At 42.1% G+C, this 109,848-nt stretch overlaps 1 protein-coding gene across 1 annotated transcript; it reads left to right on the top strand.

Annotated features, from left to right (window-relative positions):
• Positions 1-28,060: 28,060 nt before the first annotated feature.
• Positions 28,061-105,314, top strand: ipmkb (inositol polyphosphate multikinase b). Its single transcript, XM_078413194.1, has 6 exons — positions 28,061-28,357; positions 39,664-39,749; positions 61,762-61,858; positions 63,269-63,441; positions 83,136-83,217; positions 103,925-105,314. Exons 1-6 carry the CDS (start codon positions 28,213-28,215, stop codon positions 104,554-104,556), a joined length of 1,215 nt encoding a protein of 404 aa, XP_078269320.1. The 5' UTR covers positions 28,061-28,212; the 3' UTR covers positions 104,557-105,314.
• The last annotated feature ends 4,534 nt before the right edge of the window (positions 105,315-109,848 follow it).

Raw genomic sequence — 109,848 nt, 5'->3', positions numbered from 1 at the left:
CACAGCCAACAACGCAACACTCCCTTAGTACAATTGGAATGTCAGCATTGTTTGTGTTTGCTGAAGTCTCTGTGACTTGTGTCAGTAATCTTCCGTCTCGGTTGCGAATATTTTCAACTGCGGCTAAATTGACACCGTTGATGCAACTTAATAATAAAAGTGCCACTGGCTTGAACAACCTTGGTCTGAATTCACATTCTCCATATGATCAATTTATTCTGTTATCTTTGGAAACATTCTTTAAACTAATTAAGATAGACACAAAATGCTGGACCACTCCAGCACTTAGTGTCTCTCTTCGGTTTAAACCGGAATTTGTTAAAACCTGTACATTTAAATAAAAACTTGACCAAGTGGACCCGTTGGGCCCAAACCTCTCCTGCATTGGTGCAACACCCTTTCCTCCCTCCCTCCCTTCCCCCCCTCCCTCCCTCTCCCCCCCTCCCTCCCTCTCCCCCCCCTCCCTCCCTCTCCCCCCCCTCCCTCCCCCCCTCCCTCCCTCCCCTCCCCACTTCCCCTCCCCCTCAATCCATCCCCCCTTATCCTCCCTTCTCTCCCCTCCATCCCTAGGAGATAGATTGAAACTTTAAAATGTGAATAACTTTTAAAATATAACTGATTTCAATGAAACTTCTTCCATTAGCACTAAAGGGACGACGGTGAGTAAGGTGGGCCTAAAATTGTTGCGCTATCATGTACTGTTTTGGCAGTAGTTCAGAAACAAACAAATGAGAGTTTTAGTATATAGATAATAATAAAGCATTCAGTAAGCATTATATGAACACATTTAAAAAACATTGTAAACATGTAGGAAAACTTTAACAAATACATTTGAGTAATACTTTTTAAAGATTTTATAAAATGCATTATAGCCGGACGAATCCTTTTGGTAGCAGTGGATATAGCTTGATATTTTGGAATATTTATAAATTGCAAAAGGCATAACCTGTGTATTTTGTAATTGGTCAATATAACGCAACATGAATGATAGTGATAGTCAAATATTTAATAGGGGCAACGGGATGGTAAAGTAGATTTTCTATGTTGCTGAGAAAAATGGCATGCAGTTCTTCAAAATAAATATAATTTCTTTCTAATCCGTCAAGTTTCTTTTGACTTCTAGTTGTCGCTCCCCCCACTCATTCCAATACAGAATAGTGCGATTTATGTGGCAATTAGTGAATTAAGGGAGGTTAGTTTTAACTTGCTATCGGGAGCTCGAGATTAAGCAGCCATCTGCTCGCCTCGCCACCGGAAGTCCCCCCCACCCAAAAAAAAATATATATTTTTTTAATTACATAGAACAGCACAGTAATGGCCTTTGGCCCACAATGCCTGTGCCGAACATGATGCCGAGATAAGCTCAATAGTTCACTGGCGCTTTATTTGTCACATGTGCAACTGCACAGTGAAATTCCTTTTGCATATTTATACATGCAGGCATGTTTGGTGCCATTTCCATAGTCGAAAGCATGGGCGCTCGGTCTACTGGAATGGTTTCCCGATCCTGGTAAGCCCCAGGTTCCTACAGGGCCTTCCTTCGGCCGGATCGGCCCTTGAAACGACGTTCCTCTCCTCGTCCGGCCATCTTTGTGTCTCGGGAGCACCTCCTGCAGTCGACCTTGAAGGCGCTGGAGGCATTATCCTACTTCACCCTTTCTAACAGCCCTTGCTCCTCGCGTCTGACGTCTCCAGCGGCTCCCTACTGGTACCATGGTCCGCCGAGCCTGCGGGTCTTCCCAGCAGGCAATGCGGCCGCTACACCTTTTGATCTAATCGCATCCGCCTGCAAGTGATCCCTATCTCCATTCCCTGCATATCCATTTCCCTATCTACAACTCTTTTGAAAGCCACTGTTGTGTCTGCCTCCACCACCACCACCCTTAGATGTTCGGTCCAAGGAGCCACCATGCTCTGCGTAATTTTTTTTAAAGTTGTCCTGCGTACCTTGCCCTGCACGATGGCGGCACGGTGGCGCAGCGGTAGAGTTGCTTCCTTACAGCGAATGCAGCGCCGGAGACCTGGGTTCGATCCTGACTACGGGTGCTGTCTGTACGGAGTTTGTACGTTCTCCCCATGGGTTTTCTCTGAGATCTTCAGTTTCCTCCCACACTCCAAAGACGTACAGGTTTGTAGGTTAATTGGCTTGGTAAAATGGAAAAGATTGTCCCGAGTGGGTATAGGATAGTGTTAATGTGCGGGGATCGCTGGTTCAGCGCAGACCCAGTGGGCCGAAAGAGCCTGTTTCCACGCTGTATCTCTAAACTAAACTAAACGAAACCTCCTTTAAACGTTGCCTTCTCTCACCTTAAAGCTATGCCTTCCAGCCTTTGACATTTCCACCCTGGTGGAAAAGGTACTGACTGACAACTCAATCTATGCCTGTCTTTTTTTAAAAAAAAATTTTTTTATATCAAAAAATACTTTATTCAAATAATAAATATCATTCACAAAACATATTTTAAAACAAGCCCATCCGACATTTTCGGAGGTTACATTTGATACAGACATTCACTTAGACATTTACTTACATTTAGACATTTACCCAGTATCCCTTGTTTGGAGGGGCGTCTCCCTCCACCACACCCTGCCCCCCATGTCCAGCAGCGGAAGGACCCTAGACTGTGGTCCTCCCCCACAGGGCCTTAGCGTTGGCTGCACCGAGCTTCAGTGCATCCCTCAGCACGTACTCCTGCAGTCTGCAGTGGGCCAGTCGGCAACATTCCTTGACGGACAGCTCACACTGCGCACGTTTAAGGATGCCAGTTTCAGCTCCATTGTCCTTTAGAGTTCCAGGCTGTCCTCCTCCCGCATGCCCATCATCTGGCTGAGTTCCTGCACATTTTTGTTGCACAGGTAGTGGTACAGGCTGGTGGCTTCCTCAGCACAGGGTGAATTTTCTGGCGTGGCCCCTGCGTTGCTCCCAGTTTCCTGGAGCTGGGGCCCATTGGCCACTGCACTGCTCCCGGTCTCCCGGAGCTGGGGCCCATTGGCCACTGCACTGCTCCCAGTTTCCTGGAGCTGGGGCCCATTGGCTGTTGTGCCGCTCCCGGTCTCCCGGAGCTGTGGCCCATTGGCCGTTGTGCCGCTCACGGTCTCCCGGAGCAGGGGCCCATTGGCCGCTGCACTGCTCCCATTCTCCTGGGGCTGGGGCCCATTGGCACTGCTCCCAGTCTCCTGGGGCTGGGGGGCAACAGACACGTTCTTCCTCTTACCTTCCTCCTCCCCCGTTTTCTTCCTCTGCCTCTGCTTCCGTTGTCGGCTCCTCCCGGTCGTCTCATCTTCCGACGCGGAGAGGTTGCTGGCATCATCCTGGGAGAGGACTCTTTTTTGGGACTTGCTTGCCCCCTCCGGCTTTTTCTCTGTACGCACAGCCTTCAACGTTTTCCTCGACTGTACCACCTTCCATTCCTCCTCTTCCTGTTCCCCCTCTTCCATCGACTCACCCTCGTGGGCAGGGGCCTGGGGGGCTCTGTCCTGCGGTTGGGGGCTCGAGGTGGTCGCGCTGTCATCGCCCCTGCTCTCCTTTCCTTTTTGGGCTTTTGCCGTGGTAGGGGGCGTCTCGTCCACCCTGGGTGTGCTGGCAGCGGCCCCTCTTGTCGCCTGTGCGTACGTGCCTGCTCTTTTTGGTCAGGCCCTGTAAAGGTGGCCTGCCTCCCCACACAGGTTGCAGCTCTTACTCTCTTTGCAGTCCCTTGTCTCGTGGCCTTCTAGTTTGCAGTTTCTGCAGACGACTGTCCTGCATTCTGCCGCCACGTGCCCAGGTTTGTTGCATTTCCTGCACACCCTGGGCTGCCCCGCATACGTCATGTAACCCCGGTTCCCTCCGATGGCGAACACCGAGGGAGGGTGGATGATGGATCCCTTCCCGTCCACCCTCAGCTTCACCTTTACTTGCCTCTTGCTCGTCCAGATCCCGAACAAGTCCTTTATGTCCACGCAGTTCCCGGCCCCTTCGACGTAGCGCGCAAGGAAGGTGAGGACATCCACGACGGGCACATGTGGGTTAAACATGTGCACCGTGATCATCCGTTCCCTCTGGGTAGGGAGGGTGAAGAGCGGCTGCACCTTCAGGAGCAATTTTACATATGTCGCAATATGTAAAATTGCTATCAGATCTTACTTCAAATTCCGGCCTTCCAGAGGAAATGATCCAAGTCTGTCCCCCCTCTCCTTACAGCTAATAATACCCTCTAATCCAGGCGGCATTCTGGTAAACCCACTCGGGACAATTTTTTACATTTCACCAAGCCAATTACTTTTGCACCCTCTCTGAAGTCTCCACATACTTCCTGTAATGAGTCAGTGGAACTGCACGGAATACATCAAATGCAACCTAACCACATTTGTAAAGCTGAGAATATTATCATCTTTTGTGTTTTGAGTTTAAATGACATTGGAATACAATATTTTGTTTTGGGCATTTGCACAAAATGGCCAGTATTGCACCCGCTGTCTGGTGTATTGCCAGATGATACTCTGTTTTTGGTTTCAATGCAACGGTCTTGGATAGATATAAGAAAATAACTGCAGATGCTGGTACAAATCGAAGGTATTTATTCACAACATGCTGGAGTAACTCAGCAGGTCAGGCAGCATCTCAGGAAAGAAGGAATGGGCGACGTTTCGGGTCGGGACCCTTCTTCAGACTGATGTCAGGGGGGCGGGACAAAGGAAGGATATAGGTGGAGACAGGAAGACAGTGGGAGATCTGGGAAGGAGGAGGGGAAGAGAGGGACAGAGGAACTATCTAAAGTTGGAGAAGTCGATGTTCATACCGCTGGGCTGCAAGCTGCCCAGGCGAAATATGAGGTGCTGTTCCTCCAATTTCCGGTGGGCCTCACTGTGGCACTGGAGGAGGCCCATGACAGAAAGGTCAGACTGGGAATGGGAGGGGGAGTTGAAGTGCTCGGCTCGATTTGCTGAAGTGCTAGATGAATGATTTAGTATTGCCCTGGGTGCATCAGTATTAACTGGTGCATCAGGTTTCCACCCCATTGTGTCCAAAATATCTATTCCAGAAATAGAAGTACTGGAGGCTTGGGAGTGCGCCCATGATTTTTTGCCATTCCAGGAATGAAGAAATTAATGAAGATTAAAGAAGAGGTGGTGCCTTGAAGAAGGGTGCTATTAAAAATTTGAAAATGTTTGCCTTTAATGCTTGCTGTTGTGTTTTTTTAAAAATACACTATGGCCAACCTGTGAAGCCCTCTTCCATTAGCCTGACAATTCCTTACATGTAGCCTGTTTATTAAAAATGCACAGTGAATAATTTGTCAGTGTATAAATACTCTGTTTCTACAAAGGAAGGCATGGTGATGCAACAATAGAGTTGCTGCCTTACAAAGCGAGAGACCCGGGTTTGATCCTGACTAGGGGTGCTTGTCTGTAAGGAGTTTGTACGTTCACCCGTGACCTGCGTGGGTTTTCTCCCAGAGCTTCTCCGAGCTCCAGTTTCCACCTACACTCCAAAGGCGTACAGGTTTGTTGTCTAATTGTCTTGGTATCATTGTAAATTGTCCCTAGTGCATGTAGGATAGTGTGCGCAGATCGCTGGTCGGCACGGACTCGGTGGGCCGAAGGGCCTGTCTCCACGCTGTATCTCTAAACCAAAACTAAACATAGCACAAAAAGTAAGGAAATTTGTGTTTGGTAGATTATTTCTTTGTTGTAACAATGCTTCTTGGCAATAAATCTTATACCGTTGGAAAGCCTGATTTTTCATGGGCGCAACCCACATACTCAGCTCTGCTGCTCATCCCACAAATGCATGTTCCTTACAAATGTGGCACCATTTAAAAGGGAAATAAACAGGCTTTCCAACGGGATAAGATTTATTGCCAAGAAGCATTGTTACAACAAAGAAATAATCTACCAAACACAAATGTCCTTACTTTTTGCGCTATGTTTATAGATCTGTTAATGAGGGTGTTGACGTTGTGCATGCTGTAGAACAGGTTCTATGCTTTTATAGAAAATACACTATTGTACTTGATGAACTCGTTATTTGGAATGAGTATTGAACTCGCATGGTATTGCCAGCTACAACTGGTTCTTTCTCAACATTACTGGCTAACCTGCTCAACCCATGGTAGGCTCAACTGAAAGGAAGTACAGCTCAGGGTTCAAACGTGTTTAGCTTCTGCACTGATTCTTCAAGTTAACCATATAACCATATAATAACTACAGCATGGAAACAGGCCTGTCCGGCCCTACCAGTCCACGCCGACCATTCTCCCTGACCTAGTCTCATCTACCTGCACTCAGACCATAACCCTCTAATCCCCTCCTATCCATATACCTATCCAATTTACTCTTAAATAATAAAATCGAGCCAGCCTCCACCACTTCCACCGGAAGCCCATTCCATACAGCCACCACCCTCTGAGTAAAGAAGTTACCCCTCATGTTACCCCTAAACTTTTGTCCCTCAATTCTGAAGCTATGTCCCCTTGTTGGAATCTTCCCCACTCTCAAAGGGAAAAGCCTACCCTTTTAGTTACCCTTTTTTCTTTTCATTTTCAGGGATCTGGCTGTCACCGACAAGGCCAGCAATTATTGCCTGTTCTGAATTGCCCATCCTTGATAGCCCTTGAGTAGCAGTGGTGAGCTGCTGCTTTTTGTACCACTGGAGTCTAATCTAATGAAGGCACTTGCAGAGGATTTCAAGCCAGCAATACTGATGGACTTGTGATTATATTTACAGGTCCAGGATGATGTGCCGACCAGAGCACTTTCTCAATAAAATAATTACAGGTCACCAGTGTTAACCAAAGTCGAATGATAGCACTTGGATTTGAGTCTCCACTCTGGGATTTAGACCCAGATCCCCACATGACTCCTTACTCCTAAGGGGGTCATACAGATTGAAGGCCACGTTAAAGTGCAAATGAGTCATCTCCATCGGTATGCCAGATCTGTTGAAAAGGCAGGCTCACACATGTGGACGGGTCTTAGTTTCACATTGTGGAAACAAAGTACTGCAGATGGACACAAAATGCTGGAGTAACTCCGCGGGGCAGGCAGCATCTCTGGAGAGAAGGAATGGGTGGTGACGTTTCGGGTCGTGCCCCTTCTTCAGTTACTGAAGAACTGCAGATGCTGGCTAATACTCAGAAGGACCAAAAGTGCTGGAGTCACTCTGCAGGTCAGGCAGCATCTCAGGAGAACACGCATCGGTGACGTGACGGGTCGAGACCCTTCTTCTGAAGAAAGGTCTTGACACCCAACATCAGTCTAAAGTAGGGTCTCGAACCGAAACGTCACCCATTCCTTTGTCTAGCGATGCTGCCTGCCCGCTGTGTTACTCCGGCATTTTGTCTATCACCCATTCATGTTCTCCGGAGATGCTGCCCGACCTGCCGAGTTACTTCACGACACTTGTCGAAACATCACCTATTCATGTCCTCATGATTCTCTCAGACACTGCCTGACCTGCTGAGGTACTTTAGCACTTGGTGCCCTTTAGTTTCACATTGATTCCTGTTACTGACACCATTTTTATGGCAGTCACATCTAACAGATAAACACAACTACAAATAACACACATGTTAACAGCAAAGAATAACTTGTACATTCGATACACTCAGCTGCCTTTAGCTGTTCCTAGTGCTCATTTTGAAATGTTGTGCAACTGTGACTCAAAGACTCAAATATGATCAATCAATTATTCAATATTCATCTGATTCATGTAGAAACAAAGATCTGTGCTGGAGTACCTCAGGGGGGTCAGGCAACATCTCTGGAGAAAAAGGATGGGTGATGTTTCAGGCAGCAGCTCTGGAGAGAAGGAATGGGTGACGTTTCGGGTTCCTGCATTACTCCAGCATTTTGTGTCTACCTTCGATTTAAACCAGCATCTGCAGTTCTTTCCTACACATTTAGTCTGAAGAAGGGTCCCGACATAAAAAGCCACCTATCCTTTTTCACCAGAGATATGGGCGGCACGGTGGCGCAGCGGTAGAGTTGCTGCTTTACAGCGAATGCAGCGCCGGAGACTCAGGTTCGATCCTGACTACGGGTGCTGCACTGTAAGGAGTTTGTACGTTCTCCCCGTGACCTGCGTGGGTTTTCTCCGAGATCTTCGGTTTCCTCCCACACTCCAAAGACGTACAGGTATGTAGGTTAATTGGCTGGGTAAATGTAAAAATTGTCCCTAGTGGGTGTAGGATAGTGTTAATGTACGGGGATCACTGGGCGGCGCGGACTTGGTGGGCCGAAAAGGCCTGTTTCCGGCTGTATATATATGATATGATATGATATGATGCCTGACCCGCTGAGTTACTCCAGCTCTTTGTGTTCATCTCATTCATCTCTCCTGCAGCATTTCAATCGTGTTTCCCACCAATTCTTAGTCGTGAAGCAGGGTTGAAAGCTTTTGGCTGCCTTTCAATTAGTATACGATACAATACGATACAACTTTATTTATCCCAGGAGGGAAATTGATCTGCCAGCAGTCATAAAAACACAAAATACATGAAACCAATGATAGTATCGATGTAGGCGTTTCTGGAACTGGCTGCCAGGGAGGTGGTGGAAGCAAGTTTGGCAGCAACATTCAAGAGGCAAATAGACTGACACGTGGCCAGGCAGGAGATGACGGGAAATAAGCCATGGGATTTGTTTAAATTGACGTCATGGTCAGCAGGGACACCGTGGGCCGAAGGGACTGATCCTGTGCTGTGCAGTTCTGTTTGCTGAGGTGCCACAAGCTCCCTGACACTGGGAAAGGGTAATGAAATCAGCAGAAGTGGAAGACTGGAATACGAGCAGAAGATCCGTAATAAAGGTGAGGAAAGAGTTCAACCATAATCACATGTAGAAGATGTAACATGGAAACATAGAAAATAGGTGCAGGAGTAGGCCATTCGGCCCTTCGAGCCAGCACCGCCATTCAATATGATCATGGCTGAGCATCCAATATGATTATGGCTGATCATTCAATATGATCATCCAATATGATCATGGCTGATCATTCAATATGATCATGGCTGATCATTCGAGCCAGCACCGCCATTCAATATGATCATGGCTGATCATCCAAAATCAGTACCTTGTTCCTGCTTTCTCCCCCTATCCCTTGATTCCGTAGGTTGTGACTCTGGTTAGACTCGTGGCAGGTGTTTCAAAGTTTCAAGGTCTGTTTATTGTCACAGGTACCAATTAAGGTACAGTGAAACTCGATTACCAATTGAGCCTGACCAGAGATGTTCAAGCATTATGCCATGGACATTGGGACAGAAATCAAGTGATGGTTGAACATGGAGCTATGGACAGCTGGACAGAGATTGAGAGGTGACGACACTTTGGTGGATGTCAGTAACTAGCTTCTCATATGTTTAGAGATACAGTGCGGAGACAGGCCCTTCGGTCCATCGTGCCTGCGCCGACCAGCGATCACCCCGTACACCAACCTACACGCACCAGGGACAACCTGTCTTTTACGACTTCCTGAAGCCAATTAACCTACTTGTCTTTAGAGTGTGGGAGGAAACCGGAGCACCCAGAGAAAACCTACAGGGTCACAGGGAGAACATACAAACTCTGTGCAGACAGCACCCGTAGTCAGGGTCGAACCCCGGTCTCTGACGCTACAAGGCAGCAACTCTACCCTGCACCACTGTGTCACCCATGTCCGTAACGAGTTTCTCAAATGTAGTGGGTGTAATTTTAGAACTATTTAACAATATCTATATTTTTTAAGTGGTTAATCCAGTACCAGGTACATTGTAAGAAACTACAATCTTGAGGTGAAGGTTTCAAATTGGTACTGAGCGTTCTGCCATTTTGGAGATAGTCGATTAGTTTCTGGTATTCCAAATGGGAGCAGAGCACAAGAGGGCTAGTTAAAGGTATCACAAAAAGCTGGAGTAACTCAGAGGGTCAGGCAGCATCTCAGGAGAGAAGGAATGGGTGACGTTTCGGGTCGAGACCCTTCTTCAGACTGATGTCAGGGGAGGGGGCGGGACAAAGAAAGGATGTAGTTGGAGACAAGAAGACAGTGGGAGAACTGGGAATGGGGAGGGGAAAGAGAGGGACAGAGGAACTATCTAAAGTTAGAGAAGTCAATGTTCATACCGCTGGGGTGTAAGGTGCCCAAGCGAAATATGAGGTGCTGTTCCTCCAATTTGTGGTGGGCCTCACTATAAGAATGGAGGAGGCCCATGACAGACTGGGAGTGAGAGGGGGAGTTGAAGAGCTGAGTCACCGGGAGATCAGGTTGGTTGAGGCGGACTGAGCAAAGGTGTTGAGTGAAACGATCGCCGAGCCTGCGTTTGGTCTCGCCGATGTAGAGGAGTTGACATCTGGAACAGCGGATACAATAGATGAGGTTGGAGGAGGCGCAGGTGAACTTCTGCCTCACCTGGAAAGACTGTTTGGGTCCTTGGATGGAGTCGAGGGGGGAGGTAAAGGGACAGGTGTTGCATCTCCTGCGGGCGCAGGGGAAAGTGCCTGGGGATGGGGTGGTTTGGATGGGAAGGGACGAGTGGACCAGGGAGTTACGGAGGGAACGGTCTCCGCGGAAAGCAGAAAGGGGAGGAGATGGGAAGGTGTGGCCAGTAGTGGGGTCCCGTTGGAGGTGACGGAAATGTTGGAGGATAATATGTTGTATACGCTGGCTGATGGGGTGGAAGGTGACGACAAGGGGGACTCTATCCTTGTTACGAATGGAGGGAGGGGGGAGCAAGAGCGGAGTTGCGGGATATAGAGGAGACCCTAGTGAGAGCATCATCTATAATGGAAGAGGGGAAGCCCCGTTTCCTGAAGAATGAGGACACCTCTGATGGCCAGTAAGATGTGTGTAGGAAGAAACTGCAGATGTGTGTTTGGTACTGGGTTTACAGTGAAACCATGTGCACCAGGGCAGACCTGAGATATGCCATGACATAATAAAGTCATGTCATCAGGATGTCAATGCTTCGAGTTTGGTCTGTGATCAGTGTAGGGTGGGCATGTGTGAAATCAAACTCTGTTTAACACAGAGCTAATGTTGATACAAATTTGTAAACAGGGCATAAAGGAAATGTGGTGATGGTAGATAGACACAAAGTGCTGGAGCAACTCAGCGGGTCAGGCAGAATCCCTGGAGAAAGATGTTATTCTCTGGATATTCACAAAATTATATTCACTGGAATTTAGAAGGATGAGAGGGGATCTTATAGAAACATATACAATTCTTAAGGGATTGGACAGGGTAGATACAGGGAAAATGTTCCCATGTTGGGGGAGACCAGAACCAGGGTTCACAGTTTAAGAATAAGGGGTAGGCCACTTAGGACTGAGATGAGGAAAAACTTTTTCAGCCATAGAATTGTGAAGCTGTGGAATTCTCTGCCACAGAAGTCAGTGGATGCCAATTTACTGGATGTTTTCAAGAGAGAGTTAGATAGGGCTCTTAGGGCAAACGGAATCAAGGGGGATACGGAGAAAAAGTAGGAGCAGGGTACTGATTCTGGATGATCAGCCATAGCTATAATCATATTGAATGGCGGTGCTGGCTCGAAGGGCGGAATGGCCTACTCCGGCACCTGATTTCAATGTTTCTAAAAAGGATGGGTGACTTTTTGGGTCGGGACCTTTCTTCAGGCAACTTCTTCTCCTGAGATGCTGCCTGACCCGCTGAGTTACAGGCACCATCTCTGGAGAAAAGGAGTTACTCCAGCACTTTGTGTCTATCTTTGGTGTAAACCAGCATCTGCAGTTCTTTGTGTCTACAATGTGGTAATGGTGTCTGATCGGCATACATCACATTGCTATCAAACGAGAGAAGAGTTCCTCTGATACGATATGATAGAACTTTATTTATCTCAAGAGGGAAGTCGGTCTGTCAGCAGTCATCATGAAACACAAATAAAGTGACTAATGGAAAGGATTGGGATGTGCAAAGATTGGGGAGGGTGGGGAGGGGGGGGGGGAGTCAGTCTACAGAAGGGGGAGGAGTTGTGCAGTTTGATAGCCACAGGGAAGAAGGATCTCCTGTGTCGTTCTGTGCTGCATCTTGGTGGAACCCGTCTGTCGCTGAAGGTGCTCCTCAGGTTGACCAGTGTGTCAGGGATCACTGAGACATGGCTACAAGAGGACCAGGGCTGGGAACTGAATATTCAGGGGTACACAACGTATAGAAAAGACAGACAGGTGGGCAGAGGGGGTGGGGTTGCTCTGATGGTAAGGAATGATATTCATTCCCTTGCAAGGGGTGACATGGAATCAGGAGATGTTGAATCAGTATGGATAGAAATGAGAAATTGTAAGGGTAAAAAGACCCTAATGGGAGTTATCTATAGGCCCCCAAACAGTAGCCTCGACATAGGGTGCAAGTTGAATCAGGAGATAAAATTGGCGTGTCAAAAATGTAATGCTACGGTGGTTATGGGAGATTTCAACATGCAGGTAGACTGGGAAAATCAGGTTGGAAATGGACCCCAGGAAAGAGAGTTTGTAGAATGCCTTCGAGATGGATTCTTAGAACAGCTTGTACTGGAGCCTACCAGGGAGAAGGCAATTCTGGATTTAGTGTTGTGTAATGATCCTGATCTGATAAGGGGACTAGAGGTAAAAGAGCCATTAGGAGGCAGTGATCACAACATGATAAGTTTTACTCTGCAAATGGAAAGGCAGAAGGGAAAATCGGAAGTGTCGGTATTACAGTATAGCAAAGGGGATTACAGAGGCATGAGGCAGGAGCTGGCCAAAATTGACTGGAAGGAGGCCCTAGCAGGGAAGACGGTAGAACAGCAATGGCAGGTATTCCTGGGAGGGTACTGACATGGATAGAAAATTGGTTGACAGACAGAAAGCAAAGAGTGGGGATAAATGGGTCCCTTTCGGAATGGGAGACAGTGACCAGTGGGGTACCGCAAGGTTCGGTGCTGGGACCCCAGCTATTTACGATATACATTAATGACTTAGACGAAGGGATTAAAAGTACCATTAGCAAATTTGCAGATGATACTAAGCTGGGGGGTAGTGTGAATTGTGAGGAAGATGCAATAAGGCTGCAGGGTGACTTGGACAGGTTGTGTGAGTGGGCGGATACATGGCAGATGCAGTTTAATGTAAATAAGTGTGAGGTTATTCACTTTGGAAGTAAGAATAGAAAGGCAGATTATTATCTGAATGGTGTCAAGTTAGGAGGAGGGGGAGTTCAACGAGATCTGGGTGTCCTAGTGCATCAGTCAATGAAAGGAAGCATGCAGGTACAGCAGGCAGTGAAGAAAGCCAATGGAATGTTGGCCTTCATAACAAGAGGAGTTGAGTATAGGAGCAAAGAGGTCCTTCTACAGTTGTACCGGGCCCTGGTGAGACCGCACCTGGAGTACTGTGTGCAGTTTTGGTCTCCAAATTTGAGGAAGGATATTCTTGCTATGGAGGGCGTGCAGCGTAGATTCACTAGGTTAATTCCCGGAATGGCGGGACTGTCGTATGTTGAAAGGCTGGAGCGATTGGGCTTGTATACACTGGAATTTAGAAGGATGAGGGGGGATCTTATTGAAACATATAAGATAATTAGGGGATTGGACACATTAGAGGCAGGAAACATGTTCTCCAGGTGCTCTGGTTTCCTCCAACATTCTAAAGAAGTGCTGGTTAGTAGGTTAGTTGGTTTCTGTAAATTGGCCCTAGTGTGTAGGATAGAGCTAGTGTATTGTTGGTTGGCGCCAGCTCGGTGAGCTCAAGGGCCTGTTTCCACGCTGCATCTCTAAACTAAACTAAATAGAGGGCTAGTTAACACCGTGGAAAATAAAACAACAGCAATACATGTGACACTAGATCGGCCTCCCCTAGTGCAATAGGGTCTTTTACTTGCACCTGAAAAAGCAAAAGTTATTTTTAATCTAATTTGATCAATCAATCAGTTCTACCTCCTCCAAAAGTGCCCCAAGAAGTCATCCATGAATGAGTTCATTCATAAATGAAAGATTGGCGCAGCAGCGAGTTGTTGGCGCCAACCTGCTGCTGCTGGTGCCTTTTTCCTCCTCCCATTCGTTTCTCAATCTCTCTCTCTCTCCCTCTCTTGCTTTCCTTCCCCCCACCGGACCTCCTTTACTGATGGCGGGTTGGTGAGTCGAGACCTTGCTGTGGGTGGGTGGGGAAAGTGGGACATTCACGTTTAAGTGCATGGTGTGAGCAGGGACGTCTCCATGGGCAAACGCCATATTCCAGCTCAAGGTAGGGTGACGTTTGTTTTACCTTCAAATACAACACAAAAGTGCTGGGGCAACTCAGTGGGAAGTTGGGAAGGAATTCCCTCCAAAGATGCTGCCTAAACCACATAGTTCGTCCAGCAACTTTTAAGCTCAACTCAAATTTCCAACATCTGCAGTTCCCTGTGTTTGTCTCTCTCTCTTTGTTTTTCTTTTGACCTTGGCTGTACTTAGGCAGGAGAGTGCGGAGGTTGTAAGATAAATTGCATCTTGTTCTCATTGGAGGCACGAACACTTGTATGTACAGAACAATCACAAAATAATAATTTGGCTGTAATCACTTAACTGGAGGGGACGGGGGGGGGGGGGACGGGGAGGTGGGGTGGTGTGGTGTGGCAGAGGTTGGGGTAAATGCTGTAAAACAAATGGAACTGTACGGGGTTGGAAAATGGTCGAGAGTAATGTTGCATGCACCGCAGGGAAGGAAAAACGAAAGGATGGAATGTAATTTGACCTTGAGAAAGATGTAAGAGTTTCTGACAAAAACATGGTAGCAAAGGGCAAAAGTATGTGGCCAAGGTAAAGGTGATTTATACAATCACAGGGAACAGCGAACAGACGGAATGAAATAGAGACGCAAGGCACACTGCAAGATATCTGCACTGCAAACAGAATATATCAGATTATGGAGGCCAGCGGAGAGATTGTGAGAATGTTTTAATACAAGGAACCACTGGTGATCAGGAATGGGTTGATATCAACAAGACGTTAGCAGCCAGTGACGATTTTCTAGGTAGAGTTATGAAAGAGCAACAGATGAAAGACTCTGATAGTTGTCATGGTAGCAGCTCTGAAGAAATGAGGAAAAGGCATAATGGCTTCAATGGGGGTGTGATTTAACTCTCATACAGTTGGGCGTAAGCTGACCAGCTAACGCCTGGATGCTAGTAAATTTCTACAGTGGGCACAAAGTCTTCTGCAGCAAGAATGCCAAGTGTCAAGAACGTTTAATTGTCATATGCACCATAAACAACGGAAAAGAATGAAATGCTTACTTGCAGCAGTTTAACTGGCCTATAAATGCAATACACACAGCTATATAGAATTCAAAATCTATATGTATATTTGAAATCGCAGGCCACTTCCCATGACCATGAGCATGCACACATCCATTTGACAAAAGCAAAAGAACTGTGATGACAAAAATAATGACACTGAGGAGTGAATCATTCCGAGGATCAGATCCTAAAGTTTTAAAGACACCGTGGTGAACCAAAGGGAAAGGCAGAGTTGGGATAAATGGATCATTTTCAGGTTGGCGATCAGTATCTGGTGGAGTACAATAAGCGGCTTCATTTTGAATCTACATTAATGATGGATGAAGGGACCAAGCGTAATTTAGCCAAATGCACTGATGATACAAAGATCAGTATAGTTAGCAAGTTGTGAGAAGGACAGAACAAGTACAAATGTGTACGCATGGTTTAAGTGAGTGGACAAATTGAGTATAATAAGTTCATAAGTTCTAGGAGCAGAATTAGGGCATTCGGCCTATCAAGTCTACTCCGCCATTTAATCATGGCTGACCTATCTTTCTCTCCCAACCCCATTCTCCTGCCTTCGCCCCATAACCCCATGACACCCGTACTAATCAAGAATCTGTCGATCTCCGTCACATCAGTTCAGCCTTCTTGAGAATGAACCTGCGGAGACCAGGCCCGATGGCCTAATGTAGTCCCCAGTTATTTCCTCAGGACCTGCATGGGACAGCTGGCAGGACTATTTACAGAAATCTTTAACCTCCCACTGAGAGTTTTTTCCACAAGATCTCCAACACCACCCTTTTTGTAATATTGATGCGTTTCAGGACATTGTTGCTCTCGTCTCTGGATTGACTAACTTCTTTGACCTTCTCCATGGAAAGTACAGCTGAGATGTATTTATTTAAGTAAGACCTTGCCCATCACTTCTAGCTCCACACATTTATCCACCATATTGATCTTTGAGGGGAGCTACTCCTTCCCTAGTTACCTGTTTGCTTTTAATATACTCAAAGAATATTTTTAGATTCTTCATTTCCTTACCTGCCAAGAGAATTCCATAGACCCTTTTTGCCTTCCTGATTTTATTTTTCTTATGTGTACTCCCACATCCCATACACTCCTCCAGGTATTTGCTTGATCCCAGTTGCCTGATATAGGCCTCCCATTTTTCTTGACTGGAGCGTCAATAATCCTTGTCAGCCAGGGTTTCCTAATCCTGCCAACCTTACCCTTTATTTTAACAAGAACACATTGGCCCTGAACTCTCCCTGTCTCACTTTTAAAATAGCCTCCCACTTACTTCACTGTTTAAAACAATTGGCCTACAAACCTGTATGCCTTTGGAGTGTGTGAGGAAACCGGAGCACCCAGAGAAAACCCTTGCAGGTCACGGGGAGAGCGTACAAACTCCGTACAGACAGCATCTGTAAACAGGATCGAACCCGGGTCTCTGGCGCTGTAAGGCAGCTACTCTAACGCTGCGCCACCGTGCCGCCCCTAGCCATCTGAAAGGAAGGGTTTGAAGATCTCAGGTGCGGAAGTAGGACTAGACTGATTGTTCTGAAAAAGAACTGGTCAGGACTCAAGGGGCCGAATGGCCTCATTATGTGCTCTGACCATTCTATGATTGATCAGCCCTGATATAATTGAATGACAAAAACAGAGTATATAACCTGAAAGGCTTATTCCTATTCATATCTTCGCTGTCTGTGGTAAAATTGCTTTCAGAAGGATTGAAACTGGCTGATCATGGCTGACTAGGCACATCAGATAAGTGAATTAGCAATTCCACAGAGACACTTGCCAGACTTTCATTACTGTGTCAAAGCCAAGTCTGACAGGGATTCATATATTCTGCCAGGCAATATCTTAACATATCTTCATTTACCTCTCTTCAAACACAGACTCATTACTAAGTACCTGCAGTGGCAATAGACAATAGACAATAGATGCAGGAGTAGGCCATTCAGCCCTTCGAGCCAGCACTGCCATTCAATGCGATCATGGCTGATCACTCTCAATCAGTACCCCGTTCCTGCCTTCTCCCCATACCCCCTCACTCCGCTATCCTTAAGAGCTCTATCCAACTCTGTCTTGAAAGCATCCAACGAACTGGCCTCCACTGCCTTCTGAGGCAGAGAATTCCACACCTTCACCACTCTCTGACTGAAAAAGTTCTTCCTCATCTCCTTCTAAATGGCCTACCCCTTATTCTTAAACTGTGTTACAGGAGCAGAATTAGGTCATTAAGCCCATCAAGTCTATTCCACCATTCAATCATTGCTGATCTATCTTTCCCTCTCAACCCCATTCTCCTTCCTTCTCCCCGTAGCCCTTAAACCCGTACTAATCAAGAACCATCTAGGTGTTTACTTACACCACAGGTTTTATAGGACGTGGTAACCTCTAGTTAATCCTTGGATGTTGATCTCAGGGTCCTGAGGAGGAGAGTCGCTACCTGGATGTACACTGGTGACTGACTGCCCTCTGCAATTGACAGATACAGGACAGCAGCAGAGATCCCTGTGTGGTACCTCAGCTGCACGGAAGCAGAGAGGAGAGCTCTTCAGCGGGTAGTCCATAGAGCTCAGAGGACCATCGGAACACAGCTACCAGCCTTGGAGGGCATCCACAACACACGATGCCTCAGAAAAGGTGCCTCAGAAAAGCCACCAGCATCCACAAAGACTTTTCACACCCCTGCAACAGTCTGTTCGAACTTCTACCATCGGGCAGACGATACAAGGCCTTCTACGCTTGCACCTCCAGGCTCTGGAACAGCTTCATCCCCAGGGCCATAGCTGCTATGAACCGGTCCTGCTGAGCCGAATGGTCACATCGCACAGTGAACCGGCACAGATCTACTTGCACTTTATTCTGTTTTAAAACTGTTCTAATTTGTTTCATTGGGTTGTTTAAATTAATACTGACTAGCTAATTCATTTATTGCATCGTATGGGAGGTGCATTCCCAATCTCGTTGTACCCCTGTACAATGACAATAAAGATATATTGTATTGTATTGTATCCAATGAGTCCCATCGATCCAGAAAAAGTGCACCAACTTCCCCTGGATCCTGGCAGGGGTGGGATCAAAGCAACCAACTGGTTCCACAACATGGAGGGGCGAGGCCAGATTGGAGTATGGTGTTCAGTTTCAGGAAAAATGCCGTTAAACTGGAGAGAGTGCAGAGATTTACAGGAATGTTGCTTGGACTTCGAGGGCCTGAGCTCTTAAGGATAAGAGTTTATTACTTGGAGCGCAGGAAGTTGAGAAATTTTATTCTGGAGGTGTAAAAAAATCATGAGGGGACTAGATAGGGAGAATGCATAGTCTCTTTCCCAGGGTAGGGAAATCAAGAACTGGAGAGCATAGATTTAGGATGTGAGCAGAAAGATGTAATAGTAATCTCAGAGGCATGTTTTTCATGCAGAAGGTGGTGAATGCATGGAATGAGCTGCCCGAGGAGGTAGTTGAGGCAGGTATTATAACAGCATTTGAGAGATATATGGATAGGAAAGGTTTAGAGAGACAAAGGCCAAAAATAGTCAAGCAGGACTAGTGTAGATGGTACATCTTGGTCGGCGTGGATGACTTTGGCTAAAGGGCCTATTTCCGTGCCCTATCTCTTCCCCCCTCCCTCTTCCCCCCTCCCTCTTCCTCCCTCCCTCTTCCTCCCTCCCTCTTCCCCCCTCCCTCTTCCCCCCTTCCTCTTCCCCCTTCCCCCCTCCCTATCTGTGGGATGCTGGACAGGCTGGAATTTTTTCCCCTGGAGTGTGGGAGGTTATAGGACTACATAAGATAATGAGGGGCGGAGGTAAGTAAGGTGAATAGCCAGAGTAAGGGTAGGGGAGTCTAAATTGCTACGACTCCATCAACTGCATTGTCTTCATTCTTGTTGCAACTTGGCAAACCCTCAAGTTTTACGGGCTTATCAAGGTTGAAAGTTTTAAATGCTGCGGTTTAGTCCTGTCTAAACATTGCTGCTGAGATTATTTCACGACTGAATTTTACCAAAATGGGTCAAATTACACTCACTGGCATTTTTTCTTGGAGTTGAGATACAGCAGGCACAATTTGGCAAAGCTTTGTTGACCTTCAGAAACACCCATAGGCCCTGCCACTACACTGGTCCCATTGGCATGTACAAGAGGTCTTCTGGCAACCCTCATTTGCAATGATGGTGGCATTTTCATGACTCTTACCCGTCCACATTTGCATTGAAACTTTCAATGATCTATCTGGTCATTGGCCTTTGCATGTGGACATTGTTCATCATCCAAAACCAAGTGAAGCAAGTTAAAGGAGATGTAAGGAACTACAGGTGCTGGAGTAACTCAGCAGGTCAGGCAGCATCTCTGGAATACATGGATAGGTTGGGTAGAGTGGATATGGAGAGGATGTTTCCACTAGTGGGAGAGTCTAGGACTAGATGTCACAGCTTCAGAATTAAAGGACATTCTTTTAGGAGGGAGATGAGGAGAAATTTCTTTAGGCAGAGGGTGGTGAATCTGTGGAATTCTTTGCCTCAGAAGGCCGTGGAGGCCAGGTCAGTGGATATTTTTAAGGCGGAGATAGATTCTTGATTAGTGCAGGTGTCAGAGGTTATGGGGCGAAGGCAGGAGAATGGGATTAGGAGGGAGAGATAGATCAGCCATGATTGAATGGCGGAGTAGACTTGATGGGCAGAATGGCCTAATTCTACTCCTATTCCTTATGACCTTATGTGACATTTCGAGTCTGGACCCTTCTTCGGAATGGGAGACCAGCCTGAAGGGTCCCGACCCGAAATATCGCCCATCCACGAAGCAAGTTGTAGCATTGGTGCTTTGGAAAATTCATGAATTAATTCAATAGTAAAAGCTGGAGCTTAAAGAATTGCTGATTTAATTGTTGGCTTTTATTCCAGAGAAAAAGAACCTGGGTGAACAATCTTTGGACTTGTTGATGCTGTGATCCCTCATTTGCTGAATCCCTTCCAGCGAGATCTGGATTTGCTTCTGGCTGGAACTGAGATCGCCTTTGCAAGAAGTAAATAATACCTGGCACCACCCAAGGCCGGAATATCCTGCTGGATTAGTTTCCATCACCAAAGTGTGGAGGCTGGGGATGTAAACAAGGAAATTCCCCTCATTTTCTTTCAGATGGGTCTGAGTATTTCATTTGACTTCTCATCACTCCCAGATTACATAGACACAGAATGTCCATATGATACAATAGAACTTTATTTATCCCAGGAGGGGAAACACAAGAAGATACATGAAATTAAAGTGACGAGTGGAAAGTCCAGGATTGGGGATGTGCAAAGATTGGAGGGGGGTGAGAGTCAGTCTACCCCACGACTGTAGGGGGGGGTGGAGTTGTAGTTTGATAGCCACAAGGAAAAAGGATCTCCTGTGGTCTTCTGTGCTGCATCTTGTTGGAACCTGTCTGTTGTTGAAGGTGCTCCTCGGGTTGACCCATGTGTCATGGAGGGGGTGAGCTGCATTGTCCAAGATTCTCCGCAGTCTGAGGAGCACCCTCCCCTCCAAGGCCACCTCCTATATTGAGAGGCATAATGAGAACCAATGCATGGACCAGGCTGCATGGATCACAACCTCTTTCTCTCTTCACATGACCATGACGTTTCCCGAACCTATTTAACCAACTTCATGGAGGGGCTGAATAAGACGGCATTTAACTCCAGGGGCTGGAGATCTTTCAGCCTCTATCATCACCACCAGGAAAGGGATACCAAGAGCTGGTCCAGATAGCTGCTCAGTAATTGAATATCCCATAGAATGATATCACCATTTTGTTTTAGGACCCAAGGGATATGGGAATTAAATGGATAAGTGGACTGGAGCCAAAGATTAAGCCGCAACCTGAATGAATGACAAGAGCAGGCTCGAAGGACTGTATTGCCAACTCCTGTTCCTAATCTTTATGTTAACATGCGCAGCCCCAGCACTTTTATAGGGTTTGCACGGTTCAATCTCCAACCTGTGCAGGCACCGACTTTTACGCAGGGTGCAACACCTACTCCCACTCCTATGCAGTCATTGCCATTTGCTAGCTCCAACATGATTTCAATAGAACATAGACAATAGATGCAGGAGGAGGCCATTCGGCCCTTCGAGCCAGCACCAACATTCAATGTGATCATGGCTGATCATTCTCAATCAGTACCCCCGTTCCTGCCTTCTCCCCATACCCCCTGACTCCGCTATCCTTAAGAGCTCTATCTAGCTCTCTCTTGAATGCATTCAGAGAATTGGCCTCCACTGCCTTCTGAGGCAGAGAATTCCACAGATTCACAACTCTCTGACTGAAAAAGTTTTTCCTCATCTCAGTTTTAAATGGCCTACCCCTTATTCTTAAACTGTGGCCCCTTGTTCTGGACTGCCCCAACATTGGGAACATGTTTCCTGCCTCTAACGTGTCCAACCCCTTAATAATCTTATACGTTTCGATAAGATCTCCTCTCATCCTTCTAAATTCCAGTGTATACAAGCCTAGTCGCTCCAGTCTTTCAATAGACAATAGGCGCAGGAGTAGGCCATTCGGCCCTTCGAGCCAGCACCGCCATTCAATGTGATCATGGCTGATCATTCTCAATCAGTACCCCGTTACTGCTTTCTCCCCATACCCCCTGACTCCGCTATCCTTAACAGCTCTATCTAGCTCTCTCTTGAATGTATTCGGAGAATTGGCCTCCACTGCCCTCTGAGGCAGAGAATTCCACAGATTCACAACTCTCTGACTGAAAAAGTTTTTCCTCATCTCTTTTCTAAATGGCCTACCCCTTATTCTTAAACTGTGGCCCCTGGTTCTGGACTCCCCAACATTGGGAACATGTTAACTGCCTCTAATGTGTCCAACCCCTTAATAATCTTATATGTTTCGATAAGATTCCCTCTCATCCTTCTAAACTCCAGTGTATACAAGCCTAGTCGCTCCAGTCTTTCAACATATGACAGTCCCGCCATTCCGGGAATTAACCTAGTAAACCTACGCTGCACGCCCTCAATAACAAGAATATCCTTCCTCAAATTTGGAGCCCAAAACTGCACACAGTACTCCATGTGCGGTCTCACTAGGGCCCTGTACAACTGCAGAAGGACCTCTTTGCTCCTATACTCAACTCCTCTTGTTATGAAGGCCAACATTCCATTGGATTTCTTCACTGCCTGCTGTACCTGCATGCTTCCTTTCAGTGACTGATGCACTAGGACACCCAGATCACGTTGTACGTCCCCCTTTCCTAACTTGACACCTTTCAGATAATAATCTGCCTTCCTATTCTTACCACCAAAGTGGATAACCTCACACTTATCCACATTAAACTGCATCTGCCAAGCATCCGCCCACTCACACAACCTGTCCAAGTCACCCTGCAACCTCATAGCATCTTCCTCACAGTTCACACTGCCACCCAGCTTTGTATCATCTGCAAATTTGCTAATGGTACTTTTAATCCCTTCATCCAAGTCATTGATGTATATTGTAAATAGCTGCGGTCCCAACACCGAGCCTTGCGGTACCCCACTAGTTACTGCCTGCCATTCTGAAAGGGACCCATTTATCCCCACTCTTTGCTTTCTGTCTGTCAACCAACATTCTATCCATGTCAGTACCCTACCTCCAATACCATGTGCTCTAATTTTGCCCACCAATCTCCTATGTGGGACCTTGTCGAAGGCTTTCTGAAAGTCTTTCTGAACATATGATAGTCCCGTCATTCCGGGAATTAACCTAGTAAATCTAATCTGCACGCCCTCAATAGCAAGAATATCCTTCCTCAAATTTGGAGACCAAAACTGCACACAGTACTCCAGGTGCGGTCTCACTAGGGCCCTGTACAACTGTAGAAGGACCTCTTTGCTCCTATATTCAACTCCTCTTGTTATGAAGGCCAATATTCCATTAGCTTTCTTCACTGCCTGCTGTACCTGCATGCTTCCTTTCAGTGACTGATGCACTAGGACACCCAGATCACGTTGTACGTCCCCCTTTCCTAACTTGACACCATTCAGATAATAATCTGCCTTCCTATTCTTACCACCAAAGTGGATAACCTCACACTTATCCACATTAAACTGCATCTGCCAAGCATCTGCCCACTCACACAACCTGTCCAAGTCACCCTGCAACCTCATAGCATCTTCCTCACAGTTCACACTGCCACCCAGCTTTGTATCATCTGCAAATTTGCTAATGGTACTTTTAATCCCTTCATTCAAGTCATTGATGTATATTGTAAATAGCTGCGGTCCCAACACTGAGCCTTGCGGTACCACACTAGTTACTGCCTGCCATTCTGAAAGGGACCCATTTATCCCCACTCTTTGCTTTCTGTCTGTCAACCAACATTCTATCCATGTCAGTACCCTACCTCCAATACCATGTGCTCTAATTTTGCCCACCAATCTCCTATGTGGGACCTTGTCGAAGGCTTTCTGAAAGTCTTTCTGAACATATGAGTCCCGTCATTCCGGGAATTAACCTAGTAAATCTTATCTGCACGCCCTCAATAGCAAAAATATCCTTCCCCAAATTTGGAGACCAAAACTGCACACAGTACTCCAGGTGCGGTCTCACTAGGGCCCTGTACAACTGTAGAAGGACCTCTTTGCTCCTATATTCAACTCCTCTTGTTATGAAGGCCAACATTCCATTGGCTTTCTTCACTGCCTGCTGTACCTGCATGCTTCCTTTCAGTGACTGATGCACTAGGACACCCAGATCACGTTGTACGTCCCCCTTTCCTAACTTGACACCTTTCAGATAATAATCTGCCTTCCTATTCTTACCACCAAAGTGGATAACCTCACACTTATCCACATTAAACTGCATCTGCCAAGCATCCGCCCACTCACACAACCTGTCCAAGTCACCCTGCAACCTCATAGCATCTTCCTCACAGTTCACACTGCCACCCAGCTTTGTATCATCTGCAAATTTGCTAATGGTACTTTTAATCCCTTCATCCAAGTCATTGATGTATATTGTAAATAGCTGCGGTCCCAACACCGAGCCTTGCGGTACCCCACTAGTTACTGCCTGCCATTCTGAAAGGGACCCATTTATCCCCACTCTTTGCTTTCTGTCTGTCAACCAACATTCTATCCATGTCAGTACCCTACCTCCAATACCATGTGCTCTAATTTTGCCCACCAATCTCCTATGTGGGACCTTGTCGAAGGCTTTCTGAAAGTCTTTCTGAACATATGATAGTCCCGTCATTCCGGGAATTAACCTAGTAAATCTAATCTGCACGCCCTCAATAGCAAGAATATCCTTCCTCAAATTTGGAGACCAAAACTGCACACAGTACTCCAGGTGCGGTCTCACTAGGGCCCTGTACAACTGTAGAAGGACCTCTTTGCTCCTATATTCAACTCCCCTTGTTATGAAGGCCAATATTCCATTAGCTTTCTTCACTGCCTGCTGTACCTGCATGCTTCCTTTCAGTGACTGATGCACTAGGACACCCAGATCACGTTGTACGTCCCCCTTTCCTAACTTGGCACCATTCAGATAATAATCTGCCTTCCTATTCTTACCACCAAAGTGGATAACCTCACACTTATCCACATTAAACTGCATCTGCCAAGCATCTGCCCACTCACACAACCTGTCCAAGTCACCCTGCAACCTCATAGCATCTTCCTCACAGTTCACACTGCCACCCAGCTTTGTATCATCTGCAAATTTGCTAATGGTACTTTTAATCCCTTCATTCAAGTCATTGATGTATATTGTAAATAGCTGCGGTCCCAACACTGAGCCTTGCGGTACCACACTAGTTACTGCCTGCCATTCTGAAAGGGACCCATTTATCCCCACTCTTTGCTTTCTGTCTGTCAACCAACATTCTATCCATGTCAGTACCCTACCTCCAATACCATGTGCTCTAATTTTGCCCACCAATCTCCTATGTGGGACCTTGTCGAAGGCTTTCTGAAAGTCTTTCTGAACATATGAGTCCCGTCATTCCGGGAATTAACCTAGTAAATCTTATCTGCACGCCCTCAATAGCAAAAATATCCTTCCCCAAATTTGGAGACCAAAACTGCACACAGTACTCCAGGTGCGGTCTCACTAGGGCCCTGTACAACTGTAGAAGGACCTCTTTGCTCCTATATTCAACTCCTCTTGTTATGAAGGCCAACATTCCATTGGCTTTCTTCACTGCCTGCTGTACCTGCTGTACCTGCATGCTTCCTTTCAGTGACTGATGCACTAGGACACCCAGATCACGTTGTACATCCCCTGTTCCTAACTTGACACCATTCAGATAATACTCTGCCTTCCTATTCTTACCACGAAAGTGGATAACCTCACACTTATCCACATTAAACTGCATCTGCCATGCATCCGCCCACTCACACAACCTGTCCAAGTCACCCTGCAACCTCATAGCATCTTCCTCACAAGGGTACAAATTGCCAGTCCCTTTCAGCATTCGAAGGGATTGCCCACTTTACGACTCCCTGGCCTGCCCTTCCCCCCGTCCTGTGGCAGTTCCCATGCAATTCCATCTAGGTGCAATGCCTGGACTTTCATTTCTTCACTTTCATCGAACCAAGGAAACAAACAGGCCATGCGGCCCACTGAGTCCGCGCCGACCAGCGACCACCCCATACACTAGCACCATCCTAGAGATAATTTACAAAAGCCAATCAACCTACAAACCTGTACGTCTTTGGAATGTGAGATTAAACCAAAGCACCCGGAGAAAACCCACGCGGTCACGGGGAGAACAGCCCCATAGTCTTGTGGGACTGTAAGGCAGCAACTCTACCGCTGCGCCACCCTGAATTCTTTTGTAACCTGGTGTACAACATTCAATGTTCACAATGTAGCCTCCTCTACACTGGAGAAACCGAATGCAGACTGGGTGAGCACTTTGCACAAAGGGAACAGAGATTTACGAGGATGTTGCCAGGGCTAGAGGGTCTGAGCTATAGGGAAAGCTCAGACCCTCTAGCCTGTGGCAACATCCTCGTAAATCTTTTCTGTTCCCTTTCCAGCTTGACATCTTTCCTATAACATGGTGTTAAAGTGAGCAGCCAACATCAGTCTGAAGAAGGGTGTCGACCCGAAACGTCGCCCATTCACTCTTTCCTAGATGCTGCCTGACCTGCTGAGTTACTCCAGCATTTTGTGATACCTTCGATTTGTACCAGCATCTGCAGTTATTTTCCTAGCCAACATCTACCTCTTCACTCCGTACCTACTTGTAGTTACTACATCTTTCGTAGTTCATGTTAGCGCAGAATATAAAGCATGATGGGTTGGTTATTGGACATGCAATCCAAAAACTTGGATGGGCAATGTAGAAAGCTGAGTCTAAGTTCAACCGGGCTGTAGAACTAATTGTCAATTGAATAAACTTTTTTTTATAATGGCATTGGTGACCATGGAACAATTAGATTGTTTTAAAAAACAATCCAGCTTCCTCAAATGTCAGTCGTACAGCACGGAAACAGGCCCTTCGTCCCAACTCATCCATGTTGACTAAAATGCCCCAACTGCTCGCATTTGGCCCATGTCCCTCTAAACCTTCCCTGTTCATGTACCTGTCCAAACGTCTTTTAATGTCTTTAAGGAAAAGTAATCGGTGGCCTTTCATGATTTGCCTCCACAATTCCCTCAACTACCCATAGAATTTGCTAAGCAAGGTCATCCAGATCAAGGGTTGGTAAATAACAATAGCTTAGATGGTGTATATTGGCCAGCATGGAAGAATTGGGCCTGTTTCCATGCTTTATGACAATTAGGAATGGGCATTAAGTATTGACCTTGGACGTGTAACCTGAAGGACTAAATCAAGTTGCCCCATCACCACCAAAACACAAGCTGATGGTGGCCTGTGTGTGTTGCTGCTCATTCACTTTGTAGTGTTCACTCCTCCATCCTATTAAAACACGGGCTAAAAATAACCAGTCTGAGAACTTGTGGAGGCTCATCGCTTTATCCTGCTAAATGTTGCCCAGTTGTGACTTTGCAATGTGAAGGCTAAACTGCTATTTCCCAAATCACATGGCCAGCTACTTCACCGCACACCTTTCCACCGAAAAACAGAGAACTACCAATATTAGAATTTTAAATAAAAATAATGTTGGAAATGCTTCGATCCCCACTTGCACTTCAGCCCCAGCACCTTGCACGGGTTGCAGTACTTTCCATCCCCACTTGCACTGTAGCACAAGCACGCAATTTTCCATCCCCACTTTCACTTCAGCCCCAGCACCTTGCACGGGTTGCATTTCTTTCCATCCCCACTTGCACTAGAGCCCTGATGGCAAAGCAAAAGCTTTGCATTTCTTCCCACCCCACCACTTGCACCATTCAACCCCACCACTTGCACGGGCTGGATTTATTCCGTCCCCACTTGCACCGGAGCCTCGATGTTCCAGTTTAGGCTTTGCACAAGCTTTGCATTTATTTCCACCCCCCCCCCCCCCCCACTTGCACCCTTCAACCCCACCACTTGCACCCTTCAACCCCATCACTTGCACCCCTAATCAGATGTGCAGCGCTTTGGTCACGTGGGTTGTTTTTAAATGTGCTATACAAATAAAATTGACTTGACTTGACCCTTCAACCCCAGCACCACTTGCACGGGCTGGATTTATCCCGTTCCCATTTGCACCGGAGCCCCGATGGTCCAGTTTAGCCTTTGCATAAGCTTTGCATTTCCTCCCACCCTACCACTTTGCACGGGCTGCATTTATCGCGTTCACCGTTTGCACCGGAGCCCCGATGCGATGCGATGGTCCAGTTTGCACTGGGCTTAGCGCGGGACTGCCGACTGCCAACCGCCTGTGCGCGCGCTGGCGTCAGTTCCGGGGCGGGCGCGCGGGGGGGGCGGCGGCGGCGGCTCCGGGGGCGGAGGAGCGTCCATGGGTGTGAGACGGCGGCGGTGGCGGCGGCCGAGGCCGAGCCCGAGCCACGGCCTGTGCCGACCAGTCGGAGTCGCGACGCTCGGCCGGTAGTGTCGGGTCAGTCAGTCAGCCAGTCAGTCGGACCGATCGGCGATGATGGAGAGCGGGGTGAGCGCGGGCGGACAGGCTCCGCCGGCCCCGAGCCTGGGGCTGGGACTGGGGCTCCACCGCTTCCCCAACGGCTGCACACCCCTCAGCCACCAGGTCGCCGGCCACAAGTACGGGAAATCGGAGCTGGGTGAGTGGGAGGTGCCCGCCCCCCCTCGGAGCCGCCGACCGACGGTAGTGACAGGACAGGACAGGACAGACCGGGGCCCGGCCGCTGCTACTGCTGCTGCAGGCAACGCCACACCACATACACCCCGCCCCGCCCCAGCACACAACTTCCTCAGCTCCCACACACGCACTCGGAGACCCCCACAGTAAACCCACCAGACCTCCCCGTCCCCACCCACTACTGTACCCCGTAACGTTGACCCCCCCCCCCCACTCATTATAGTATTACACCCCCCCTCACTCATTATGGTATCATACTCCCCATTACTGTACCCCTGACCCATTACATTACCGCACCCTCGCTCAATATGGTATCACACCCCCCCACTACCGTACCCCGTAACCATGACTGCACCCCCACTCATTATAGTATTACACCCCCCCCTCACTCATTATGGTATCACATTCCCCATTACTGTACCCCTGACCCATTACATTACTACACCCTCGCTCATTATGGTATAACATCACCCCACTCATTATGGTGTCATACTCCCCACTACTGTACCCCGTAACCATGACCCCCCCCACTCATTATAGTATTACACCCCCCCACTCATTATGGTATCACACTCCCCATTACTGTACCCCTGACCCATTACATTACCGCACCCTCGCTCAATATGGTATAACATCCCCCCACTCATTATGGTATCATACTCCCCATTGCTGTACCCCGTAACCATGACCCCCCCCCCCACATTATAGTATTACACCCCCCCCCACTCATTATGGTATCATACTCCCCATTACTGTACCCCTGACCTATTACATTACCGCACCCCCACTCATTATAGTATTACACCCCTCCCACTTATGGTATCATACTCCCCATTACTGTACCCCTGACCCATTACATTACTGCACCCTCGCTCAATATGGTATCACACCCCCCCACTCATTATGGTATCATACCACCCCCCCTCCCACTACTGTACCCCGTAACCATGACTGCACCCCAACTCATTATAGTATTATACCCCCCCCCCACTCATTATGGTATCATACTCCCCATTACTGTACCCCTGACGCATTACATTACTGCATCCTCTCTCAATATGGTATCACATCCCCCCACTCATTATGGTATCATACTCCCCACTACTGTATTCCGTAACCATGACCCCGCCCCACTCATTATAGTATTACACCCCCCCCACTCATTATGGTATCATACTCCCCATTACTGTACCCCTGACCCATTACATTACCGCACCCTTGCTCAATATGGTATTACACCCCCCCACTCATTATAGTATACCACACTCCCCCCCCCCACTACTGTACCCCGTAACCATGACCGCACTCCCACTCATTATAGTATTACACCCCCCCTCACTCATTATGGTATCATACTCCCCATTACTGTACCCCTGACCCATTACCGCACCCTCGCTCAATATGGTATCACACTCCCATTACTGTACCCCAGTCCCATTACTGTACCCCAGTCCCATTGCTGTACCCCAGTAACATTACTGTACCCCACTCATTATATCACACTTATTGCTGTGGCCCACTCATTATGGTATCACATCCCCATTGCTGTACCCTGTACCCATTACCGCACCCTCACTCATGGTATCACATCCCCATTACTGTACCCCAGTCCCATTACTGTACCTCACTCAAAATGGTATCACACCCTCATTACTGTACCCTACATTACTGCACCCCGCCTTACTGTACCCAATTCCCATTACTTTACCCCATCCCCATTAACACCCCCCACATGGTATCACATCCCCACTCATGATAACACAACCCTATTACTGTTCCCCGCTCATTATCAAACCCCCACTCATTATGGTATCACACCCCCATTTGAATCCTCCACTCATAATGTTCCTCATCCTCATTACGGGAGAGAAGGAATGGGCGACGTTTCGGGTCGAGACCCTTCTTCAGACTGAAGAAGGGTCTCGACACGAAATGTCGCCCATTCCTTCTCTCCCGAGATGCTGCCTGATCTGCTGAGTTACTCCAGCATTTTGTGAATATAAACCTCATCCTCATTACTGTACCTCATCCTCATTACAGTACCTCACTGTTACCACTCCCCCATTACTATGCTCTACTCATTACTGTTCCCCACTTACTGTACCCCATCCCATCATGTACCACACTCATTACCGCACCTACACTCATTATGGTACCATATCCTCATTACTACACCCCACCTGTAATTCCACCCTACTCATTACTATACTCCAATCATTATACCACATCCTCATTACTGTACCTTACTCATTACCGCGCCCCCACTCATTCTATAATCATATCCCATCACTATACCCCACTCATTACTGTACCCTGTCCATATTACTGTACCACACTCGTTAATGCACCCCCACTCATGATACACATCCCCATTACTATACTGCATTCATTGTACCCCACTCATTACTGTACACCACCCCATTCCCCTCCTGTTTTTAAGGTACCACAGGCTTCATTACCCTACCCATCCCACACACCCCATTACTGTACTACCCGCACCCCATGATCATACCCACATTAGCGTACCCCGTTCAGACCATCATCACCCCAGAACCTTAATAACAAACCCCTCTGCCCAGCCCCGCACCGTTCACCATCCCTTTACTGTACCCCACTGATTATTGTATCATATTCCCATTACTGTACTCTACTCATGACTACTCCATACCCTACTATTACTATTCCCTACCCCCTCCCAAATCATTTCCAATAATGCTTCCAATTATGTGAAATGTAAGACGTATGGGTTACATTGAAGAAATTGGAGTCTCATTGGAGCAAAGTAGGTTACAAAGAACTTTGCAATCATTAACTTTCATGCATGCAGTTTCTCGTATTGGATAAGCACATGAGCTGTGTGCAAAGAAAGTTCAATAAATGGTCACTAAATTATTAGATATGTTTTTGTATTGCTGATATAAAACAAAACTGAAAATACTCAGCAGCAGAGGCTGAACAGATAACATTTTGGATAATTCTTGGATCAGAATGAACATGCCACAGACTTAATTAGTCGACACACCCCATTACTCTACTACCCACACATCATGACCGAACCCCACCTCATTTTGGTACGTCACCCTCCATTATTGTATCCTAGTCTGTCCACCTTCACCCCAGAGCCCCAAAAACAAACCCCTCTGACTGCCGCTTTACTGTTCCACACCCCTAACTTTACCATGGTCAGACCCTGCACTCAAACCCCCCCCCCCAATCCCTTACAATGACCTCGTCAACTCCAATCCAGCCTTTAGTCGTCATCATTCCATCTCCCCTTTCCCTCCCCAAAAGCCTAATCAACTGTTGCTTCATTTTTCTGGTTACTCCTTCAGCCCCACTACCCAATTTTCACCATACCACCACACCTTCGTTCTGCTCTCATACCTCCTGGTATACTGCTGTACCCTTCTCTAATCCACATAATAACTCTCATCAACTTTTTCTACCACTGCAATGGCCCCCGTCATCTCCACATCCCACTCCCTGGCATCTATCGTCATTTCTCTGCTTCTGGATTGCATGTTGCCACCAGTATTTCTCCCTCCACCATTTCAAGTGCTTGACAGGTGTCTGGCATTCCTTTGTGGGAGTTCACACTTTTTTCCACCCTCCCAAGTTCTGTGCCCATTGTGACCCTTCTCCATCCAGACTTTGTTCTTGTCTTTGGCTTCATCTACCCCGCCCCCTGCCCTGTGGCCTTGTCTAACCATTGGCTCCATTCCCTGAGTCACACTCCCTGCCTTTCTCCATCCTTGGCATCCATGTTAACCCCTGCTCAACGCACAAGAGATCCACTATTTCTAGACACCCATTGCCCCTCTGTTCTCCCTTGTCCAAACAACCTCTGCATTACTATTCCCTCCTCCCTCCCAAATCATTTCCAATAATGCTTCCAATGATGTGAAATATAAGACATATGGGTTACATTGAAGAAGTTGGAGTCTGTCTCATTGGAGCAAAGGAGGTTACAAAGAGCTTTGCAATCATTTTTTTTTTGTGTATGACAGCAATGTAATTTCGTTCGGTACCTCGGTACCGAATGACAAATAAAGCTCTGTATTCCTGTATTCCTGTATTAACTTTCATGGATGCAGTTTGTAGTATTGGATAAGCTTTGTGCAAGAAAGTTCAATAAACGGTCACTAAATTATCAGATGTTTTTGTATTGCTGATACAAAAACAAAACTGAAAAATACTAAGCAGGAGAGGCTGAACAGAGATAACATTTTGGAGAATTGTCCTTGGATCTGAATTTTCATCAGTTCTGTCAAATACCAGAAAGCATTGGTTTAACGTGTGAGGGGGAAAGTTTTAAGGAGATTTATGAGGCAAGTTTTTTTACCAAGAGAGTTGTAGTCACCTCGAATACACTGTCTGGGGAAGTGGTGGAAGCAGGTGTGATAGCATTTAGATGGACACGTGAACAGGCAGGGAATAGAGCGTTATGGACCCTGTGCAGGCAGTTTGGATTGGTTTAGATTGGTATCGTTGTCGGAGCTGACATCGTGGGCTGAAGGACCTGTTCCTGTGCTGTACTGCTCTATGTTCTATATCTTCAAGATATGTTCTGTATCTTCCTGATTTGCTGAGATATTTATTGTATTTTCTGTTTTATTTCCACCATCTGCAGTTTTTCGTGTTTGCCATATATATTTTGGGCAGTGTTGGTTAAGGAAGAATATTGGTGAAAGTACCATAAGTTATTGTACATGAGCGAGCAAGCCTAGCTTTGATTTAATCGATCTTGTGCAGGCCAGATTTCTAGCTATTTAGCATACAAACTGCTGAACTAGTCTTGATATGCACTGTCCAGGGGTCAACCCCAAAAAACTTTGAAACTGATAAGATGCATTACCAAAAGACAAGCTTTTCAGCCCAGCTAATTGCTACACGAATGATAGGATTGAGGAGGCCGTTTGACCCATAATGTCCATGCCAGCATCTTTTAAAGTAATCTATTCAGTCAGATTTCTCTGCTGTTTCCTCTCAAGTGCTTGCCGAATTCTTATTTGAAAGCCCTGTTTGACTTGTTCTACTGTGACAAAAGAAGGTGCAGAGGAAATTTGATAGTGTTGTACAAAGTCATTAAAGGAATAGATTGGTTTTAAACAACTTTAAAGGCATTGAATTACGGATTATTATTCTTTAAAAAAAAAGTTTTTCCTTGCAATCTTCTCCCATATCTTTGTTTTTTTTTAAACTGTTCAGTTCATGTCCCCAATTTATTAATGGGAGCACATTTTCTTTGTTTAACTTATTCAACTTATGATTTTAACACCTGTATTAAATCTCATTGTAATGATTAGAGTCATAAACTGCATCTATTTATTTATCTATTTATTTTTCCGGTCAATACAATACAACAGATTGACCATATAATCGTGAAAGCTAAATAGTACAAAATCATTATATAAAAAATAAAACAGTATAATCACACATGATATTCTCTGACCGAAAAAAAGGTATAGGCAGAAGCCAAAGCTTATTGTGCCAACCCTTAATACTTAACAAAGCATTACCCTAACTAGCCAAAATAGCAGTGAAACAAAACAATAAAATAAAATATAATAAAAAACACAACATCATAAGTCAGAAGCAGATAAACAAAACATAGAAAGAAACACAAATATAATCAAGAAACATAATTTCTGTCATGTCAGTCATTTCTCAGTGCCGATCACATATTTTGTATCTATCAAATATAATGTTTTTGAACATTTTCTTGAATTTACACATATTACTACACTCGTTTAATTCATTGTTCCAACTATTCCATAAATTGACCCCTTTAACAGTCACACATCTATTTTTCACATTTGTCCTTACCCTCTTTTTTTCAAACATATAATTTCCCCTGAGTGGATACCTGCTCTCCCTCACTGAAAACAAACCTTGGATATAGTCAGGAAGTGTTCTTTCTTTTGTTCTTAACATTATTTGTAGAGTATTAAAGTCTACCAGGTCCATAAATTTTAGGACATATGATTTCATAAATAATGGGTTGGTTGGGTCATTATAACCAGCCTTATTGACAATTCTTATGGCTCTTTTTTTACCTTACTAATGTCATATTTATCTTATTTATCCTTGGAATATTACTGCTGAAGTGACCCATTGTCTTGTCAAATACATTTCATTGTACCGTTGACCCTGTGCCAACCTACATATGACAAATAAATCTTTAATTTATTTTTAAAATTTGAATTAGTGCTAGTTTTGTAGGTGTTTCCCCATACTTCTACACAATATGTAATGTATGGAACAATGAGTGAGCAATATAAAGTAAATAGTGAATTTTGATTCAAGATGTCCTTGGTTTTGTGCAGTATTGCAATGGATTTAGACAGCTTTGATTTGATATGTTTTATGTGAGGTTTCCACAGAGTTTTTGATCTGTTATCACTCACAGGAATTTATTTTCATATGCTCTTTCAATTTTTACAACATTACTCGTAAGTGTTACCTCAGAATTTATTTTACGATTTCCAAACACAATAAATTTTGTTTTACATAGATTTAATGACAATTTATTAGTATCAAACCACTTCTTTAGGGTTTCCAATTCCCCTTTAACTGTGTCCAAACGTTGCTTCAAGTTTTTCCCTGAACAAAATAAATTTGTGTCATCCACAAATATAACTAAATGTAACAATTTCGACACCTTACAAATATCATTTATATAGAGTTAAAAGAGCTTTGAACCCTTGTGGAAACCCAGAGGTAACCTTCATAAGTTCTGAATCAAAAGAAATAGAAACAGGCCCTTCGTCTCACCATGTCTATTACAACCATCCTGCTATCTAAACGAATTCACTTGTCTGCATTAATTCCATATCCCTCAATGCCTTGCCCATCCAAATATCTTTCCAGATTCCTTTTAAATGTTGCTATTCCTGTCTACTACTTCCTCTGGCAGTTCATTATCAAATACTCAGATACCAATTACACTTTGTGTAAAAAAATAAGCCTCTCTCAGTTTATAACGATATCCTTTTGGACATCCACTCTCCCCTTACCGTGGAAAACAGACCATGAGTATCTACCTTAACTATGCCTTATATAATATATAACTTTAACTTTCACCTGTCAGCTTCCTCAGATCTGGCCTATCCAAACTCTTCGTGTAACACAGGCTCTCCAATCCAGGCAACACCCTTGTGAATCTTGTGAATCTGTTCTGCACTCTCTTTAGCCTAATTGCATCCTTCCTGTAATGTGATGCCAGAACTATGCGAGTCCTAACCAATGTTTTGTACCACCATAATACGTTGGGCCGTCACAGTGACGCAGTGGTAGAGTTTCTGCCTTAGAGTGCCAGACACCCTGGTTCGATCCTGTCTATGGGTGCTCTCTATGGAGTTTGTATGTTCTCCCTGAGACCACTTGGGTTTTATCTGGGTCCTCCAGTGTCCTCCCACATTCCAAAGACATACAGGGTTTCTATGTTAATTGGCTTCTGTAAATAGTCCCCAGTGAGTAGGATAGAACTAGTGTATGGGTGATTGTTTGCCAGTGTGGACTGAGTGTGCCAAAGAGCCTGTTTCCATGCTCGAACTTGCTTCCATGCTCCTACAAAAAGACACAAAGTACTGGAATATATCACTGAGTCAGGTATCATGCTGCCTGACCTGCTAAGTTACTCACGCACTTTGTCTTTTGTTGTTATACTCAGTGCCTTGGTCAATGAAGGGAAGCTTACAACTTGTCATCTTCACCTTGTGTGTCTGTGTCACCACTTTCAGGGAACTACGTACTTATGAGCCTAGGTCTGACTGTTCTCCAACAATTGTCAGGATCCTGTCATTCACTATGTATGTCTTGCCCTGGTTTCGTTTTGCAGTTTCCTGAGTTAAATTCCATCTGCCATTTCCTTGCCCATTTTTCCAGGTAATCTATATCCAGTTGTAACCTTGTGCAACCTTCTTTACTGTCTGCAATACCACCAATATTGATGTCATCTTCAAACTTATTAATCAAGTCACTTGAATTCTCTTCCAAATTATTAATGTATATGGCAAACATCAAAGGACCCAGCATTGATCTCTATGGCCATGTCTGGTCACAGGCCTCCAATCTGGAAACCAAACCTCCACAACTATCCTTTGCCTCCTACCACCAAGCCAATTTTGTCCGATTTGCACGCTTATCCTGTATCCTCCACTTATATGCGATCTCCCTACGTATTTGATCCCCCTGACAATTGGGACATTTATAGTACAAATCCTATCAATATTATTGCACCTTTCTTATTTCTATTCATATGGCCTTGCTGGATATTCCTCCTTGGGATATCCTCTCTAAATATGGCATGATTTTGCTCATCAATAGTGTCATGCTGGAAACATCAATATCCTGGAACACTGAGCTGCCAATCTTGACCATTGCTCAAACGTATTTCTGTAATAACTATTACATTTCAATCCATGCTCTGTCCATCTGCCTTGCCCATGAGGCTCTGTGCATGAAAGTAAATGCAGTTTAGCTAATATACCTCCATGTCCTACCCCTGCCCAGCCTCCCTACAAGATTGACAAGAACTACTGCAACATTATCATGTTCACCTGACAATTGAAATTCCCCATTCCTGAAACCATGAAAGTAAATTTTCAAGGTGACTCGAATTGGATGCTTAATCATTGTGGACTAACCAATGTTCTATAAAGGTTTAATATAAACGTTTGTAGTTGATTTCTCCCTTGATGTAATTCAGGATCTTGTTTCCTCAACTAAACTGGTGTCTATACTCTGCGTCAATTAAAATGAGGCCAGCCAGGAATGTGGTTGAAATTAAGGCCCTATGATGATTTCAGCAGTTTGGGTTAGTTTAGAGATACAGTGTGGAAACAAGCCCCACGGCCTATGGAGTCTGTGTGATCAATAACCCTGTACATTATTTCTATCCTATATTCTATGGACAATCTACGGAGCCAATTAACCTACACGTCTTTGGAATGTGGGAAGAAACCGGAAGATCTGGGAAAAACCCATGTGGTTACAGGGAGATTGTACAAACTCTGCACAGATAGCACCAGTAGTCAGGATTGAAGCCAGGTTTCTAGCGCTGTAAGAGACAGCAACTCATATCGCCACTGTGTCCCCATTTGATGTGATGAGGAGGGACAGAGTTGGGCAATTTTAATGATATGGCGATAGCCTTATCATGGCATAGAAATAAAGTTCAAACTAAACCTTGACTCAGATTTGGCACTAAAGTTGTAAACATTCTTGCTCAAGGAGAAATTAATGAGTTGTGACTAGGTTATGGAATTTGCACCAGGAGTATTTTCACTCTGAAAATATTTCCTCTGAAATCTCTGCTTAATCTAGACTGCATATTAAACAAAATATTTAACAATTTAGAGATGGTAAAAAAAAAATACTAATGAGGTGAAGGTAAGTGAAATCAGCACAGGCATTTGTTATTGGATTATGTCACTGAGGTGAAGTGAGTAGTCGGAAAATGGGAAGTGGCCTTGTATATCTTTGAGAGACTCCTAAACACAGCAAAGCAAGTGTGGGAAGTCAAGAAAATTGTTGACTTGCTAAGTATAACTGTATGGATAGGAATGGAATCAGGTGAATCCAGTCCTATGCATCTGGATGATAGTGGACATGTAGAAGGTGGATGCTTGGTGACTGTAGTGAAAGCTGCAGAAAGGTTTGCAATAAAGAAGCTTACATTACTTTTCCTCTTCATAGACCCCCCTTTACATTCTTAGTCCTGTTGCAGGGTCTCAACCCGAGACATTGACTATCCCTTTGCATCCACCTTGCTTGACCTGCTGAATTCCTCCTTATTTTAGCTTTGATTACTTCTACACAGTCATATAGGACAATAGAAAAGTTTTAGATACTGTGGTAGGGTAGAATCCTTACTGGAGAGGCACGAGGCAAGAAGTTCTGTTCAACAGCATTGTGGTTTTCACATGCTATAGTGCATTCAAGAGAATGTGTTGTATTTTTGAGGAGAGCAGTGATGATAGCAAATTTCTTAAAACCTTTTCACTCTACCTCAGTACCTGTGACAATAATAATCTAGACTAAATTTGAAAGAGGGCAGTCGCTGAAGGGGATATCAACATGGAGGCTAGGAAGTGTTAAATAAAACTAAAATACACCACAACGATCGGGTAAGGCAATAAAGGCAATATTTTATGTAATAGCGTCAAATACACAGCCGTTGGGAACAGTCAAACGAGACTGTTTTTCGAACAAAGATTCATGCGATCTTTTATAGAGATTTTCCCCTTAATGTTTATTTACACTATTAACCACAAGAGATTTCACACAGGTACTCTGGCATTTGTCTTCCTCAGAATGCTCACAACAGCTGTAAATCTTGCAATCCTGACAGACCCAGAGCAACAGACATGGCTCAAACGTTTATCAAAATCAACCCCTACGGCAGTTGAACATGTCCCATTTCATTTTGAGCTCATTCTCCCAATCTCCTTTTCGTCTTTTACAACTTTATTATTTTACAGAAGGAAAGATAGGTGCATGTTTGGTTTAATGGGAATAAGGTCATATGAATAGGATGTGGGCCAGTTGCACAGAGTGAATTTGCAGAAGGTATGAACAAAATTAGGGAACAAAATTGGAAAAAAAAAAAAAGTTTGGCTTTAAGACTGGAAGAAACATTACAATTTAGGCTTGTGGGTCAGGGAAGGAAGGGAAGTGGTACAACAGAAGCAGCAGATGGGATGTTTTTACCTTGATGATGAATTTGTCCAGAGTTATTGCCCTTGGGAGTTTAGAGATATAGCACGGAAACAGGCCCACTGAGTCGGCGCCGATCCCCGCACACTAACACTACACATACCAGGAACAATTTACAATTTTACTGACGTTAATTAACCTACAAACCTGTACATCTTTGGAGTGTGGGAGGAAACCGGAGCACCCGGAGAAAACCCACGCAGGTCACGGGGAGAATGTACAAACTCTGTGGGCAGGATCAAACTCGGGTCACTGGCAGCAACCCTACTGCTGCGCCACTGTGGGTGTGAGGTGAAGAAAGCAGGAGTGGTGTTTAAGAAAACACAGGGGAATACAGAAGCGAGAGATTGCTCCTGCAGGCCTTGGAATTGTGACCAGCTTGAGTATGTGGGAGCGTGATCTGATGATTTTATACATGATCCGTTCGAAGTTGACAGTAAATGGCAAAAACCATGCACTTTAACAAACAATGTTCAAACATATTGGTTGCATAGCTTTAAGATTTGTATATGGAAAGCATAATTTCACAACAGTTTATCTTGTTTCTAGGTATGTTACAACATCCAGATGGCACGGTATTAAAACAGTTGCAACCACCTCCTCGTGGACCCAGAGAGATGAATTTTTACAACATGGTAAATGCTGTTTCTGTAGATCATTACATGAGGTATAATTGGCCTTCAAAATACTGATAAACTGTAACTAAAGTAGAGCGGGCAATTTGCATTTACAAATGCTGCCACATTGCACTCGGGACTGTTACACCCTGGAGGATGTTGAAGAGCGATCCTTGTTTCAGCCATTTATCTTTGTTATTAAACCTAAATAGCTTGTTGTGTTCCTAGCGTTGAAATATCAACACATTTCATAGAAGTATTCCAGTTGTTTACATCACAAATTTGTTAGATCCCTTGAACTTCAAGAACCTGATGAAAAAATCTATTTTCCCTAGCACTTCCATATCTTAAATATGTTAGTGTTTAGTCCTTGATTAAACAAGAGTAAAGGTTCCAAACAATTTTTGTTTGTACACAATATATGCTGGCTTCTGATTACTAGCTCAGTCTTTGCTTATATTGTGTTAAAATATGTATATATTTAATTATTTGATTATTTTAATGGAGATAGATAACCTATTTGCAAACTTCTAAGCAGGCATTACATTCCTATAGCATCATGGCTTTGTATTTGTGCTGCGCTCATGTATAAATGGCCACAGAGTGAAGGCTTCGACACTTGCCCTACCACAACACATGCTGTTGAGGATATGAAACCCCTATTGGTTCAAGAATACAGGTCCTCTCCGAGTTAGGTGTCCATAAATTATGCCCAATTTATGGACACCAAAGGGGTGTTTGGGAGATCGGCAGAATGGAAGAGGATGGATTTACTAGCTGCCGTGGGACTGTAGGTATGTTCTGCTGGGTGGGAACGAGACATTTCTGAGTGCCTTCTCTCCTCACCCTCCTCCCCTAACCCCGACAAACTAACAATCGTTTTTGTTCACTTGCGAACAGTTTGAATTATGTACAGTTCTCAGGAACAGAACCCTCTCATAACTTGGGGATTTCCTGTATGGGAGAGTTGGCACGTGGTGTCCACTGGGAAATGTGTGTGTGCTGTTGTCTGCACGACAGGTACTCTTACAATCGTAACAAAGCCACATTTTTGGTCTTTAGTTTTACATTGACAAGGGTGAGTCAAATGTGATTCATTCTCTTTGAATAGAGAGACTCGATAAACTTCTGAATGCAGTTGTACTCAGCATACTGAGAGAAGTTAATCGAAGTCTTGCTCCGGCGTTGGAGTAGCATGTTTGGTTTATGGCTATTGTCAGCTCAAAAGTAGCTTGTAATGTAAATCTTGCCCTGCGCTGATTAAGATAGTAGCATATGAGATATTCCAGAGAGGATGACATTATTTTAGTGCAGTCATCCCACATGCTGGTCATTGCTGAGGATCCGATGTAAAAGTGCTGCAAATCCTATTTCACCCTTCATCTCATTCCACTGGACTCTTCTTCTGCGTGTCTTCTAGTTGTTTTGAGAGACATTTTGTATTCTGGGGATTGCCTACCAATTTACCCATCTCTGGAATAAACGGGTTATGTAGAAGAAGTTAGCATGAGGTCCTTCAGGAATCGCCGTACCACTCTCTGTAAAAATGTGCAATTTCAGAAAACTATTGAAAGTACCAAATAATTTCAATACAGCCAGAAAAAAAAGTAGCCAGCATCTAAACTGAGTAGTTGATCCTTTCAAATAGGGCTAAGTATTTCCTACTGCGAAACATGATTTCAGCTGTGCAAGGTTTGATGAGAAATTAGTCAGTTTCAAAAATATATTGTTAAATTTGTGTTGCATGCTGATTACAACCAAGAAGCTCACATTTAGGTTTGTTTTGCTTTAGTTGTTCTAATTTGTTCTAAAAGGTGTGGAGCATTATTTACAGGCATTTCCTTTGGCAGACAGCAGAGAGATTTCTCTGTACTTGCCATGATCAAACTAATTTTTCTTGATGTTGGTTATGGTTACAGAATCCATAATATCTCCTGGCATGCTGGTCTCCCCAAACAAGGGAAATTAAAAGGGTTTCGACCTGAAAAGTCACCCATTCCTTTTCTCCAGAGATGATGTCTGACCTGCTAAGTTACTCCAGCTTTTTGTGTCTCTCTTCGGTTTAAACCAGCATCTGCAGTACTTTCCTACACAGGAAATTAACTAATGGATTTGTGTCAAGAGTCTTTTGCCATTGAATTTTGTTACTTCAGGGATTTCATGTGCCCCAGAAATTGTGAATATTTTTTAAAATCTGGTGCCCAGCAAAGGTAAAGCCTTCCAGACAGCTTTGATCTACTGCAATTTACCTACTGCCACAACAGGTCCTCAGCATATGCCATTTCCCTGCACCTACACTCATACCATTTGAATAACAAGGACAGCCACGTCAGACTCCTATTTATCGACTATTGCTCCGCCTTAAACACCATAATTCTAACCAAAATCATCTCGAATCTCCTGGAGCTTGGATTCAGCAACGAGATACTTGACTTCCTGACCCATAAACTGCAATCAGTACGGATAGGTGACAAACCATCCTCTGCGATGCTTGTCAACTCCAGTGACCATCTCACTAACTCTGCATTCTCAGCCTCTTATTATATTCCCTATATACTCCTATCTTCAGGATACGGGATTCAGTGAGTGCATGCCCTAGTCTGTACAAATGAAGCCTTAATCCAAACACACAATTATAGTATGCAGCCAATGTTTATGTAAACATGCAGGTTGAGCTCCATGCTGTGGTATTCTGTGAAGTTTATGGGACAATGGGCCTTGTGCGAAACATCTATGAGCCAAAGATTCCTCATCACCCCTCTCCTACAGAATGTTAAATCAAGATTACAGTGAAAGCGTTGAAAATACAGAGCATATTTGGAGTATTGCGCGCAGTTTTGGTCGCTGCATTACATGTTTGATGTGGTGGCTTTAGAAAGAGTACAGATAGTGTTTCCAGAAGCATGAGAAGGGCTGAAAATGTGCAGAGAAGATTTACGAGCACATTGCCAGGACTTCACGCCTGAGTTACCGGGAGAGGTTGAGTAGGCTAGGACTATATTCCTTAGTGTGCAGGAGGCTGAGGGTTGATTTTATGGCGGTGTATAAAAGCATGAGAGGAATAGATAAGGTGAGTCTTTTACCCAGAGTTGGAGAATTATGAACCAGTGGGCATAGGTTTAAGGTGGGATTGGCAAGATTTAATAGGAACTTGAAGGCCAACTTTTTTCTCACAGAAGGTGCTGGGTGTATGGAATGCACTACCAGAAAAGGCAGGTGAGGCAGATACAATAACATTTAAAATACACTTAGACAGGTACATGGATAGGAAAGGTGGAGAGGGGTAAAAGGTCAAATGCGGGAAAATGGGCTAGCTTAGATGGTGCATCTACATCGGCATGGACAATTAGGGCTGAAGGGCCTGTTTCCGTGCTGTATGACTATTACTCCATGATTGGTGAATTAAAATGTTTAATCATCTTCCAAATTGTTCAAAAATAACAGCACAACCTAATGGATGGAAGAATGGATATGGATTTGAGGGGGAGCTCGTTAGAGAGCACAGGAGTTATAGTGAAGAGGCTTTTAACCTGGATCAAAATTAATTGTCACTTAAAAGAACGCATGTTAACAGGGGACAGACAATCAGCTTAATTTGTTGGAGGCAAATTCTATTTGATCCGTTTTTCTGAAATGCACGACTGCTGATGTGTAAATAGCCTTTCAGGAAGGTTTTTGTTAAAATACCATTTGAACAACTAGTCATCAAACAAGGTATTGAAGCAGTCGTGGCAGCTTTAATATTGGTCAAAGGTTGGAAAATAGGTATGGTTCTTTTTCAGACTGGAGTAACATCCAATATAAAAATCTGCGGGAAACTCAGTAGGTCAGGCAGCATTTACGAAAAGGAAACAGTTAACATTTGAAGAGTGAAGACTATTCATCAGAAATTCTGATGAAAGTTCTTTATTCAAAATGTTGACTCGATTTCTCTATTGATAGATGCTTTCTGACCTGTTAAATGCTTCTGACATTTTTTGCTTTCATTTCAAATTTCTATCATTTTCAGTTTTTTAATCTTACTTTCATTCATGGAGTCAATTATTCAATAGTTCTTCCAAGGTCCATGTTTGGACCTTTGCCATTTTTGATAACTATAATGATTTGGGTTTACGTTGCATAATTTCAAAGCTCGGAGATGATATACATTTCAGAAAAGTAGTAAACAGTGAGCAGACTAAGAACTTGTAGAATGGTGAAGTGACACTCTTCACAGTAATGTGGCTGCTCTTTCAGAGGCTGACCACTGACAACTTTGACCCACATTTGTAGGGAGAATGAGGCAAGGCTATATATAATAAAAAGTACAGTGCAGCTGAAGTTAAATCCAATATAGAACAGCATCATTTTAGAAGAATGTCAAGGCAGATGAAAATTACTAGAATGAAATAAGTATTATGTGCCTTCAGTTAGGCAGCTAGGAAAGCTGAGGAGGTTCCTGCAACATAGAAGGCTAAGGTGAGATTGAATGAATATATTTGGAAGTGTGACAGGTTTGTTAGAATAAATTAGAAAATGCTTTTTCAGTAAACAAAAATGGGGCTATTTACCTCTGTGTCACTTATCAACATTCAATCTGTAGCTGTTCAAGTACATATCCAGGTAAATATACCTGTATGTTTTTATTCCCTTGAAGTTGAGGATGATTTGCTTCCACCCTGGTTCTGTGGGTGCTGAGATGGTTAACGAGGCCAGGGAGGGTCCTGCAGATTCTTCCACTGGTGGGAAAGGAGGTGTTTAATAAAGTGGGTGGGTTGAATGAGAGAAGTCTGCCTGCATATTTGCTCTAAGGTCTTCATCTGATTTATAAGGTAACCCGAATTTAACTTATAAGAATATGATTGCCCTTTTTTCTCCTCTGGTCAATTTGCAAGGCTTCATTTGTTGATCATGTTGATCATTCTGCCACATAATCCCTTCTCACAGCTGTAATTGATTTCTCAACTAATATAGACTTGGTATAAAGTTATTGGTTGGCTTGCTTAGCTTGCCAGTGGATTTAGAGGATTTCTTGTGCCATCTTTATCCCATCTGAACACTGCAAATTAAAGGTGCTAGTTGACCTACCATTTCTACCCTTTTTTAAGCTTTCCCAAAATTATAGCTTATAATTTGCATCATATGGGCAGTCCTTTTTGATTGAGATTGACTTGCATCCACTGAGGAGTGGACACTGCCTTTGTGTGATTTCTTTTAATGTGGAATAATTGCTGCCGACTAGCCATCCTGGGGATTTGACAGCAAATAGTCTAATATCAAGTCACTGATTCACACATATACACTTAAGAACACACATGTGTACCCTGATCAGCCACTCACCATAAACACAGATATAAAACCTTGCAGTCATTTTTTTTTTCTTAGCCTCCTCTCCCTCAGCCCTTCATCTTGGTCCTTTTAGTTTACCACCTCCTGATCTTTTCCCCCTAATTACCTGACTCTCTTGGTCACTATTCCTTTCTGCTCTCCCCCACCCCCAACCCGTTTTATCCATCACCACAGTTTGCCCATTTTTTCATCCTGTCTCTCTTGATTCCCATGCCCCCACCCAGCACCTGCTTCTCCAGCTGATGGCTGCTCTTTCAAAGAGGCTGAACACCGAGCACTGTGGCCCATCCTCTTCAGTGCTTCCCAAAGCCCAAATGTGGACATCTTTTCTATATCAGTGAAGGAACTCTGATTCCCTTGCTCCTCCCAGGCTTCTCTCGCACCCCTTTACACACCCTAGTCCCTCTTCCCTGTGTCCCTGTTACTGCCTCCTCTATCCTGCACTCATTCAACACTCCCCGGCCTATCTCTGCTGCGGTCATTTAACTCGCTACGCGCTTGCAAATACACATTTAAACTTACAGTGCACCTGGATTTATGACTTATAACAGGTGGCTAAACTATGGATGATTTAAACATCAAAAGAGAAATGTATATCGTCTATATATCACAATCATGCTTATGCTTTTCATCAGTGTTGTTTCATCAACTCTGCAGGCACCTACCTCGCAGAGGACCTTTTTTTAATCTGAATTTTCTCTGTAACTGTAATGCTGTAACACTGCACTGCACTCTGGTATTTTTCTCTTTTTCTGATAGACACAAAATGCTGGAGCACCTCAGCGTGTCAGGCACCATCTCTGGAGAAAACTAATAGGTGACATTTTGGGTTGAGACCCTTCTTCAGACTGTTGTAATTGTATCTGGCTTGAATGTACTTGTGTATAATATAATTTGACACACACATTTTTTTGACTATCTCAGTACATGTGACAATTCAAACCAATGTTATTAAGAACCCATACATGTACTCTGATCAACCACTCGCCGTGAGCACAGATGTAAAACCCAGCACTTTTTTCTAAGACTTCTCTCCCTCAATCCTTCACAGTTCTTTCTCTCTTCTTGCTTAATAACAATACTTTGCATTCCTTTGATTTGAGCATTTCTCTAATCTCGCTTACTTTGCACAAAGTCTTCTTTGCAGCAGCACCTGGTAGAAATTATAACATCTTGATTATCTCTTCAATGGAGCAATGGTTATCTTGGTTTTTCAAGACATCGGCTATTCCAGTTAACACAAAACACCTTTGATAGATCCATTTTTAAACATTTTGTCATCTGTTGGTATTCTTAGTCTGTGGACTCGGGTCCACTCCAAAGGTGTCACCTTTGTTTTGCAAACGTTAAGGCTGCAACCCTAGGGGACTGTTTAAGGAGGATCCCTTGCACAGGCTTCCCATTTAATTCTTTCAGAGGACATGAATAATGTGCAATGCTTTAGACTTAGAAATAAAATTTCTTGTTTGCACTCTTTCAGATTTTTTTCGTCTTTTGCTGTTCACTGCTGCAAGCCTCAGTATTTTTTCTGGTAGAACTTTATGAAAGAATTTGTGACAGAAATCAAGAAAACAATTACTTTCCTTTTCCAAAGTACTAGACTTTGGAAGCAAAGGCCAAGTGTGATATTGGTTGAGTCAGTGATACCATTTGATATAAGATTTATAGGTTTCGAGAGGGACAATAATCACCCATGAAGTGCTTCAGGCAGCATCTCTGGATAACTGCTCCAGCACTTTGTGTCTTTAGTAAATTAGCATCTGCAGTTCCTTGTTTCTACAATGATCACTAAGGATTTTGAGTGGTATGTGCAGTTTTATGGAGTCAGCACTACAGAATGCACCCATACAAACTGTGCAGCTCAACTCTGGGCTGCTTCTATTCTTGTTGCATGGGATTCTTGACTGCAAAACCTATCAACAACTTCAGATAGTTGGAAACATCATTTGTACATTCTTGTACGGTTAGATAAGTGTAATGTATAATTTTATGAAGCCAGCTTGTGAATTGAAGTTCTTGAGAATTGTAAACATTGCCATAATGTTACAGGTTAACATAGCAGTAAAGCCTGGAGTAACGTATGATATGACATGTATTGCTGGAATCATTGTCAATATCTTTTTTGCATTCTGAAAATATTGAAAGACTTTTGGTGATTATCATAGGTCAGATGGACACTATATTTTTCCTCTCTTGGCTTTTAAATTTATAAAATTCTGTTTGTTACAAGTAATATGGAATGACTTTGGCAGTCCTGTTGCCCATCTTTCTGGTGCCTCCTTGTTTGTTAAGGTTTGTTGCGAGGTAATATTGCCAATGGCTTCAGATCATTCTTAGTTAATCCCACTACCTAAATCATTAATCTGGGTAATAAATCAAACAATATTTCTAATTTCCTGTTCTGTTCTGCGCCACACACTATTCTGGGCCTAAAGAAGCAGATCGATGACCTGCGTGAAAGTCTTTAACAGAACGTGTATTGTTCAACAAAACACGTCACATAATACAATGTGGTTTTGTTAACAGCTTCATTGAATTTCATTTGTTTTATTTCAGTGTTTGGCTGCTTTATTTTGCAACAGGTGCAATAAAAATCTAGATTGCAGTAGTTGTTTATTGAGCCAAATCGACTCTGTCCTTTTGAACTCCAACAATGCTCAGCACCATTTTAGCAATCCTTCCAGTTTTACAACTGACACAGAAATGATTTGTTTGCGTATTTGTCCACCCTCTTTTATTAAAAAGAAATGACTGAAAACTTCCTGGCTGGGAATAATTATTTAATTATCTTGCCTTTTATCTGAACACACAATTTTTGAATATTTAATTGTTTCTAAGAAAGGTACCAAATTTCCACACTTCATTCTGTGTAATAAAATATTAAACCATTTTGATTAACTTAACCAAAAGCTATATTGAAACTAGGTAATATTAGATTGTTGGAAGATGTTGATCAAAATAATGTAATCTTGTGATTGTGGCCACATTTTGTTGCCTTGAATGTGCTCTCATCCCTTCCCCCATTCCACCCCCCTCCCCAAAAAATCTGGTTTCTATGCGTCATAAAATAGACAGTAGTCAGGGTTCTTACAAGAGTCCAACCTGAAATAATAACTTGGTTTCTTTTCCCAAACATATAGCCTGACTTGCTGAGTGTTTCTAGTAGTTTTTGCTTTCATTTTCCAACAGTTTTTGAATTGAATGTGTAGTCCACAAGACGATGATTTTCAGAAGGCCTTTGATAAGGTGCTGCATATGAGGCTGCTAAACAAGATAAGAGTTATTATAGGCAAGGTACGAGCATGGATAGAAGATTGGCTGATTAGCAGCAGGCAAAGAGTAGGAATGTAGGGGACCTTTTCTGATTGGCGGCTAATGTTCTAATGGTGTTCTGCAGGAGTTAGTGTTGAGTCCGCTACTTTTCATGTTGCATGTCAATGATCTGGTTGATGGAATTGATAGCTTTATGACCAAGTTTACAAATTATGCGAAGATAGGTGGAGTTGCAGGTAGTTGTGAGGAAGCAGGAAGCCTGCAGAAGGGCATCAACAGGTAGGGAAAGTGGACAAAGAAGTGGCGAGTGGAATACAGTGTAGCAAAGTGTACGGTCATGCACTTTAGTGTAAGGAATAAAGGTGTAGACTTCTTTTTAATTGGAGAGAGGATTCAGAAATCAAAAGTACAAAGGGACTTGGGAGTGCTGGTGCAGGATACCAGGTTAATTTGCAGTTTGAGTATGTAGTAAGGAATACGAATGCATTGTTAGCATTCATTTTGAGAGGACCAAAATATAAAAGCAAGGATGAATGTGAAGGCTTTATAAGGCGCTGGTCAGACCGCATTTGGAATATTGGGGGCAGTTTTGGGTCCCATATCTAAGGAAGGATGTGCTGGTTTTGGAAAGAGCCCAGAGGAGGTTTACGAGACTGATCCCGGAAATGATTGGGTTAACGTATGAGGAGCATTTGGGCAGGTACTTGCTGGGGTTGTGAAGGATGAGCGGAGATCTCATTGAAAGCTACCAGATAGTGGATGTGTAGAGGATGTTTCCAGTAGTGGGAGAGTCTAGGACCAGAGAGCACAGCCTCAGAATAAAAGGACACACTTTTAGAATGTAGATGAGAAAGAATTTTTTTATCTAGAGGGTGGTAAATCTGTGGAATTCATTGCCACATATGGCAGTGGAGGCCAAGACATTGGGTATTTTTAAAGCGGAGATTGATAGGTACTTGATTAGTAAGAGTGTCAAAGGTTACAGGGAGGAGAATGGGTTTGAGAGAGAAATATAGATAAGTCATAGTTGAATGGCGGAGTGGACTCAATGGGCCAAATGTCTTAATTCTGGTCATATGTCTAATGAACTTAGGAACTTATGAATTCGGTGTATGTTATTTTCTTTTTTTTTTGCAGCTGCTGGGTAGTACTTGAATGTGGTTCAGTTCACGGCTTTTTGCTTTTGCTTTTTGAATAGTGATATAGTCTCAGAGAAAATTATGACCAAAGCATGTCATGGTGCTTCAGGGACATAATTTAAAATAACATGCTGCAATACCAGATTAGTCTGCATACACGTACAAGAAGAAAGATTGCTTGTTTTACATGATTGCCTTCAAACAGAGGGACCAAGTGTTGTGCTCTTACTCATAACCGCGTGATTGATAAGTTCAATTGGCAGTGTTGCTCGTCTAGAATGCTTTCTGAGAAAGGAAAGTCTTCTGAGAAAACCTCTAAGTTTAAATAAAAAGCTGGCATTCAGTTAAAATTGTTCTCAAGCATTCTGGTTATAATAAATATAACCGCATAATAATGTTTAATAATGTTCAAAAAACAATTGCAAAGCAATACTGCGATGCAGGTATGTAGGTTAATTGGCTGGGTAAATGTAAAAATTGTCCCTAGTGGGTGTAGGATAGTGTTAATGTACGGGGATCGCTGGGCGGCACGGACTTGGTGGGCCAAAAAGGCCTGTTTCCGGCTGTATATATATGATATGATATGATATGGTAACATGTGTGAATGGAAACCTCTTTCAATATTAAAATTATTAATCTCACTACTTTTTCTTTTGCCATAATTTATGGTTCGTAAGAAAGATCAGTAGGGATTATTAAGAGAATCTGTTGACAGGAAGAGTTTTGGGAACTTAAAATATGTGTTGGGACTGCCTGTACTAAAAGCAGGAAGAAGTGTTAATTTTTCAGCCAGGCTAAAAATTCAAAGTCTGAAAATAAATTGCTGGAGGAACTCAGTGGATCAGGCAGCATCTTTGGAGGGAATGGATAGGTGACATTGTGGGTCGGGACCCTTCTTCAGTAATTACAACAGCATTCCACATCTGGCACACTTAAGTGCAGTTGGGTGGAAACCGTGGCAAGTCTGTGCGGTGGCCAACATCCAGTTTGATTCTTCCAAACAGTTGACTTTCAAAGTGTTTACTCGGTTAGAAGAATTGCGCAGTCAAGAGAAGTTATGGAAGATGTGCAGATACACTCGTTAGTTCCTGTGGTCTGACCTGGCATGTTACTGCTGTAAATCAAAACAACACTGATGTGGGAAAACATGGGAAATCGTAATATACCGTATGTTGACCAATAACAAGATGGAGTACAGGAAAGATAGAGAGCTTGGTTACATGGTGTTAAGACAACAACCTCATCCCTCAATTAGCAAGGCGTCGGAGATAGTCATTGACTTCTGGAAATGGGTTGGTATACATGCCCCAGTTATCATCAAAGGTGCTGAAGTGGAGATGGTTAAAAGCATCAACTTCCTGGGCATAAATATCATTAATAATTTGTCCTGGTCCAACAACATTGATGCTCTGGAAAAACGAGCACACTAATGCCTTTACTTCTTCAAAAGACTAAGGAAATTTGGCATGTTTCTCATGACATTTTTGCCAATTTCTACAATACACATTCTATCAGGATTTATCACAACTTGCAAATGTTGTCTACAAATGGCTCCGCCCATGACCATGAAGTTGTAGATAGTTGTGGATGCTTCTTCAATCCAGCACGCAAACTTGCCATCTCCATCATCGATTCCATCTATACTTCAGGCTTCCTCGGGAGACCCGCTTACACCCTGGTTATTCCCTCTACTGTCACGTAGAAGATACAAAAGCTTGAAAGCATGCACCACCTGATTCTAGAACAGCTTCTTCCCCCCTGTCAGTTGAATGGACTTTTCATAACCACATGTGTAGCCCTGTTCACCCAACCCACCTCATTGGTTATGACCCTTGCACTTTTTTAAAATCTCTAGTTTCTCTGTAGCTGTAAAACGAATTATTTGCTCTGGTTATTTTTCTCTTCGCATTACTTGTGTATGGCTTGATAGTACTCATACGGTAGGTGTACGGAATGATTTGATTGGATAGCATGGGGAAGTGCAGCATATTGGCACAGCGATAGAGTTCCTTATAGCACCACAGACCTGGATTCGATTCTGACCTCAGATGCTGTCTGTACGGAGTTTATACATTCTCCCTATGACCGTGTGGGTGTTCTCTGGGTACTCTGGTTTCCTACAACACTTGGGTGTTACGGTTCGTAGATCAATTGGCTCCGGTAAAAATTGTAATTTGTCCCTAGTGTGTAGGATAATGCTAAGTATAGCGTGATAGCTGGTCGGCACGGATTCAGTGGGCAGAAGGGTCTGTATCTCTCAAGTCTGTCTACAAATAAATTAAAGAAAGCAAAATAATGATTTTCACTGTGTCGCCGTACATGTGACAATAATAAGCCAAAACCAAATGGAGCCAATAGCAGTCTTTGTCAACCTCATCAATTGGCTCCGGTAAAAATTGTAGCTCAAGAGAGAGCTAGATAGAGCTCTTAAGGATAGCGGAGTCAGGGGGTATGGGGAGAAGGCAGGAACGGGGTACTGATTGAGAATGATCAGCCATGATCACATTGAATGGCGGTGCTGGCTCAAAGAGCCGAATGGCCTTCTGCACCTATTTTCTATTGTCTATTGTCTATCAAAAGGTCATCCTAGCAAAGCCTGTGGATGCGACTTTGTTGAATGTCAACGTTTTCATGTCAGTCAATTCTTGAGGAAAGACTTTTAAAAATCTATCTACTGACAGCAGTTGCATGTATGTGTGCAGGGTATCACCATTTCAGCCTGTTCAATTTATTGGATGCAGTTCTGATTGGTATCCAGCTAATAAACACCTCAGTGATAAGTGCGATAGGCAAGCATTTACAACACGTATAAGAGGCCAGTGCATCTTTCTCTGACTTGTAATTTTTTAATGCAGACTTGGTATAAATGTCCAGAGCACAGACTTTTCATTTTGTAAACAGTGTGGTCAGTCTCAAGGATTGTTATTATGATCAGAGGTCCTCCCCAGCTTGCGAACGCCTGACTTATGTCCAGCCTGTATATATGAACGAGCGTTTGGGAGACTAGCGGTATAGATTCACCAACTGTTAAGCTGCTGCAGGCCTCTTCTGCCATGTGGGAACTGTGTCCGTGGCCACAATTCCAATTTGCAAAATGTTTGGTTTACGAACAATCCACAGGAATGGAACCATGCCGTAACCTCGGGTTGACCTGCGTTGCAATCCACTGACGAGGTTATGAATTCCAATCTTGGTGAAGAAAGTATGGTTACTGCTTTTCTCAGTGATGAGACATTTCCGTTTGCCGTGCAGGAAATGATGGAGCCACACTGGCTGGAAGAAAAACGTTGAACGAGACGCAAAAGAATGATAAAATAATCATTAAAACATTTAAGAATTGTGCAACTGTGCGTTTAATACAAACACAATGTGAAGAAACAGATGATAAGGAGTAGAAGAAGTGAGCCAAAGAAAAATCATAGGCAAGACATTTTAATCAGCAGATACTGCACAGTTAAAGTACTTTGAGGTAAAACCTTAAGGCAGGAAGCAGTAATGAATTTGGGAGCTTGTCTTGCATTCCATGCAAAATTGTTGCTGATTCACTAATTGTTGAAATCACTGATTGTTGTATTTCCTTCAGCTTATGCTGGATTTGACCCCGAATGTTATGTTAGCACATACAGTGCTCTGCATAATGTTTGGGACAAAGACCCATCATTTATTTATTTGCCTCTGTACTCCACAATTTGTGATTTTTAATAGAAAAAAGTCACATGTGGTTAAAGAGCACATTGTCAGATGTTATTAAAGGGTATTTTTATACATTTTGGTTTCACCATGTAGAAATTACAGCTGTGTTTATACATAGGCCCCCCATTTCAGGGCGCCATAATGTTTGGCACACATGGCTTCACAGGTGTTTGTAATTGCTCAGGTGTGTTTAAATGCCTCCTTAATGCAGGTATAAGAGAGCTCTCAGCACCTAATCTTTCTTCCAGTCTTTCCATCACCTTTGGAAACTTGTATTGCTCCTCTTGAATGTCACTAAAACAAAGAATGGCTCTCCAGCTTGTTTAAATGACTACCGACCGGTGGCCCTCACCTCGGTTGTCATGAAATGCTTTGAGAGGCTAGTCAAGAAGCACATCTGCGCCCTCCTTCCTCGCAACATGGACCCACTACAGTTCGCATACCGTCCGAACAGGTCCACGGATGATGCGGTCTCCCAGGTTCTACACACCGCTCTCTCTCATCTGGACAACCAGGGGGGCTATGTGAGGATGCTGTTCATTGACTTTAGTTCAGCATTCAACACAATAGTCCCCGGCAGACTAGTTGAGAAGCTGCTGGAACTGGGGCTTAGCACCCCTCTGTGTGCCTGGGTCCTGGACTTTGTCACCGCCAGGCCCCAAGTGGTCAGGATGGGGGAACACACATCTAGCTCCCTCACCCTGAACATAGGATCCCCCCCAGGGCTGCGTCCTTAGCCCCCTACTGTACTCCCTGTACACACATGACTGTGGGGCCAGGTTCAGCTCAAACTCCATCATCAAGTTTGCTGATGACACTGTGGTGGTGGGCCGGATCTCCAACAACGATGAGAAGGCCTACCGGGAGGAGGTGGCTGATCTGGCACTCTGGTGTCAGGACAATAGCCTCCTCTTGAATGTCACTAAAACGAAGGAGCTGATTGTGGACTTCAGAAGGGCTAAACATCCAAGGACGTACACGCCACTGTAGATAAATGGGTCTACTGTAGATAGGGTGAGCAGTTTTAAATACTTGGGAGTCCGCATCACAGAGGACCTGACGTTGGCAACGCACATTGCCGCACTGGTGGGTAAGGCAAAGCAGCGCCTTTACCACCTTAGACAACGGAGGAAATTCAGAGTGTCTCTGAGGATCCTTCATTGCTTCTACTCTGGGGCTGTGGAGAGCATCCTGTCCGGCAACATTACAGTCTGGTTTGGGAACAGCTCTGCCCAGGACAGGATGGCCCTGCAGAGAGTAGTGCGTTCGGCAGAACGCACCATGGGAACTACACTCGTCCCCCTGCAGGACCTATACATCAGGAGGTGCAGATCCAGAGCAAGCAAGATCATGAGGGACCCCTGCCACCCCAGTAACGGACTGTTCCAGATGCTACGATCAGGCAAACGCCTCCGCTGTCACGCTGTGAAAACGGAGAGGATAAGACGGAATTTCTTCCCACAGGCCATCAGGACTGTCAACTTTTATAACCCCAGAGACTAAATTTTTGTCTACACTATAGTAACTTATTAACTTTATTTATATGCTGTAACTGTAATTCTTTTCTGTGCACAATCCGCAGGCATTGCCACTTTCATTTCACTGCACATCGTGTATGTGTATGTGACAAATAAATTTGACTTGACTTGACTATCAACATGAGGACCAAAGTTGTGCCAATGAAAGTCAAAGAAGCCATTATGAGACTGAGAAACAAGAATAAAACTGTTGAGCCAACAGCCAAACCTTTGGCTTATCAAAATCAACTGTTTGGAACATCAATAAGAATAAAGAGAGCACTGGTGCAAATGGGACTGGCAGGCCAAGGAAGACCTCCACAGCTGATGACAGAAGAATTCTCTATATAATTAAAAAATGGTGGCACATGGGTGCTGCTGGTAGAGCCGCTGCCTCATAGCATCAGAGATCCAGGTTCGATCCTGACCTTGGGTGCTGTCCATGCAGAGTTTGCATGTTCTCCCCGTGGGTTTCCTCCAGGTTTTTTGGTTTCCTCCCACATCCTAAAGGCATGCGAGTTTGTAGGTTAATTAGCTTCTGTTAATTGCCCCTATGTGTAGGGAGTGGATGAGAAAATGAGATAACATAAAACTAGGTAGACACAAAATGCTGGAGTAAAGCAGCGTTTCTAGAGAAATTTTGGTTTTGTGTCAAGACCCTTCTTCAGATTCAAGTCTGGGTTAAAATGTAGTTTGAATCACAGAAGGGGAGCAGTGCGAGGGGGTGTTACTGAAGAAGGGTCTTGACCTGAAATGTCACCCGAGTTACTCGAGCATTTTGTGTCTATCTTCGGTGTAAACCAGTATCTGCAGTTCCTTCCATAACATAAAAATAGTGTGAATGGTATGGACTTGGTGGTTCACATGGCCTGTTTCCATGTTGTATCTTTCAATGAATTCAATCAATCTAACTTCAAAGAACAGACTGTGAACAATCAATTCTATGTTTGTGTTAGTTGATCCCAACTCATTTGGAATATGAGTTATATTAATCTTCATATGTAAATCTTCAAATCAGGAAGGATTAGAAAGTTTACAAGATATTTGATCCAAAAAGACCCCCACCCCCGGGCCACACCCTCCACTTTGCTTCTGAACCGACCCTCCTTTGCTCATGTCCCGGCCTCCCCATGCTTCCCCCCTACCTCACTTTAGTCCAGGCATCTGTCACACTTTCCTCTCACACCCCCATCCCCAAACTGAACCGTTTTGCTGTCACGTATACCCTTCCGGCCTCTCTTGCCTTCCGGTGGCACCAACTGCCCCCCTCTTCCCTGGAATTGCCTGTCCCTCCTATCCCTCCTCAGTCATTGTACTCTTCTCTCATTTGCACCCTGCTTGGTTCAACTTACAATATCTGATCCAAAAAGAGTATTCGTAGTCTGTAAGCTTAACAGTTATCCAAGCTGTTTGATATTGAGATGTAATCATGTGATGGGACAAAATCATTTAGGGTTGTAAATGGATGTCACCATGCATAAATTTTGTGATTGGTTATTTGTGTGTTTGGTTATTTGTCTGTTTGATAGGATAATTCTAAAAATTGAAAATCTTATTGTTTAACACTGCAATTAATACCATGATTAATATAATTCATTTTTTAAATTGCTCAGCAGGGCTTGTAAAAGTTAAATATGCAGGCAACGTAGTAAATGATCAGGTGCAGCTGATGCATGCTACAAAAGTTGGGAAATACATCTCTGCTCTTAATTTAGAGTCTTGAATTTAAAGCCGATTCCAAAAATCTGAAGAGTGAATTAGCTATGCATGGAAATTAAGTGAAAAGTTGAACCAGTAGATAGATACTCACCAAAATATTTGTTGGGAATTATGAAGTAGTTACTTTGAGTTACATTTTGTTGAGAAATATGAACTCAAGGGGAAATGTAGTCCATCATTGTTTGACTAAGTGATGGATCATTGTTGAACTAAATGATGGACTAGAGTGGAGCAGTGGTAGAGTTGCTCCAGAGACCTGTGTTTGATCCTGAGCATGGGTGCTGTGTGTACGGAGTTTGTACGTTTTCCCTGCGATCTGAGTGGGTTTTCTCCGGGTTTCATCCCACACTCCAAAGAAGTACAGGTTTGTAGGTTAATTGACTTAGGTGAAATTGTAAGTTGTCCATAGTGTGCGTAGGTGCGCGGGGATCACTGGTCAGTGCGGATGTGGTGGGCCAAAGGGCCTGTTTCCGCGCCGTATCTCTAAACTAAACTAGAGTAGATAAGGAGATATTAAATCTTAATATTACAAAGATTATTAGTAATCTTGAGCACTGGAAGCACTTAGGAAATGACCACAATTCATTTTGTAATGCTTCTGGTTTTACAACACCTACATTGAGTTTCTGCAAATCAGATATTATTATTGCCACCTTGACATTTTTCCGTAAAAATCATACTATAGCCTGGCTAACTGATTTGTGTCACAACCGGTCAGATCTGGTATCAAAAAACATTATAAATATTGGATTTGGCTCAATTTAGATTTGATCAGGTCATTTATTTATAAATAAATCCACTAAGGCTCAATACGGAGTGCCTCACTACCTGCCTTACCCAATTACATGTGTAAGAAGGAACTGCAGATGCTGGTTTAAACCAGATAGACAAAAAGCTGGAGTAAACCCACAAAATGCGGGACAGGCAGCATCTCGGGAGAGAAGGAATGGGTGACGTTTCGCGTCGAGACCCTACTTCAGACTGAAGAAGGGTCTCGACCTGAAACGTCACCCATTCCTTCTCTCCAGAGATGCTGCCTGTCTTGCTGAGTTACTCCAGTTTTTTGTGTTTACCCAATTACATGTGCTGATGTCAATGTTGAATTGGGCATCAGTCTATCAGTTGAATTGGACTCAGCTTGGGTTTTAATTTTCTGCCCACACAGATCACTCACCTGCAATATCTGCTGGATCTACTTTAACAAGCTCTCCCAGTGTTTTCCCATGTGAAACGTACATTGCTACTATGATTAATTCCTAGATTCCTTGGTTTAATTGTACTTTGTATGGTTCAGTGAACCTAGTTATTTCTCCAAGATTCAGTCTTTACATGAGGCTCGGTGTCCTATAACTGATTGACATTCCACCCAACACTGAGAATTAATATCCAGATGTGTATTTTTTCAATTAGATTGCTGGATATTAATGATTGAATTTTTTTTTTCTTTCGTTCACCCCTCTCAGTCAATGATTTTTAGATCAAATGTAAGTACTTTCATCTGAGCATATATCGAGCATCTACATAAGTGGTTGGAGACACACTCGTTGCCTTGTTTTGATTGACATGGTAATGAAAATTGAATGGATTCCTTTTGTGGCTCAGTAATTGCACCAAATTATTTGGGAAACAAATGCCACTCATATTTTCTAAAAATTGGTATTTAATTTGTGCAGAGGAATCAGCACACAGTCCTTGTTTGTTTTCTTTCTTATTTACTGGCAGAAATAAGAAAGTTTTGAATGACATAATTCAAATAAAATTGGTATATCAAATTAATTTCTGCATAAACCGTTTAATCCAGGCACTTTTCAAGAAGTAACTTAAGATGGGATTCAATTTCAGATGATCTCAGGAGCTGTAGCTTCAAATTAAACTCTGAATAAAGATGTACAGGTCCTGAAAGAGATTCCAGAATTTAACCAAGAGGATTACTCAGCCTGTAATTACATGTTTCTGTATATTACAGTCAGATGTTTACCAGTATTATTTCCATTGGGTTAAATTGAACAATTTTACATGTATTTTTAATACTTGTGTTACCTGAAAGAGATACTGAAGCTGTATTGCATGAGATGAGGGCGAATAGGATAAAATCTAAAAGAGTTAAATTTATTATAGGGGATTGGTTGGGATTTATTATAGTTTTACAGAATTGGACACCAGCTTAATATCTATGGAACATGATGGTAGAAAAGGGGAAGAATGGATTAGGAATGCTCAGTCTGCGTGGATAATAATCTCGTCACTGTGTAAGGTTATTTTAGATGATAATAAATTTGCAAGAAGTACATTGGAGTAAATAACTTGAAATTAATATGATAACTAACCATAAATCTATTTTTGATGGTTTTGCTCTATTATGTTCTTTGCCAGGCCTGGATTCTAGTGGCTGACCTCTCACTGTGTCCATGCACACTGGTCTTTGTGGTCTTTCTACAATCTACAATCATTGTAATTTGCAAGGAGGCAGTTTGGCTGTTTAGTATAGTTTATTGTCACGTGTGATAAGCTTTTTGTCGCATGCTAACCAGTCAGCGGAAAGACTATAAATGATAACAGTCGAGCCAACCACAGTATACAGATACATGTTGAAGGGAATCTGCTGTTGGAGCAGAGGTTTAAAAGAGTGGAGCGATTCTAATCAGTGACTGCTGATCCACTTTTGATGCTAGCATGCAGAGAGTCGCCTGGCTTGGGAGCCATCTTTTACAGTCTGTTGCTTACCCTGTTTTCAAACTCAACAGGTCTTTTTCACTGTGGCCTCAATGATGTAAATTAGCTTTAGCCGATCTAGATGAATAAATGGTGCAAATGACGCTATTAATTTGTTTTTGTTAAATTTAAACTGAAGAAATATTATTTTCAAAGGGAGGAAGATTGGAAACACAAATACCATTGTGCTGCTGTATTTGTTTAAACTTTCACAGTGCTGATTGCCAGGTGGCTTATGTTTCTGTGTTTTTGCCATGTTTTATCTCTCCTACCTTGCCCATCGAAAAGTGGCTTTGCTGTTCTTCATGTGAACCTATTCCTCTACCATTTGGATGTTTACCCACCTTGAAATATTAATATAGATGTGAATGCTATAGAAGCAGCCAAACAGTTTTTGAATGTGACTTTGCAATATTATACAATGCTAGTAATTGCCAATACAGTACTGATTCCATATTGAAAAAACACATTTGTAACAATCAGAGCACATTTATATTTGGTGCAGTCTGTTCCTTACATTAGATTGTTTTTATATAAAGATCTTTAATGCTCTTGCCCCATTGTTTGATGTAATGATTTATAGTTAACATTGTTCATTTCATTCATCTTTCTGAAGTTACTGCTGTACATTTTTTCTAATCTACATTGCTGCCATACACTGAAGGTTTTTCTGCTTCTGCTGTCTCTGTTTGTTGTCGTTCGCCTGACTGAGGTCAGTTGACAGGGTTCACCACGGGGAGGGCGACAACATGAGCCCCAAAGCTCCTCCGAACCATCCCTGAACGTCATTTAGTGCGGTTCCTTGCTAACATCCTTGCCAACCGCAGTTTTGTACTCAAGACCAGCGACGGACAATCTAGCCGACTGCGACGCCTAAGAAACAGAGTCCCCCAAGGCTCGGCACTGGCCCCCATGCTCTTCAACCTCTATATCAGCGATTTCCCACGCACGACCTCGCACCAGTATGGACACGCAGATGACTTGGCCCTACTGTACTTGGACAAGAGTTGGTCAAATGTTGAGGATGTGCTCTCGGCAGATATGGAACTTCTCGCGGGCTACCTTAAGACATGAAGACTAAAACTGAGTGTGGCAAAAAACACCACAATGGCCTTTCACCTGAACAACAAGGAAGCTCAACGCCAGCTAACCGTCACCCTCAATGGGTTACCCCTACCCTACAACCAATTTCCTACATACCTTGGGGTGAAACTAGATCGGCAGCTGACCTACAAGCTGACCTTGAAGCTCTCCGTGCTAAAGTCTTGGCACGGAACAACCTCCTGTGTTGCTTGGCCGGATCGTCATGGGGCGCCAGGACATCTACTCTTCGAACCAGTGCTCTTGCGCTCGTGTACAACGCCAGTGAGTATGCCGCCTCAGCATGGTGCCGCAGCGCTCATACTAGCAAGCTAGACGCCACCCTCAATAACACCACGCGGATCATCACTGGCTGCCTACGGATCTCCTGCCGGTGCTCGCAGGTATCGGACCCGCCAAGCTTCGCTGGTGTGCAAGGCCCCATCGGACGCCAAATATCCTTTGCACCACCTCGCCCAGGATTCACAGCAGCTGGGACCTCAACGCCTGTCATCATGTCACCCTTTCTTCCGTCATGCAGCGATCCTCTGTGGCTCCGGTTTCAACATACTAGGTGCATGGAGAACCAGCTAGGAACAGACTTCGCGACCTCCTCAATGCACTGTCGCACCGAACACCACAGCCCCACCCAGCTCGGACATGCCCCGCAAAGAGTGGGTCGCCCTGAACCGGCTCCGTACAGGGGTCGGCCGGTTCAACGCCAACATGCATCCTTGGGGGTTGCGTTCATCAGCAGCCTGCGTGTGTGGAGCAGACCAGCAAACAGCGCAGCACGTCATTTTCGACTGCAATGTCCTCCGTCACCCTGGTGGAGGGGTAGACCTCACGGCCCTCGACAACAGCACATTGCACTGGATACAGCGCCTGGAGGGCGTTACATAATTTTTGCTGCCTCAAACGCAAGAAGAAGAAGACTGATGGTTTAGTATGTAGGAATAAACGGTTAAGTTTAGGAGTATGTTAATATTCAAAGCTATTCTGAACTGTCATAGGTTGCGCAATAAAGGTTTTGAAATACAAAATGTATGTACAGTAAACCCACGTTTTAACAGACAACTTTAAAACGCATTTTGGTTTATAATGGACAGACGTGCCGACGCAAAGGAACAAAGGAGGACCTTCGTGGGGGGGGGGCTGCTGTGAGGGAGGGGGCGGGAGGGGAGAACAAAGGGGTACGTGGCACGGGAGTACTATGTAACTTTGTAAGCGCCGTTTATGAGCGACTATTTGCATACCGTGGGCATGCAAGCAAATAATTTCACTGTGACTTGTCACATGTGACAATAAATTATTCAATTCAATTTAAAGCTTGCTTGGCCTCCCCAGCCCCGTCTTCCGACACAACCCCCGGCTCACAAGGTGCACCAGCGAGCCCTTCGCCCATCGCGTAATCCAGTGAGCGTGGCTGTTCTTGCGGCTCACGCTGCCGCCCCTGGGGACTTCTGGAGACTGTTTGTTAAATACCTCCAGGGCATAAATAAACTCTCCTTGTATTTCTAATGTTTAAATGTTCCAGTTTCCAACTTTCTTTTTTTTTTCGTTCAACAGGTGTTTGGTTCTTCGTGTCGTGATCAGGTATTCTTAGAACTACGTAAATTCCTGCCGAAGTTCCTTGGCACCTGGGCACCAACGACTGCACCAAATGGTATCCTTTGCACAGAACTGTGGTATTGAGTACAGCTGTAAACCTATTTTCATGACTCTGACAATGCATCTAAATTGGAGGTTTTATTCAACCATGGCTGAACATCATAAACATGGTGTTTTCTATGTACTCAGTCTCTGCATTTTCTTATTTTGCATGGAATTTCCATTTATTACAATATAGTGAACAAGCAGTATCACGGTATGCGATTCATTTTTTATTGTCTTTCACCGCCCCCCTACTTCTCCCTGCTACCCCCACCCAAACTGTTTTAGATGATTCATGTGTTTGAAAGTCATTCGTGTACATAGAACATAGTAAAGTAAGCACTGGAGCAGGTCTTTCGGTCTTTTTTATGTGACAAACATGATGCCAGGTTAAACTAAACTGATCCATATCCCTCCATTTCCTGCATATCCATGTGCCTATCCAAAGACCTCTTAAATGCACTCTTGTATCCGCCTCTTCTCCTATCCCTGGCAATGCGTTCTACGCACCTACCATATTCTGTCTAAAAATAAATTTGCCCTGCAGATCTCATTTAAACTTTGCCTTTTCACCTTAAACCTATGTCCTCTTGCCTTTGAATTTTCCACCTAGGGGCAAGAAGGTTCTGACTATTTACTCTACCTATGCCTCTTATAATTTTATATACATAGGTTGTCCAAAGAAAACAATTCAAGACTGTCCAACGTCTCCTTATAGGCCATACTTTGTAATACAGGAAGCATTCTGATATATCTCTTCTGCATCCTCTTTAAAGCCCGCACATCCTTCCTGTAAGGGGTAACCAGAACTGCATGCAAACTCTAAGTGTGACCTCATCTGCATCTTCACTTAAATTTAATGCATGTGACCGATGAAGGCAAGCATACCGTACACCTTTTTTGCCACTCTATCTACTTCTGTTGCCACTTTCAGGGAGATATGGATTTGGACCCCAAGATTCCTTTGTACGTTAATATTGCTTAGGTTTGTTTAGATTTGATGTTCAGGCCTGCATGTATTTATTTTTTAAATGCTTTAATGTTCATGCATTTATCTACCTTTGAAAACTATCTGTCCTTGTGTTTATTTCGGTTTTGTTTCACTACTCATTTATTTACCATGCTACTTTTTGTATTTTTCATGGCTGATGAACTAATTTTTGGATTAAAGAAAATTCCATTTAAAATCTACTCATTAATTTTTCATGGTGATTAATTGATATGTGCATTGTATCAGATTTTTTTTCCTTGGTGCTAAATTATAAATTAGCAAATAATCGCATGAAATTATGATGTGGCTCGTAAAGGAAGTAAATGGCCATGCTTGTGTCTTTAAAATAATAATGAAGTAAACAAACTAAGCCCTATGATGATATTTCATGTGACCTACCGAGGCGTTTTTCTCTTTAACCTTGGAGTTCAGAGTTGTATCTTAAACTGGAAGATGTGACACGCAGGTTCAGCAAACCATGTATCATGGATGTTAAAATTGGGAAAAAAAGTTATGACCCTGATGCTTCAGCTGAGAAAATACAACAACAGATCAGCAAATATCCATTAATGGAAGAAATTGGTTTCTTGGTACTTGGCATGAGGGTAAGAGAAAATTGATATCGAATCAAGACTTGTAAGTCTGAAATGTGTTTATTTTTGCCTTAAAGATTAATTAAAGGTGAATTATTAAGTTTCAAAGGATGATGTTCTGGATGAAGTATTGTTGCCTTGACAACGTTAACATGTAAACTTACAGCTGTTCAGAGCAGCTGTTGCTGTACTGATCATCATGTGGATCGAGTGATATAATAAAATATAGAATATGCAGAATATTCCATCGCTAATTTATTTGCAGTAACAATACTTAACTGAAAACCACATAAAAATTTATAAATATTGTCAAATCTCGTCTTCAATCCATGTTGTTTAAAGAAACAATAATGAGACCACAAATGGTGTTGAGGAAACTGAATTTTTGAAGAAAATAATAATTCTATGACCAGAATTTTAATTTTGAGTACTCACAGTTTAAGAATAAGGGGTAGGCCATTTAGAACGGAGATGAGGAAGAACTTTTTCAGTCAGAGAGGTGTTCCTCCAACACTTTGTGTGCAGCTCAAGATTCCAGCAATTGTACTTTCTTGACCAGTATTTAATATTTGCATTTGAAATTACATAGTACAGCACCGTGACAGGCCCTTCAGTCCACATTATCTGTAAAAACATGATGCTAAATTAAATTAATTTCTTCTGTCCGCACGATCCATGTCCCTCCATATTCAATTCCCCATTTAAACACCTTAAATGCCACAATTGTGTCCGCTCCCACCACCATCCCTGCCAGCGCGTTCCAGGCACCCACCACTCTGTGTAAAATAAACTTGCCTTGCACTTCATCTCTTTTAAACTTTCTAGCCCCTCACCTAAAAAGCTAAGCCCGTTAGCATTTTACATTTCCACACTGGGAAGAGGATTGTCCATACACTGGAATTTAGAAAGATGAGGGGGGATCTTATTGAAACATATAAGATAATTAGGGGATTGGACACATTAGAGGCAGGAAACATGTTCCCAATGTGGGGGGAGTCCAGAACAAGGGGCCACAGTTTAAGAATAAGGGGTAGGCCATTTAGAACGGAGATGAGGAAGAACTTTTTCAGTCAGAGAGTGGTGAAGGTGTGGAATTCTCTGCCTCAGAAGGCAGTGGAGGCCAGTTCGTTGGATGCTTTCAAGAGAGAGCTGGATAGAGCTCTTAAGGATAGCGGAGTGAGGGGGTATGGGGAGAAGGCAGGAACGGGGTACTGATTGAGAGTGATCAGCCATGATCGCATTGAATGGCGGTGCTGGCTCGAAGGGCTGAATGGCCTACTCCTGCACCTATTGTCTATTGTCTCATTTATTTTTTTCTCCCCAATGAATTTCCAGATTTTTCTCCTGGATCAACGCAGTTGTCAGCACAAGTGCATGTTGTCAGTCTTGTGTTAATTTAGAACCTCAGTGTGTTGAAATATTCCTTTTGCTTAAGAAAAGGAAAGATGTTTTTATCCAGGGAGAGACAAAAAATATTAAAGAAACTCAGCGGGGCAGACAGGCTGAAACGTCATCCATTCCTTCGCTCCAGAGATGCTGCCTGTCCCGCGGAGGTACTCCACCATTTTGTGTCTATCTTCGGTGTAAACCGGCATCTGCAGTTCCTTCCTATACATGATTTTATCCATGATTGTAATATATTATTAGTAGATTATATTAATAACAGTAATCGTTATGAATATTGGTACTGCACAACCAACACTTTCCATTAAAACGGATATAAAAGTTGTACTTTAAACATTTACTATTCACTCTTCGTGGTGCTTAAATAGCTCCCTGTTACATTTTGTGATAGACATTCCTGCACTAAATGTTATAAACCTAACGTGGTTCCTCACATGAAATCTCACAATGCTGCCATTATCTTCAAGCAATGTCCTTTTTTTGACCTTGGGTAGGATCTTCGACTTGTCAATGTGCCAGTAATGTAATATCCTGGTTAGCTATCCAGTGAAAGTTAAGTTTCTGCACCTATCACAATACAAATTTGCTCTGATTGAAGTCACCAATGAAATCCAGCAAGATTTAAAATTCTGAATCAGCTTTTCTTTGCTGCCTGTAGCTCTGTATAGTTTGTGACCGATTCACCCTGCCATTTTCCACTCGTGTGTTGCTTACTGGGGCTGTTCTGGCTGTATTCAAATTATCCAGATAAAGCCAGAGTATCATCAACAATAGTGCTTCCTCGTATGCCTGCTCTACTGTCACTGGTAACTGCTAAGGATATATCCTTGGCTCACCTCTTTCTCATCTGTTTGCTGCCCGTGGTAACGTTATCTGAAAACAAAGCCATGGTTTCCACACGCCTGCTGATAATGCTCAGCTTTACCTCATTGCTGCCTTTTTTTGACTTTTTTTGAATGTCTGCCTAACATCCAGTAATGGAGGAGTAGAAATTTCCTCCATTGAAAGATTGGGAAGTGTGATGATATATCCTTCGGTCCCCATCATAAACTTTGTTGCGTTGACACTGAATCAATTCCTCTCCTTGGTAACTGAATAAAACTGTAGCAGACAGTTTATAAACTTGGTGTGTAATTAGATTTTCAGTTGTGCTTTAGTTCATGTATCAGTGATATCTGTAAGACTCCCTATTGCATGCCTATCTCAGGTTGAACTTACTTGCTGCTGGAACCCTCATTCCTGGAGTTATTAGGTCATGGTTTGACTATTCCATTACACTCTTTGTTCTGTAGGAAAGATGTTCTGTGCCAGCAGATGTTGGTTTAAATCGAAGGTAGACACAAGATGCTGGAGTAACTCAGCGGGTCAGGCAGCATCTCTGGAGGGAAGGAATGGGTGACGTTTTGGGTCGAGACCCTTCTTCAGAGCTTCCTGGCAACCGATGCTCCTGGTTCATTTAAACCCTTGGTTTTTAAATTGTCATCCTTGCTACATAAGAAATAACTGCAAGAGTCGGGTACTTGGTCCATGGAGCTTGCTCCCTCCTTCATCAAGATTGTGGCTGCTTTCCTCACTCATTTAACATTCCCTTAACATTCAGAAATATATTGATCACTGTTCTGAATGCAATCAACGCCTTGCCTTCTGCAGCATTTTGTGTAAAGAATTTCTCCTCATCTCAGTTCTGAACAGTCTACCCCTTATTCAGAGACTGTGACCACTGATTTACGATTTATGCCTCCTTCGCATGGGAAAGTTCCTCCCTGCATCCATCCTTTGGAGCCCTGGAAATATTTTATAACTTTTAATGACACCTCTTGTTCTTCTGAACTCTGGAAAATATGTGCCAAGTCCACTGAATCTCTCCTCATAGAGCAAACTTTCCATTCCTTAAACCCGTTAGTACATCTTCACTGCATTCCCTCTATGGCAGAGGAGATCAGAACAGTACAAAATATTCCAGATGCAGTCTCACCAAAGCCCTATCTAATTGTAGTGCAGACTGTCCCTGCGTTACCAGTGGGTTCTGTTTATACGTAAGTCGATTTTTGTTCATGTCAGAAAATACACGAAATCGCTTGATACGGTAACATATTTCCACAGTATAGCAACGAATAGCATTGATGATGGCCAATTAACATGAACATATATTTACGTCTTCCTGTGCCGAGTTACTATGGTACAGAATCAGGATGTCTCACATTCAGTGGCTGGTTTCCATAGGCTTGAAGTATCAGTGGCTTTTACATTGGTTAATAGATTATCATGGTATAGATATAAATAGAAAGGATTGCTTATGAATTTCCAAAACAACTCTCTTAATTGACTCCCTATGGTGAAACTGGCAGTCTGTTCTTAAGAGGCAATGGTCCAGATTACTGATGAGCAGTTGAATGTAAACATTTTAATTCTAAGACTGGTTCTGAATGTAACATTTATGGGGGCAGATGCATACGAACGGGTATCCATAGGTCGGTTATTTGTAATTCCAGGAAAGCCTGCAATTGTTTCATTTAACCTCATCCTGCCTCTTCCTATCTCCGATATCTCTTCCCACCTTATAATCTTTGCTCCCCAAGTCTGGCCTCTTATTGATTCCCAAGTTCCCAAAATTAATCACTCCACTGTTGCCAGCTGGCCATAAGCAAGGCTGAACACTGAGATTCTCACGCTAAACCCTTCTTAGCCTATTTCTTCCTACGAGGGACTCCTTAAAACATATTATTTTGCATTTTCCCAGCACTTTTGTGGTTGAGTGTAAGCTTCTGTTTGCCAATGATAAGGTAAAGTGCTTTGGGGATTTTTGCTACGTTGAAGATGCTCAATAATAAGTGGAAATTGTTGATCAGGGAGCTGGGCCGAATTATTCAGCCCTTGTTGGCCATAGTGTTAAATCATGACTGATTGTATCTAGACTGTGGCTCTGTCACTTCATAAAGATAGTTTGTTGTGTCTAAAGTGCTCTGGTTCTTTCCAAAAGTAATGTAGAAGGTGCCTTGTAAATCTCATTCTTTTTCTGTAATTACTGGAAATCTATTGAAAATTTAGTTCAACATCCTTAATCTTTTGGGAAAGGATCAAATCTGTTGGAGACGCAAGGGACCGTAGATGCTGTAATCTGGAACAACAAACAAAATTGCTGGAGGAACTCAGCTGCTCAAGCAGGATCTGTGGATGGAAAGAAATGGTTGGTGTCCGGGGATGAAACCCTGCATCAGGATTACATCTCTTATCATTGTGGATACCTTGATTAGAATCCTCTCTCCTGATGTTCTGTTTTCAAGGGATTTTAAGTCTTTCCTTCCAAAATAATCTTTAGTATTATTCAGAAACATCGAAGGTGCATTTGCACAAAAGCCTTTTCCCTGGATTTTGTCCTTAATATGGAATGCCTTTTTTTCTGAAATGGATAGCAAACTGGATGTGAAGCAGATAGGAAAGCATGGGAGTCGAGGGGAACGATGCAGAGTTGAAAAAAATCAACCTTTAGACTGACAAAGTTTCTCAACCCTAAACGTCGTCTGTTCAATGCCTTCCATAGATGCTGCTTGACCCTCTGAGTTCCTCCAAAAGTTTGCTTTTTGCTCAAAATTCTAGCATCTGCACTCCCTTGTGTCTCTTTTCACAGTGGCAAAGGGGATATGATGAGGATCAGCTCTTGAGCCACAATTAGAAGTCAGCAATGTAGGATTGATGCTCCTTATGAAATGGGGATTTCATAAGGAGTGATGAGAATGTGGAACTTGCTGCCATAGGAGTGAATAACATTATAAACAAAAGATGGACACAAGTGCTGGAATAACTCAGCTGGTCAGGCAGAAGAGTCCCAACCCGAAATGTCACCCATCCTTTTTCTTCAGAGATGCTGCCTGCCCCGCTGAGTTACTCCAGCACTTTGTGTCTATCTTTGGTATAAATCAACGTCTGCAAAACATTATAAATATGCAGGTCTTGAAGGAAATGAAGGATTATGGAAAAGTAAGATGGCAGGAGTCTCAATGTATTGAAATAATTGTTTATTGGATGCCAAGGATTGCTATAAGAACATAAGAAATAGATTCAATAGTAATCTTTTGTCTTTGTGCACCAACTTTGGCATTCAGTATGATCAGTCCTGATCCTGACCCTCCGATCCACTTTCCCAACCACATAAATTGTCTAAAATATGGTAAAGCTAGAAAACGTCAAACATGTATAATCCTTTGTGTAAGGAAATTTCTCCTCATCTCAGTACGAAATATTTGATCTTTGCCAGAGGAAACAGCAGCAAGGCGATACCTACACTGTTCAACCCCCTCTTGTCAAGTTTGTGCTTAGTGAAAAGTTTGAAATATTAAATGGTTGTTCAGCTGTCTTGATTGCTTTTCATTTATTAAATCTTCGCTCACTCTTATTTCCCATGGAAGACAAGCTGTTGATAGAGCTACTTAAAGGTGTTACTCCTTTTCATCGATCTGAAATTGCATCCAAAGGGCAGTCACTGTGGTAATATGCTGCAGCAATCTCATTTGTAATAAAGGTATCACAAAAAGCTGGAGTAACTCAGCGGGTCAGGCAACATCTCAGGAAAGAAGGAATGGGTGACGTTTCGGGTCGAGACCCTTTGTAATAAAAGTAAGTTTAGCAATGCAACAAAACTGGAAGTGACAAACAAGTTAAAATCGTAATCGACATCAACCAATATTCATTATTCAGAGCACGCACTGGCAAATGACTGATTAGTTTTACTACGTTTCATCACAATTTTTGCTGTCTATTACATTGATTTGTGACAGGTGAACTGAAGTTCTATTCCAATTTCTTTAAGAAGTTAACGGGATGTAGGATTAGCGGTACAGAGAGAAGCAGAAAGAAAGCCACTTGCCGAAGCAGCATTTGCGCGATTCCAAGCCCTGACCTGAGGAATGAATCGGGCTGTAGCTGTCATGTTTTCACTAAGTTGAAAAGACAATACTGAAGTGGGATTTTCCAAATGACATGAAATTTCATTGCTGTTTAAGAAAGCAAGTGATTGCAAAACACTTTGTTCAGAAAATACTTTGCAGCCGCCTCTTTTTTACTTTAAGAGACAAAGCAAAAGTGTCTCCTTGGTCTTGGAGGTGTTTAGGGACAGGTTGTTAACTGAGCACCAGTCCGCCAGGTTCTGCACTTCCGCTCTGTAGTTTGTTTACATGTTTGATGAGGTTCAGTATAGAATCGCAAATGATGGCATTAAAAGGTGATACTGACTCCTGTCAAAACTCATAATGGGGAATGGAATGAAAGAAGGACATTCATTTGTATGCATTTTGAATTATAGTTGGAATACAATTCTAAACCATGGTATATTTCATTTTAAATAATGCAGCCTCATTTGTTACACCTGACTAGTAGTCATGCCATTTGCTCTTGAAGAGAGCTATACAATATTTATTTTTGGTAGCTGGCTTTCACTCTTGAGTCTGCTGAACTCTCAGAAGTTAGCCATTGGCAACAGGGCAATTCATAGCACATTCTTCAGAGAGAGCAATATAATTTGTCTGAAATGTGACATTTTGCATGTTTCGATAAATGTGTACATCTGCAGCTTTGCTGGTGCTTTGTTCTAGCAATGTTTAAAAACTTGTCGATTAGCAGTCAAGGATCGACTTTCTATGCAGCCTGCTAGTTTTATTCGACAGTTTTTATTGCATAAACATCTGGTTCTGGCCTGTCTTTGATCAGCATTTTTTTCCTGAGAAATAGCAGAACAAATATCTGGAAGTCCTGGGGCCTCATTATATCCAGAATTATGTGGCAGCATTTTCAAATACATGTGCCGAGTGTTTCCAGTATTTTCTGCTTTTTTTCTCAAGTGCATTTTCTTGTTCAGGATGTTGTAATCATTTAAAATATTTTTAGTTCATAAGTTCTAGGAGCAGAATTAGGCCATCAAGTCTACTCCGCCATTCAATCATGGCTGATCTATCTTTCCCTCCCAACCCCATTCTCCTGCCTTCTCTCCATAACCCCTGACACCTGTACTAATCAGGAATAACTTGCTAGGGATGCATTTTCTCTCATAGTTTCCCATTTCTTATTGTAAGATTTAATGTGATATGCAAAATCCTTGGAGTTGTAGGAGACGGCCAAATTCTCCATTGTATCTGTTGATTGTATCTATAGATTATGGTTCTTTAAGTATGTACCAATGTACCCTTTAAAACTGTGATGAGAGTTTCAACTTCAATGCTATCATTTTAAGCAGAGAAATTATAGACAATTTCATCTGGGTGACTTTTTGTACCTCTATTAATATTATTAATCGCTTTAGATCAATGCCCTTTGTTTTTGACCCACCTCAAAACAGAACAACGAAGATCCATTTATTTATTCTGTCCAGGCGCCTCATGATTTTATACATTGCCTTTCCCTTAATTTTCCCTTCGCCGCCTCTGTTCCAAAAAAACACAATAACTTTCCCCATTGTTAAAATTTTTGGCAACATCTGTGTAAAATTTCTCCGCCCTCTCTCCAGTTCAGTCAGATCTATCCTGCATTTGGGTGACAAGAAACATGCAATATTCAAGCTATTGAAATTTCATCATTTTTTTTTGTCAGACTTGAATGTGATTTGTTTCATCACATGTAAAGGTAGCAGGTTCTTCTATCCTTAACCTATTGATACTCAGAAGATAGACACAAAAAAGCTTGAGTAACTGCTGGTCAGGCAATATCTCTGGAGAAAAGGAATAGGTGATATTTCAGGTCAAGAGCCTTCTAATTCAGCAAAGGCTGGTGACTAAAGTTGAGTCCAGCTCTCTGAGTCTTTGGGGGAAATTTGAAGGGCAGGCTCTTATTCGAATAAGGTTCAAAAGTGAGTGCTATAATTATGACCACATAGTTATATGTAGTTTCCACTCTGGTTTGTGTATCATTTGAAAAATTTAGTATTCACTTTTAAGACAAATAGCGTCTCAATTTTACAAATCACCCCACTTTAGAAATGTGAGGGTACAAAATGTTGATTGATACTAATTTGCAAAGTAGTAAAAAAATAATCAGCAACCTAAGATCAATTTACTGGAATTAATTCATAGTTTTGTGGTAGATTCTCAACGTAAGTTTTTCAATTATTCAATGGAGATGGATGTTGCTGAGAAAACCAGTGTTTAATAGTATTCCCTAATTATCTCTCAGAGGACAATTAAGAGGCAACTACATTACTAGGTCTGGAAGACTAAGGATGACAGATTTCTTTCATGAAGGACATTAGTGAACCATAAAGGTTTTTATGTCAATTGGTAGTTTCATGGTTATCTGTATGAATAGTAGCTCTTTCTTGCAGATTAATTTAATTACTTGAATTTAAATTCCTCAGCTTTGTGTACTGGGTTCAACAGTGTATAGTTCTGGGTGCTTTGCCGATTCCTTAACTACTATGTTAACATACCCTATAATTTAATGGAGGCACAAGAAACTGCAGGGTCTGATGAAGGGTCCCGACCCAAAATGTCATCGGTCCATTCCCGTCACAGATGCTGCCCAACCAACTGAGTTCCTCTAGCACTTTGTGCTTATCCCCTTTATTTAAATTGGCATTTGTTTTTTAAATATCCGTTTATATTTCACAGCATTTGCCTAAAAAAAATGCTTTCATATGGTTTGCTGCATATGATAAAACTAAAGTACTCAGGAATTATTAACCCTCAAATGAGTTAGTTCCCTGGGAGTTGTATTATTTGACAAGTAATCTTTTGATGGCTATGATGAGCAAGGATACCAGATGACAGTTGATGACAGTTTTGAGTACCAATTCAAAGTCGCAACAAAAAAAAACAGAGTTTGCTTCTACTTATGAAACTGCACTTTGAATCAACTATAACCATCTGGAAATGTGCATATTTGAATTACTCCAGCATTTGTGTATATGCACAATTGAATGAATGTATTTGAATATTGTTGTTTAAATTTAGTATTTTGAAAAATGGATTGAAAATCTAGATTTGGAGTTGGTGAACATAAATCCATTCTTACAATTAGAATATTGTTTTTTTGGTAATGATATGATGATGTAGCCTATTGGCAGGATTTGAAAATGTAATGTAATTACATCAATTAAAATTTCAGTAGATCTAACTGATTGCATTCCAAAACACTGCTTTATTTTGAAGAATTTTTCGAACAATATTGTTTTTTATTGAGTAAAAGTGATTTTAATATCCACTTAAAATAAAAATGAAGTGAAAGTTCGTACCATTGGATTCAACAAGCCTTGAATCAAAATATTTTACGGTGTTTATTATAATTATTATTTGCAGGTATGCCTTTTTTTCCTGGTGTTTTTACCACTATATTAACTCCTGGAACTCTGTTGTTTCTGGTTTCATGTATTCTTTAAAATTTATTTTATGGGATGTAAGTGCCACTGGAAAAGTCAGAATTTGTTGTCCATTCCTAATTACCTTTGAAATCATGGCAGTAGGCTGCCTTTTGAACCTCAGTAGCCCTTTCGGTGAATGTGCTGCTACAGTGTTATTTATTAGGGTGATGCATGATTTTGACCAGACAATGAAGCGATATCAATGCACTTTAAGACAGGAGGTTGTGTGATTTGACATAAAATGCTGGAGTAACTTAGCGGGTCAGGCAGCATCTCTGGAGAAAAATAATAGGTGACGTTTCAGGTTGGAACCTTTCTTCAGATTGAGTCTGAAGTCGAGTTCCAAACTGAAACGTCACCTATTTTTCATCAGAGATGCAGCGTGACGCTCTTGAGTTACTCCAGCATTTTGTGTCTATACTGGTATAAACCAGCATCTGCAGTTCCCTCCTACACGTTGTGTGATTTGGATTGGGATCTGTATTGATTGTGGCCCTTGCTTTATTTTCCATGTGAATTTTCCACGTTTCCGCGGATTTCTGCGTTTTAAAATCCATTTTCCGCATTTGTTGCATGATTTCCGTATTTTTCACTTTGCCAAAATCACCTTTACCAACGGAGAAATAATATCGAAAAAAAGAAAGAAAGAAAAAAGGAAAAGAAACGATGTATAGACTTGTAATGAACACTAGGGTTCCGCTAGAAGTCGCTAGGGGTTCCGCGAGAAATCCCCCGCGCCCCGGAAGTCTCCCCGAAAATGTGGCACCTAGGCTGGGAAAGTCAGCCAATCCTGACCTCAACGGGACTTCCACGGCCGATCGGTGGGTTGAATTTGCAACCTGCGGCCGGGGCACCGGAACTCCAGCCCAGCTGGAACCAGAACATCTATCCCCAATTCCTTGGCCGGCTGGATAAACCAGCAAAACTCTGGAACCAAGAGTGCCAGAAAAACAGTGGTGGAACTGTAATGAGTAAATATTAAATTTAAGTGCAAGATTATATAACTAAATTAATTAAGATGGGGTTAAAATATAAAACACAGCAGAAAAGCCAATTACCACCTTTATGGGCTGATTATCAATTAATGTGCGAATTTACTTCAAAATGTTATTAGTATATAGTGACATTCACATTATTTTGTAATGTTCATTTTTACTTTGAAATGCACTAAAAGAGCCTTGAAACTGGTAATTTTGTGTGTAAATTTTCAAACATTTTCCAATTTCTGACCCCCGCTGTATGCCTCGTGCAAGCGCTCGGCTCTGTTCCTCTTTTTTTTTTACCTCGCTCACATGCCTGATGTCTACTTTGGTGGTAGAATCAGGATTTTGGGAGGTGCTACCAAAATAGTCTTGGCTGAGATGGAGGGAATGAATTTTCAGGGGAGGTGAATGGTGTGCCACGGTGAATGGTGTGCCACGTTGCATTGTTCTGAATAGTAGCAGGTATAGGAACATATGATGTAAGACCAGAAATTGGCCATTTGTCCTTGTGAATTATCCATCATTTAGTAAGGTTAGGCTGATCCAATTATGGTGAATTTTTCCAATCTAATCCCAGTAATCAAATTCACTATAATAAGGTCGTAAGTCATAAGTGATAGGAGTAGAATTAGGGCATTCGCTCCATCAAGTCGGATCTTCCATTCAATCACGGCTGATCGATCTCTCCCTCCTAACCCCATTCTCCTGCCTTCTCCCCATAACCCATGACACCTGTACTAATCAAGAACCTATCTATCTCTGCCATAAAAATATCCATTGACTTGGCCTCATCAGCCTTCTGTGGCAAAGAATTCCACAGATTCACCACCCTCTGACGAAATAAATTCCTCCTCAACTCCTTCCTAAAGGAACATCCTTTAATTTTGAGGCTATGACCTCTAGTCCTAGACTCTCCCACTAGTGAAAACACCCTCTCCATATCCACTCTATCCAAGCCATTCACCACGTAAGAATCTAAGTGAAATTACGTCCCCCCCCCCGTCCCCCCCCACCCAGCCCAGTTCAAGGGAAACATCATCTCAGCATTCACTTAGTCGGCACCCTCAAAATCATAAGTTTTAATAAAAATATCTCCCATTCTTCCAGATCATTCCTTGAAAACCCATTCATCCAAGAAATTGATCCAATGCAAGTATATCTCCCTTTAAATAAGGAGAACAAACTATCCACACAGTACTGTGGATGTGGCCTCATTAAAGTGGGCCTTTTGCACTCTATCTCTTCTAATAAATGTCAACATTCCATTTGTTATCCTAATTACGTTGAACTTTGAGTTTCAAGTACGAAGACCAGCCAGATTCATTTGTACAGCAGCATTCTGGAGTCTCTCTCCATTTGTAGTCTCTCTGTATTTCTATTTTTCCTCTCTTTTCACCAAATTGTACTCCAAAGGCTACATTTTCCCACTGACGTAATCGATAATCTTTTCAGATTCTATTCCTCTATCAACTTTTTTTTCCCCCACCTATTTTTTGTATTAGCTGGAAATAAAGTCCTAGTACACTCTTCATTCATTTAATATTGCAAATAGTTGCACAACACTTTTTATGAGTAGCCAACCCAAAAAGCCCCCATCTATCCCTGATTGTGTTTTTGGGTAGTCAGCCATTACTATTCTTAAATATCACCCTCATTGCCAAGATGTCATATCTTGTGCAAATCCTTTTATGTACTGCGTTACCAAAACGTTACCGGGCGGTCATGGTGGCGTAGCAGTAGAGTTGCTGCGTTACAGCGAATGCAGCGCCGGAGACCCGGGTTCGATCCCAACTATGGTTCTGTCTATACGGAGTTTGTATGTTCTCCCCGTGACCTGCGTGGGTTTTCTCTGAGATCTTCGGTTTCCTCCCACACTCCAAAGACGTACAAGTTTGTAGGTTAATTGGCTTGGTAAATGTAAAAATTGTCCCTAGTGTGTGTAGGATAGTGTTAGTGTGCGGGGATCGCTGGTCGGCGCGGACCCGGTGGGCCGAAGGGCCTGTTTCCGCGCTGTATCTCTAAACTAAAAGTCTTTTGGAAATACAAATACACAACAGCTGCTGGTTCTCCTTTGTTCATTGTGCACAACCAACATCTTCAAAGAACTAATAAATTTAACAAAATGATGGTTGACCCATATTGAATTTCTATATGTTTTGCAACTAATTCATTATTATAATCTTAGAAACATAGAAAAATAAGAGGTAGAGCATGCCTTTCGGCCCTTCAAGCCTTCTCTATCATTCAGTATGATGATGGCTGATCATACACAATTACCCTGTTTCTGATCCTGCTTTCGCTCTTATCCATTGATTTCTGTATCCATAAGAATGCCATCTAGCACCTTTTTGAATATATTAAATGATCTAGACTCAACTAGCTTCTGTGGTAGAAAATTTCACACTTTACCACCCTTTGAGTGAAGAATTTCCTTCTCATCAGTTCTAAATCTCATCAAGTGCATTGTTCTCTGAAGCAAGTACGTAGTTCCCTGAAAGTGGTGTCACAGGGTGGTGAAGATGATTTCTGGCATGCTGGCCTTCAGTCAGGGCATTGAATATAGAAGCTGGGATGTTATGTAGTAGATGTACAACATGTTGGTAAGGCTGCACTTGAAGTAATGTGTACAGTTTTGGTCACCCTGCATTAGGACAAATGTCGTTAAGATGGAAAAAGTGCAGAAGTTATCTAATAGGAACCTGATGGGCAACTTTTTCACACAGAGGGTGGTATGTATATGAAACAAGCTGCCAGAGGATGTTGTTGAGGTAGGTACTATAACAACAATAAAAATAAACTTGGCAGGTACATGGATAGGAAAGGTTTAGAGGGATATGGGTCAAATATGAACAAATGGGACCACCTCAGTTGGTCGGCATGTACGAGATAGGCCAATAGGTCTGTTTCTGTACTGTATGACTGACTCTAAATGATTTACCTCATCCTTTGTAACCCCCAAGTTCTGGACTTCTCCACGATCAAGAACATCTTTCCTGTATCTTGTCTGCCAGCTCCGTCAAAATTTAAATGAAGTCCCCTTTCGCTCTAAGTTCTAGTAAATATACATCCAATCATCCTAATTGCGCTTCATGCATTAGTTCTGTCATCTCCCAACAGTTGTCCAGTATTGGATGTTGGACTAACTCGTTGGCAGTCTGAAGAAGGGTCCCGCCTCGAAACATCACCTATCCATGTTCTCCAGAGATGCTGTCTGACCCGCTGAGTTACTCTAGCACTTTGTGTCTTTTTTTTTAGTCTGCAGTAACCTTGTTTTTCTCTAATCTTCCTTTGAGTTTTATTAACGATGTTCCAGTCTGCTGGGATTATTTCAGAATGTAGGGAATTCTGGGGGATCATGATTAATGTATCCACCAGTTGTACAACACTTTTTAAGACTCCAGTAGCCTCTTGAATATTGTTGGAACTGCATTTGTTTTGGTAAATGGACTAGATCACATCAAACTTCTGATTTGTGCCTTGTGGATGAAAAGCCTTTGCCTACATAGCTGCATGATGGGAAAACGAGGAAGAGTTCTTATGAGTCTTTAAAAAACGCACCTTATTTATACAGTGCCCTCCATAATGTTTGGGACAAACACCAACAATTTATTTATTTGCCTCTGTACTTCACAAATTGAGATTTGTAAGAGTAAAAATCACATGTGGTTAAAGTACACATTGTCAGATTTTATTAAAGGCCATTTTTATACATTTTGGTTTCTCGATATAGAAATTACAGCAGTGTTTATACATAGTCCCCCCATTTCAGGGCAACATAATGTTTGGGACACATGGCTTCACAGGTGTTTGTAATTGCTCAGGTGTGTTTAATTGGCTCCTAAATGCAGCTATAAGAGAGCTCTCAGCACCTCATATTTCCTCTAGTCTTTCCATCACCTTTGGAAACTTTTATTGCTGTTTATCCACATGAGGACCAAAGTTGTGCCAATGAAAGTCAAAGAAGCCATTATGAGACGGAGAAACAAGAATAAAACTGTTCGAGACATCAGCCAAACCTTAGGCTTATCAAAATCAACTGTTTGGAACATCATTAAAAAGAGAGCACTGGTGAGCGTACTAATCGCAAAGGGACTGGCAGGCCAAGAAAGACCTTCGCAGCTGATGATAGAAGAATTCTCTCTATAATAAAAAAAAATTCCCAAACACCTGTTCGACAGATCAGAAACACTCTTCAGGAGTCAGGTGTGGATTTGTCAGTAACCACTGTCCGCAGAAGATTTCATGAACAGAAATACAGAGGCTAAACTGCAAGATGCAAACCACTGGTTAGCCACAAAAATAGGATGGCCAGGTTACAGTTTGCCAAGAAGTACTTAAAAGAGCAACCACAGTTCTGGATAAAGGTCTTGTGGGCAGAGGAGGCGAAGATTAACTTATATCAGAGTGATGGCAAGAGCAAAGTATGGAGGAAAGAAGGAACTGCCCAAGATCCAAAGCATACCACCTCATCTGTGAAACACGGTGGTGGGGGTGTTATGGCCTGGGCATGCATGGCTGCTGAAGGTACTGGCTCACTTATCTTCATTGATGATACAACTGCTGATGGTAGTAGCATAATGAATTCTGAAGTGTATAGACACATCCTATCTTCTCAAGTTCAAACAAATGCCTCAAAGCTCATTGGCAGGTTCATTCTACAGCAAGACAATGATCCCAAACATACTGTTAAAGCAACAAAGGAGTTTTTCAAAGCTAAAAAATGGTCAATTCGTGAATGGCCCAGTAAATCACCCAATTGAGCTTGCCTTTTATATGCTGATGAGAAAACTGAAGGAGACAAGCCCCCAAAACAAGCATAAGCTAAAGATGGCTGGCCTGGCAGAGCATCACCAGAGAAGACACTCAGCAACTGGTGATGTCCATGAATCACAGATTTCAAGCAGTCATTGCATGCAAAGGATATGCAATAAAATACTGAACATGACTACTTTCATTTACATGACATTGCTGTGTCCCAAACATTATGGAGGGCACTGTAATTAAGATCAATTCGAACAGCCACATGTGATGTGTAAATCTATGGGGACTTTTAATCCAATCTCGGCCTATTTGTTCTGTGTGGCTCAGTCGTTTCATGATAGGTTATGAAGTTATGATAAAAAAGTAAGTTAAAAGGAGCCAACTTCTTTTTCTTCTGCTTTTGCAACTGGTTGGTGTACAAGAACTATTAAATTCAGAGCAGATAACATTCGCCATGGTTTCTGAATTTTACAAATGTTTGTGAAACCTGTCTTTCAGCAGAAACTCGGTTGGAAACTAGACCAGTTTACTGCAAATTATCTGGGTTCGGTCCCAAAAGATGTAGGTAATATTTGACAGTTAGTCTGCTTCATCCTTCTCTAGGTCACATCTTCCTATGGAAAAAGGCAGTCAGGAAACTATTGTATATATGGGTAATTTCAATTCAGACCAGTAATTGACAGGTATGTTAAGATTGCTACATATCCACTTACAAGTAATGCTAATCCAAAATGCTACAGTACACACGAACCCTGAAGATGCATCACTTGGCATGTGTAGTTCCTGTTTATCAATGAATGCTAAGATGTAGTCTGTGTTAACACAAGGCTTCAGCAGTGTCTTTCAAATATGTCCGTCTCACAGCTATACCACCCTTTCTCTAATGTTGTTCACACAATAAGAAATCACAACTCTGATCTGGCTATATTTTTAGTCTATTAAAAAATCTTCTTGCAGCTGTCATAGATTGTGCTATTTCATTTGCATCTGAGTAATGGTTGTATTATATATTCGCACTGTTGCACTGAATTATAATTTCTATGTTTCATTACTGAGACGGTCAATTGCAATTTATAGTGTGGAATTACCAAATATTTATTACTTTTATAATGTAACTAATTTGAAATTTTAATTTCTGGGCAGTTGTTTGCAAATATTGTAAACAAGTTATACGGTATCAAATAGCAGCAGTATTACATTTTTAGAGAATCTACTAACAATTGTCTGGTCACGATAAAAATACTACTCTGATCATCTTTAACTGTCTCAAAGCCACAACTGTATTATAAAATATCTGTTGCCATTTAAATCTACAAACTTTTTGTGATTTAGATAACAACTTGATTGTGCCAGTAATTAATTTTTATTTTGAAAAAACTTTGTAAACAAAGATTCCAACTTCATAAAAAAATTATCTACAGCAGATCTTCCTTTTATGAGTGTACAGTTAATTTGCAATACAAAAGATCTTTTCACATGAGAAATTCACAGAGGTTTACTGATGGCCTATGCAGTATAAAATCTTTCAGATGTGATAGATTATTAAGATGAGTTAGTTAGGATGAAGCATTCACTAAGATAGTTATTTTTGGAAGATTATTTCTTATTTCCCAGATTTCCTAAATTAATTTAGATGTACGATCCATTCCCATTGAATCCACAAATCATTTCAGGCAAATAAACCTTTTTCAGCATTAAACCTGTTGCGGTATAATGTGTAGAAAGGAACTGCAGATTCTGGTTGTCTTGTCAAAGACTGTACTGAAGTCCATGGAAACCACATCAACTGCAATGGACTCAGCAATATATTTAGTTATCTCTTAAAAAAATCTCACATAAATTAGACCCGATCTCTCCCAAAACAAGTGCTAACTATCCTGATCAATCAGGAAAGGTTTTTTCCAATAACGTTCCTACCATGGACGTTAAACTGCGTGACATATAATTACGTAGCTTATCCCTGCTGCACCTCTTGAATAGACGTACCACATGTCTTGCTGTCTTCCAGTCATCTGGTTTGTCCTCTGTGGCTAGCCATTGATTTTAATATATCTGCCAGGGCCCCATCTCAGCCCCCATATCAGCGACTGGGAATAGGTTCCATCAAACCCTGGGAATTTATCCAGCTATTAAGAAATATTAGCCTGTTAAGACATATTATAACCTTTTTAATAATAATAATAATTTTCATATTACCATGTTCCTCCCCGAAATAACCAGCTCCAATGACATGTGGGAACATGTTGGCATTGAACTCTCTCATTTTCACTTTTGAAAGAGTGTTACTGAATGTAGATTTACTTGCAAGTAACTGCCCCAAGTCTACATTTGCTATGTCCTCCTCACAATATTAAAATTGTCCATCCTTCACTTATGACATTTACTTTCTGAACCTTTATACATAACTACCAAGTATGGGGTCGCCCTCCCCAAGAACTCGCCTGCTGACACTTCATCCACTTGCTTAGCTTCATTCCTTCAGATTAGATCCAGCATTAACCCGTCCCTAGCAGGACTGTTTACAGACTGGTTAAAAAATCTCTCATGGATGCTCTTTAAAAGTAATATTTCCCTATTAACTTTGGGGAAGTTGACATTCCTTGCTGCTACAGCACCCTTTGTGATTTGTCTACAGATCTGTTCCTCTGCCTCCTATTTTGGGTGGTCTGTTGTATAATCAAATCAAAGTGGACTCAATGATAGAATTGGGATGTTGAATCGTATTTATAGTGCAGAAAAAATATTAACAGTTCACGCGTTGACTGAGAAAGTAATGAAAAGCATGCAAATTAATACTAACTCAAGTCAGTCTTTTGTAGGTTCGGATGCCAAATCAAGTCAGTCTTTTGTAGGCAATAATGTTTTGAAATAACTTGGCCATTTTCTGTAGAAGCAGTGCAAAGGGCCGCATCCTCTCACTCTTCTATTATCATTGGGTTAATCCAGTTGCAGGTAGATGCCAAGAGTGTGCATCAACAATCATTGGCGTGGATTGGCATGCATGGCTTCATAAGGCATCAACAATCATTGGCGTGGATTGGCATGCATGGCTTCATAAGGCGTTTGATATAGATTTGGTTGAAGGGACCAAGTTAGTGTAGGCACATTTACTGATGATAGAAAGTTGGGTACTGGAGTGGGATATAAAGAACTTTAAGGACGTACAACCCAGGTAAGTAAATGAGTCAAACATGGCAGATAGAATACAATGTGGGTAAACATTAGGTCACTCACTTGGGGATCGATGGATCTGACATTAGTGCAGGAAAGTAGCACCAGTGCAACAAAAGCGCAGCCATGAACTGTGAAGCAAGCATGAGGGGCCTAAAATGACCTAGCTCTGCTTCCATGTCATGTTTATTATATTCATTTAATGAACTTCAATGACAAATTAGTTAAAATGCAAAAAAATTGTGAGGATTTTGAGGAGTTATGGTGGGGGGAATGTGGGTTGTAAACCAAGAGGTATGGATTTGATGGGTTGAATGGTCACCATCTCTGCTAACTAAAGCAGAATGGCTCAAATAAATTTGTTTTCCAAATCTTTTTCATAATTCCTCGTCCCATTGAATAGTCTTTTGTACAACGTATTTCTCATCATAAACCCATGTTAGTGATGCTCTTATAATGTGAAATCTTTCAAGCCTATTTTAATCCATTTTTTATCATTGTGTCCCCAAATTCTTAGTTGTTTTTAAGTTCCTTCTTGAGTCTCCTCGCTTTAAAACTTGCATTTCAATATCCCATAACGTTTTGCATGATCGTTTGCAATCTTCTAGAACTGTGACTTTGGAGAAATAGAGCAGAAGAGTTATTTTCTTATATTAGTGTCTTAAAGTGTTTGTACCACTGGTTTAAATGTTATTCACTGTGTGTTACATGAGCCCCTAGTGATCTGCCAAAGCATTTAATGTTCCCATTATGTGGTGAGGCAATGGATCTAATTCAAAATAAAGTTCACTTCAACTGATGCCATAACCAAGTTTATCCATTTGAAATTGAAGGATTCATAAATATATTATTTTTCTCAATCACATTTCTTGCTTATGGATTTTTTCCAGTGCATTTGAGGATTGAAATATTTTCTGCAGATTCACTGTGCACATTTTATTTAAAATTTAATGGTTATTTAAATGGTCAATGCATTTTCAGCCCCCAGCTGATCTGTTAAATGAAGTGAATGCCAGCATTTTATCCTATTTGTAATTTTCCTCCAGGTTTACCAGTTTTCATCTGATAGCTATGTGACATATGATCAACGTTATGGAAGAGGCTTAACAAAGGAAACTTTGAAAGAAGGTGAGATTCTAATCTTAAATTCTGAAAAGATTATGCATCTTGCTGAGATTCCTTCATGTAATTTGAGATGATAACGAAACTTGATGATACTATAATTTGCTTTGGATTTCTCCACCCAAGCTTTAGTATTTACTAGACCAAGTGGACCCGTTGGGCCCATTCCTCATAGAGGGGGAACAGGGAAGGGGAGAGGGTGTCGTCACTGAGTGAGCCCTGGATTCAAAGCCTCTCCTGTATTGGTGAAGCACCCTCAACCCCCCAACTCAATCCCCCTTATCCCCCCTCCTTCCCCCACTGACCCTCCATCCCCCCTACCCCACCTCCACGTGTCCCTCCCCTGCCCACTCCCCCAGCCATGCCTCCATCCCCATTCCCTCCTCCCCACCCCTATTCCCCCTCCCCCTCTCCTGACCCCCACCTCCCTCCCCTCCTCCCATCCCCACTCTCTCCTGCCCTCCCTTCCCCCCACCCCCACTGTTCCCCCCACTGCCCCCCCCACTGCCCCCTACCCGCACCCCCTCCTCCCCCCTCCTCCACCACCCTCACTCTCCCCGACCCCCTCCCCCCACCCCCACTCTTCCCCACCCCCACTCTTCCCCACCCCCACTCTCCCTGACCCTCTCCCCCTCCTCCCCCCACCCCCAATCTCCCCCTCTGACCCCCAACCCCACTCTCCCCCTCCGACCCCCACTCTCCCTCTCCTCCCCCCACCCCCACTCTTCCCCTCCTCCCCCCACCACCACTCCCCCCCTACCCCACCCCTACCGCTACCCCCACCCTCCCCTGCACCCAGTCGGCCGCCACGCCCACTCCCCTCCGTGGAGCCGTTGGCTGCGAAAGGCACTTACCAGTGCCCGTGCGTTCAACGCTGACTGCCGACGTGCGAGTCTCTGCTGGGGCGGGGCCGGGCGAGAGGCGAGTGCGACAGGCGAGAGTCCAGAGGTGAGGTGAGAGGCGAGGTGAGAGGGGGGAGGGGCGAGGGAACGACTGAGGCCAGGCGGGCGGGCGGTACCGCTGCCGGCAGCCATCTTGTTTTGGCGAGTGAGGAGCAAATGAAGTCGAACGTGGAGCATTGTGACGTCAGACGCTGAGGAGTTTCAGGAAATGGGTTAGAAAGTGAAATTTTAAATTTTAAAATGTCTGTAGCTTTAAAAATGTAACTTCAATGATATGCCCAGGATAATGGTGAGTAATGTGGTGCAAACATTGTGGCGCTACAGTGTACCGTTTTGGCTGTGCGAAGCACCAAAGTTATGGTGTGCACAAACACACATACACACGGACAGAGAGTTTCAGTAATATATACTAGACCAAGTGGACCCGTTGGGCCCATGCCTCGTAAAGGGGGAACAGGGAAGGGGAGAGGGTGTCGTCACTGAGTGAGCCCTGGACTCAAAGTCTCTCCTGCATTGGTGTAGCACCCTCAACCCCCCCTCCACTCAATCCTCCTTATCCCCCCCACTGACCCACTCCATCCCCCCTACCCCACCCTCACTTGTCCCTCCCCTGCCCTCATCCCCACTCCCCCAGCCCTGCCTCCACCCCCATTCCCCCCTCCCCACCCCTATTCCCCCCTCCCCCTCTCCTGACCCCCACCTCCCTCCCGACTTACTATGTGAGGAATTAGGAGAAACAATAAATTAGTGGCGGCATTGTGGCACAGTGGTAGAGTTGTTGCCTTACGGCGCCAGAGACCCGGGTTTGATCCCGGCTAAGGGTGCTATCTGTACGGAGTTTGTATGTTCTCCCCGAGACCACATGGGTTTTCCCCAGGTACTCCAGTTTCCCCACACACCCCATAGACGTGCAGGTTTATAGGTTAATTGGCTTCAGTAAAGATTGTAAATTGTCCCTGGTGTGTAGGTTAGTGCTATTGTATGAGGATCGCTGGTCGGTGTGGACTCAGTGGGCCAAAGGGCCTGTTTCAACGTAGTATCTCCAAACTAAACTAACCTAATGTAGTGCAAGGCAGACCAATCATTGGAAATATTTTGTGAAAATTTCTCCTTGTAGTCTCCTTTGGTCATATTGATTTATTTCATTTGATCTTATTTTGCAAAGTTCCTTGAATATTCTGATTTGACTGTACAATACATACAATTGATTTTAATTGTTTTGTATTTCCATTGTAACTTTGTTCTGTAGACTGCCTGTTAGGGTAATGTACATGGCAGTCATTCGAGGCAACATATATTGGCAGGACAACTGCAGTTTAATGAGATCTTCTTTATCAACAAGAGATCCATCATGGCTTGATCAGCAAAAGAACCAGACAGTAGTTAGAAATTTATGAATATTTTCAGAATTATCTTGACTTGAAAGCACAAAATTAATTAAATAAAAAATGTGCTCCAAAGTTAATAATTGAATCTAGCATAATTCTGCAGATGAGAAAACGTGTAACTTGGTTTGTTATTTTTGAGTGCCGTATGGAAATTAAGCTGAGACTTTGGTTTGAAGTTTTCTTTTAAACCCTGCTGACTGTTTTGAATAAATTGTGTTCCAGTTCGAGTATGAGAGTGTAGAACTTACCGCTCTAATGTAATCAAAGTATATCATGGTTAGCAAAGTAAAAAATACAACACGTTACAGTGCATGCATTTCGATACATAAAATGCACAGTATTCATGCAAGCTGAGGTTAAATTCTGCAATTAATTTGACTTCTCAGATGATTGGGAACTAGTTTGTACCACATTTTGCAGGTTTTTTGGGGGATTACTTTCTCCGATCTTTCCTTAATTTTCCTAATAAAAAAGAGTTGGCTCTATCAGTTCCCTTTGTTATTTTATGTACACCTGCTGCTCATGTATTCACTGTTTTGTAATCATGTTGGCCTATTCTCAACCAGCACTGCCTTTAACTAGAGTGGACCTCTTTGCTTTTGTGATGAAACCTAGCTTCCTTATTAGGCCTTGTTATAACAGGAAGCTGGTTACAATAGGAAGCTCACTTCTGGTCACTTGTATTGCACCACTAAATCTTTTCCCTTTTTAACTAACTTGTGTTTCCATCTGTCATTTTTGTCATTCAAAATTGACTACCAAATACAGTTAATATTTAACTGTCTTTATTGGTGTAATAAAGACAGAAAATGGCAGAAAATGGCCCCGCAGGTCAGCAGCAACTGTAGTTAGCGAAACAGAGTTAACGTTTCAAGTGAATGACATTTCATTAGAATTGGGGGAAAAACAGAAATGAAGTAAGTTTTTAGTTGCAGAAAGTTAGAAGAGGCAGGAAGAACAAAAGGGAAGTCCTTTAATTGGTTGGAGAAATGGAGCGACAGGATTTGATTAATCACTTTGTAGAACACCATCGTTCAGCCCACAAGGGTGGCCCTGAACTTCCAGTCCCCTGTCAGTTTAATTGTGCACTCGCTTTCTGATCTCTGATCTCTTCGTTTTTGGCCTCGTATACTGTTCTAACAAAGGATGATGAAAGCTCAAGGAACAGCAACTCATCACCCGATAGCCTCTTTTTCGACCTCTGGATTTTGTGTTAAATTCAACAATTTTCGCTCTTGAGGCGTTACAGTCTCAAGTCTCGCTGTCCAGCATTCACATTTCTATCTCCCTCCTGATATTTTATTTAATTTCTATTTGCATATTTTTATCAACTTCTTCAGCCAGCATCACTACCAATCACTACCAATCTCTCCCGGTCATTTTGTGTCTTCCTGACCCTCAGTCTGAAGAAGGGTCTTGATCTAAAACGTCACCTTTTCGTTTTCTCCAGAGATGCTGGCTGATCCGCAGAGTTGCTCCATCATTTTGTGATTTGTTCCTACACATCTTCCCATTTGGTCTCCCTATACCTCCCCTTCCGTACACAATTTAAAATTGTTTTGCCACTTTCATTTCACTGCACATCGTGTATGTGTATGTGACAAATAAATTTGACTTGACTTGACTTGACTTGACCTGAAAAGGCCGATTCCTTCCAACAAACCTCAGAAGTTAGGAGGTTCACTGCTGATTGCATAATGTTCAACTCCATTTGGAACTCCACAACAAATGAAGCAGTCTATGCATGCATGTGGCAAGACCAACTTATTATTTAGGCATTGGCTGATTAGTGGCAAGTGACATTTGTGTCACAAGTCCTAGACAACGATCATGTCCTAGAGTGAGAATATAACTTTCTACCCCTTGACACTGATGCATGAGAATCAGAGTCTCCCATCATCACCATTCCAAAGGTTACCATTAGACAGAAAACATCTGGACCATCCACGCAAATACGACAGCTTTATGAGCATATTTTAGACTGAGTGTCCTGTAGAGGTGACTCACAGAGATAGTTCGAGAGGACACCCAGTAGACTGAGCCTTTTAACCATTCAAAATACCCAAATAGCTTGACACTATACATGACAAATCAGACTAAACATAAGCAACAGAAACAGAAGTAGGCCCTGTGACCCCTTGTATTGCACTGCCATTCAATATAATCATGGCTGATCTTCAACCTTTGGGCACTTTTGTGCACTAATTGCACATTCCTTGATACTCTCAATTTCTAAATATCCATCAATTTAGGATAGTCAGTGACTGAACCTTGGGTAGAGAATTTAAAAGTTCCACTACCTTTTGGGTGAACAAACTTCTTATCTCTTTCCTGAATGGCTTGTTCCTTATTTTCCTATATGTGCCCTCTGATTCTACACTGATCTGCCAGACCCAACCTCAAATCTACACACACCATGTCTAGCTCCTTAAGAATTTTGGATTTCTGCATTAGATCACCTCTCCTCCTTCCAAACTCAAGACCTGGCCCAGTCTCCTCATAATAAACCTGTCATTCCTATCAGGTGAACCTTTGGTGTACCCCCTCTATCAGAAATATAACCGTCCTTGGGCGGGGTGGTCAGACCTGTAATCAGTAGTTCAGATATATCTCACCACAGTGCTTTATAATTGAAGTTGGTCAAGCTGTTTCTATTCTTGTACTCAATTTATCTTGCAACCAAGACAACATATTTTTTGCTTTCTTCAAATTCTTGTTCTGTGGGCATGTTAAGTTTCAAATAGACTCAGGTCCCTTTGAACACCCACTCATCAACATTTTTCAATCTCTCACCATTTAACAATAGTTCTATCTTCCTATTTTCCACCCAAAGTTGATAACTTCACATTTTTCCACATTATATTCCACCCACTATGTCCTTGCCTATTTACTTAACTTGCTTTTACCCCTATGAATATCTGCATCCTCTTCACACCCAGAATCACATCACATTTTCTCTCTTGCACAAATTTGTATGCGTCATACTTGATTTACCCCATCCAAAAAATTAATTTAGATTATGAATAACTGGAGACCCAGTATTGAGAAATGAACAAAGAGGAAGAGTATGAATAGCACTCCATTTTAAGAAAGTACACCCGCCTCCATGTATATCCTCCTTGATGTGTCTCTCAGAAGCACTTTGAGGCATTTTTCCAGGATAAAAATATATTGTTAGTGATTGTTACTTTAGACCCAATAACTCAAGTTGTTATTTTAGATTTGCCACCACATATTTTGTTTTGGATCATTGAATCGGTCCTTGTATTTTAACCATTGTCACCCGTTTTTTCAGCTCTATGGATTAATAGCGTTCCATTTGGATTAAAAGCTAATAGCGTTCCATTTGGAATCTTTGTCAATTTGAGGCAAAAAGAATTGTGTGAACAGGAGATTGCCCTTTATATATGTATTGAGTGAATGCTCCATGGGGAGCCATTGCAGTAGAAGTAACTCCCATGCTTATATAGACTTACTGTAAATCTGTCTTACTGAGTTACATGTCGTTCCACCTGTTACTGTGTTCCTTCATTGGATTCTATTATAGTACAACACAGTATTATGATTCTCCAGTATCACACAGAGGAATTGCTTCCTATCCTACGCTAAATCAGACTAGGGGTATGATTAAAAATGCCATTATTTCAATGGAGATTTTTGGCTGATGGATTAGGAGGCAATGGTATTTTTAAATATTTAAATTAATTATTTCTAAATTAATTATTTTAAAGCATTTTAGTTAATGTTATATTTTTAGTGAAATGTTTTAAGTGATTTATCATTTCATCGTTTATATTACTTTTAAATGTCTGTAAATGGCTTCAAGGGTCAGAATAAATGACAGGGTTTGACAGAAACTAAAGCTCTGTCCCGGGCCTTACCTTGAGTCATAGATTATCTGGGTGTTCTGGGATGCACTGTGAGGTGTCCAAACCCTTAATAATCTTATACGTTTCGATAAGATCTCCTCTCATCATTCCAGTGTATACAAGCCTAGTCGCTCCAGTCTTTCAACATATGATAATCCCGCCATTCCGGGAATTAACTCAGTAAACCTACGCTGCACACCCTCAATAGCAAGAATATCCTTCCTCAAATTTGGAGACCAAAACTGCACACAGTACTCCAGGTGCGGTCTCACTAGGGCCCTGTACAACTGCAGAAGGACCTCTTTGCTCCTATACTCAACTCCTCTTGTTATGAAGGCCAACATTCCATTGGCTTTCTTCACTGCCTGCTGTACCTGCATGCTTCCTTTCAGTGACTGATGCACTAGGACACCCAGATCTCGTTGTACGTCCCCTGTTCCTAACTTGACACCATTCAGATAATACTCTGCCTTCTTATTCTTACTACCAAAGTGGATAACCTCACACTTATCCACATTAAACTGCATCTGCCATGCATTTCTCTCATGATTTTGTGCACCTCTATGAGATCATGTCGAGAAATTGTCCTTAATTCCCTTTCAACCATTCTCCCAATCCATTCTCCCAATAACTTTAAATCTCTGTCCTGTAGTTAGATTATTGAACCCTCTGCCAAGAAGACTAGGGTCATCCTGTCAATCACCATCAGAATTGTATTCATCTCCTTTAACTTCCCCATAATATTTCTGCAAAGAAAATAACCCCAGCCAATTTCTCCTCATAACTATAATTCCTGCAATCATGGCAATATCCTTGCAAATCTCTGTACCCTCTCGAGTCCATTAACATCAAGAGTATTTACTTCTCTGGCCAAGAACCAGAGCAATGAAATGTTACATTCTGCAGCTTTCCCTTCTATCCTGACACCCTTTTGTCTTCCTTTCACCTCCTGCCTTTATCACTTTCTCCACCCATCTGCCAATCAAACCCCTCAAGCTTTCTGAAGAAGGGCCCCGACCCGAAATGTTGCCTGACCTTTTGCCTCCACAGATGCTGCCTGACCTGCTAAACTCCTCCAGCAGTGTGTGTTTTGCTCAAGACTCCATCTGCAGTTCTTCATGTCTCCATATTTAAGACGGAGATTGATAGATTTTTAATTGGTAAGGGGATCAAGGGATGTGATGGTAATGCAGTGGTAGTACTGACGTGAAAGATCAGCGTCTTTTGATTTTTTTGGATGTTAGGGCAGGCACGGAGGCTTGAATGGCCCACAGGTGGTGCTGTAGCCTAGCTTTATAAATAAGCAATTAGTGAAGCCTTTCCACAGGGTTGAGAGCTTAATATTTAATGTAACAGCATTCTGCACTGAACAATGTGGAAAATAAAATCAATTGACCTATGAGAATATATTTTATTTAAAATCAGCAGAGTTAATTATAAATAGGAAACCAAAAGGTTGGAAATTTGATGAATTAACCAATCATTTTCTTGTTAGTTTGATCTCTCTCCCAATGAATGCATAAACGCATGATAAAGTAACACATAAAATTAAGAAAAAATAGACCATACTGGCATTTAATAAAAAATAATTCAAAATGTACCGAAGAAGGAGAGATCACTTTAATACCTCAGTAAATATATTTTTTCATAGTCATACAGCGTGGAATCAGGCCCTTCGGCTCAACTTGCCCACACCGACCAACATGTCCTAGCTGCACTGGTCCCACCTGACTGCATTTGGGCCATATCCCTCTAAACCTGTCTCATTCATGTACCTATCCAAATGTTTCTTAAACGTTGCGATACTACCTGCCTCAAGTAACTCCTCTGGCAGCTCATTCCATACACCCACCACCCTTTGTGTTTGTCTTTTCAAAATCTACTCAGAATGTTGGAATTCTGAAGCAAGCAGAAAATACTGGTAATATTCTACAAGTTACAGCAAGGTCTGTGCAAAGCGAAGCACAGTTAATGCTTTCGGTTGATGGCCTTTTATCAGAACTGATGAAAAAGCAATGAATTGAAATGTTAGCTGTCACTTCTACACTGATACTGCTTGACTGGTTTAGTGTTACTTGCGTTTTCATTTTTCTGTTCCGTTTAATCTACTTTAAATCAGGATAACTAAGAATTGCTTGAAAAATAAATTGCATTTCAAAAAAAAAAAATCAGCATTGGACAAAGTTACTCTTGTCTGCTCAGGCTGCCTATTCGGACTTATGTATACACAGACTAGTTTTTTTCATTGGTCTCTGGTCTGTAGTTAAATTATGATGAGGAAAGAGGTATTTAGAGAGCAGCAGTGGTGAACATCATTGATTTATTTCTTGTGAGATTCAAGTGTGCAGTCTCCATGCTCTCTTTTATAAGTTATCTTGAACCAGTTCTGTGCACTGATGGTATTTAGTTTAGTTTACAGATGCAGCGCTGAAACAGGCCCTTCATCCCACTGAGTCCGCGCCGACCAGCGATCCCCGCACATTAATGCTACCCTACACACACTAGGGATAATTTACACTTATAACAAGCCAGTTAACCTACAAACCTGTACGTCTTTGGAGCGTGGGAGGAAACCGAAGATCTCGGAGAAAACCCACGTGGTCAAGGGGAGAACGTACAAACTCCGTACAGACAGCATCAGGCGCCGCAAGCGCTGTAAGGCAGCAACTACTGCTGCGCCACCGTGCCATTTTGACCGTTGTAGGTTCAGCTTTCATTACTATGAATACGAAGTGTTTTGGCAAGAAATTTCGAGGGTATTTGTAGAGGTTTCGTCGAGGAAATTTGGAATGTTGTTGTGAATTTGGTTCCTTTCTCTCAGATTGTCAGGCTCATTTTCCGTTACCTGATTTCAAGAGAATCAAGAGTGTTTTATTGTCATATGTCCCAGATATGAACAATGAAATTCTTACTTGCAGCAACACAACAGAATATGTAAACATAGTACACTGTAAACAATATAATAACGAGAGAAAAAAAAAGTTCAGTGTGTGTGTATGTGTATATATATATATATATACACACACATACTCACAAATACACATATATATAGATTATATACACTGATGAGCCAAAACATTATGGCCACCTGCCTAATATGCTGTTGGTCCTCCGTGTGCCGCCAAAACAGCGCCAGGATGAGAGGGAATCTTATAGAAACATATAAAATTATAAAAGGACTGGACAAGCTAGATGCAGGAAAAATGTTCCCAATGTTGGGCGAGTCCAGAACCAGGGGCTGCAGTCTTAGAATAAAGGGGAGGCCATTTAAAACTGAGGTGAGAAAAAACTTTTTCACCCAGAGAGTTGTGAATTTGTGGAATTCTCTGCCACAGAGGGCAGTGGAGGCCAAATCACTGGATGGATTTAAGAGAGAGTTATATAGAGCTCTAGGGGCTAGTAGAATCAAGGGATATGGGGAGAAGGCAGGCACGGGTTATTGTTTGGGGACGATCAGCCATGATCACAATGAATGGCGGTGCTGGCTCGAAGGGCCGAATGGCCTCCTCCGGCACCTATTTTCTATGTTTCTAACCTGCCAAGGCATAGACTCTACAAGACCCCTGAAGGTGTCCTGTGATATCTGGCACCAAAACATTAGCAGCAGATCCTTCAAATCCTGTAAGTTGCGAGATGGAGCCGTCGTGGATCGGTCTTGTCGATCCAGCACATCCCACAGATTTCCAATCGGATTGAAATCTGGAGAATTTGGAGGCCAGGGCAACACCGTGAACACTTCATCATGTTCCTCAAACCATTCCTGAACAATGTGTGCAGTGTGGCAGGGCGCTTTATCCTGCTGAAAGAGGCCACTGCCATCAGGGAATACCATTGCCATGAAGGGGTGTACCTGGTCTGCAACGATGTTTAGGTAGGTGACGTTTCAAATTGACGTCCACATGAATGGCCAGACCCAGGGTTTCCCAGCAGAACATTGCCCAGAGCATCGCACTCCCTCAGTGCATCCTGGTGCCATCACTTCCTCAGGTAAACGGCGCGCACGTACATGGCCATCCACGTGATCTAAAGGAAAACAGGACTCATCGGACCAGGCAACCTTCTTCCACTGCTTCAAGGTCCAGTTCCGACGCTCGTGTGCCCAATGTAGGCGCTTTCGCCAGTGGACAGGGGTCATCATGGGCACTCTGACCAGTCTGCGGCTCTACAGCCTCATACATAGCAGGGTGCGATGCACTGTGTATCGTGACATATTCCTCCCGTGACCATCATTAAAATTTTCTGTGACTTGTGCCACAGTAGACCTTCGGTCGGTTTGGACCAGACGGGATAGCCTTCGTTGCCCTCGAGCATCGATGAGCCTTGGGTGCCCAACACATCAACTTCAAGAACTGACTTCACTTGCTGCCTAATATATCCCACCCCTTGACAAGTGCCATTGAAACAAGATAATCAATGTTATTCACTTCGCTTGCCAGTGGTCATAATGTTTTGTGAATTCTGTGGAATGAATTCTGCGGAATTCTCTGCCTCAGAAGGCAGTGGAAGCCAGTTCTCTGAATGCATTCAAGAGAGAGCTAGATAGAGCTCTTAAGGATAGCGGAGTCAGGGGGTATGGGGAGAAGGCAGGAACGGGGTACTGATTGAGAATGATCAGCCATGATCACATTGAATGGTGGTGCTGGGCCGAATGGCCTAATCCTGCACCTATTGTCTATTGTCTCTTGTTTTGGCTCATCGGTATATATATTATACACACACACACACACACACACACACACACAGACGTACACACAAAATAAACAATAATAGTACAACAATAGTCTAGTTCAGAGCTTATTTGAGGTTGTAGTGTTTAATAGCCAAATGGCAATCTTGAGTTCTTTCCGGAATGGTTAAATTTGACTTAACCATGGTCACCAACAGTTACGATTATATCCAAGATTATATACTATCACAAATTCACGAGAACTCTCTTTTTAAAATCTTTTACCTGGAGCTTGATAAACTATTTTAGACAACAATATCCTTACTTTTAAAAATGTCACCTTTGAAATTTTGATATTAAAACTATTCATTGTGACATAATAGGAAGAACAGGAGAGCACAGCTTCTCGTCCGTCTAGTCAACTGCGACATAAGAGTGTAAAATATAATTAATATGTTGACGTAATATCACTGGGATATTATGCATTAATTTTACAGTTGGCCAGATGCCTAATGATCAGTACTTGGTCCATTTTACGATGGGGGTTATAAACTAAGAAAAAGAAGAGTAAACAATCTTTTTGGAACTGGACTAGCTTGAAAATGACAAATTTGGCAAATGGTAGTTTAGAACATATTTGATCTAACGTGGTAGGTTTGATAAAGCTTTACCTGAAGCAGTGAATCTACAATATTGCAAGGAACATTTGACAATTGACTGTCCAAACTGCTGATCAGTGGAATTTGGGTCTTCCCACTCCTTTTTGAGCTATAAGCTAACACCTCAATTGTTGAGATCTTTAGTTAGAAAAAAAAGGAAAATCATCGGTATATTCCTTGATGAGCTGCTTTATCGCTACCAGGTCTTATGGACAATAGGACGTTCGTATAGATTATGCGCAATCCTTCTCAATTTGAACTGGCCCGATATATGCACCTCGTGAATTGTACACGCACGGAATTTTAGATCTCCAAACCATTCCGTTTATACCCTTCCTGGTTTGTTCTAATTTGTCCATTCCCACTCAGAACTATTTTTGACCAGTCTTTGGACAGCCTCTTCCCTACTTAATCGTGGTTCCTGTTTGTAAAGTGGCGTTGCCCATTTTCAGTCTTGTTCCAAACCTTGATTCTCTCAATAATAGACGTCAGATTGGAGGATTTGAATTGCAAACAGTGATGAGACTGAATGAACACGAGGCAATAGTGCTTGATTTCAACAGAGCTCAAGGGAATGCCACGACTGAAGAATTCAATCTGATAACAATGCAGAAGCCTTACTTTGACATTTATTGTAATGAGGCAATCCAGTGAACAATATTTCCCCTTGTAATTTATTGAATGTAGCAAAGTTTACTGTTCCGCATTGCTAAATGGATGTTGAAGCTCGACTAATTTGGGCAATGGCAAATCACAGTAGGGAAATAGATCTGCAACAAAGAATATTTTGGAGAAGATTTCAAAGACAATGTTTTTGCTATAATTCAAGCAGTCTGGCGGTATTTGTGTTCCTGCAAATAGTGCTCTTTTAAGTAGAAACCCCAAAGATGTGGAATTCGCTCCTAAACAATTCTTATATATTTTTTATATTACCATATTACTTGCACGCTGCTCCCTTTGACAAGGTTTCTGTGAAGCTTATGGTGTTTTATTATATGGAGAAAATCATATACAGGTCTTCCCTTGGTTTTGAACGGTCGACTTGTCGGCACCGTACATCTGAGCAAAAGTCGAGGGGCTGGCACGAACTGAGCAGAAAAGAGAGCACCAAGTAGAATCACTCGCTCACTGACTTAGTCAGTGAGGCTGAGTGGCGGCTGCTCTTCCTGCGCCTGCTCGCTCTTTTGCCACAGCAAAAGATCCTCTTCCACACACTATTTTTGTTCATTTCGGATTTACACAAAATTTGGGTTGCGAACAATTCTCAGGGACTGAACTCTTTCTTTATTGGGAGACTGCCTGTAAACACATATACCATTGCCGAGGCATTTCTCAGCTTGTGGCGTTGCTGTAAAGAGCAACGGCATTCATTGCCCCATCCCAATTACCACTGAGAAGCTGGTGGTGAAATGATCTAGATAAATAACTGCCGTAGATTTTGTCTTTAGTGCATACTACAGCCACTGTGTGTCAGTGGTGACCAAACAATTGAGTATATCATTATTCTCCTGAAGTGCTTTGTGCATGGTAGAAAGGCATAAATAAGATAAAATGAGACAGCCAGCATAATCTGTTGTAATTGCCAACTGGGGAAATCCACATGGACCATTGTCCAGTCCAGGGTGAAATGGGCATGTGAGGAACTTGAACTGGCAGGCGATCTTTAAAACGTAACCTTTTTCATGTTATGTTAAAGTACAAGCCTTGATATTTTAAAATATATCTAGATTTTTTTCAATCCTCCCAGAAATAGAATTCACAACACCATGGTGTTTCTTCTTGTTCATTATTGATGTGTGGCATCCAAATGAATTGAAGGCACTAAGACTGTCACACTAAGTTGTGCTGTGCAATTGCTCATTAATCCGATTATTTTTTAAAGGTTTCCAGATACTATACAAAAATTTTAAAAGTGTTTAAACCAATCCCGTCCATTAAGCAGATTGGGCCAGAATTACTGGCTCTCACTAAGAGGCTGTTTTTTTTTTTACAGTATTAAAAGGAGTTTGATCCCTTGTGGTTGTAATACTTGTGATGATTGGGGTGGCAACAGTAACACAGATTAGCATTTCTCAATGCTGGGATGTCTGTCAGAGATCTGAAAAATATCAAGACATTGCCCTCTAAGGATCCAGCTCAAAGATTCGTGGAGCCTTCAGACTTTTCACAGAAAGGGAAAAAAATGGTGTTTTATAATTTTAACAAGTGACAGCTTCAGACAGAATTGTATTTTCATTTGCAGACTAACAGAACAAAAAAAAGCAAGTGGCATTGCATTTACATCCCTCCCAACCCTTCCGAATTTGGCGGAAATTTCTGCTTTCTTATTTCATTTCCGCCAATCCGATTTCGCCTCACATTTTTCCGCAAAACAGTCGGTAATTGCAATTTGTTAATTCAACCTAGAGGTCCCTAGAGAATTCCCCGCGCCCTGGAAGTCTCCCTGAAAATGTGGTGCCTAGGCTTTGGAAGACAACCAATCTCGACCTCATCGGACTTCCATGGCCGATCGGTGGGTTGAATTTGCAACCTGCGGCCGGGGCTCTGGAACTCCAGCCCAGCTATGGCGAAGTCCCCATAGCCGACTTCCTTGGATAAACCAGCAAAGTTCTGGAACCAAGAGTGCCAGAAAATCAGTGGTGGAACTGTAATGAGTAAATATTAAATTTAAGTGCAAGTTTATATAACTATATTAATTAATTAAGACAGGGTTAAAATATAAAACACAGCAGAAAAGCCAATTACCACCTTTTTAGGCTGATTATCAATTAATGTGCGAATTTACTTCAACAAGTACTTCCGTATGCTTAGTCGAGTCGCATATATCAACTCTTTCTTCATAACTTAGTCTTACATTTTATGACCATTGTTCTTTTATTCAATACCAAGAGAATTGGGATGTGTAAGGAAAAAGCAAAATAGGAAAAACAAAACAAAACAATTTTTTCTTTGTGTTGCAAAAAGTATCTGTTCAATAACTTTTCTATAAATTGCAGAATATACTCATGATAGGCCTGACATTATATATGTAATCCAAGAACTTCAGACTGTTGGAAATAATAGTAGTTTTTCACACATGAATATAGCGCAATGCATGTGCACATTTGGCGTGCATACTTTTTATTTGCTGAAAAGTTGCATTAAGCGCCATATTATGAATTTTGATGTAAATTTTTTAATTTTGGACATCAAAATTTATGAATTTGTAAAATCAAATGTTGGGAGGTCTGCATTTACATTATATAGCACCTTTTCATGATCTTAGGATATCACAAAGTTCTTTTTTAACAAAGGAAGTATTTTTACTTGTTGCGTTTAGCAGTGTCACTGGGGCAAAAAACAGTTAAGGTTTCAGGTCGATGATTTATTTTGTTGCAATTGAAAAGTTCAAGATTTCAAAGTAATTAAGCAAGTACAGACACAAGGAAGATATTGAAGAACACTGTGGGATGGGAGGGAAGATACCAAACAAGCAGAAGAATAAGTTGGGACAAGATTTTATTCAGGAAAGGTTGTGTCTGACATTGTTAACAGAGGAAGCGACTGGTGGGGTAGATAAGGGGAAATAGTATATCTGGAATTTCTGAAGGCAGCTGATAAAACCTATAAAGGTTTTCACATAAACAGTGCTCATTGGTTTAGACATAATATATGTATAGGTAAAGGATTAGTGTAAAAAGGACAGTAGAATTAATTTTCTTCTGGAACATTGGAGGCAGAATGGAGACCAGATATAAATATGTAAAATATTTAGGAGGCATCACTCTGCTAGACAGTCAGAACTTTTTCCCAGGGTGGAAATGGCAAATGCTAGAGGGCACAGCTTTAAGGTGAGAGTGGCAAAGTTTAAAGGAGATGCGCAGGGCAAGTATTTAACAGAGAGATTGGTGGATGACTGGAAGATGCTGCTAGGGGTGGTGGCAGAAGCAGATGTGCTAGTGGCATTTAAGAGGCTTTTAGATAGGCGCAGAGAAAGGAGGGATATGGATTACGTGCAGGCAGGTGAGATTAGTTTAACAAATGGTCTATCTTCACATTGGATGATGCAGGAAACTTCCCAGAAATAGCCGACAACTACAATTCAAGTGTGAATGAGGAGATCATAGAAAATGGGTTTGGAAGCTAAAATATTCCCAGGTGCTAATGACTGGGATCCTAAGTTTGAAAGATGGTGGATATAGTGGTTACTATCTTTGAAAATTCATTGATTAAGCAAAGGTTCCCACAGATTAGGAGGTAGCAATTGCTTCCCAGCTATTAGGGGAAAGCCTGAGATAAAGAAAATAGGGAATTGGAGATCAATTAGCCAAATATCTATAGTAGGGAAAATGCTGAATCTGTTATCAATGAATTGATACAGATTGATATCAAAATGAAAGTGATTTAGTTCAATATGAAACCAGGATCTTAAATCAGAGTAGCTATGGTAGATGGGTAAACTATATTTTTGACTTCATAACTAGCAGAACAGTTGAACCATTGATTATGGTAGAAATTGAGTTTCATAAGATCCTCCATCTGGTAACACACAAATTAAATTAAATTGGAGTAGAATGTACTGGCATGGCATGAACATTATTTAATGGACAGTAACCAGAGTATGAATACAGGTCATTTTTTAGACTCAGATACTGGGAATGGTTGGGTGCCACAGATTAGGGTTGGGTTCCCAGCTGTTTACAACACGCAGCAATGATTTGGATGAGGTTATCAATTTCAAATATTTTAGTTTGCTGATGATACAAGACTGGGTGACATTCTGACCTCGAAAATGATAAAGCGAGGCTTCTGGCATTTGTCGACAGGTTAAATGAACAGGAAAGGACATGGCATATGAAATTTTAAAAAAAATAAAAAATGTGAGGTCCTATTTTATAGAAGTATTTTTTTAGTGGTGGGAAAATGAAATATGTGTTATAGTATTTAAAGGGACTGGTGTGATCCTTGTACACAAAATCATGTAAGCCAAATTACAATGACACCTCCTTAATTTGCAATTACAGCAAGAAGTTGAGAAAGCAATCTTATGTTGGCCTTTATTGATTAGAATCTAAGAATGGAGATGTGTTTCTCCATTGATAAAGACCCTAGTTCGACTACATCTGGAATATTGTAAGCAGATATGATCTCACTATCTAACTTGTGATTAAGGAAGTGCAGCAAAACTTCACCAGACTGATTTGTGGGATTTGTCCTGTAAGAAGAAATTACAAGGACTGATTCTCCCAACTTTAAAAGAGTAAAAGGTAATCTAATGGAACCTCATTGAAACTTAAAAATTCTTCTGGAACTTGATAGTTTAGTTTAGTTCAGAGATACAACACGGAAACAGGCCCTTTGGCCCACTGAGTCCACGCCGACCAGCGATCCCCGCACATTAACACTATCCACACACACTAGGGACAATTTAATTTGTACCAAGCCAATTAACCTACAAACCTGTATGCCTTTGGAGTGTGGGAAGAAACCGAAGATCTCGGGAGAAAACCCACACGGTCGCGGGGAGAACGTACATAGTCCGTACAGACAGCACCTGTAGTCGGGATCGCACCTGGGTCTCTGGCGCTGTAAGGCAGCAACTCTACCGCTGTGCTACCGTTCCTTCATTTACGCCATCATTTCCGATGGTGTAAATGAAGGAATTATATTTCTCCTGGCCGTTCAGCTCCTCGTGTTTACTCCCCAATACATTAAACAAAATTTTCTCCTGGTTTCTTTAAAACTCATTTATATTTCTGGGAGATTTACTGCATTAAACATAGAAAGGTACAGTGCAGGAACAGGCAATTTAACCCACAATGTCTGTTCCGAACATGCTTCCAAGAAAAACTAATGTCATTTGTCTGCACATGATTCATATCACTCCATTCTCTGCATATCCTTGTGCCTGCCTGTAAGCATCTTCTTTCATGGTTGATCTTTTACCTCATCACCATTTTCCTGCACATACCCCATTTCCATTGATCTCCTTGATATCTGAAAATCTATCAATCTCTTTCTTGAATATACTGGGTGACAGACTTTCCACAACTTTCAATATTCTCCAGATGTTGAAATGTCCTACCATATAAATCACAAAAGGCAAACACCTTTCTATGCACTGGAGGTCTTGCGCTGCGGAATAATGTAATATTGTCCACAATTTTTTTTAAAGCATTTGCCACTTTTAGCAGTGATTTGGTAACTCAAATGCCCAAGAATGAAGGAGGCTGCAGGAAGGGGGAGGGGGAATTGGTCAGATAGGTGCCAATTGGCTTCATAGATGAGAGTAAAAACAAAATTCCGGCTGCATTCTGCAAGTGAAGTAGCAAAGGACAAAAATTGAGTTAATGCCCCTTCATCATAACTCCTGTTTCTCTTTCCCTGGATGGTAACTGGCCAGCTGTCAGCATGTCTTGCTTTGCATTTCAGATTTCCAGCATCTGCAAGTTTTTGATCCAACTAGTAGACAAGAGGCTGTTCAACCTGCCGTTTTTGTAAAGTTGACTGACCTTCAGGCTATGAAACCAAAAGGCACTCAATGAGCTATGAAACCGATTTGAAGTTAATGACCATAAAAAGATGAAGAAAAACTGAAAGCATAACATTGCCATTTCCATTTTGAACTGCAGGAGAGTCATGCTTTTATTGATAGTGAGTTGGTTTCATGAGATGTGTTCATTTCGGATTTGCATAAAATGGGGGTGATGAACAATTCTCAGGAACTGAAAACTCTTTCGTAACTGGGATACTGTCCATAAATGAATATATTGCTGAGGCATTTTTCAAGTTAATTTCTCAGCCTGTGTAAAGAGCAGCATTTCTTTATTGCCCATCCCAATTGCCACTGAGTTTAATGAGACGTGCATTTCACAAGCTGATGGCGACATTTAACCCCAGCATTATACCAGCTTTTGCTGTTAAATCATTCAGTGATTTGAAACTTCCTACTGCATTTAATAGTTTCAGTTTTTATAATTACAGAAAATTAACATCTTTTATTCTGGAAATCAAGTGTTGAATATGAATCCTGTAAACCATGTAAATAAATGAAAGTTAAATGGCATGAACAAATTTGAACGCATGCAGATGTTGAATTTAATATCTTTCCAGTAGTATATTTTTGCATGCGACTTTAATTGGCAAATGCTCGTTACAACATGAACCAAAGAAGACTTAAAATGAGGATAGTCATAAAGCCTGACTATAAATTGTGAAACATCTGGCAGTATACTGTGAGCAGGTTTTACTCATTTATTGTATGTGAAGTGACACCTTGGAGGCATTTTTGTGTTGGTATGATGAGAAGAATATTTCATTACATTTTTCCTAATCTGACTCTCTGTGCGTGAGCAGTTGCAGAAATGTTAGCTTTAGTAATTTGCATTCATTCGTCCAATTGCTTTGAATATACACTAAGGCTGTCATTTGGATTACTGATCTACAAAGATCTTCCCTTGAGAAGGGAAAGGAACAGTCTTTTACAGGATTTTACAGGTAGATCTTGCCACCAACCTCAAAGTAAATTGAAAACTTATCTCAGAGTGATCCTCCCAGAAGAAATTTCTGGAAGGTGTTGAAAGGAATCATTCAAGGTAAGGCACAAGACTTGACAACAGGCCACACCAGTAATATATTTGACAGTCAGTTAAGCTATGTTTCTAACCTAGTCATTTGCTATTTGATTCTTGTTACAGGATTGACCACAATACTAAATTGAATAGGACACTTCTTAGAGTCATATTCATAGTCATACAATGCGGAAACAGGCCCTTTGGGCCAACTAGTCCATGCCGACCAAGATGACCCATCTAAGCTAGTTCCATTTGCATTCGTTTGGCCCATTTCTATCCATTTGTCGGTCCAGGTATCTTTTAAATGCTGTTATAATACCTACCTCAACTATCTCCTCTGGCAGCTCGTTCCATGTACCATATCATATCATATATATACAGCGCGGAAACAGGCCTTTTCGGCCCACCAAGTCCGCGCCGCCCAGCGATCCCCGCACATTAACACTCCTACACCCACTAGGGACAATTTTTACATCTACCCAGTCAATTAACCTACATACCTGTACGTCTTTGGAGTGTGGGAGGAAACCGAAGATCTCGGAGAAAACCCACGCAGGTCACGGGGAGAACGTACAAACTCCTTACAGTGCAGCACCCGTAGTCAGGATCGAACCTGAGTCTCCGGCGCTGCATTCGCTGTAAAGCAGCAACTCTACCGCTGCGCTACCATCATCGTCTGTGTAAAAAAGTTTCCTCTCAAGTTCCCACTAAATTTGTCCCCTCTCACCCATGACATCTGGTTCTTGATTCCCCTACCGTGGATAAAAGACTCTGTTCCTTCACCCTCTCCCTTACAAGGGACACATGTCAGCTGTGGGGAGCTAGGATTTGGCGAATCCCAAGGGACGTAGGAGAACACTTAAGAAGGAAATTAGAAGGGCAAAAAGGGATTTTATGTTTACTAAGAATAAAAGAGTAGTTACAGAGAGATGTAACACGAGGAACTGCAGATGTGGTTTCCAGTACTTTGGGATGTTTACTATAAGTCGTTCATGTTTCAGAAACATGTAGGAAGGCAATGGTCATAGTTGTCTGGTAGACCATGAGTTTTATTTTGTTAGATTAGGGATCTTGATCTTCAGATACCTGTTTCCTTGATTAACAAAAGACACTGCTGGAAAATTGAAGGTGTTGGTGAAATTCATGGTCATATTTACCTACACTGAGAGATCTCAAGTCATTTGCTAGTGAAGGTAGACATAAATGAGAAAATACACTAATGTCGCTTGCATGATTATCACAATGTCAGTAAGTTCATTCGGTAAGAAATATAGATTTCCTTTTTTTTTGGTTTTCTTCAGACTTTAGAGATGCAGCGTGGAAACAGGCCCTTCGGCCCACCGAGTCCTCGCCTACCAGCGATCACTTTGTACACTAATTCTATCCTATACACTAGGGACAATTTACAATTTACAGAAAGCAATTAACCTACAACCCTGATGCGCCTTTGGAGTGTGGGAGGAAACCTGTGCACCCGTAGAAAATCCACGCGGTCACATGCTCTGTATGGATAGCACCCATAGTCAGCATCAAACCCGGGTCTCTGGCACTGTAAGGCTGCAGCTCTGCCACTGTGCCGCCCCTTTAATTTTCAATTCAATAATTATTTATGGTCGATGTCGATGTGGATATTCAGTGTTTTACTCAAGGATTATGTTTTGCCTGTCTTTTTCTAGGTCTGTCTAAATTCTTCCACAACGGAAGCTACTTGAGGAAGGATGCTGTGGCTGCAAGTATTCAAGAGATTGAAAAGATATTGCAGTGGTTTGAGAGGCAAAGCAATCTCTGTTTCTATGCAAGCTCCTTACTGTTTGTTTATGAGGGATCATCTGAGCTGACAGCGACAGGTGACAGTCATGGTCCCCTCAAACCAGCAGCACCAAAGGGTATAAGGCGGACTGGAGAATTAATGGAATACAACAACAACATCCACATGATGGGTTCTACTGAGAATGGAATGGTGGAAGCCACAGTTGGTCAGAGCCTCTCCAATATGTATGCACTTCACAGGAAGGGCTGCTTCAGGGCACATCAAAGTGTGGTCCCACTACAGCTGAAGAATGCAGAACAAGACCATGGCATTTGCAAATGCTTAACCCTCATTTCAGCTGGTCAGCCAAACGGCAATGAAATAAAACAATTGGAGAAAGATTTCATTCATACATCCAGCATGCTTCCGGAGCCTCCAGAGGTCGTTGTAAGAATGATAGACTTTGCACATGTGTTTCCTAGCAACACAAAAGACGAGGAGTATATATATGGGCTGAAACACTTAATCAGTGTGTTGCAAAATATGCTGGATGATTAATTTTTTTAATTTTTGGTGGGTGGATTGTAGGCAAGGAAATAAATGTGGGGGAATTATATTGATTTCTGCACAGGTTCTGATCCATCATATTGTGTTTATAATGTGATTCCAGATGTACTGTATGCTCTTTTCACTGTGCAGTACTTCTTGTGATTGATTTGATGTTTATAATAGCTCAGGAAAATTTACCAACTCATCATTGACAGCCGCTGAAACAGGTCCAGAAACCTGCAGAGGGCAGCTCAAAGCCTAGTAACTACTGACAAGGAAATTTATGAGTTCCCGCTGTTTGTAACAAACCCACAGACTTCAGTGATGGTAATTGGTTTTTCAGATGTCTAACCAACTGCCTGCCAATCCTAGGCACGGAACTTTTTGTGCCTATGGAATAATTCTATCTTCAGTGAAGACCAGGTTAGTCAGACTTATGATTGTTTTGGGGATGTTGCTGCCACTTTTCTGGAGATGTGTATTTTACTAGTCTTTTTTTTACAGTTACATTCTTGCAATTCGTATAAAATGTTTAATAGAAAATTGTCAATTGACTGATGCATTTAGCTGAAATCCATGGAGTATTGCAATGGCTTGTTAATTTATGAATGTAATGAAAGTGAATGCAAAATATCATCAGTGAGTCACCTGGATACCCGTTGGTTACGATTTTCTGCTGGTTAGATCAACACATGCATGTTAAGCAAATATATTTTAAACTGTTTTCCTTTTTTTTAAAAAGTCTATCTATAGTCCAGAAGCTAAGATGCGGGGGGGGGGGGGGGGGGGGGGGGGGGGGGGAGGGGGAGTTGGAGACAGAATTCTTTGTGGTGCATCCATCATTCTGCAGGCCTTCTATTGAAGTTCAACATGTAACTTTAAAAAAACTCCACCAACATTTTAATCAGTTTTAGGAATCCTTTGTCCCAATGCTTGTTACCCTTCAAAGCGAGCATTCTTTGACATCTTCACGTCCCGTTTGCAATGTATTAAAAGTGCTATAACTATCGAATTATTTCCAAAGTTACCTTTTGAACACTCAGTTTACCAAGTTTCCTCTCGTTAGCCTCTGGGCTAAAGTGCATTGGGGTTTACCTTTATAAAACTGGCACATTTGGGTGTTGTTGTGTTGGGCCAACCTTGTGTCTAAGAACTCTCATTACATAAACACTAACTGCGGGGTCAATAACTAATAGTCACTTTGACTTGTCTTTTGGTGAACAAACAACTGCACTTGCACAAAATATTTACGTGCCCTTAACTGACTTATGATTCCAGTGAGAGAGCCTTTATCCATACTAGTTATATGGCCTGCTTTATTTCATTCTCTGCAAATGGGTGATGGGAACTATTGGCTTAGTCTTTATCAATCAAAAAATAGCCAAATTCTTGGCACTAGTCAAGAAATGTATTTCAGAATAACACACAGGCACTAAAATGCAAACCTTTTTTTTTTTGGTAATTTTTTTAAAAATGCACTAGATATTGAAACATTGGGATCCTTTCATTTACTGTTTACATTTGCACAGACCCATATACTATCAATGTATTTTTAAAGCTTTTTAATCATTTTAATTGTTATCGCTTTGCCAGGGTTCACGGGGTGAATGTTGTGACATTACATGTGGCAGTGGAGTGAAATGTGGTACAGGTGAATATTGCATGTGGAAATTATGTTAGTCATTTAAATGTATTTACCAAATAATGCTTTTTCTAAAAACAAAGTTATTTCTGAAATATTTTTTATTGTAAATGATGCTTTTTTGTATGTTTGGTAACAGAGGTTTACATAATTCAGCTGTACATTTCTTATGCAGCATACTACATCCTTTTTGAACTTTTGACGATTTATCCAGACTTCAAAAATAACAAATACTTAGCTTCTTTTGGTCTTTAAAATCAAATCATCCACATTACTCAGTTATTTTCTAACCTGAGGTAGAACAAGACACTCTTGGAGTCGTACACTCCTCTCAACAACAAATGGACATCCAAACTGAGTGGTGGGTGGTAAGTGAGAAAATTGAAACGGCAAGTGTTTCGAGGTAACGTAAAAACATAATTTCAAATAGTTCTTTCTCCAAACAGTTAAGTATAAGGAATGCTGCTACTTAATACTATATTGGGAATATCATCAACTATATTTACTTGTTACTTTTCTTGCTTAATTTTGCTTGCTTCTCTACTGATTTTATTGAGTTTTTAAAATTAATTTTATTCCCCCCCCCCCCTACTATTCCCCAGCCAATTCATTCACCAGTTGTGGCCTGGATTTGGACTTTTGGCAAGCTGTAAGCTTGATCAGGGGTTGGTGAATTATGAAGATCTCACCTTTGGATTGATCCGTTAGGGAAACCTGATGAATAAGCTTGGGCATTTTTTTTTTATAACAAAAGCCGTTTTAATTATCTTTTCAATTCTGTTTAAAGGTAAATTCCCTAATTTAGTTGACTCTGTTTAAAAAAAAATGATAATCTCAGATCAATGCTTAAATTCAGTTTATAATGATTCAGGAATATGAGTCTCAATAAATCTGCAGTTGATTAAATTAACGTTATCATGGAAATAGGTGGCTGAAGAAAGGCTTCATTAAGCCAACACTAGTGTTGACTGGTGGAGTCGATGTTTCTGTTACACTCCTTTATTTTAGGAACATATTCCATTCATTAAAGGATTTAAAATAATGTTTTTTATCATCTCATATTGGTTTATTATGCAAGTAGTATCACTGTAATTCTTTGTGTTTTGCTCTTCAGGGTCAAGTTCAACGCAAATTTAGGAAGCATAGGAAATGTGTAATAAAGTGCTAGTAAACATTCTCACACTATCTTGGATTAAATTGTTTATTTTAAGTCCTTGCGCTTTGGGCTATAAAATTTATTGGAACCAAGCACGGAATGCAACTTCTAAATTATATAAAATTATTTACAAAAATTCCACCAACTACTGAAATGTTACTTCTCTGCTGGGTATGATATATTTTAAATGAATGGGGATTTGGTAAACCCATATTACTTTTACATAGAAGATTATTAAATAAAAAAAGGAGTTTGCTGCTTCTTATCAGATTTTCAATCCACATTTGCTAGCACGCAGCTCTGAAAAAAAAAAAAGATTTTCTTCCATTTGGCATCCTTGAGCTCATTTTTATAAATCCCCAGATCAAAGGTTTGTGTAAAAACAGTTGAACTCACTCCATGGAAATTATCTTGCAGTGAGCAAAACAGTTAAGGCTAGTTTGCCTTTTGTCACTGTTGCAGAAGACATTAAACATGTCTGAACGGTGGGATCATAACATTCTCATAAATGGTTTTCACTCTGCCAGACATTCTGCAAGTGACATTCTTGTATTCGTAGCTTTGGTTGACAAAATAGCTGGAAAGCTATACTGGGCATAAACCTCGCCGCTCATAGAATCAGCACTCTCACAATGTCCTGAGAGGCATTCCTTCAGTGTCACCGATATTGCAGAGAACAAAATGGAGTTATTCAGTTTTCTTTCAAGATAGAGTTGCTAAGAAATTACAATAATGAAATGTTTTTTTAAAAAGGATAATGTATGTATATTTGACCTATTAAAATTGCTGTGTTTGGAAAGATGAAAAGTACTTAATGCAACTATATGTAAAATGTAGGTTATGTGGCATATTTGGACTAGCTACATCCCAAAATATTTGGAGTTTCATATTTAAAATACCTTCAAATTTCTTATCTTTTGGTGAAATCAACTCAAAATTATGATGTCAAATTCTCACAGGCAACCTTGATTAAATTAGTTCCTGTTAAAATTACTGAATGCTTATTGTACTGTTTCATGTACTTTTATTTAAACCAATATTGAATACAAATGTGACTTTTCCCACAGTGGCAGACTTTACACTGAAACTGCCTTCACTTTTCATTATATAACAAGAGAACGGAGGTGAAGATGGGTTACTATTTCCTTCATTCATGCACACTTGTCCCATGTACTGAAACCTGGCAACAAATAGAGAACTGTGCACACGGACTCGAGTTTTATTTCTGCTCACCTTTTTGCAAATCGTAGCCTTGTGCAGTGCACCGTGAAACAAGGTTGTTAACTTAAATTGTTTTTAATTCAAACACTGGGTTTGGTGAACAGCCTTGGTGGGATCTGTGGAGTTAAAAACAAAGTTGTGCGTGACACCCTCTCTCTACTCCAGTCCCAGTGAAATGAGGAATCTAGTGTCTTATAAATGTATATAACTTTCCTTCTTAACGTTGACCTATCGAGACGGGACATTAAATTTGAACACAGGACAATGTGTGTACAATTCATTGTCAGTAAGATCAGTTACTGCACACATTTTAAACATTTTAAAACATTCAAACAAAATTAATATCAGGTTTTTTTTTGCAAAAGTCATCAGTTATAATTTCTCGTATATTTGGTTAAAATAAAATCCCTTGCCTCAATGCTTGGATAAATGTGACTTTTAACAGGAGTATGAAGATGTTCCTTTAATCTCAGATAAAGTATAATTTAACCTGCAGCTGATTTGGGCCAACAAGTGGTAATAATGTCCCCCTTTTGTTAGTAACCGTGCACTCAGACACTTTAGTAATATGGGAAATGATGCTGGAATTATTATGAAAGTATCAGAAAAGCAGCAAATGCACATTTATTTACTGTGGTTATTTATAATCAATCATACATAATGTATCTCAGTCTGACTAATCTATCTTCTGATATAATACCTTTGTTTTGATTGTGAGTTATATTCATAACTTGTTTTGCTACATATGGAATGCAGGGGTAATTGCTGATATGTAATGGGTGCTATTTTACAGAGGAATCAAAAGTACTAACTGAAAGATTGCTTAATTTTGTAATTTAATATGACGAAAAGATATTTAGATAAATTACATAGCTGTATATTTGGCAAAAATGGAATTACTAATAAACTTTCTGTAAACAACACGTCTTCAATTTGTCATCTCTCGCATTTAAAGTTATTGATGCAAATAAATAAAAGAGTCACTTGAAAATAATTCTGAAATAGCTGTGTACAGGCTTGATCTTGATTGCTTATTCTGCAATTAAGATCAAGCATTATTTACATCAGACAGTGTCTTTATTTTAATTTGTAGTAGTAAGGACACCATTGGTTAAGTGGTAATGATGAATCATTTAATTGTACTACATAAAACATAGTGTACAGCACAGGAACAGGCCTTCTACCCGCAATATTTGTGCTGAACATGATGCTAAGTTAAACTAATCTCATCTGCCTGCACATGATCCAGCCCTGGATATTGTATCCCTACCCAGCACCATAG

This window comes from Rhinoraja longicauda, chromosome 16 (assembly GCF_053455715.1).
Source record: "Rhinoraja longicauda isolate Sanriku21f chromosome 16, sRhiLon1.1, whole genome shotgun sequence".
NCBI lineage: Eukaryota > Metazoa > Chordata > Chondrichthyes > Rajiformes > Arhynchobatidae > Rhinoraja > Rhinoraja longicauda.
This window is presented reverse-complemented; position numbering and strand designations above follow the sequence as displayed.

Excerpts from the sequence above, each read along its gene's own strand:
- ipmkb (XM_078413194.1), top strand. The coding sequence starts at position 28,213 with ATGATGGAGAGCGGGGTGAGCGCGGGCGGACAGGCTCCGCCGGCCCCG. Across the intron at positions 39,750-61,761 it reads AGATGAATTTTTACAACATG|GTGTTTGGTTCTTCGTGTCG; the intron begins GTAAATGCTGTT and ends TTCGTTCAACAG. Across the intron at positions 61,859-63,268 it reads ACCAACGACTGCACCAAATG|AGTTGTATCTTAAACTGGAA; the intron begins GTATCCTTTGCA and ends CTTGGAGTTCAG.